General features: G+C 44.0%; 1 protein-coding gene across 1 annotated transcript; it reads left to right on the top strand.

Moving 5' to 3' along the window:
• The first annotated feature begins 66,697 nt into the window (after window positions 1–66,697).
• TNFRSF19 (TNF receptor superfamily member 19) lies at window positions 66,698–141,240 on the top strand. The gene is made up of 10 exons (XM_088458545.1): window positions 66,698–66,890; window positions 87,499–87,600; window positions 96,164–96,274; window positions 100,295–100,473; window positions 106,159–106,244; window positions 130,302–130,463; window positions 132,620–132,745; window positions 134,643–134,736; window positions 135,673–136,009; window positions 138,169–141,240. The coding sequence occupies exons 2-10, from the start codon at window positions 87,529–87,531 to the stop codon at window positions 138,175–138,177; spliced, it is 1,176 nt and encodes a 391-aa protein (XP_088314671.1). The 5' UTR covers window positions 66,698–66,890; window positions 87,499–87,528; the 3' UTR covers window positions 138,178–141,240.
• Window positions 141,241–144,179: the final 2,939 nt, after the last annotated feature.

Genomic DNA, 144,179 nt, shown 5'->3' with positions numbered 1-144,179 from the left:
CCTGCACAAACTGGCTCTACGGAGGCAAGATGTCATCCTCATCCTCCTCATCCACCGATTCCTCACCCTCTTCAGTGTGTACATCCTCATCCTCACAGAGTATTAATTCGTCCCTGCTGGAACCACAGGTCCCTCTGTACGTTCTGGAGGCTGGTCTCCCTGGAAGAGTTGATAATTCATTTTATGAACATCATCTTCTCCACATTTTGTGGAAGCAACCTCCTACGCCTTTCGCTGACAAGGTTCCCAGCTGCACTAAACACTCTTTCGGAGTACACACTGGAGGGGGGGCAACTCAGGTAAAATAGAGCCAGTTTGTACAGGGACCTCCAAATTGCTTCTTTTTCCTGCCAGTACAGGTACGGACTGTCTGACATGCCTACTTGGATGCTGTCACCGATGTAATCCTTTAACAGACAGACGCACGCTTGTCGCTGCTGCTTTGAGGATTCAAGTGCGGCTACAGCCCACACAATTCACAAAGACAGAAAAAAAAAAAGAATATTTTTATTGTTTGTGGAGCACACTTTGAGGGTTACACCACCCTTTAACAGACAGACGCACGCTTGTCGCTGCTGCTTTGAGGATGCAAGTGCGGCTACAGCCCACACAATTCACAAAGACAGAAAAAAGAAGAAGAATATTTTTATTGTTTGTGTAGCACACTTTGAGGGTGTCACCACCCTTTAACAGACAGACGCACGCTTGTCGCTGCTGCTTTAAGGATGCAGGTGCGGCTACAGCCCACACAATTCACAAAGACAGAAAAAAGAAGAATATTTTTATTGTTTGTGTAGCACACTTTGAGGGTGTCACCACCCTTTAACAGACAGACGCACGCTTGTCGCTGCTGCTTTGAGGATGCAAGTGCGGCTACATCGCACACAAGTCACAAACACATTAAAAAAATAGTTTTTTATTTTTTGGAGCACTTTGAGAGTTACACCACCCTTTAACAGACAGACGCACACTTGTCGCTGCTGCTTTGAGGATGCAAGTGCGGCTACAGCCCACACAATTCACAAAGACAGAAAAAAGAAGAATATTTTTATTGTTTGTGTAGCACACTTTGAGGGTGTCACCACCCTTTAACAGACAGACGCACGCTTGTCGCTGCTGCTTTGAGGATGCAAGTGCGGCTACATCGCACACAAGTCACAAACACATTAAAAAAATAGTTTTTTATTTTTTGGAGCACTTTGAGAGTTACACCACCCTTTAACAGACAGACACACGCTTGTCGCTGCTGCTTTAAGGATGCAGGTGCGGCTACAGCCCACACATTTCACAAAGACCGAAAAAAAAAGAACAATATTTTAATTGTTTGTGTAGAACACTTTGAGGTGTCACCACCCTTTAACAGACAGACGCACGCTTGTCGCTGCTGCTTTAAGGATGCAGGTGCGGCTACAGCCCACACAATTCACATAGACAGAAAAAAGAAGAACAATATTTTAATTGTTTGTGTAGAACACTTTGAGGTGTCACCACCCTTTAACAGACAGACGCACGCTTGTCGCTGCTGCTTTAAGGATGCAGGTGCGGCTACAGCCCACACAATTCTCAAACACAGAAAATAATTTTTTTTTTGGTTTGGACTGGAGTGTACTTTCGGGGGTTACAGCACCCTTAACGGTCAAGCCAGCTGGCCCTTTACTTATGACACAGGCACACGCTTGGCACTACTTTGTTGATGCACGTGCGGCTACTGCGCACACAATTCACAAACACAGAAAATAATTTTTTTTTTGGTTTGGACTGGAGTGTACTTTGGGGGTTACAGCACCCTTTAACGGTCAAGCCAGCCGGCCCTTTACTTATGACACAGGCGCACGCTTGGCACTACTTTGTTGATGCACGTGCGGCTACTGCGCACACAATTCACAAACACAGAAAATAATTTTTTTTTTGGTTTGGACTGGAGTGTACTTTGGGGGTTACAGCACCCTTAACGGTCAAGCCAGCCGGCCCTTTACTTATGACACAGGCGCACGCTTGGCACTACTTTGTTGATGCACGTGCGGCTACTGCGCACACAATTCACAAACACAGAAAATAATTTTTTTTTTGGTTTGGACTGGAGTGTACTTTGGGGGTTACAGCACCCTTTAATGGTAAAGCCAGCCGGCCCTTTACTTATGACACAGGCGCACGCTTGGCACTACTTTGTTGATGCACATGCGGCTACTGCGCACACAATTCACAAACACAGAAAATAATTTTTTTTTTGGTTTGGACTAGAGTGTACTTTCGGGGGTTACAGCACCCTTAATGGTCAAGCCAGCCGGCCCTTTACTTATGACACAGGCGCACGCTTGGCACTACTTTGTTGATGCACGTGCAGCTACTGCGCACACAATTCTCAAACACAGAAAATAATTTTTTTTTTGGTTTGGACTGGAGTGTACTTTCGGGGGTTACAGCACCCTTAACGGTCAAGCCAGCCGGCCCTTTACTTATGACACAGGCGCACGCTTGGCACTACTTTGTTGATGCACGTGCGGCTACTGCGCACACAATTCACAAACACAGAAAATAATTTTTTTTTTGGTTTGGACTGGAGTGTACTTTCGGGGGTTACAGCACCCTTAACGGTCAAGCCAGCCGGCCCTTTACTTATGACACAGGCGCACGCTTGGCACTACTTTGTTGATGCACGTGCGGCTACTGCGCACACAATTCACAAACACAGAAAATATATTATTTTTTTAGCACTTGGGGGGAGCACCCCTGATGGACAGAGCACCCCCTGGACAACACTACAGCACCCCTTTAGGACTGGGACACTGCACAGGACTTTGGAGTGGACACAGCCCCTATGGAGAACTGACTGCACAACACAGTCCAGCCAGCCCCTATGGACTTTGAAGTAGTGGACACAGCCCCTATTAACAACAGCAGCACAGCACAACACAGCCAGCCCCTATGGACTTTGAAGTAGTGGACAACAGCAGCACTACACTACACTACACAGCCCTAACTCCCACCCTCCCTCTTCACTGTCCACAGCCGAGTGAGAAAATGGCGCCGACGCGGGTACCTTATATAGGATCCAAAACCCGCGAGACTCGGAAGGCGGGATGATGACGTTTTGCCTCGATTTCAGATCCGAGTCAGGCGGGAAAAGTCGAGCCTGATTCGGATCGGACTCGGATCGGGGGGCTCGGGGGGGTTCGGATTTCAGAAATCCGAACCCGCTCACCCCTACTATACTATTACTGTTTTTACATATACCTTAAGGCACAAGGGTGTGATTGTTGTAGGTATGTAATAGTGTTAGTATATGTACTTATAAATTATATACGCACCAAAAGGAAAAAAAATCTCAACAGCACCACTTCCATTAGTATGACTGCCTGCAATATCTTACACTGCTGTTTCACGCTGCTGCCATTCTCCTGCCTGCCATCTGTTTAAGGACATTTCTACTGCTAGAATTGCTAAATAGGCTTCCCCATGCAAAGGACAAGTAATACTTCTTAAATTTGCATAGGAAACAAGGTCGGATTTAGGACTGTGGGGGATATAGGCTGAAGAGCTGAGTAATTTTTTTTATTGCTCAGTGATGGATTTTACCTAAAGCACCAGTGCTGCAGCCCCCCCAGTAAAATCCACAACCTCAGTGAGTTAGTGCAGCCAGGGGCACCGAGAGAGGGGGGCGCGGATACAAATTACCCGAGCCCGGCCTTCCAGAGGGGCTCGGCGGGGGCACCACCCCCCCCTCCCTCACAGCAGCCCAGCACACAGCTGCAGCGGGAGACTGCTCATGGCTGCTGAGCCAGTCTCCTATGCCTGTGGGGGGGAGTGATCACACTGATCGCGTCCCCCCTGGCTTTGCACTGGGCTGAGGGGGCTCAGAGCGCAGCACCGCTGAAAATATATATTTTTTTTTTGCCTGAAGGGGGTGTGGCCACGCCTCCCGCCATTAGGCCACGCCCCCTGTTACCCGGGCCCGCCGCTGCTCTTGGCGGGCCTGAGTGCAGCCTATGACTACACTGACTGCATACACTGTGACTGGCAGTGGCTACCCATTGGAAGCGCTACCTGTCAATCACACACAGGACAGGTAGCCTCAGGTCCAGGCCCCTTGGGGCTGCCAGTCCAGACTGCGATTAGCAGAGACTGGTTTCCAGTGGAAGCTGCTGCTGTGCCTTTTGGGCAGCCCTAAACGACTTCTAAGGGCTGCGGTGCAGTTCCTAGAAGCCGGTGTTTTGCCCATGTGCGACACCACCGCCGCTTGTGAGCATGCGCCCAGTTATGGTGCCAGCCAGGTCCATTGCATGGGCGCCGAGACCCAGCCACACGGACCAGCAGTGGCAGCCCCCCTCATGCAAGAGGGTAGGAGTCACAGCTGGTATTGACTATTGATCTTTTACTTTTGTATCTTTTGAATGTACAGTCCTTTGTAGGTATTACTCATTTGTGTGATATGTATATATACGAAACATCAAACAGTAAGCGACTTGGTTTTGCTGAGTGCAGCCATGAGAAAATATCAGTGTGACAATAGCAGGAGCCTTGCTGTGAATACCTGTATATTTTTAATCCTATTTTAATAATTATATTGGAGAAGAAATTTAAGAAACAATAAATTAGCTATGGCTAAATCCAATGCGCAACTTCAATGGGAATCGGATTTACAAATCACATTTACAACCCAGCAATGAGAATCAATTTACTTACGGTATCGCTTCTATAAGGGGTATATTTACTAAAGTGCGGGTTTATAAATGTGGAGATATCGCCCACAGCAACCAATCAGATTATAGCTATTATCTTCTAAAACAGGGGTAGCCAACCCTGGTCGTCGAGAGCTACCAACAGTGCATGTTTTCTGGGTCTCCTCACAGAATCACAAGTGAGATAATTAGCTCCACCTGTGGAGCTTTTCAAATGTGTCTGTGAGTAATAACTACACCTATGCACCTGCTAGGTGACCTGGAAAACATGACCTGTTGGTAGCTCTCGAGGACTGAGATTGGCTTCCCCTGTTCTAGAAGGTGCTTGATAAATGATAAGTAGTAGCTGATTGGTTGCTATGGGCAACATTGCCACTTCTAATAACCTGCACTTTATTAAATACACCCCTAAGTGTTATAATCACTTGGAGGATGTAATTCAAGTTACTACATAGGCTGCATTTTACACCCACTAAACTCCACAAGATAAGCCCCTCTCTATCAAAATATTGTTGGTGGAATTGTGCTGAGCCGGGAGATACTTTCAATGTCTTTTGGGATGCCCCAAAATACAGCAGCTTTGGCGAGAGGTCTTCTCCTTGGTTTATAAAGTTCTCAATGTACATTTCCCTGAGTCACCCTCCTTAGCCCTTAGACTTGCCTATATCTGATTGTTATCTTCTATACCATATTTTGATTGCCACTATGGCCGCCATTGCACACAATGCAAATGCTCATCTCCCCCGTCAGTTTTGCTAATACAGTTTTTGTAATGTGGAAGTGATAACAAAATAAAATGAAATCCTATGTCAAATCCAAAATGCTTTTCAAATGGAGACTGGAGGCATCCTGTATTCCACCTTGGCTTCCTCTCAATTGGTAAAGTGGTACAAGTGGCATGAATGTGTTACTGATGGGGAAGGTGCTATGGAGCTCCTTGGAATACCTGAAGCCCCATTTTGGCAGTGGCGTTTCTATGATGTGTCCAGGGGGGCCCACACCGTACACCCTGCATCCATTTCTATACTTCAATAATTACCTCTGCAGAGTCCTGCGTCGGCAGCTGCAGTGCTGCGGAAATCACTGGGAAAATGGTGCAGTGGCCATTTTCCTGTAGACCTGTGCATGCACTGTAGACTCTGGCACACCCCAGAGTCTGCTACTGCTCACTATTGTGCTGCTGCATAAAGAGGAGGGGACTGAGATGGAGACTGCCCACAGGCTCCCTCCTCTCTTAATAATACCCCGCCTTTTTGGGTATAGCTACTGTCAAACTCTACCTTTATTTATGGTCTTGTATGTCTTTAGTTTGTATTTTAATTGCCAATATTAATTTTTTTTTCCTGATGTGCTCTACAATTCCACCTCCCCCTACCCCTCCCCCCATTCTTTCTTTCTGTACAATAATCATTTACATGGAGATCAATTACATTCTACCTTTCCACCTAATTCTAATAATTTTCTTTCTTTATATCACTCACTCTTAGGGCTGTATTCAATTACAAGCGAAAAGCCGTTTTCCGCGAAAAAGTATCGTGGATCGGGGCTTTTTGCGTGGTTGGAACTTATCTCCGTATTCAATACTAGGCGGTTTTCACCTACGCGGAAAGTCAATACAATGTAATAGGCGAAAGAGATTTGCCTAAGAATAGCAGGTGAAAAGAAGTGCAAAGTGTTTATTTTGGGGTGCAAAGGTGGGGAAACCACTCAGAACCCTTGTGACAGCCCCCCAAAGGACAACTGTGTCAAAAAATCCTGGGAAAAAATACTTGAGAACACCCCAAAAAAGTATTTGCATTTTGGGGACAAAAAAGTAAAAAGTGGGAGGACAAGCATAAAAACTAGCAAAATAGACTTCTTGGGGTGCTGTAAGGAGGGGCCAAGTGTTTTTGGGATTGCAGGTGCATGTATGAGGGTGGTTTTTCTCGTTATTTAAAAGTTAACTTTACAGACATAAAAATATGCTATCACCCATTTTCAAGTACCCCAAATTTGACTGGACTACTTATTTTCACCAAAAAATACTGCTTAATGCTATTCTTCACCACTTATGCAAAGACGCTAATAAGAAGCTATTGAAACAACTTAAGTACCCCAAAAAGTTTTATTAGGGCCATTCGGACACATCTACATTGATCTCCAATGTTAGTGCATCTTTTTGGGGGGTTCAAGCTGATTTCCCCAAATCTGCAGCAGGCAGACCTTCCGCAAGGGCAAGATGGCCGCTCAATGTACGTCGACGTTACCGATATTTACGCAGGTAAGCGACGTCGTACGCATGTGCGAAGGCAGAAGTGGGCGTCCTTATGCTCTTGTGATCTTTGGAATTGTTAGCATATTTTCGCCGCTGCATTCCGTGCAGAATCGCAGCTGTGATCGCATTAACGTCCATCTTTGAATCAGGCCCTTTGCAAGGCGCTGTGGAACTCTTGTGGTGCTATATAAATAAATGATAATAATATAGCTAGTCTCATGGAACAATTAACATTTACAGTATAACATTTTATTTTGTCATTATTCAACCGAAAGTAAGCTATTGTGAGGAAGTACATCCATAATAATAAAAAAGCAACCTGAGTCAGTCAGGGGCTGCAAACCAGGGGCCCGGTTCAGACCCGTTCGCTAAGCCGTGGACGCACGCTATGGGTGATTGTCGCCCGCATGCACATGAAGCAAAATACGCATGCGCGAACCAGTCACTGCGTCTGGGAATCGTGCGCTAGTAGTAAACAGACTGGACACTATTTTGAGTGACAGATAGCGCCACCGTTTGTGGGTGGTAACAGGGGAAGGTGCTTGAAAACGGGGGAGTGGTGGTGCAAACGCAGGCGTATCTGGGCGTCAAAACGGAATCTTATGGGTGTGAATAATTAGCAAAGAAGCGTCATTGTACACGTCACTTGCTTGTGTTTCAGCCTGCAGTGATCGTAGTGCTTGCGGAAGGGTATAGTCAACCTCAAGCGTGCAAATGCTTCCGATGGTGCTCGATGTACCAATGTTTTCATGCACTTCCAGGAGATGACATGCACAAGTGGGCGTCTTATGAGTGGCTGGTGGGCATCTGCATACACATAGTGATCGCATGCCAAGACATAGTGGGTGTGCTGTTGCCTTGCCATGCGATCGCCTGCCTTGCTGGGCTTGCGCTAGATTTGCATACGCAGGGTGCATGCGAACGCATCTAGCGAGAGGGTCTGAATGAGCTCCCAAGTGCACGTCCTTGTGTGACCATCATTTTTACATATGGGCAGAGCCTTAAGCAGTTCCATACGGGGCATTCGGGAAGGACTTGACTTTTCGCACGGCTGCATGAGGTTGTGAGAACCAGGAAAGAATTACAGTGTGCTCAGTGTGTTTGTAGTGTAATGTTCTACTTAACTGCTGCTAAGGCTTTTTGTGTTATCCTAACCTCATTGCTTCTCATGCTAAAGAACAAATTGATCTTCTTCATGTCAATATTTATTCCTGGATTGCAAACAGCTTGTTAGATCAAGGTGTCTGGCGCACAATGGAATCTGCTATGATGATGTCATATTTTCAACTTTATCGGAATAATGCAATGTTATGTACTGTAAGATTACTTTGTAGTCATTGTGCTGTCCAGAGTGGAAAATTAAATGATTCCTTGTCACCTCATGGCTCAGACTGACATAACATTTTATACCAGTATTGAACTGTAAAAAGCACATATTATCATTTTACTCATCAGTCTATGAAGGCGCTAAAGACTTTGGGCCTGATTCAGCAAGGATCGCTATTCTGCTAATACGCAAGCAACGCAGTTGCTAATATCAGCGGTGATATGCAAATAATTGCGATTGCAGCTTAACATGACGACGCCCATTTCCCCTTACTCACATCAGTATACTTTAGCAACATAGCAAATTAATTGGTAACATTGGACCCATACGCACAGGTAAGGCAGGTCAGACCTCACTCAGGAATTGCTAACTTCAGCGCACGCTATGAGGCCTCGGGCTGCGTATGGTGTCACAGTGGATAATTTATGCACGCCCCTGCAATGGCGTTGAAACATACTGGCACGCCTGCGTCCGCCCGACCACTGAACTTCACCACCCACAAACGGCACTTCCATTCAATCACATTGCGATGGGTCTGTGTAGCCTCTGCGATCGCAGTCACGATCGCAATGGCCAGTTCACGCACGTGCACTGCAATGTATACGAATGCGCAGAACGCAACAATCGGCCGATTGCGTGCGTATTAGCAACTGCAATTCTTGCTGATTCAGGCTCTTTGTCAAAATTGTTAAAATAAGTTCTCAATGTTTGGCTGCCACAGAAATACCTCTTGACTGCAACAGTGTCCTCTGGTTACGTCACTATAAGCTCAAATCTTTTGGGTCCAGGTGTTAGGGGCTATGACCAAGTATGTGGGAGTGTGGCTACAACCTTGTGTGTATATTAGGGCCTTCATTTAGTAAAAGGGGCATGGTCACACCTACGTTGAAGGCATGGCTGCACTTCCCGGGCTTGCTTGGCCCTCAGACAGGTCTCTCTACTTTATAAACCCTTACCTCTCAAAAATCATGCCTGCTCCCAATTTTATCATCCAGTTTGATTGACAGTTACCACAGAGTTCCATTGTCCCAAACGCCAATACATCTTATATGTACATTCTATGGGGTGAATGTACTAAGCCTTTGAGAGAGATAAAGTGGATGGAGATGAAGTACCAACCAATCAGCTCCTAACTGTCACTTTACGGGCTTTGTTTAAAAATGCCAGTGTTACGATTCCCTAGGCTGCTCCCTGTAAACCTCCTAGAACACAGGCTAGCGAGGTCTTCTGCCACTAACAGCCACCCGCTGTTCCCTTAGAACTAAAAATGTTCACCGGTACTTAAGTGGTCATCTGGACTTAAACTCAGAGTAGTAGTGGTTTACACTAATTACCTATGGGGACCAAAGGATAGCATGAGATACTGGATACTAGTAAGATAGTCAGTGGTATGGGTAGAGCCGGTAGTACAACTTGGAGAGCTGGCGGTGCAGCTTGAGAACCGGTGATGCGGCTTTAGAGACGGTAGTACAAGTAGGATAACTGATGGTGCGGCTTGAGAGCCAGTGATGCAGCTTTGAGAGCCGATGGTGTGGCCGGAGGGCCGATAGTACAAGATGGAGAACTGATAGTGCAGCTTGAGAGCCGATGATGCAGGTTTGAGAGCCGATGGTGCGGCTTTGAGCTGGTAGTACAAGTAGGTGAACTGATGGTGCGGCTTGAGAGCCGGTGATGCAGCTTTGAGAGCTGATGGTGTGGTCGGAGGGCCAATAGTACAGGTTGGAGAACTGATGGTGTGGCTTGAGAGCCGGTGATGCGACTTTGAGAGCTGATGGTGCGGCTTTGAGCTGGTAGTACAAGTTGGAGAACTGATGGTGCGGCTTGAAAGCTGGTGATGCAGCCTTGAGAGCCGATGGTGTGGCCGGAGGGCCAATAGCACAAGTTGGAGAACTGATGGTGCGACTTGGGAGCCGGTGATGCAGCTTTGAGAGCCGATGGTGTGGTCGGAGGCCTGATAGTACAGGTTGGAGTACTGATGGTGCGGCTTGAGAGCCGATGATGCGGCTTTGAGAGCCGATGGTGTGGCTTTGAGCCAGTAGTACAAGTTGGAGAACTGATGGTGTGGCTTGAGAGCCGGTGATGCGGCTTTGAGAGCTGATGGTGTGGCCGGAGGGCCGATAGTACAAGTTGGAGAACTGATGGTGCGGCTTGAAAGCCAATGGTGCGGCTTTGAGCTGGTAGAACGAGTTGGAGAGCCGATGGAGTGACTAGGAAGCCTGTAGCAGCTTGTAATATGATGGAGTGGCTGGAGAGCCGATGGAGCGGCTAGGGAGCCTGTAGCAGCTTCTAAGCTGATGGAGTGGCTGGGGAGCCAGAGAAAAAGGGTTCACTACAATCTGGAACAACAGGAACGCTGATCATGCAGCAGGGCCGGGAGATTCACAAAGAATGCTATAGTCAGCGAGGTGGCAAATGTCCAGCGTGCACAAATAAGAGAAGAAACCAATCATGCCGTGTTGTGAAAAACACGTGACACCCTACGGCGTCCGTATCATCTAGCAACCGACAGAACTGGAACAATACTGCCGGAAGGAGGTACATTGCTGGAGAGGAACAAGTCGTGACCGCGACTTGTAACAGCCAGTTAGGAGCTGATTGGTTGGTATTTAGGGCCCGATTCAGACCCGCTCACTAGGCTGCGTTCGCACGTAGCCTCTAGATGTACGCAATCTGCGCATGCGTATAAGAAGCAGTGCACGTCCGGGATTTGCATACTTTGGCAGCTGACGGCTGCGTGCGAACGCATCTAGCGAGCGGGTCTGAATTGGGCCCTTAATCTCCATCCACATTATCTCTCTCCAAGGCTTAGTACATAGACCCCTCAGTGTTAAAATAAAAATTCACCAATAATTATAATATATTGGATTATTTTTTATAGTGTCAGGTGCGTGTGTCCCAACACACCAGTGCCTCCTCCAGCAACAAAAGTGTAGGTGCATGTAACATAATGACACAGCAAATGAATTACAATGGGTTGGAGTAAACTAAAGAAAATATGGTCAGCGGATGAAACAAGGGGCAACTTATTGCCTGCAATGCTACTACGCTGGACAATGTGATGATTGTAACGCTCACAGGGATGGGGCTTCAATAACCCCACTAACACGTTAAAAAAGCCTACCTATGCAATGTCCTTCAAACACTCAGTTTTGGCCCATGGTCTCCAAATGAATCTATCAAATATATATTCAGATAGCAAGGACCATCTATATTATACTGTGTCCTAACAACCCCACACCCTAGTCCCCTAGCGTTCCCTACTCCTGGTTCCCTGTTTCTCCATCTGCCAGGCTTTTTCTCTCCTGGTTGGTGCCAACCATTCCATGTCTACATGCAAATAAATGTCTGTTCTTCTAAATTTACTTTGGAAGGTTTCATACAACTGTAATGACCTCTGTAATTATACTGACCTCTGATGTTGTCAAAGTCTTCTGTGACCTGTCTAGCAATAGAAAGATATTTGTTTGGGGGGGAAAAGCTTACGTGAAGAGAGATAGGCCCTAATGTAAAAGCCTACGAGCTTCAGGCAGTGATGAGATTTCGATGATCTAACCTCTACCTATAAAGCCTCAATTGTTTTTAAAGGCAAAATCAACCTGGGTTTTGCTTTTAAAAAATTGCCACCTTAAATCTAAGTCTACATCACCAAAATCTTGCCTGTATGTATCGCAACTCACAGGCTCAGTGCCGGATTAACAAGTGAGCGTCCGGGGTGGTTGCCCAGGTGCCCCCACACATAGCTACATCACCAGGATGGGGTTTACTGTGGCACATGTGAACTGGGGTTTCTGTTTGGCATAATGTGAAGTAAAGGGCACTACAGTGCATTTAATATATTTGTGGTGCTGGGAGTATTTACACAGCTTTTTAACAACATCGCCAGGATATCATATTGACAGTTTTATTGGCAGGGGCCCCCACAAGTTTGTTACCTTAGTGCCCACACAAACCTTAATCTGGCAGTGCGTAGGCTATTTCATTGGGCCTTAGTTTCCTGTCTCGGACTGCTAGATGTATACTTTATAATGAAGGTGGAAAAATTCACTTGTAGAATCTGTAGGATAAATTTATGCTTCACACACTTTACTTCATTTTAGCCTACACAGCAACTAATCCTAATGTCCATTTATTTTACTTTCTGGTTATTTGTGTATTAAATCAGTTTGATGTTTGCATAGTTATTGAATGACACGGTGCAGTTCTCCTGTGATGTTAGTGGAGCGTAGATTACCACACGTGTAATATAAAAGCATTTATACTATGGAAATGGAAACTGGTAAACTAAGGACATCTGGAACAGCTCTCATGGTGTTTGTTTTGTAATGGATACTGCCTGTAATTAACATTATATTGCCTACCATTAACTTGCAGCTACATATGTTTACTGTATTTCTTAATTAAGGCATACTTTACAGGTCCTTTATGTCACCTGATTGTCAGCTACTGCTGTGACATAGAGGAGGAAAAGTTTGTACTTTAAAACTTCAGCCTCACTGAAAAAATAAGAAAACTAAAACAACAAATGTATATGGCCCGCTTACCTGTTATTTAATAACCAGTATTTTATTTACTTATTATTTATTTATTACCAGTTATTTATATAGCGCACACATATTCCGCAGCGCTTTACAGAGAATATTTGGTCATTCACATCAGTCCCTGCCCCAGTGGAGCTTACACTCTATATTCCCTATCACATGCTCACACACATACACACACTAGGGTTAATTTTTGTTGGGAGCTAATTAGCCTACCAGTATATTTTTGGAGTGTGGGAGGAAACCGGAGTACCTGGAGGAAACCCATGCAAACACAGGGAGAATATACAAACTCCACACAGTTAGGGTCATGGCGGGAATTGAACCCACAACCTCAGTGCTGCAAGGCAGTAATGCTAACCATTACACCGTCTGCGCTGCCATATTTTCTATTACTGTGTTGGTTCTCAGTTGTAAAGCACTGTGATGTATGCTGACACTGTATAAATAATATGCTTGATACCCACTGGTGTTGTTTATTGTATTAATAACAGCTAGTAAAAACATTTGCAAAATGCATGTGTAATGGGATGTAATTAGCAATGTTCTTGTTACATTTTTGCCTACTTTATAAATGGGAGAAAAGGAGGGGAGATGTAAAAGCCAAGTGTGCAGTAGGGGGCGTGGCATGATGATGCGATTAGCTTCAAATTTGTCATCTAGCCTAGCTCCCCCCGCTTTATTAGGGATGCAGGAGAGCAGCCTATTTGACAGGGGGGCCTAGGCGAGATCTTTGTAATTCAGCAGTCTCCAAGACATTCTGGAAAAGTAGGCAAGTATGATATTATATGCAGTGGCTATGTATTTTCATGTATTTTGCAATGCATTTAATCTGTGTTTTTAAAATGTGTCTATATAGATATAGTTATATATAGGACATATTGTGATGTTATGTTATAAGTCTGCCGCACACAGATCAATAGCATGTTAATCACACTCAGGAAACCAGAAGTGATCCTGTGTAATTTCATAAAAATGTACACTTATGGAACCCTGTCAGCAGGAAAATGCTGTTACCTAGAAAGGATGGGTAGACAAAACTCTTTTCAGCTAGGACTGCATACAAATGAAGTAAGCATGCCGGCCTGACTCCTAACACAAGAAGGGGGTAAACAAAGAGCCGTCTATAAAAATGTGTATTCAGACATAAGCAGAGGTCAAAGTCTCATCATATTTTACCTGGTTTTGACATAAAATTGATATTTCTATAATAGCTAGGCATTCCCAAATTCGTAGAAATATATCTGTAGTCTATACACATATTAGAAATCGCTAGAATTTATGGTTTGAGAGAAATGAGGTATCTAACCAAGAACAAAATACAGATATATCATATTTACATTAATTTGACAGTTTAAATCATAGAGATCAATGTGAATATACCATAGTTTATGTAGTAATTACACAGGTGACATTATGTACAGATATTTGTACTTAGGTTAAAAGGTACATGGGCTGAACTGACATGTTTCCTGGGTTAATTAATAAACTAGCCAGCCATCAGAAACTTGTTTATAACATCAAAATGGGATGTGAAAAGCTGATAAGAGGTGCATGTTGCTCTGGGTCAAACTTTGGGGACTTGGAGAGGAAGAAAAGTTGGTGCACTTATTTAAATTATAACTTTTATTGTATCATTTAAAATGGAAACAAAAGTGAAATATTGTGAGAATAACACATTTAGTAGTGAATGATGTGTAAAGTAAAGAAATTTGTGAAGAATAAAATTTGGCTATGTCACTCTATTGCTTTTTTTTGTTTCCTTAGTGTGTGTATTATTATTATTATTATTATTATTATTATTATTATTACCAGTTATTTATATAGCGTGCACATATTCTGCAGTGGTGTGTATAGGTGTGAGGTAGTATTCTTTATGTAACATTTCAAATTGTTGTATCTTAGGTAACTGTATGGGAATTGGTATGAAATACCGACGGCTGAATAGCCGCCGGTTCTCATACCGATGACGGAAGCCCGATAAAGACATATCCCAACAGGGGCACGTAAGTACCCTAACCCTCCTCTCTCCCTCTCCTCACCCTAACACTCCCTTAGTGGTGCCTAACCCTAACCTCCATGCCTAACCCTCCCCCCGGTGGTGCCTAACCTCAACCTTCCCATCCTGCACCCTAAACCTAACCCTCCGGGGGTTGCCTAACCCCGCTGATAAGAGCTAACGATCCCCGCTTACCTTCATTTAGGATGCCGGCCATCAGGATTTCATCGTCGGGCTAAAGATAAGCATTGGGATTTCAATGCCTATCTTTAGTCCCAGGTCGGCCTTCCACTGTCTGATTCCGATGGCCAGCATTCTGTGCGGCGGTAATGTAACTACATCCCACTGTATGCTACTAACCATATATTCCTTTTTATTTGCCAAATTCCATCATAACATATATATTGATAATATTAATGCACAGGAGTGTAATACCAATAGTCAGATTTTAGAATTCACTTCAAACCAACCAATTGCTTAATTACCAGATCTTATCTTGACTATGTTTTTATATGATAGGTTCTAATAAAAAACAAGCAAATATATTGGGTTCTAATAAAAACCAAGCAGATATGTGCAACAATTCTTCTTATGTAATCACATTCATTCAACCTTCCAGTAAAGCTTTTGGAAGTGGATAATGTCATATTTGCATCACAGTGTATTGGCCAAGTGGAATCAGTATGTAATGTCGGCTGTCATGATGCCTCTTGTCAGAATACCGATATCGGCATCCCAATGGTTAGTATCCTGACAGGGGTCAGGTAAGTATACTTACCCCCCTTCTCCCCCTATCCCTCCCTTCTTGTAGCCTAACCCACCCCACCCCGCACCCTAACCCTCCACGATAGTGCCTAAACCTAAGTCTCCTCCCTTCGTGCGTAAACCTAACGCTCCCCCCTTTGTGCCTAACCCTAACCCTCCCCCCTTTGTGCCTAACCCTAACCTACCCCAGTGGTGTCTAACCCTAACCTCCCTCCCAAATCCTGACACTAACACTGCTATGCTACCTAAACCTAACCCTCTCCCCCGCGGCTAACAGCTAAGACGCCTTGGACTTACTTCGGACTGGCATCTGTCTGTGTTCCAGCATCGGGATTAAGATAGGTGTCAGTATTTTGATGCCTATCTTAAGTCCCATGTTGGACTTCCAGTGTCGGGATTCAGATCGGCGGCATCCCGTTCACCGGTCTGCTAACTACATCCCGGTCAAGTTATAGTCTGTGAGTTTGCCAGATAATGCTGGTTATATATGAAACAATTGCAGGTTTACATAGAATACGTTGACCACATGGGCGTTTCTAGAGAGGAGTGGGCCCGTGTGCATTCTCCGACGCGCAGTGGTGGGCTGGGCCGGGGGGCAGGGTGTCATGTGCCCCCCGGGCCGCAGCGTCATGCGGGCCGTGGGCAGTCTGTGTCACCGTGACACAGACTGCACGCCGTGTGTATCGCTGACCGGACAGAGTTTGGTCAGCGCTATACAAGTGACAAACACACAGCCGCCGGCAGCTGTGTGTTTGTTTTGATCATCAGCCAATGAGAGTCTGTCAGACTCTCATTAGCTGCTGCTGCGCCCACTGCAGGAGCCGCTCCATCTTCCGGCTCCTGCAGTGGGCAATGGGAGAGGCGTCATAACGTCATATGACGTCTCTCCCATAATACAGAGCGGCTCGGCCCGGGAAGGACAGACGGAGGAGTGGATGGCGACGGTGGGACCAGGGATTCAGGTAAGAGTTTTTTTTTTTACTATGTGTGTCTACTGGGGGGGGGGGGCTGGCACTACAAGGGGGAGACCACTACTGGGGGCACCACAAGGGGGCAACCACTACTGGAGGCACTGCAAGGGGGGGACTACTACTAATGGGGGCAATACAAGGGGGGGACTACTACTACTGGGGGCACTACAAGGGGGGGGGACAACTGGGGGCACTACAAAGGGGGAACCACTACTGGGGGCACTACAAGAGGGAGGGACTACTACTGGGGGCACTACAAAGGGGGTACCACTACTGGGGGCACTACAAGAGGGAGGGACTACTACTGGGGGCACTACAAGAGGGAGACCACTACTGGGGGTACTACAAGGGGGATATCACTACTGGGGGCACTACAAGGGGGGACCACTACTGGGGATTATAACTGGGGGCACTTCAAGGGGGGTACTACAACTGGGGGGGGACTACTACTGGGGGCACTACAAAGGGGGGGACTACTACTACAAGGGGCGACTACTACTGGGGAACTACAAGGGGGGACTACTACTCCTATGGGGACTACAAGGGGAGGGGACAACTACTAGGGGCACTGCATAGGAGGAGGGGACTACTACTAGGGGCACTACATAGGGGGAGGGGACTACCACTGGGGGCATTGCATCGAGGGACCACTGCTGGGGGCTCTACAAAAAGGGCAATACTGGGGGTATTGCACAGGGGGGAGACTACAACTGGGGCCACTATTTAAGGGGCACTGCATAAGGGTTACCACTATTGGTGGCACTGCATGGGGTGTGGACTGCTACTGGGGGCACTATATAAGGAGCACTGCATAGGGGGTACCACTACTGGGGGCACTATATAAGGGGCTAACTACTTGGGGCACAAGGGGCACTGCACAGGGGGGACCACTACTGGGGGCACTGTATAATGGTCACTGCATAGGAGGGATCACTACTGGGGGCACTACTGGAGGCCTGCATAAGGGGGTCCTCTCCTGGGGCACAGGGGGGCACTGCATATGGGCACCATGACGGGGCTGTCCCTAATCTTTATTTTTACTTTACATTAATCCCATATGGACCCGCCTCCTCCCTGGAACACTTGAGGGGGGGGGGGCGCCGTAGCACGCACGTTCTTCGCGCTACTCCTCTGCCAGGGCCGCCTGCATGCATTTGCCCCCCAGGCTAAAAGTTGCCAGCCAGCCCCTGCCGACGCGGGCCCCCAACCTCTCCGCCCGGCGGCCGGCAGTGCACCGAGTTGTGCGCGGCCAGCGCCGGAGTTATAGACTCTGGGCACTAGAGTGTGCCCAGAGTCTATGGTGTCTGCAGAGGTCACCAGGAAAATGGCCACGGCGGCCCTTTTCCCTGTACTGCGCATGCGCAAACTACGAGAAAATGGTCACCGCAGCCATTTTCCAGTTGTTTTAAAGCGCATGACCCCTGCGCCGACGTAGGACTCTGGAGAGTTAACTAATATTATGGGTGCAGGGTGTGCGGTGCAGGGCCCCCCTGGACCCACGGGCCCGTGTTCCCCGCACACCTTGCACCCATTATAAATACATCCCTGGTTGACCAATATACTGTGATGCAAATGTGATATTATAAACTTCCAAAAGCTTTACTGGGAGGTGGAGTGAATGTGATTAAATAAGAGGAAACAAAATTCACTTGTTTCAAAGGCTTTTTAATACATTATTCTTATAATGAAGTCTTCACATGTGGGGGGATCAAATACAAAAATGTGGCTTGATGTGTGTTTATTACTTGGATAATGTTTGAAATCTGCCCAAAAAGGCACATTTCTAATTGCAGTTTGAAAAGAAAGTGCACTGTAGTATATTCCACCCCTGCAGTGTTTTGAAGGTTGTTTCTCATATAACTGTCCCAGTAGTTTTCAATATCTTATTATTTACCCTACTGGAAACAATAGATGGAATAATATAGCTCCGTGTGTCTGTGTATCTATCAAGTTTCAGTTGTTGGCTTGATTTATGCACAAATATTTGATTCCAGCATGATAATAATAGTTTATCTTAACAATTCACCATATTCAACCCTATGTTACAAATCCCTAAAAAAAAAAAAGGATTTTGTAAATGATTTCATTAAACGCTTCCATGTAAATGGCTGCTAATGTTATAACACCATTTTTTTTTTTAGAACATGCTGGCTGTCGCCCACGGATTCGCCCATGATGAAATTGATTCTGCCAACATTTTTTTTATTTGATGTGTTCTAGTTGCATTGGTTTGCATAGGGGCCCCGTTGCAAGAGTGGCCCATGTGACTAGCAGCGCTATACAGACTGGTGGCAGCAGCGTCTTCACCCACCACTCACACCAATGTCACTGTGTGCCCTGTGTACAGACTGCTATGTAGCCTATCCTATTCACCCACCACTCACACCAATGTCACTGTGTGCCCTGTGCACAGACTGCTATGTAGCCTATCCTATTCACCCACCACTCACACCAATGTCACTGTGTGCCCTGTGCACAGACTGCTATGTAACCTATCCTATTCACCCACCACTCACACCAATGTCACTGTGTGCCCTGTGCACAGACTGCTATGTAACCTATCCTATTCACCCACCACTCACACCAATGTCACTGTGTGCCCTGTGCACAGACTGCTATATAGCCTATCCTATTCACCCACCACTCACACCAATGTCACTGTGTGCCCTGTGCACAGACTGCTATGTAGCCTATCCTATTCACCCACCACTCACACCAATGTCACTGTGTGCCCTGTGCACAGACTGCTATGTAACCTATCCTATTCACCCACCACTCACACCAATGTCACTGTGTGCCCTGTGCACAGACTGCTATGTAACCTATCCTATTCACCCACCACTCACACCAATGTCACTGTGTGCCCTGTGCACAGACTGCTATGTAGCCTATCCTATTCAAGTGACCATGGGCCCATCGCACTTCTCCCCCAACCCCTTACCGGGCGCGTGCATGGTGTCACACCTATCTTCTGCATTGATACAATTTTTTTAGTTATTGCTCAGCTTTAACTTGACGTATCGAAATGAAACATTGTGTAGGTTATTTCAAGGACTTTCCACTACACAATGATGCAGTGTTCATGTAAATCGGATAAGTAGTTTTTGCTCCAACTTGGAACAAACAGACAGACACTACGTTCTAATTATATTAGTATAGATTTTATTTTAAATATATTATTTAACAGAATATTTGAGAGCCATTTCCACTTTCCAGACTTTAAAGTTAAGTTTTTGCATGTGTCATGTGTCACGCTGTAACATTATAAATTACTTAGGGGTCTATTTACTAAGCAGTGTTAGGAGATAGAGTGAAAAGTGATAAGGTGCCAGCCAATCAGCTCCCAACTGTCATCTCACAGGCTGTGTTTGAAAAATGACAGTTGGGAGCTGATTGGCTGGCACCTTATCACTTTTCACTCTGGGTCTGATTCAGAGCCGGACGCTCTGAACGAGCGCTCGCTCTGAATCAGGGCGTTTTTTTTTTTTTTTTGTGCGGCCTCCTGGCCGCTCGCATAGCTGTGAGTGACCACCCACAGCTATTGCGAGCGGCCAGGTTGATGGTCGGGCTTGCGACAAGACCCTTGTGGTAGGGTCACGTGGCCGTAAGCCCCAGAGAGCTTCTGGCTCTAATAGAGCCGGAAGCTCTCCCACTGACATCACTGGTGATGTCAGTGGAGCCGCCCCCAAACGGTAGGCGTTCCTTCGGGAACGCCTCCGTTTGGCCAGCCACCCCCCCTGCCAGCCTACCAAATGGGGCGAGCTGTCAATCACCATCGGCAACTCGCCCCATTTGGTGCAAGAATTGGAGCGACGGAGCACCCGTCGCTAGCCGGGTCTCGCGCATGTGCTCGACGGAGCCGGCTCCGTTGTGCGCATGCCCAGTGCGCAAACATCGACCCGGTTGTGAGCGCTCTGTGCTTGCGACCGGGTCTGAATTAGGCCCACTGTCTCCTAACACTGCTTAGTAAATAGACCCCTAAAGTCATTAAAGTCTGCCAACATAATTTAAGCAATTGACATTGCATTCATAGTTTTTTATTAAATATCCACATTTTTATAATTCTCAATTGCTATAGTACATAGGATAAAAACAATACTGATAATTGTACACTGGGCCTGATTCAGGTGTGGCCAGAGTTAGCATCTCCTGCTGCGTTTTTGGACCCAGAAGTGATGCTAACATATACAAAGCAGCAGGAGGCGGCTGTAGTACAAAAGGCACCCCCTGCATGCTTCAGTGATCTGCAGCTGCGTCCGAGGATGCAGTTATCGGATCCCTTGCATGACCATCGGCCATCTGGGTGACCCTCAGGTTACTGAATATGGCTGGTGGTTTCACGCTGCGACACGCCTCCGTTTTGTACAACCAGGATGGCCCTCAAACTGCCGCAGCCTCCCAATCAGGCTGCGGTTTAGGGGGCACTGCGAACGATCATGCAGGCCCTATTCACATGCACAGAAGGGGACTTGCGCATGCACAGACGCCCCACCGCCGAATTGATACGTAAACCATCAGGTTTACGTACAAATCCGAATCAGCCCCACAATCCAAATTGCTTACAAAAAAAATCAGTCTCTCCGGTACACAAAATAAAATGATAATTGTCACAGAACAATATTATAGATAACAATACAAAGAACACACACGAAAACACAAAAAAACCCACAAAGCATAATTTGTGACACAACACTGAATGTACACTACTCTACAAAATCATGCTCCCTCCCAAAAAAAACCTTATAATAATTTATACGGGATGAGGAATATCCTGGAATGTGCTGCACAGTAGTGGGAACCTAAGACACAACAAACCATTGTAATATGAGGGTCCTGGCTGGGTATGAAAGAAGTACTTGGTATGCATGAAATACTGTACTGAGTGTGGACAGTCACGCACCAGGGAGATTAGTACAGCTCCGTGCTGCCAATGCCTAACATGACGCATTCTCTCCTCTGCTATGTAGAGGGAGCTGCAGCCAGTCTGCAGTCTGCATGGAAAAGTCCTTGAGTCTAATCTGGGGTGAAACCATGGGGTGCGCAGCATGGTCTGAGCAAAGTACTATTCACCTGTTAGAAAGCAAAGAAGTGAGTGAACAGTAGGACTCCCTTCTCTCTAACCATCCCTAACATTACATCGATAGCACCCACCTTTAATAAGTAGACCTCCATTAATGCAACCCAGCCCATTACTACATTAGGAATCAGTATGTTATACCGCCGGACGTCAGCCCGGTGGATGGAATACCAACGCCAGAAGGCCGGCAGATCAAGATTCCGACAGGGGAGGTAAGTAGGCTACCCCTAACCTTCTTCTCCCCTAACCCTAACCCTCCCTTAGGGGTGCCTAACCCTAACCTCCCCCCTAGTGCCTAACCCTAACCCCCGCCAGGGGTGCCTAAACCCAACCCCCCTCCCCGCACCCTAAACCTAACCCTCCCAGGGGGGTGCCTAACCCTAACCCCCCTTCCCCTAGCCTAACCCTCCCGGGGGTTCGGTATTTAGACACCTATCATTAGTCCCATGCCAGGATTTCACTGTCGGGAAGCCTTCCTGACTACATACTGTACATTAATAGCAATTATAATAATATATAGGCATGTTTCTCCCAGCCGGTCTCAAAAGTAAATCAATGGCTCCCATGTTTAATAATTAGACCTGCTCCATTCATAGCAGCTCCAACATTAATTTAATAGCATTCACATTAAATAAGTAGGTCTGCCTGTTTCCCCTAACTAACAGCAACATTAGCTTAACAGCACTTACAGTTGTGAAATAGGGCTTCTCCCTCAGCTCAATGTCCCTCACTAAGGGCCTCATTCAGAGGTGGGCGCTAATGCAGCCGGAATGTGTCTTTTTCCGCAGCGAGTAGGGGGGTGTGAGGGTGCATTAGTGTGGGAAGTATAGGTGGGAGAGGGTGTATTAGTGTGTGGGTAGTACAGGTGGGAGAGGGTGTATTAGTGTGTGGGTAGTACAGGTGGGAGAGGGTGTATTAGTGTGTGGGTAGTACAGGTGGGAGAGGGTGTATTAGTGTGTGGGTAGTACAGGTGGGAGAGGGTGTATTAGTGTGTGGGTAGTACAGGTGGGAGAGGGTGTATTAGTGTGTGGGTAGTACAGGTGGGAGAGGGTGTATTAGTGTGTGGGTAGTACAGGTGGGAGAGGGTGTATTAGTGTGTGGGAAGTATAGGTGGGAGAGGGTGTATTAGTGTGTGGGTAGTACAGGTGGGAGAGGGTGTATTAGTGTGTGGGTAGTACAGGTGGGAGAGGGTGTATTAGTGTGTGGGTAGTACAGGTGGGAGAGGGTGTATTAGTGTGTGGGTAGTACAGGTGGGAGAGGGTGTATTAGTGTGTGGGAAGTATAGGTGGGAGAGGGTGTATTAGTGTGTGGGTAGTACAGGTGGGAGAGGGTGTATTAGTGTGTGGGTAGTACAGGTGGGAGAGGGTGTATTAGTGTGTGTATAGTACAGGTGGGAGAGGGTGTATTAGTGTGTGGGTAGTACAGGTGGGAGAGGGTGTATTAGTGTGTGGGTAGTACAGGTGGGAGAGGGTGTATTAGTGTGTGGGTAGTACAGGTGGGAGAGGGTGTATTAGTGTGTGGGTAGTACAGGTGGGAGAGGGTGTATTAGTGTGTGGGTAGTACAGGTGGGAGAGGGTGTATTAGTGTGTGGGTAGTACAGGTGGGAGAGGGTGTATTAGTGTGTGGGTAGTACAGGTGGGAGAGGGTGTATTAGTGTGTGGGAAGTATAGGTGGGAGAGGGTGTATTAGTGTGTGGGTAGTACAGGTGGGAGAGGGTGTATTAGTGTGTGGGTAGTACAGGTGGGAGAGGGTGTATTAGTGTATGGGTAGTACAGGTGGGAGTCAGTGGCATATCTATAATGGGTACAGGGTGTGCAGTGCACACCACACACTCTACACCCATGATCTTTAATATTTACTTCTCTGGGATCCCGCATCGGCAGTGGCAATGCTGAGCAAATCACTGGGGAAAATGGCACGGCGAGCATTTTCCGAGCGATATGCGCATACACAGTAGAGAAATCACAGGGAAATGGCCGCCATGTCCTTTCCTTGGAGTACTGAGCAGTAGACTTTGGCACAGCCGCAAAAAGAGAGAAAAAAGTGTTGTCTTGAAGATGGCGCACTAAATTGTACGATTTAATTTTGAAACTAAAATGTAACTATTATTGACTTTCCTTTGTAAAAAGAACCTAAGAAGGTTCATTGGGAATAGGTTTTTGACATAACCAGCGAAATATGTTAAAAACACATATAGAATATAACAATAAAGAGCGCTCATAGCGGAAAAACTTATGAAAATAAAATAATTGTCCTACTGTGTGTCCTCGTATGTTTTGTGTTATATTGTATATTATTTATTGACCCATTATTGGTCTAATAGTTTACACGTTTGTCCTGTGAAATAGAGAAGGGATTGTGCAGGGCTGCTAGAGGAATATTAATCTGTCATGAATTTCTTGCTGCAGAATTTATTAGTCGTTCACCAAAAAGTGACAATTATAATGTAGTTAATAAATGCAGGTGTTAGCAATATGTTATTATTGCATCTATATATACAGCCTATGAAGTTGTTCACTGCCTGTTTAAAGCTTCTTTGGGCCTGATTCAGAGCCGTTCGCTATTTGCGGTCGTTCGTTCAAAAACAAGGGGTGGCTATTCAAATGATCCGTTCGCAAATTGCAGTCTGTTCACACCTCTAAGTCTGAACGAGCGAGCAAAACATACGCTCGTTTATTTGTTAAAAACGCCCCCTGGCCGCTCGCACCATACGTCATGTCCGCTATTTATTAGATTAATCGAGTACATCGACCAGCGTATGAACTGCTCGCTATTCTTGTGGTTGGTTTTTTCAACCGCTATTTTGCGAGCAGTTCTGGCTATAAAATAACCCAGTGACGTGGTCAATGACGCTGCTGTATTAATTATGCACACCCATAAAACGCCCGTTTTGACCTTTAAGCACGCCTGCGTTCGGATCTCCACTCCCCGTTTTCAAGCACCTTCCCCTGTTACCACCCACATACGCCTCATTCTGTCACTCAAAATAGCAGGCATTCGCTATATTGCGAGCACATGAATTTCGGCCGCACTGACTGGTTCGCGCATGCGTATAACGATCCGTACGCATGCGCAGATGTGCGATCATCGCTCGGAACGAGCGTACTGCCGCTAGCGAGTGGCTCTGAATGAGGGCCCTTGTTTTTTGGATTATATGCTATAGAAACAAATGTTTCCAATGTTTCGTATTGTTGCAAAATACTGCTTTATCAACAACATATTGTGTTACTGTTTGGAATCTTAATTTTTTAACAGCCCGTATTACCCAAAATGTTGTCTTACCGTGTTTCCCCGATAATAAGACACTGTCATTTATTTTTTTTGGTCAAAAAAACTCCGTAGGGCTTATTTTCGGGGTAGGGCTTATTTTAATTACCATTGACAGCATCATGGCCTCAGTCCTGCTTTTATCCCCATCATGGCCTCAGTCCTGCTTTTATCCCCATCATGGCCTCAGTCCAGTTTTTATCCCCATCATGGCCTCAGTCCTGTTTTTATCCCCATCATGGCCTCAGTCCTGTTTTTATCCCCATCATTTCCTCAGTCCTGTTTTTATCCCCATCATGGCCTCAGTCCTGCTTTTATCCCCATCATGGCCTCAGTCCTGCTTTTATCCCCATCATGGCCTCAGTCCTGCTTTTATCCCCATCATGGCCTCAGTCCTACTTTTATCCCCATCGTGGCCTCAGTCCTGCTTTTATCCTCATCATGGCCTCAGTCCTGCTTTTATCCCCATCATGGCCTCAGTCCTGCTTTTATCCTCATCATGGCCTCAGTCCTGCTTTTATCCTCATCATGGCCTCAGTCCTGCTTTTATCCTCATCATGGCCTCAGTCCTGCTTTTATCCTCATCATGGCCTCAGTCCTGCTTTTATCCTCATCATGGCCTCAGTCCTGCTTTTATCCTCATCATGGCCTCAGTCCTGCTTTTATCCCCATCATGGCCTCAGTCCTGCTTTTATCCCCATCATGGCCTCAGTCCTGCTTTTATCCCCATCATGGCCTCAGTCCTGTTTTTATCCCCATCATGGCCTCAGTCCTGCTTTTATCCCCATCATGGCCTCATTCCTGCTTTTATCTCCATCATGGCCTCAGTCCTGCTTTACAATTCTTTACTCACCATTATTTTTATTCCTCTTTTCTTGTTAGGGCTTATTTTCGGGGTAGGGCTTATTTTGGACTGTTTTTCAAAAGTAAGGGTAGGGCTTATTTGCGGGGTAGGTCTTATTATCTGGGAAACACGGTAGGTATTGATGTGACCAACTTTCAATATCTCTGATTGTAGAGACTATTTATATTTATCACATAGGCAGTTCTGACGGGATGTAGTCACCAGTCTCAATACCGACATCGGAATCCCGGCAAGTAATTTAAGATAGGTGTCGAAATACCGATGCCTATCTTAATCTGCATGCCGGAGCGCCGAGGATGCCAGCCGGAACGATGGTAATTCCGGGGTGCCCTTAGCATTAGCCGCGGGGGGAGGGAGGTTAAGGATTATGGAGTCTAGCAGGTTTGCGGTTGGGTTTGGGGGGGTGGAGATTAGGCACCCTCAGGGAGAGATTAGGGTTAGGTTTAGGAAGCGGTAAGAGGGGGTTAGGGGGTTCTGGCATATTATTGTAGATTCCATTATGCTGTGTTGTAGTGGCTGTATTTAATCTGATTATTACCTTGACACCTTTTTATCTGCCACAATTTCCTTATTTGTTTATACTTCCTTTATTATAAATTATGTCTATTTAAATTAAAGACGTTATTAGGGATGTGGTTAAGGTTTACGAGGTGTCCTATGTTTATCAGAGATTTCCACAGTTTATCTCCATTCAGCCTTATCTTTGAACCACTTCATAGCTGGAGCTCATGTTTCTGTTAGAGAGGAGGGAGCCCGGACGTGGACTGCACATCGGCCCCCTCATTTCTTAATACACCCCTGGTAGAAATAAAGTAAATTCTAATCAATAGATGGATTACCAGAAAGTACTTAACAATGTAAAGGCCTTGAGGGTGTCTGACTGGACATGGGCAGTACTCCTATAAGTTGGTAGCGGCAAGGTAGAGCATGGTAGGTTGTTGCCTGAGACGAGGTAGATCAAAAAATGGCAAGAAATAGAGTATTCCTCAATGAGATATGGGATGAATGAATAGGGGGCACTGTTGCGGGATTTGTAGGTGATTGGAGCACCCCTTGGTAAAATCTGCCATCTCAGTGAGCCAGTTACAGTCTGTGACTGCACTGGCTACACTGTGACTGGCAGTGATTTCCCATTGGAAGCGCTACCTGCCAGTCACACACAGAACAGGCCATTCCAGGGGGGCGCTGCCAGTCTGGGCTGCGATTAGCAGAGAGCGTGCTTCCAGTGGGAAGTCACTCCTCTGCCTTTCGGGCAGCCCTAACCGACTCTGCCACCTCAGCTTGTGCACATGTGCCGGTCCCAGCACTTGCCAGATCCATTGTGCAGGCGCTAGGACCCGGCCAACCTGGATTGAGTGTCTCCTCCTCTCCTTCTGCAGTGACAGTCCCCCTCATCCAAGAGGGTAAGAGTCGCTACTGCAAGAAGTCAATTGCAAAGTCATGGCATTTCCTGGAAGAGTGCAATGTTTTTCTATACTCTCTTCTGGGAGAGCGGCCATGAAAAAGCATAGTATTGTTTATTACACATACTGTACATAGGGCACGATTCAGACCCGCTCGCTAGGCTGCGTTTGCAATCTGTGCATGCGTATGCCTCGCAGTGTGCGTGCGCAAACTAGTCCATGCAATCGGAAAGTGTTCACTCGCTGCACATAGACAGCTTGCTAGAGTGACAGGAGAAGCCGTTTGTGAGTGGTGATAGGGGATGGTCCATGTAAACGGGGGAGTGGTTGGGGTGAACGCAGGCGTGCCTGAGTGTCTCAATGCCCTATCAGAGGTGTGCATAAGTAAGACGCAGCGTCATTGTACACCTCACATGGTTGAAAATCACACTGAATAACTCGCACTGCTTGCGGTAGGGTATGGTCAGCCACAAGTGCTGCGAACACTTCCGATGGTACTCAATGTTACCGATTGTTGCATACACTTCCTGGACATGACGTGGGAATGTGGGAACTTAAGACTGGTTATGGGCATCTGCTGCATACACAGAGCGAACGCACGCTAAGACATAGTGGGCATGCTATTGCCTTGCCGTGCGTTCGCAGATTTGCATACTTTCGCTGCTTGCGAACGCATCTAGCGAGCGAGTTTGAATCGAGTCCATAGTGCAAAATGTCAAACATGATTTATCTCTAAATTGGCAGATTTTCTTTAGCAGTAATAATTAGCAAATTGTTTGAATATCAGATAGGGGATGTGACTTAAAACAATATATGCAATTTCCTTTTAATTATATACGTGGGTAACAAATATCAAGTTAGAAGTATTGCCAACAAATATACTATATTAAGTACAAGTACAAAATTAACATCTCATACCAGAAACTTGATTTTTTTTTTATAACAATGCTGCTTTGGTTACTATCACCTACGTTCTCTTCTTTCATACAAAAGTGTTTGCGTAGTGACACATAGGGGCCTATGTATCAAAGCTTGATGAGAGATAAAATTGTGAGATATAAATCACCAACCAATCAGCTTCTAACATATTTTATAGACTGTGTTTGAAAAATGACAGATAGGAGCTGATTGGTTAATACGTTTTCTCTCACAATTTTATCTCTCATCAAGCGTTGATACATAGGCCCCTTAGACTTACTGTAAAGGTTTCACCTTCACCGGTATTTAATGTATTTATTTGTGCAGCGACACAAAAGTCTCTGTAAAAACAACTGCAAGCGTCAGTTGAGATCATGTGATCACATTTTGCAATTTACAAGAAATAATAAGCATAACAATACGTAATTCTACCATATAAAAGATTGCAGCTGGCGGTTATCTATATGTACCCTTTGGCAGCAATTTGCAGGTTGTAATCTCTAACCGATTGCAGAAGAAAAAGTCACGTTCAGACACCAAGTTTGAAACCTATTTGAAGCAGATATGATCAGGTCGCCCTGGCTAATGAAACCATGCTGCCACGGCACGTAGCTTACCAGAAATAACAGTGAGTGGGTGAGGATCAGGATGCGCATCCTGTGTAGAAGGAGACACATCATTTCTTGCATACTGCAGGGTAGTGAAATGCAATATTCCAGATCATCTAGTAGAAAGATTGAGCTATTTTCCACTCCTGATCATTCTCATAACAAATCTAGGCTGTAATAACAGTAAAGGAAATAAAATCGCATATTTTCATAAGTTAGATTATATAAAAAGTTACTAGCTGCTATAAAACGTTTAATTGCTAAGTTTTGCAAATTGCCGTGGTATGTTATTGTGGAGCCTATTTATGAGGGTAAAGGGGTCAGATAACCATGTGGAATGGTAGTTGTCATATTTATTTAAGTGAAGAACCTATTCACCATTGCCGCAACGTAGGGGATATCACAGATAATTCCTGCTTACAGCACAGACACAATGTGCTACCCTAGTAGAGGGACATTGAAATTATACAATATACGAGTACAATTATACAATTTATCAAGCTCTGAAAACTGAATATATTTCTAGAAGTATATAATGGTGAGTAGCCCTGGTAGACAGGTGGGTGTTATTTGGAAGATATATTTAACTAGTATTTTTGATCATGTAATTCGATGAGGCCACTAGCTATCATGCCCCAAATTCCCATATCTGCTCCCCTGTCTTTCTCTCTTATCCCAGTCCCTCCTGTTCCCCCTGTATCTCTCTCTATGGGGTCTATTTACTAAGCAGTGTTAGGAGACAGAGTGAAAAGTGATAAAGTGCCAGCCAATCAGCTCCCAACTGTCATTTTTCAAACACAACCTGTGAAATGACAGTTGGGAACTGATTGGCTGGCACCTTATCACTTTCTTATCACTTTTCACTCTGTCTCCTAACACTGCTTAGTAAATAGAGCCCTTTATCATCTCCACCCCCTGTCCCCATCTGCCTCTCTCTTATCTCTTTTTTTTCTCATATCTGCCCTCCCATCTGTCCCTCTCTCATCTCTGTCCCCCTCCCGTTTCTTACTCTCTCTCACCTGTGTACCTACTCCCCGACATCTCTCTCATCTCTGTCCATCTGTCTCTGTATGATCTCTGTCTCTTTCTCTCTCTCATCTCTGTTCCCCTCAGCCATCTGTCTTTCACTCTAAGAATCTCTGGCCCCTATTTAACAATGAAGCATAACCTCTGTAGCGCTTACTAAAGGGGTTATGACACCCTTTCTGGATTTAACAAACAGTGGTTATCTAAGATTACCTCTGTTTGGCAAGTATCACTCTCGCCATCTTTTACAGGTGCGGTCCCCATTCCCGGCAATGGAGACTCGCCGGTGCCTTTCCGGCTTCACTGAAGCCTTCCAGGCACTGCCGGGTCCCCGTGTCATGCATGTGCGCAGATGGACCATTGTGTATGCGCATTACACCGAGCCCCATCAGCGTTAGGCTGCCAGCAGCCCAGCGGAGGACCCCGCAGAGGAGGAGGACTTTGCGGAACCTCGCCACAGGGATATTACTAAATACCAGTGGATTTTTCGTTAGTATTACAGTGATACTCAACGAAAAATTCTGCCTGTATTTGCCTTCATTGTTAAATAGGGTCCTCTGTCCCCTGTGTGTCTCTCATCTTTGTCCACCCCCCCAGCTGTCTACCTCTCTCATCCCTGTCCCTCTTCTCTATATGTCTATCTCTCTCTCATCTCTGTCCCCCTCTCCCATTTCCTCTCTTTCTCTCATATCTCTGTCCCCCATCTCCCAATCTGTTTGTTATCTCTGTCCCTCCTCCACAATCTGTATATCTCATCTCTGCCCCCCCCCATTTCTCTCTCTGTTCCCCCATCTCTCTCTTATCTCTGTCCCTCCTCCACAATCTGTGTATCTCATCTCTGCCCCCCCCCCCATTTCTCTCTCTGTTCCCCCATCTCTCTCTTATCTCTGTTTTCCCTCTGTCATCTTTTCTGTCTCATCTCTCCCCTCTCCCCATCTGTCTCTCTTTTTCATTGATGTTCTCTCCCCCCGACCTGTCCCTTTCATCTCTGTCCCTCCTCCCTCCCTGTCTTTCACTCTCATTGATTCCCTCTGTCACCCCACCTTTCTCTATCATCTCCCCCCCATCAATTTAATCTTTGTCCCCATATCAGTCTCTCTCTCATCTCTTCCCCTCGTTTCTCTCTCTCTCTCTCCCTCTCTCTCCTCTGCTTCCCGCTTTCCTTTCATCTATATCTCCCATCTCTGTCCCTCCTCCCTCCCTGTCTCTCTCTCGTCTCTTCCCCTCATTTCTCTCTCTCTCTCTCCCTCTCTCTCCTCTGCTTCCCGCTTTCCTTTCATCTATATCTCCCATCTCTGTCCCTCCTCCCTCCCTGTCTCTCTCTCGTCTCTTCCCCTCGTTTCTCTCTCTCTCTCTCTCCCTCTCTCTCCTCTGCTTCCCGCTTTCCTTTCATCTATATCTCCCATCTCTGTCCCTCCTCGCTCCCTGTCTCTCTCTCGTCTCTTCCCCTCGTTTCTCTCTCTCTCTCCCTCTCTCTCCTCTGCTTCCCGCTTTCCTTTCATCTATATCTCCCATCTCTGTCCCTCCTCCCTCCCTGTCTCTCTCTCGTCTCTTCCCCTCATTTCTCTCTCTCTCTCTCCCTCTCTCTCCTCTGCTTCCCGCTTTCCTTTCATCTATATCTCCCATCTCTGTCCCTCCTCCCTCCCTGTCTCTCTCTCGTCTCTTCCCCTCGTTTCTCTCTCTCTCCCTCTCTCTCCTCTGCTTCCCGCTTTCCTTTCATCTATATCTCCCATCTCTGTCCACCTTCTGTCTGTCTCTATCATCTCAGTCCCCACGCCCCGTGGATGTTTCAGCTAAGGGTGCAGACATACCTGTACAGTCATACAGTGCTTTGGGGAGAACAGAGGCTGTCTGGGTATCAGCCAGTGAGCACTGTGAGGGCTCCCTCCAAAGCTTACTACAGAAATGCTAGTTGGACACTTTAGCATATTATGGGGGAGATGGAAAGTGATAAACTGCCAATCAATCAGCTCCTAACTGTAATTTTTCAAACACAGCTTGTAACATGACAGTTAGGAGCTGAGTGGCTGGCAGTTTATCACTCTCCACTCTACCACTTTCCAGAGCTTAGTACATCTCTCCCCTATATAATAAATAAGTTAACTGATTATATATGTAAGTACCAATTTAACAAGGAATGGGTTGTTGTACAAAAAAGGATATAGGTGTGGTAAAGGCCCAGTCTTGAGACTGATTCTGAGTCTCACGCTGCGGCTACCGCTTTGCCGTCTTTTGCCGTGATTGTATCTGTGATTATATGCTTATACTAGTATCAGCCCTTCTCCTAGTGTACAAGCATGCCCACTTTCTGTGGACTGGCAGCCTAAGTCTTGACAGTTTTGGGTTGGTGAATGATTTGGCAGGGGGACCCCACTGTGTGTCTCCCTGCTATGGCATTACCATCCCGGCTGGTTTTGTCCGGTGCTAGTTATAGGAAAATTGGTGGAACCCCACGCCAGTTTTTCCCATGATTTTCCTGTACCTGTACACAAAATCTGGGAGTTGTATTCCAGTCTATGGAAGTATGGTTCAATGGTCTATTGACTTCTATTTGCATGTTTTGCTGTCTATTTCACAGACGGGGTTCGATTCCCATTAGGACCCTAACTGTGTGGAGTTTGTATATTCTCTCTGTGCCTGCCTGGGTTTCCTCTGGGTGCTCTGGTTTCCTCCCACACTCCAAAAATATACTGGTAGGTTAATTGGCTCTCCACAAAATTGACCATAGTGAGCATGTGGTAGGGAATATAGGGCCTGATTCAGAGCCGTTCGCTATTTGCGGTCGTTCGTTCAAAAACAAGGGGTGGCTATTCAAATGATCCGTTCGCAAATTGCAGTCTGTTCACACCTCTAAGTCTGAATGAGCGAGCAAAACATACGCTCGTTTATTTGATAAAAACGCCCCCTGGCCGCTCGCACCATACGTCATGTCCGCTATTTATTAGATTAATCGAGTACATCGTACAGCGTATGAACTGCTCGCTATTCTTGTGGTTGGTTTTTTCAACCGCTATTTTGCGAGCAGTTCTGAGTTAAAAAAAACCAAGTGACGTGGTCATTGATGCTGCTGTATTAATTATGCACTCCCTTAAAACGCCCGTTTTGACCTTTAAGCACGCCTGCGTTCGGATCTCCACTCCCCGTTTTCAAGCACCTTCCCCTGTTACCACCCACATACGCCTCATTCTGTCACTCAAAATAGCAGGCACTCGCTATATAGCGTACAAATGATTTTCGGACGCACTGACTGGTTCGCGCATGCGTACTAAAAACCGTACGCATGCGCAGATGTGCGAACATCGCTCGGAACGAGCGTACTGCCGATAGCGAGTGGCTCTGAATGAGGGCCATAGATTGTAAGCTCCACTGGGGCAGGGAGAGATGTGAATGGTAAGATATTCTCTGTAAAGCGCTGCGGAATATGTGTGCGCTATATAAATAGCTGATTATAATAATAATAATTTCAGTGTGGAATCGTGTTTTTGCACGTATGTCTGCGTTAGTAAATCTCGGAGTTTCAGAAACAGGGAAAACTCACACGGAAATGCAATCTTGACCAGACACGATTCTTAGTAAATATCTTTATCAAGACTGGTTTTTATGGAGCAGTGAAATAGTGACTATAATTTTTGTTTCTCTCTCCATATCTTTCATTGCATAACCTCAGTTTGTCAGTAAAAGGAGAAGAAAAAAAGACATAAGGAAATTGTAGGTAGATTGACACTTTAAATGTTTCTTAAAGAAATGTATTGCTTCTGAAGAACAGTGGAAGCTACAGTATGTGAAATACAGCCACAGGCTGCGTCTGTGAATATCTGTAACTAGTCCCGCAGCAGAGAATGATGTCATGGGATCTGTCTCTTCGTGAGATGAAAAGGATTAAGTGAAACCCGCTGGCACTAGGCAATGATCCAAAACATAATCTTCAATTCAGTTTGTGTAACTCGCAAAAGATCTGATCTGGCCGGTGCACTTTTGTCAAATCTCTTCTCATACAGAAAAGAAAAAAAAAGAAATTGTTTTAGTGTTTCCAGATATGTAAATCAATAACCAGAGAGGAACTCTACTTGTGTTATTGCCAATTTAGTATTAGCTAGAAAGAGCCGTTTTGTGTTCACATTACACTCTTTGATGTTTGGCAACTAATCATTACTCCGGTTACAGGCGTTTGGTGTTGGTGTGTTTCTGCTTTGATCTGTCTGGTTAATTTTATTTTCTGTATTTAGAACTTCATCCAGGCTCACGCTTTAAGAGGTTTCAACATTTGTCCAGTTATTGTGGAACAATAAAAAGTTTCCTACAGCTGCCCGGAGATAGGAGATAGGGGATAAGAGGAAAACTCAGTCTTTGTACATATGCCTTCAGCAGAGGGGAAAATGTTCTCTTAATTTTGCCATTTCTACTTATCAAAATGAATAAAGGTTTTCGCTACAGGAAAATAATGATGAAATTATACAGTATATTAAAATGCCTTGGTAATCTGTTTTTACAGACAGGTGTTCTAGAGGAATGAGGGGTCTATTTACTAAGCTTTGGATAGAGATAAAATGGACGGAGATAAAGTACCAGCCACCCAGCTCCTGTTATTTTTCAAACACAGCCTTTGACATGGCAGTTAGGAGCTGATTGGCTGGTACTTTATCTCTGTTCACTTTATCTCCATCCAAGGCTTAGTAAATGGACCCCTAAATGTTACACCTGGCTGTTATATCTATTGTCGGTCGTAACAACGCATTAGCCCAAAAACATAGATTGTCAGTTCTGTGGGCAACCTGTTCCAAACAACTTGTTTTGTTTGTTTTCTCTATTTATTTACAGCACTATTATTTATTTATTAACAGTTATAACTGTTATAAATTTATATAACGCACACCTATACCACTGCACTTTACAGAGAGTATTTGACCATTAAGGTCAGTCCCTGCCCCAAAAGAGCTTACAATCATATTCCCTTTCACATGTATACACACACACACACACACACACCATACTTGGTGCTAGGTCGGCAGAGTCGGGGTCGTGACCCGGCATATAGGGGCGTGGTTGGGGACAATACCTGTATAGGGGCAGAGGGGGGGGTGTGGCCACGCGATCGCCTACAATGTCGAGATTCCTGGCATTGTGAAGCAGGGGGCCTTGGTTGCGCCCGAATAATATATATAGCAATATATATATATTTGTGTTCAATTAACCTACCAGTATATTTTTGGATTGTGGGAGGAAGCCAGAGCACCTGGAACAAACCCACAAAAGCACGTTTAGGGCCGTGGTCTGAATTGAACACAAGACCTCAGTGCTGTGAGGGGCAGAGCTCCGCATACTTTAAACTGCTATAGATATTAGAAGTCATCTCAGATTTCAGGAACATATATATGTATGGATGTGACCACAGTGACGTCTGATATCCTTAGAGTTTACAGAGGGTGGACATTATGCAAATACACAGTGATAATAATAATAATAATAATAATAATAATAATAATAATAATAATAATAATAATAATAATAATTAAGTGATAATAATCCCTTCAAATTATTTACAGAATTATTATGCTACATTTAGAAACATAAGTTGGAGTTTTACTAGCTGCAGTTATATGGAACCACTTGATAATTACAGGCCTCTAGTGCTGTTCAAAGAAACTAATCATTTCATTAATTGCTTAGATGTTTTGGCCTGTTGTATTACGAGTAGTTATAACTACTTAATTGGATAGTTCTTTCTGTCCTCTGTGAAGCTGTGTCTGAAAAGCTAACTAACATTTGGGAGGAATTGTGTGGCTGGAAGGCTGGTTCGCACAGGTGTTATCATTATGTGATGGAACGCTGCTTACTGTACTTTCCGAGTGCCCCAGTCACCAGCTTTCAGTTGATTCTGCCGTTTGTGGGCTTAATTGAACCAATCACAATGAGGACATCTGCAGTGGTAAAGTAAATGTCAGTCTGGTCCTCCATGCAAAAATATGAGCCTGAGCCCCTTTGCGGGATATTTTTCCGACCCCTTACATATACAGGCGAATTTCATTTGGGTGTGCAGGTGATGGGCACATGTGTGTATATAGCAGACACTGTTTAAGGGCTATTTTTCATACTTACATTTGTTTTTCATGATCTGCTCTGGAATTCACTCCCTCACCCTGTCAGACACTCTGCCAACATCCACGACTTCAAATGAGCCCTGGAGACCCATCTCTTCACAAAAGCCTATCAGCTTTCCTCATAACTCATTCCCCTCTGACCACCCACCCACCCACCTACTCTCTATTTATATTTGCCTACCCTCCCGGAATGGCTGGGAGGCTCTTGAAAATTGTGGGGCGCTCCCGGCCACCCAGAAAGGTGGACACGTCTCCTGGGGGCTGGGAAAGTGGGCAGCACAGGCGCTCCACCACCCTCCCACAATGCTGGTAATCAGCGGGGGCAGAGCTATGATTATGTTATCACTCCATCACGCCTCAGACCCACCCAAACTCCACCAAGCCCCACCCCCTAGCAGTGCCGGCCTGACTACTTCTCCCTTTTAGTCCCACCCCCTCCTCTCCGCCCCCGGCAACTTATTGGTACTTGCTTTTACTAACCGTAGTGATTTGCATATCATACAAGTCGCCCCCCCCATACTCCAACCTGCCTTAAGTTGTATCAATGTGTTAATTAATATCCTGTATTTATGCACAACTGAGTTGTTTAAACTCTGCACGGCACTATGGCACAATATATATAAAATATAAGAATCAAATAATATTCTTAGTAGTTTGTAGTCCCTAAATATGGAATGGTTTGGACTAGTATGGTTGTTGCAATTTATACCTAAAATTTTTTGGAGATTTGCACTATGGTCTATAAATGTAATTTATATGCGGTTTAATCATGCTCTGTGACTATAGAAATCAATGATTTCTAGATCACAAGTGCCTTATAATAACCACCATATATAGAGACATATTTATTAATTATCAGGTCTGAGACCTGATAATTATCATATCTTATCCCTGCGGTGTGTAAGTAGTGAAGGGTTCCCGTCGCATTCCCTTCACTACTTCTTCAGGCGACGTGTACACTATCGAGCATGCGTGGTCTGCTGACCACACATGCACTAGTGGTGAGTGGCGGGGAGGGATCAACGGGCTAACGCCATCTACAGATACATCACATTCAGTAGCTTGGTAAATTTGTCTGAAAAGCTAAAATGTGAGACTGCAACAGATATCTCCTGTGATCCCTGGCTGCATACATTCAGGGAATACTTATTATTATTTACAGGTAGCCTCTGAAAACAGCCATAACCCGCAAATAATAATTGATAAAAAAGGCCCCATAAAGCATAGTTGAAACAAGCCAATTGGCATAGGTCATGTTTGCATAAATGAGCCTTCCTGTCTCATTGGTGGAATCACTTTCTGTCACTAGATGTACAACGAATAACACAATGGGTCCATTAGGAACAAAGCATGACTTAAGGGGGTTTCCACATATACTACACAAGTTTAGACAACAAGAATTAGAGTTTCAGTGATACAAATATTCCAGTATATAGGTTCACTCATCTTTATAAAAGTGTCATATGGCAGATTAGCTAAGTAAGCACTGAGGATAAATGTAGTTATTTCCATGGGTTACTTGAGGGCAGAAATGGTGCATGACACCAGTGGCTATTTATTTAAATGGAAATGCTTAAGATTATTATATAAACTGTTATGAAGATAACTGCATTTCAAGATGTCAATCCCCTTTCTGTGTTCCTGACCTTGCTGCTGCCACTGTTGAACTTGTTCCTGACCCCAGTTTGTTTGACTGTTTGCCTTTTTATCTGTTGAGTAATAAGCCTCATCAATGTGTGTAATGTATAGATCCACATTGACACTCTGGGACTTGATTAGATTGACCAATCAGGTGGGAATTCCTCTGCTGGCTATGGGCCTGATTCAGGAATGGGCGCTAATGTGATTGCGGCTGTGATTTTGTACGCAACCCAGCTGCGAAAATATGCTAATGTTTGCAAAGCTTAGCCCAACATAAGGACGCCCACCGCTGCCATGTCATCTACGTACAACATTGTTAACCTGCTTAAATATTGGTAACATCGATGTACATCGAGTGTCCATCTTGCCCTTGCGGCAGGTCTGACCACCGGCAGACTCGGCAGCTCTCCTGACACGCAGAGGGATTTCATGCTGCATTGGAGATCACACGGGCTACTTTATGCACGCCCATGTACCGGCGTTCAAACGATCAGACACGCCTGCATCTTTCTGACCACTCCCCTGTTACCACCCCCAAATGCTGACAACCTGTAACTCACTTTGCGATGGATTTCTCTGTGTGTCCATAATCGCAATGCGCAGTGCGGCTTATACGCAGGCGCAATGGTAAACAATCGCTAGATCTGCGTAACTATCGGCATTGCGTAAATCTCTGATTCCAGCCCTACGTTTAGTTGATGCCTTCTCACTACCTTTGGGGCTTCTTGTGTACTGCGTAAGGCAGGGGTGGGGAACTTTTTCTCTGCCGAGGGCCATTTTGATATATGTAACATTATTCACCGGCCTGGTGCAGGCCACACCCCATTCGTGTGATGTCAAACGGGACGAGGCCACAATCACCAGTGATTACAGCAATCCCCGGAGCATCCTGAAGATGCTTTGGGGAGCTGTAAGGACAGCAGTGTGACCGTGTTAAGTGTCCTAAGGATGCTCCTGGTGGCACTGCTGCATAGATCCTGGCTGCAGGATGCCATTCTAGGCCAGATGAGGCTAGCAGAAAATAGCTCAGAGGGCCAGACCAAATGATTCTGCGGGCCTTATATGGCCCCCGGGCCTGAGGTTGCCCATCCCTGGCGTAAGGGCTGGTAAACCGATTGTCACCCTCTTATTAAATGTGTCCATTCAGTATCAGTTCCTTTGTATTGACATTTACATTTGGGGCAAAAAGTGGCTGCACATATCAGTGTTAGCAATTGATCAGCGAGTCATTGTAAATGTCACATTTTACCAAAGTTAACTTCAGAATTTTACATTTTTCTTTTGCTATCATTCTTTTTTAAATGCACAATTATCTACTGTACATTCCAAAATTCACTGGTTCTAAGAACTCGTACCTTGCTCTTGGGTTAATTGCGATTTTTAAGTTTTTTTTCGCTGACCACCTTAGGGCATAGTTACTAGGCTGTCTACATGCCTCAGTTATCGTATTTGTTATACTATGTATAGAATGTAATGCACTATATGCATGTACGCCATCTCCTAACTATGATTCAAATTATAAATTATGACACATATTTTAAAGTTTATACAGAATTCTATGTTAGTAGAAAACCAGGTTTATATTGTATCTGTTAGCAACAGCAAGCAACAATATTACAAATAAAGCCATACAATAAGAAACTTGTACTAAAGATTATGGGACCTCTTTATTAAAGTATATTTGCAACATTTTTCCCAAAAACACCCATTTCCGGGGGGATACCCACCAATCTAGACTTATAATAAAGTTGTAATGGTTGTGTCTATACATACAAATTTTTGGGAGAAATGTACTCCTTGGGACTGTGTATGTACTATGGAGACAAAACAAAAGAATTCTGAATTTTTGTTTGTCTGTCTGTTCGTCCCGGCATCACGCAAAAACTATGGGATAAATTTGGATTGCTTTTGCAATATTGTATAACTTAGTCACCTAGAAAGAAATTGAGGTATGTTTAGCTTGGTCACCTAGAATGGAACTGAGGTATGTATTATGTCAATGTGACATCATGGAGAAGATCAATAAAGGAAAAACCAGACGCTTGACACTTTGCACATACAGTGTGCAGGCTCCTCAAGCCAAAAAATGACTAGATGTATAATATAAATAAATGTATATTTTTAAAAAAATAGACTTTTAGGGACTGTTTATGAACTATTATATTGAAAATATTTTATCGGAATTTGCACAGGCTCCTCAAGTCCAAATTGACTATATATATATATATATATATATATATATATATATATATATATTGCACAACCCGAACGCTAACAGTTATACATGTATGCATATATAAATACATATAATTACATGTCATTTTTTGAGGTAAAATAAAGATTGTCCTCAAATCACCCCAAAATCAACTTTTTATTTGGTTTAGGCACCCCTAATTTTTAATTGAAAATAATTGTTTTTTATCATTTTTTTTATATTTTTCAAAGTGCTCTCAAAGTCCCCAAAAATAACTTTTTTCCTACTCTTTTGTTAGCACTTTTCATTTAATTAATTTGAGATGAAATGAAAAAAGTTAGTTTTTTATCATTTTCTTGCATTTTTTTAAAAAAAAGCAACAAATCAGCCATTTAACACCATTTAAAAACATCCAGTACCTTCCTAATGCCCACAAACAGCCTTCTATGTGGTCCTGTTAACGAAATTATTATTTTGGGGGGTCCAGGAAGGTCTCCCCACTTTTTCATGTACTTCTCTCAAATCTCATTTGGCAGTCAATTCGCAAACCTCCGCTGCGAGTAGTGCGAATAGGCATTTTTAATTGGATTGGAGAGTTCTCGGGAGCGCGCATCGATGTGAAGTCTGCGAGTTTCAAGAAACAAACGCGCTACTCACAATTTGAACCTAATTAGATTGACCCCTTAGTTGGTCTTAACCAATTAAGCTTGCAGTCAGCGTACCTGTCCTCTCTTTGTTCTGATCGTGTGGACGGTATGTATTGTAGTGGGACCCTGTGTGTGAAGGGTCTCACTGCGGCAAAGCCTGGTCTATTGACAGTGATCACTGGCTCCCGTTGTCTCTGCCTGTCAGCTTCGGACAGATGTCTGTGTGCTCGCGGCGGAAATGTAAAAGCCACGGGTGTAACAGGTCCGTATATAATTGGTCTCCTTCCGACAGTGCTGGATGCAGGTTTACCAGGTAAGTATTAGCTGGGTCACGGGTGCAAACACCGAATCCACTGATGAGTTTTGCCCCTATACAACGGGGGCTTTTTCAAAAAGTCTGTACTCAAGAGTCCCAACTGACATTTCATTATTATTTAAAATTAGCGCAGAGTCTAGCTTATGAGTGATTAATGTTTATTTGTGGTAGCTGAATTCTCACATACAATTAGAGTCTGCAGCTGTTTTAATAGTACATTTTAATTATAGAAAAAATTATTAAGAATATATCAAATTAGCGCTGAAGTCTTTTTATGGATAAAATCAAGTGCTTGTAACATAATATAACATGTTCATGGCTATAGGGGTAGCATTTTTTTTTCTTATATTGTTTAAACTGGAAATAATCATACCAATTTGTATTTTAACACCATCAAATAATTAATTTTCTTTTCTGTGCCCATTTTTGGGTGTTTTTGTTTAAAATCAAATATATTAAAAATAAAAAATGTTTCCTTAGTCATGCAGGATTAATTGGAATCAGCATTGCTTCAGCCAAAAGAATAGCTGCACGTCCTTGTACCAAGTTAACAAAGGTTTATCCTGAAGAACTTACAATGACCCTGCCAATCACCAGATAGACCTTTAACCTGTTCTCCCAAAGTGGGGATATACTTCTACAGACCAGAATATCTAAAGGCACTTCACGCCCAACGCATCATTGGACAGCAATCTAGGATTTAAGCAGTTGAATGACCTTTTCATTGTGACATATATGTTTAAATGCCTGACAACCGTAGGTTATAGGTCAGTCATAATTGGCTTCCCCTCACGTAATTGCTTCAAATTCAGGAAAGGTATAGTTAGAAATCTATTAAGCATGTACTGTAAGTGGAGTCTTTCACACTGCTCATCTGTGTTAACCTGTCACCCAGTTTAATGATCCCTAATTTATTTAATAAGATGTCATATTTGATATTTTTTATTGTGCAGACACATAATGAGTTTCAACCGAACCCCTCTGAGTCACAACTCTCATCAAATAATTTAATTGCTGCTATTTAGCTAGCAATAATTATGGGGAAAAAAGTTTATGGCAAATTCAGTTAATTTGCCTTCTTCTCTGGTAATATCATATAAAATAAATAAAGTGGAATTCAGGCAATAATTTAATGCAAACTAAAAAAAAAAATGTATTGAAATACGTTATGAAGTTTCCATTTGATCCCATTCTCAAATGTCTTGCGACTATTTTTGCATGACGGCAACCTTTTAACTAGGAAATCAAATTGATGTATGGCAAGACTTGGGCTATTATTATTGTGTGGGGGCAATATATAGTGAATTCAGGTGTACAGCTCTTACTGATATATATCTCCTTCTGATGTATAGGTACTACTGATATATATCGCCTTCTGATGTATAGCTCTTATATACAGTACAGTCATAGCTCCTTCTCATATATAGCTCCATATGATGTATAGGCACTACTGACATATAACTCCTTCAGATATATAGCTTCTTACTTATATACAGTACATTCTCATATATAGCTTCATATGATGTAAAGGGTTGGGTATAAAATGCAGATGGCCGGGAAGCCGTCTGACAAACTCCTGACGCCGCAAGACCGAATGCTGAAAATCCCGACTGGGGTTGGTAAGTACCCTAGCCCTCCCTTAGTGCTGCCTAACCCTAACCTCCCCTCTCCCCCCCTAACCCTCCATTAGTGGTGCCTAACCCTAACCTCCCCCTGGTGGTGCCTAACCCTAACCTCCCCCGGGAGTGCCTAAACCTAACCCCCCCTCCCCGCACCCTAAACCCAACCCTCCCGGGTGTTGTCTAACCCTAAGTCTCCCCGGGGGTCCCTAAACCTAACCCTCACCCCCCCCTGCGGCTAAGCGCTAACACTGCCCGGCTTACCTTCGTTCGGGAAGCTCCCTGTCTAGATTTGAGCGTTGGGATTTAGACGTCCCGCGTCGGCATTTAGACCCTGGGATTTAGACAGACGGCCTCTTGGCCGTCGGCATTTTGACTGTAAAGTATCTAATTATATATAACTACTTCCGATGTATTGGCCATACTGATATATAGCTCCTTCAGATGTATATCTCATATGTGTAGCCAGTGGCGTAACCAGGGCAGGTCGGCCGGGTGCCCTGGGTACCAACGGATCGTCGGAGCGGGCAGGCTTGTGAAATTTCCCTGGCACCCTGGCAACCTACGATTGTAGCCACTCTGCGCCGACACCGTACTGCGCATGTGCAGTACAGGTCTGCGATCCCGCAAGCAGAGCGGCAGCAGACTGTCAGAGATTGACAGTCTGCTGCCATTTCTGGGCAGGAAGGGGGCGGCGATGACCTCCATTTCCCAAAATGGAGGCGTTTCGCCGACGTTGGGGGGGGGGGAAGAGGCCAGGTTCTCCGTCAGCTGATGGGGGTTTCCTGGCCTCTTTTGAGAAATCTGTATATGTGTCCTTTTCTTGATCTGCATGTTCGTAATTCCGTAAACACTCCTTTATTGCATTTACCTAAGTTAGAACATCCCTGTCCAGCCCTGTTCCGCTCACACAGGCCCAGACAGGCACTAGTGGGAGAACCACGTAACTCTGTATGGGCTGCGGGCATGTGCATGCACCTATTGTTCTGGCCATGCACAGTACAAAAAGGCGCAAGTTACCCCCCCCCCCCCCATGCCAACTGCCAGAGACCTCACTCTGCACCAGGCCATATATGTCTCAGAAATGGGTATAACTTATGGATTGAATTCATTAATCGAGAACAGTTCAGGCACAAAAATCACTAGAAAGGTCATAATGCCCCTAAATTATAAATATATTTGCTAGACTTTGATATCAAAAAGTAAGCTTCTTGTCAATATGAATGTGAGAAAAGTTTTTCCCAGCAAATCTGAGCTGATCTAAAAATCAAATAGCTTTTGCAGAATGGAAACAGCTGGACTCCCTTCTACAAAACAAGAAACGCCTCAAATAATTAACACCCTCCACAACAAATCCAGTGTGTTAACATCACCTGTTATAGCAATAACTATAATTACACCAAATTTTATTAACCATCTTACTAATTTACAATATTTACTAAAATCACTTTTCTGTCTGCCGAATGCATGTAATTACTCTCCCAATGCCTGGACATGTTAGATAAATGCAGGAAGTGTCATTAGTAAAACCTCTATAATTCTACGAGGCAGTGATGAGTGTGACAGTTCCCTTAGCTTGCTAATACAGCTTGTTGTAGAGTCAGCCAGTGGTGATGTGGTGTAAATGAGGGGATTGCATCACATGGGCAATATATGTATCGAAATAATTTGTACTATGATTTTTTTTTAGCACTATCTATATCTTGGTAATGATAACAGCACAAGTATTCTGGCAGTAAAAAGTGTATGGTAGGTGAGGCACTGCCTCCCCTGTCTACCTTTTCCACACATCCCTGATCAAAACTCACTGCATTTCCAGCAATATATACTGCATCAACTTTGTGTAATGCCCGCATGAACCCTCGGGTTCATATAGGTATGTGTAAATCAGGATCTGATACTAGCCAGTGCCTCCCCAGCCATTTACCTCTTGAACTGTGATTGTGTCAAGTTACATTACCATAGTCACTCACAGCGGCTATTTTCCCTTGACCGTCAGAGAGCGGTTGGGGGAGGTAATGGGGGAGTGGTGGCAAAAATGTAGGCGTGTCGCTGCCATTTTCGGGGCGTATCGGAGACTGCGACTACAAACGCAGAAAACATGGCTCCGCCGACTCAGTTCCTGTAGCCATTCTGTGCGACTATAGGGTTACTCAGAAGGCCGATTATCGAAGGATCTGTGACCAGTGCTGCGTCTTTGTACAGAGTCACTTGGATTTGCGAATATGTCGGTGGGCGTCTCAATACTAATCCAGGCAGCTATGACATTTGCATATTGTCGCACCATCCACAGCATACACAAACGCAGCAGCAGCGGCTGAATTAGCGTCCATCTCTAAATCAGGCCACAGTACTGCACAGTGCTAACAAGCGCTCTATCTGCCTAAATATCAATATTGCGTCCATATCTGAATCAGGCCCCATGTTAACAACAAAGACTAATGTATTAATAGCGAAGACTAATGTATTAACAATAAAGACTAATGTATTAACAACAAAGACTAATGTATTAACAATAAAGACTAATGTATTAACAACAACGACTAATGTATTAACAATAAAGACTAATGTATTAATAGCAAAGATTAATGTATTAACAACAACGACTAATGTATTAACAACAACGACTAAAGTATTAATAGCGAAGACTAATGTATTAACAATAAAGACTAATGTATTAATAGCGAAGACTAATGTATTAACAATAAAGACTAATGTATTAATAGCAAAGATTAATGTATTAATAGCAAAGACTAATGTAGTTACTTTCTTTCTTCTCCCCAAGTCCACATTAGCAGTGGGGTAGAACTGGGTCAAGGTTCGGATTCATTTTTGTAAACCGGTTTGTATATGTTGCCAGTTCGGAACTGGATTTAAAAAACGAACTCGGGTTTTGGATTCTAACATTTTAGCTGTTTTTATCGATTTTTACTAGAGATGTGCGGTTCGGTTCTCCAGAAATCCGAATCCACCCGAATTTCGTGAATCCTGGTAAATCCGAGTCGCGGTTCTAATCTCCTGAGGAGATCCGGGTAAATCCGTGTCGTGGTTCTGATCTTTTTGCTGTTCGGAATTCCGATTTTAAATCCAGAGTTTGGGTTTTGGATTGTATAAATTACATGATTTTAGCTGTTTTTAAAACTTTTTATCTATTTTTTAAACCAAAACCAAAACACTTGAGGTTGGTTTTGCAAAACCAAATGCAGATCAAAAACTTTGAAGGAGATAAAGATCCAAAACCAAAACAAGGCGCACATCCCTAATGTTTACCGATTTTTAATTTTTTTTTTTTATTTGAATCTAAAAGCCAAAACACTTGAGGGTGGATTTGCAAAACCAAAACACAAAGATGAATCCAGATCTAAAACCAAAACATGTGGGTACGCGCACATCTCTAGTGTGTATGCTTGCTCAGACATTGCCATCCATACTGCACATATGCAGGTAACAAAGGTTCTACAGCTGACATGTTTGATCCCGGCACCTAATTGGACGTTTGTGGAGTGTAAAGGAGACTTTGGCATCTGGGGAATGTGAGAAAGACTATAAAGGTAATCTCATGCACCTCTTCAGGCTACCCAGAGGATGCTGTAGCACAATGTGCATAGGTAAAGGCTTTAGCAGTAAGTTTAAATGGTCCCATCCTCACAGTCATCTGGTAGTCACTTTAAGAACTTCCCTACTGTAACCTCTTCCTATCTGACCTCTCTGACTCCCACCTCTCTCCATTCCAATTTGTCCTCAATGCTATCCTCAATGCCTATCTGTGTCACCCCTGTCTGTCTGCCCCTCCCCTTTAGAATGTAAGCTCTCATGGGCAGGGCCCTCTTCCCCATGTGCTTTTCTTCCCTTACATATAATATTATCTACTCCATACTCCGTACAACGGCACCTAACCCTTGACTTCTGCTACCCTGCTACCTATTTGAATGTTATGACCGCTGTTGCAGCAATGTTTCTATACCATGTACTAGCATTGTCTTGTTCTGTAAGTCACTATTCTCTTGTTCTGCTCAACTGTTTATGTACTTTGTTAGGCGCTGCAGAACCCTTGTGACGCCATATAATTAAAGGATAACAATAATAATAATTATAATGATAATAATAACAATAATAATAATATTCACACACTGCACAATGCCCAGAAAATGGGCGCACACAAGTGAGGGCAATGCATAATCACTTCAATCACATCCACATTGGCGAGTGAATAGGCAAAAATTGGATTAGGAGTTGGATCTAGTATATAGTAGGTGTGAGCCGTCACTTGTGATCATGACTAGTAGCTGACTAATAGCCATAGGCGTGCGTATGGGGTGTGTAGGGTATGCGCCCACACACCCCTTAGGCAGCCCCAACCCCTACCTAATGCATCTCCTCCCAGCATCTCAGCCGGCTCCTATGGAAAAATCAGTTTTCCATGGGAAAAGAGCAGTTTCACATCGACAATCTTGGATTCAAAATAGGGGCTGCCTCTACCCTGGGAGCCCGGTGGGATGCGTGTAGGAGAAAACAGCAGTAACTGGCACCTAGGTGACCAGTCTACAGTATGTCCTGAGTGGGTGTGAAGGGTGAGTACTGTTGTAGTTTACGTCCCTGGTCATTGGGTAGGGCGGTAGTCTATGTCACAGAAGTAGAGGGAATGTGGTCAAAATGAGCAGCCTATATGTCCGGGGGCACCTCTTGCCCTGAGCCTTCGCACACCTACGCTCGGAACAAACCAGGCCCACTGGTCAGGATGCGTACCATGCTGCATAACGGTGAATATACACATTTTTCCATGCACTATTCTTTTAAGCAATGTGCCCAATTTACTTCCAAAATTGTATCAGATCTTAAGTGTTTACATAAAAGCAATTACTTTCAGTCTGCAGCACATTCACTTCTAACCCCCACAAACCCTAATAATAGAAATACATAGTGCGACCTAGTTGTGTAACAAACTTGAGGACACATTTGCAGATTTAATTAATTAATTTTAAGATATGACTCGTTAACAGAAGCCAAATTCTAATCACATTGCTTGTTCCAAATCCTATAAATAGACCTGGCCTTTGACATGGCATGAACAGGCAGCAATGCAATGTAAGTTAATGCATTCAAGCTAATTAGGAGGACATCTCAAAACATTTCCCTTTTAAGAGAATAATGAAGCGTTTGCTTATCTGTGCATCTGAAAAGTGTATATTATTCTGCTGCAATAGTTTTCCAAGAATTAGCCAACACTGCTTGCAAATCTAAAGCTGGAGAGCTTCTAACCCAATAATAAAGCTTTAAATGAAATTGTGTATAGGCAGTTTTCTAGTATGCCATCTGTTATTTGTGCGTACATGCTGTACCCAAAGGCTAATTAGAAAATGAAGTCTCCACGGCTGTAGGAAATTGTGTTGTAAAAGCAGATGCAAGGTACTCTCTCTGCCTATAATTTATAGTGTCCAGATTGATGATCTTTTTAGGGCCGCAATTTCCAAAACCCAAAAACTTATTTAACAAACAGTAGCCAGATAAAATATTCACTTTCAAAAGACAACACACAAGTTGGATGTATGATCTATAATTTGTATTTCACACATATGTTCTGCTACGGTTTCCATTGCATTTAGCAGTTGATTTTTGTGCAGTGAATGTTCTAATGCTCTGATCTATTACATACTAGTAAAGGGACCAGACATATACTGGGCCACCTCAGTCTTCTCCCGGTTCTGCCGTGCTTTGTCGACCCCGGCCCCTATCTATCCGATGCTTCACTCCATTCCACCCCCTCTGTGCTGCTTTGTCTCGCCCCCTGGCCCACCTCGCACCCCTCATCCGTTCGGTGTGTCCCCCTTGTTCGGTACCACACCCCATCTCAGTGACCTGTACCGCATCGTTATACCGGCCCCATACTTACTCCAGGGTCCCCCACCTGGACTAGGTTTGTCCCAGTCCCAAGCATATGGGAGACAGGACAGACTTTACACAATTATATAGATTTATTCTGCTTTTGTAACAATATTGTTCTTTCTAGCTAATCAAACAACAATTTCTACAGTAAACAAAATACAAAATAAGGAACAATTAAAAAAAAATCTGTGAATGAGAATTATAAAATGGTATAATAAATAAGGGCAGGTATAAAAGAAAAACAAAACATAAAAGTAAAGGAAAACATTCCAAGAGCAGGCTTAAAAGCCTGATATACCAGGGACACATTTAAGTATGGGAAAAAGAAATGTCATATACTTAATATGTCATTTGTCAATGAAAACTTTTTGCATGTATCTTTGGAGTTATTTACCAGTGGATTATAGTAATTAGCTCTGTAAGTAAACCATAATCTGATAACATTTACCATACGTATAATAGGTTGTATTTTCCAATGAAACTATAAACCAAATTTTGCTCTTGACTACAGTATATGGATACGAATGGCAAAGGTTGCTTCCAAAATTTTGCTGCTGAACCTTCGGCAGTATGGACTACATGGGAGCTCATTTATTACAATCTATTCCAAAGTTTACATTTGGCAAACCAACAAGGGCTGTCCAGAGAGTCAACGAGGCACCAGTGTGCATCCAACCGAAAGGTAGGGTTAGGGTAGGTAGAGGGGGAGGGTTAGGACACCTACCGACAGGTGTTGGTATCCTTACCCTGTCGGGATGCCCAGTCAGGATTTTGATTGCCGGGATCCCGAGCGCTGACATCCTGTACCCATCCTAGGGATAAGTTGTATGTCTAAACAGTTGTATCAAGGAATAGTTTGGATAAGGGAAAGCACTTGGTTATAAATGAATGCAATGTTAAAACTACAATGGACATTTAGACGCTGATTAAGAGTTGTACGCAAACCCGATGGCCTGCATACCACGCCGATGTTTGAAGACCTGTGCATGCGCGGGATCTGTACTGCGCATGTGCGGATCTCCTTTTGCGAACTGGCTCGCAGGGCCCAGGCACCACCGCCTGATTCAGAAGCTGCAACAATTTGGGGTTTGAGCGGGGGACGGCGCTAGGCAGAATCCCAGTAAAACAGGCGCATGCCAGCCCTGCTTTCTGGGCGTGCTTAAACCAGTGGCTGCGTCCTTGTACGCAGCTCCACTGACTTCAACTGCGAGAAAATACCAGCCATCCTAAGTAACCTGATGTTTGCACAGATGACCGATGGTAACACAAAGTGATCCGATGCTGCAGTGAATCACAGAAGGCAGCAGGAGGCATCTATTCATACAAGACGCCTCCTGCGCCATTAGCATATTTTAGTATTTCTGCTGCGTCGAAAGATGCAGCAGCAATGCTAACAGCGTACAACTCTGAATCAGGCCCGTAGTTGGGTTTTTACTTTATTAAATGTTCTTGACTGACAGTGACACTGAGTGAGCATCCCTGGGGGGTCTGATGTCGATGATTGCTGCCTGACCTGACCGTCATTCGAATCACTGTCACCAGTATGCACCATAAAATGAATTATCGCGCATGCGCAGCAGCACTGGAGCAGCATCTAGGGACTGCATAGTCTGCAACCCCAATAAACAATGACAGGCTGGCGATTATCACACTGTGGACTTCCAGTTGGAAGCTCTTACTGTAATCACATTATGGACTGGCACTCCCAGGGCAGGAGTTTCCTCTCTCTGGTGCTGCTAGTTCTACGTAAGATTAGCAGTAAGAGCTTCCAATGGGAAGCTCAAGCCAGTGCACATCACCTCCGGCTCCTCCTCATTAGGGGCGGGCTGGCCTCTGCATTGACTGCAGGGTCTGGGTCAGTCTCCTGCTGTGCCCTGCTTTACCAGTGAGTAACGATCATAGGGGTCTACATACTAAGCCTTTGGGCTCTATTTACTACAATCCACATTTGGAATGCAGATTGTAGTGTGATATTACCGACTGAGGGCCTGATTCAGAGCCGCTCGTAAGCGGCCGCTCGTTCGCTCCGAGCGATGTTCGCACAACTGCGCATTCGTATGGGTTGTAATACGCATGCGCGAACCAGTCATTGCGGTCGGAAATTGTGTGCTCGCAAAATAGCGAATGCCTGCTAATTTGAGTGACAAGATGAGGCGTTTGTGGGTGGTAACAGGGGAAGGTGCTTGAAAACGGGGAGTGGAGATCCGAACGCAGGCGTGCCAAACGGTCAAAACGGGCGTTTTAAGGGTGTGCATAATTAACAAAGCAGCGTCATCGACCACGTCAATTGGTTGTCTTTTAGCCTGAACTGCTCGCATGATTGCGGTAGGAAAATCCAACCACAAGCACTGCGAGCAGTTCATACGCCTTTCGATGTACTCGATTAATCTAATAAAGAGCGTAGATGACGTAGGATGCGAGCGGCCAGGAGGCGTTTTAAAAAAAATAGCGATCGCATGTTGCGTTCGCTCGTTCAGACATAGAGGCATCAACAGACCGCAAAGAGCGAGCGCTCTATTTAAATATCTGGCCCCTTTTTCTGAACGAGCGTGCGCAAATAGCGTCCGGCTCTGAATCAGGCCCTGAATTCGCATTGTGAATTCAGCCAAAATCAAAGGGATTTACTAAAAATCCCTTGCAGGGACAGAGCTTGCAATAAAGCTCTGTCCCTGCGAATCCCCTCCACACACTTATCACGGTACAAGTGCCCGCACATGCGCCAACCGGCCGCCGCTAAGCCCCGCCCCCCCGCGATCGCGGACCCCCCTCCCTTAATGACAATTACCTCCGGTGATCGGGGCTCCGGTGATGTCCTCCGTGCCTCTGTTCTGCCGATCTCCCATCCTGCACTGGGACCCGGTCAGCTGACCGGGTCCCAGTGCAGGATGGGAGACCAGCTGACCAGATGGAGGACATCACGGGAGCCCCGATCACCGATCCCTGGACTCAGGTAAGTTTGTTTTTTTCACTATAATTTTTTTTTTTTTTTAGCAGTGATCAGCATTAGGTCTGTTTAGACCACACAGCTGATCACTGGGGCCGGCTCCAAGCTCTGCTCTGCCTGTTAGACCCTGGATAACGCTACCTCCAGGTGGTGTTATTATCACAGGGCTTCCCCCGGTATTTTTTCACAATTTATTTTTAGTAACTACCAGGCAGGTCGCATGTCCCATTACAATTATGGGAAATGCGATCTGATTACTAAAAATAAGTGATAATTAGGGCTTGGAGTAGAATTTTACGAATTTTACTCCAATTGCCCATTAGTAACTTTAGGTGATACTAAAATAATGTGAAAAGGGTGTGAAAACACCTTTTTTCACTTTATTTTAGTAAAAATAATGATAATAAATAGAGATAAAATACAAACCAATCAGCTCCTAAATGTCAATTTTACAGGCTGTGTATGTAAAATTACAGATTGGTTGGTATTTTCCATCCACTTTATCTCTCTCCAAGGCTTAGCACATAGATCCCATACTCATTAGGGGAAGGGGGGTGGGTTCAGATCTCAATGTGGGGTGATGAGTGGTGGCGGATTTTACTGGGGGGGCTGCAGCCCCTAGGTAAAATCTGCCACTGCTCAGGAGTACTAAAAAATAGGATGATTGATATAGGGTCCATTTTGAAATTGAAATATCAGAATAAAGACATTTTATTAATAATCGCCAAGTACCAAGAATGCTTTTTTTTTCACTTTCGTCTTGTCTACAAGAATAGCAACCAGCATTTGTAAAACATCCAGGCAGTAAGTTTTGGAAAGGAGTGCCCTTCTCCATCCTGTTTGTGCTTTGGGTCATATGTCGGGTATCTGTAGCCAGGAGGACTACATGTACCAGGGGGACTACATGAGCATTTCAATGTGCTAATTCCACTTTTAAACAATCCATTCTATGCAAGCATCATTTCTGCAGTAATTCCTATCACCAGCTCAGCTGTGCCTTAGGCTTTATATAATCTTGATTGATAACAGCAACAGTACACAGGGTTTTAGTTTATACAGACACATGTCCACAAGATTATTTTCTTTAAGCCCATCACACTCATGAATTATTTGTATTGCTCAACTAAACACTGCATGGATGTTTGTACTCAAGCTGTACAGTAATAAAAAGCAGATGCAAATAAAATCAAAATACCAGAAGAAGAAGAAACAGCAGCAGCACATTGGCAATAAGTATGATGTAAGCAGCGGTGCTGAAAATAGCCATATGGAATATAGAATAGGCATTTAGGGGACCTGATCTATTTACCAAGAAATTAATAAAGTAGATGTTACCAGATAATGGCTCGTATGACCGCCCGTACACTTGCTGCAGAGGCCGCTGGTGAATGACATCACAAATGAGCGGCCACATGTAAATGCCCGCCCAGTTGTAATGTCAGACACGACACATCAGGTCGATGACTGGTATGTGTGTATGCACTTACCAATCGTCAGATAGGATGGCGGATTGTCCGTCGTCCTAGTGTGTACCTAGCTTTACATCTGCTCTCCTGCACAGAAGGGCGGTAACTGGAACAAGTCTGGACAGTCCTGATTTTAAGGATACTTGGGGAGTATGCACAATTTTATCATCTTATTCACCTGTACTGGTGACTTCTACTTTAGAGCTAATCAGTTTTGAAGTACATTACAACAGAATGTACATTGTGAGCCTGATTCAGCATTGGACATTGGGCCCTATTCAAACCTGCTCGCTAGATGCGTTCACACGCACCGAAAGAATGCAAATCCCGTGATCTCAAAGCAAAGCATTAGCACGCCCACTATGTCTTGGCGTGCAATCGCGGTGTGTATGCAGCCTGCCTTAAGACGCCCACTTATGCACGTCATCTCCAAGAAGTGTATGCAACTATTGGTAACATTGAGTACCATCGGATGCGAACGCAGCACTTGTGGTTGACCATACTCTACCGCACCACCACTCTCCCGTTTCCATTGACCATCTCCTGTTACCACCCACAAATGGCTTGTCCTGTCACTCAGTCTAGCGAGCACTCTTTGCTTAATGGGGCGATCGTTTGGACTGGTTCGCGCACGCGCAGTGCGATGCGTACACATGCCCAGATTGCAAACATCAGCTGGCTGCGTGCAAATGCATCCTGGCGAGTGTGTATGAATCGGGCCCATAGCTCCAAATATCGATGGATCAAGCCATTTTTTAAAAAATTCTGCACTTATGTATGCAGCACCTATGTGTCTGCAGGGGTATATTTTGACATACCGCGGACGTTTCATGCTGTACAGGAAATGGGCGCTTCTTAGTGTCACCTGGCTAGTATGTAGTATGTATGCCGTGCCTCCTGCACCCAGCATAGCGTGGGCAAAGGTTAAAGTGGGCTGGAATGGGGAGGAACTGTGTTCCATCACTTCAATTTGGAGACGGAACCAGTTCCACCTCCTCCGACCCATCTAACCCCTGCGCCTCAGGGAGGCTCCATTTGCTGGGCACCCGCTGAGAGTTTGTTACCAGTGGGCGCCCGGATCCCTCCCTGCAGCGCCAGGGGCAGCCGGAGGCTGGAGCTCACTCATGAACTCCGGCTTCTGGGTCCCGCTGTGTGCAGTGCACTGTGGGAGAGGCGTCATGACGTCTCTCCCATAGTTCAGACTGAGGAGCAGCAGGGCGGACCAGGGAGACCAGACGGCAGTGGACGCGGGAGCAGGGCTTATGGTAAGTATTAGTTGTTGTTTTTTTTTGTGTAAGCTGCTTCACAATAGGTGACATTACTACAGGGGGCATTACTCAAGGGGCACTACTACTGGGGGCATTACTCAGGGGGCACTACTGGGGGCATTACTCAGGGGCACAACTACAGGGGGCTTTACTCAGGGGGCACTACTACTGGGGACATTACTCAGGGGGCACTACTACTGGGGGCATTACTCAGGGGACATTACTATTGGGGGCATTACTCAAGGGGCATTACTTGGGGCACTACAACTGTGGGCATTACTCAGGTGGCACTTCTACTGAGGGCATTACTAAAGAGGGGCATTACTATTGGGGTCACTATAACAGGGGGCATTACTATTAGGGGAAATACTATTGGGGGCAATATTACAGGGGGATTACTAATGAGGGCATTGCATAGGGGGCACTGCATAAGGGGCACTACTCCCAAGGGCACTGCATAAGGGGGTCTCTGCATAAGGGACACCACTACTGTGGGCTCTGCATAAGGGGCACTACCACTGTGGGCACTGCATATGGGGCACTACCACTGCTGCAGGCACTGCATAAAGGGCACCACTACTGAGGGTACTAGATAAGGGACACTACCAGCTGTCGGCACTACATAAAGGGTACTACCACTACTGAGGGCACTGCATAAGGGGAACTTCCACTGTGGGCACTGCATAAGTGGCACTATCACTACTGGGGGCACTGCATAAAGGGCACCACTACTGAGGGCACTGCATAAGGGGCACCACTACAGTGGGTATTATGTGTAAGGGGCACCATTACAGTGGGCATTATATCATGTAAAGGGTACTACTGCTGTGGGCATTGTATAAGGGGCACTACTACTGTGGGCATTGTATAAGAGGCACTACTACTGTGGGCATTGTGTATAAGGGGCACAAATGTGGGCATTGTGTAAAAGGGGCACTGCTGTGTGTCATACATGAATAAGGAACACTACTATGTGGTGTAATGTGAATCAAGAATGTGCTACTGTGTGGCGTAATTTGTATAGGAAATACTATTATGTGACCACGCCCCTTTCTTTGAGACCATTCCCCTTTTTTTGGATATAAGTGTAAATGCAGATGACAGTGATGACTGCTCGTTTGCAGGTGGAGCTGCTGAGCATTACATACACAAAGACGTGTGTGACTCATAATACTGCTGTAGTCAGGTCCGGATTAATGGGGGGGCGACAGGGGCGGACGTCCAGGGGCCACCACACACAGAGCGCCCCCACCACTAGCTCACGCTGACGGAGCAACTTCCCCTGCTGCAGCAGTGCTGCTATCGTAGCCGAAGTGGGGGTGGAGCCAATATGGTAAGCCCCACCCTCATATGACCCTCGAATCGCGGGATTAAGGTGCGAGGGGGCAGAGCCTAATGAAGGTAACAGCAGCTGCATAAAATGTAAGTGAATGTGTACTGTTTTATTGTTTATATATGTGTATGTATGCGTTTATGTGTATGTATGTGTGTGTTTATGTGTATATATGTGTATGTGTGTGTAATATATGTGTATGTATGTGTTTATGTGTATATATGTTGTGTATGAATGTGTTTATGTGTATATATGTTGTGTATATGTGTTTTTGTGGATATATGTGTATGTATGTGTTTGTATGTGTTTATGTGTATGTATGTGTGTGTTTATGTGTATATATGTTGTGTATATGTGTATATATGTTGTGTATATGTGTTTTTGTGTATATATGTGTATGAATGTGTGTGTTTATGTGTATATATGTTGTGTATATGTGTTTTGTGTATATATGTGTGCGTTTATGTGTATGTATGTGTTTATGTGTATATATGTGTATGTATGTGTTTATGTGTATATACAGTATGTGTATGTATGTGTTTATGTATTATGTATGCGTTTACATATATATATGTTGTGTATATGTTTTTGTGTACTGTATATATGTGTATGTATGTGTTTATGTGTATATATGTTGTGTATATATGTGTATGTATGTATATATATGTGTATGTTTGTGTTTATGTGTATATACAGTATGTGTATGTGGACCGGATGGTGGCTGAGCTGCCGCTGATCTATGTTCTGAAAGCAACATCACAGTCACCGCTGCTGCATAGAGCGCTGAGCGGCTCCCGAGTCCCCTCATCAGCATCACGTGACACATCATGTCCGTGGCGCTGATCACTGATATCGGGCTTCAGGAGCCGCTCTGCACTCTATGCGGCAGCGCTGACTGTGCTACTGCATTCACAACACAAAGCCAGAAGGTAAGTAATCAGGAGGGGTAGGGGTAGGCTCCGTGTGGAGGGGGAGGGGGGGTAGGCTCCGGGTGGCTTGGTGGAGGCCCCCACAACTTAGTTGCCCCAGGGTCCCCACAAGCCTTAATCCGGCCCTGGCCGTAGTACACTGATCAGCACACTGATTGTAATGTGTATGCAGCGTGTGTGGTAGAATCAGGCTCCCTATACCTACATTGTACATCCACATCCAGTATATATATATTATTGATGGATTTTTTTGCACAGCTCAGATATGATTAATGTTTTATAAGATATTTAAAAATATAATTATTTTCCTATACAGGGTATTTTTCTTTCTTCTCCATAACAGAGACTGGCATCCAAGCCAAATAATATACGATGCAGAACGCAGTAAACCGGACACTACTACGTGTGCTTTGAAATACATATTTTAGCTCTAATGTAAACAAAATCAGGTTTGAGTCACCACAAGGATTAAATAAATCCACTGGAAGTCCGGCTGGAGTCTTCATTCGCTTTTCATTAACTGTTAAGCCTCTTACAGCAGACTTTATCCACCCTGAGCTTGTTATAAACCATTCTGTTTAAGTCTATTATGTATCTTAATGTGCTCCTGATACATTAAGAGCTGATCAGCTTGTACAATTATTTCCCATAAGTTCACCCTCCCACCAAGCAGCTATATAAAATACACAGTGCAGTCCTTTCAATGTGCTATGTACAAATATGTTGAAGCTATAATTTCCTACTTAGGGCCTGATTCAGTTAGGTGCAAAGGGGGAGAGTTGCCGTTGCAATGGCATTGAAACTCCGGTGACGGCACCGCAATTCGCCCCCCTCGTGACACGATCTCACGCAGAACTCGGACATTTTTGCTGCAGTCCTATAGGTTTACAGCCGCACTTACTGTCGCCGCGAGTAGTTTGCACCTAGTTGTATCAATAAGGCACCATTAATATTTTAGAATGCATTTATGAGAACCACCATTCACTCAATTTTAAAAATGCTTTTCTGAACTATATTAACTGACGATCAAAATGCGCACCTGGGGTCTGATTCCAAGTTCCACACAGCTGCGATTGCTTTGGCGTCTGTTGCCGCAGTCACAACTGCCACTTTACGCTAATGCTAGTAAAGCCCTTCCCCCATTATAGAAGCCTGCGTCTAAATGTGCAAGTACTGAAACGCCGACATTGTGAAACTTTAGACGCAACTATTCTGCTTGGTGGTACACAATCGTACGCACCATTGAAACTTGCAACTGCCCCATGCTAAGTGACTGTGCTGTTTAATTTTTACAGGTACATTACCGGCTTTGATATTATTATTGTTTTTGTGCAAGACTATACTTTGTGTTACACAATACACCACGAAGGTTCAGCATTTTTTACCTCATCACAGAATATCAGACTGAAATATCAGCTATACGTACAGCTGATTACACTATATGTGATTTGGATATATCCCCTGGCCTACTAGTGAGGGGCCATTAACATCGAGGTCCACATACTTATAGGGAGAGTGTAAATATATCTCAGGTTTTCTATGTTATAACCTGGTCTCTACTCCTATATAGTACTGGCTCTCCAGTATATATTTTTGGGTTTTAATTAGAATTGTTTTTTCAGAGCTGCTATTGGGGACACACTATTGGAGCCTGATCAACTCCTTCTGTTGTACCCTTTCTGTGAATTTATGTTCTATAGAATTGTTTTTTATCTTTTTATGGTTATTCTCACGTAATTTCATTTACCAGTAAAATGTACTATTATATTTATTCATTTATGCTCAATTACATTGCTACTGTGTTTTTTTATAATTAAATTTTGAATACTTACTTGATTTGTGTTTTCCTTGTGTCCCTACAACAATATTGGAGCGCAGTAAACTTTTTTCCTTTATCTCCTTTAGCGAGGTTGGCAATTACCTCCATATTTGCTGCTGCACCGATATTTGGGTTTTTGTGTCTCTGACTGGTTGGCGCTTAGGTTCATTTGTGTGTGAGGTTTTAGTTTTACACCGTATTCAATTTCAAAGACTTATCACAGTTTTGAAAAGTCTTTGATAAAAAACGTTTTTCACCATTGAATAGGTGTCGAAAAAAAGTGCAGAATTGGGGTTTAGGGGTGCAGGCTTAAAAAAAATAGCCTGCACCCCTGGGAATGACATTTAAAAAAGAACTGTGTCAAAAAAAGTTTTAAAAAAAAATAGGGACACCCCAAAAAAATATTTTAAAAATTGGGGTGAAAAAAAATGGGAAAAAAATTATTAACAATAGGGAAATAGGTTCAGGGCTATTCTGCAAGTATGCGGCAGGTGTTTTCTAGAATAGATTTATAGCGGCAGGTGCACAAATGCAGAATTTTTAAAAACTTACTTTAGGAACATCAAAATATGCTAGTACCCATTTTCATGTACCCCAAATTTGATGGGACCACTTAAAAAAACGAAAAAAAAATCTAAGTGCTCTTCTGCATCACTTCTTCAATGTCGGGAAAAAACACCTGCTGCGGCTATTTAAATCCCCGACTTTCATTTAAAGGCTAAAACGGGGGTACCCAGAGTGATCCCCCATGTTTTTACAACTTTAGGGGGGTCTTACAATTTTTTTAAGGAAAAATTCGTAACTTTACGCAAATCCAACTTCGGAGGCTCCCGTTTTCGTTAATTTTATATTGAATACGGGGATAAGCGGGCGCGCGCCCGATACTTTAACGCAGGTAAAAACTCCGATATGAAACGTTAACTTCGACAGTGAAGTTAATGTTTCATATTGAATACCCCTCTATGTCTCTTGTAATGTGATTGTTAACTATTAAGTAAAATTTGCTACTGTGTATCTGTGTCATGGCGCATGTCCACTACATGATATGCTCCCTGTACAATATCGTTAAATGATTTTCTCTTGAAATTTCCATGTACAGCCTGTATGATTTGTAAACGATAAACTATATCATATCATATTGAGGGGTGTATACTGGGCTGATGTTTCTTGAGGGGTGACCGGGGCTTTCATGATGGAATAAATAGGTTGCGGATATTTTATTATTTTCATTTAAGCTCTGTGGCTAGTTTGGTTTGGTAAGTAGTAGTCTTTCATTTGTGCCTACTACGACTCTCAACGACCTTACTTGGGAGGTGGAAAAATATAAATTGACACGCCAATTAAAGCTCCATGAGTACTTTAAGGGTGCTAAGTGTAATTAACAGAGCTATGAGCAACCAGCTACTCAGATTCCATATCAACTTCAAAGATTACAAAAGAAGAGCTCTTTTGAGTCTGGTTCTAACAATGCGTCCATACGAACTTTTTCACGTATGCTGGACAGCAGTGTCGACTCCAAGATCAAGGATCAAGAAGCCAGTGTGGCAATCCAGGATGTCCAAAGCAGGGCGTGATGCTTTGCACGATATGACTGGGTATACCAACATTATCATTCGGCCCGCCGACAGCGCGATTGTGATACAGGACATGTCCATGTATAAATCAGAGATTGAAAGGCAGTTGTCAGATTGCTCTGTTTATAGATTACTTCCCGGTGACCCCACTGTTAAATTTTGTAACAACTAAACTACAGTTTTGACCAATGCGGGCTGTGACGGTGTTATTCCAGAGGGTTTAAAATCTGCACTCATCCCTGTGAATGCTGTTGTCTCTGTTATATACACGTTGCCAAAAAATTCACAAGTGTGTGACCCGTTCTCCTGGGTGGCCCATTATAGCAGTAAGGGCCTCTTTATTTCAGGCTGTAACCACATACTTAGATGCTCTACTGCAACCATGTATCACTGGCAGTCTGGGTTTTATATTGGATACCACGGCTTTTCTTGATATGTTAAATCAAGTTGGGGACATACCATCTGATTGCCTATTGTGTAGCATTGACATCTCTAATTTGTATACCATCATCCCTAACAGCGAGGGTTTAGCCGCAGTGAGAGCATTGATTGCTGGCAATGACCTCTACAAGGGGCCCCATGTTGATTTATTTTTGCAATTATTAGAATTGACCCTCACACAATTATTTCCTTTACGATGGCAAATTTTATCTGCAGGTCTCCGGATGCGCGATGGGGTCGAATGTGGCCCCATCTTATGGGAAAGCATTAATGCTAGTTGCAGAACAAGATATTTTTTCAGGAATTCGGAGATTAGGGGTCACATTATAACATATTGCCGTTATATCGATGATGTTTTTGTGATTTGGTCTGGCTCCAAACAACAATTTGTTGATTTTATTAAACAACACAATGATACGGCCAGTCCCATTAAGTTCACCTATCATGTTGATGCTCACAAGGTGAACTTTTTAGATGTAGAGGTGTCCTTACACAATGGGCTATTAACTACTTCTTTATTCCAGAAGGCCACTGACCGTAATATGCTCTTGCATGTAGCAGTTGTCATCCTAAGCCATGTAAGTATGGATTGCTCTATTCGCAATTCATACGAGTCAGACGCATTTGTAGTGACACTTGAGTTGCTAAGAAACATATTGATGCCATGGTGCATAAATATTTGGCACGATGGTATGGCTATGAGGAATTTTTAAAAGCAAAAAATCGTGCCTTGTCCATTTCTAGGGAACAGTTATTGCACAGGAAGAGACAGGACGACACCAAAAAGTGTATGCCCTGGGTCAATCATTACCATCCTCTCAGTACTAAAATCAGCAGTGCCACCAAAAAACTCTGTCCCATAGTACAATCAGATCCCTCAATGAGTTTGCACCATATGCACGTTATGCCCTGTTATACCAGGGGGCGTAATTTAAGAGACAAGCTGGTGCGTACTGACTTAACCGATATGTCCACTAAACAAAACACTACATTGAGTTTTTTGTCACTTAAACATGGGTGCTACAGGTGTTTGAATTGCTTAACATGCCACTACATGAATACAGGTACTTCCTTTAGGCATCCCATTAGTGGCAAGAAGATTACCATTAAACACAGGTTAACATGTCTAACTAAATTTGTGGTTTACCTCATAACCTGTCCTTGCAGACTCAGAGCCTCATTCACACCCACTCGCAAGCGCTATGCGCTCACAAGTGGATTGACGGTGGGTCACTGCGCACGCGCGTGTGCAAGCCCCGGAGCGAGTGAGAAATTCACTCGCTCTGGGGCTTGCTACAAACGTGTGGCTGTCGATGTTGATCGACAGCTCGCCCCATTTTGTAGGGGGGGAGGGAGGGTGATGTCAGTAGTGAGCTTCCTGCTCTATTAGAGCAGGAGGCTCACTGGGGCTTGCGGCAGACGAGACCCTACCACAAGGGTCTTGTCTCAAGCCCGATGGTCGCGATGGTCGCGACCATCGCGACCATCACCTGGCCGCTCACAAAAGCTGTGGCTAGTCACCCACAGCTTAGCAAGCGGCCAGGAGGCCAGTTTTCGAAAAAAAAGCGGCCGCCCTGATTCAGAGCGAGCACTTGCTTTTTGCGAGCAGCTCTGAATCAGGGCCTGAGTTATGTAGGTAAAACGGAGAGAACCACCAGGGAGAGGGTGGCATTACATCGTTCTGCCATCAAGGCAGCATCGGATAGCGGTCATAGTGACTAGCCTGTAGCTGGGCATTTTTTAAATACCGGGCATAGTCTCTCTACATTGCACTTCATCCTTATTGACCACATCGCTGAGTACATCCATCGAGGAGATCGGGCAGGCAAACTATTGTGCTGGGAAGCTCAATGGATATATAGGTTGGACACTTTGTCACCTAAAGGCCTTAATGAGACCATTGGTCTCCATTGTTTTGTTTAAGACGCACTATTTACATTTGGATGCATCAGACAGCTAGTGATGCATTTGACAGTCATTGACACACTATTGTGTCTTTCATTGTGTGCCAGTTTGGTCCTTTTCTGTGGCGTGTTACTTATACAGGATTAATAATACCATTTAGATTGTGTCTTAAAGGTTTTTTGCCCCTCCTATTCTAATTCTGCATCTCAGCGTACATTTCCTTTGTACTGATCCCAGCATATTTTTTTTTTTGGATGTTTTTGTATGCATTGTCATGTACCATGATGCTTTTTAATTTACACATTTATGCATTACGTTGTATATGCAGGTGTTTTACTGTGTTGTCTTGGCAACGGACCTCCGCATATGACAACACAGTTTTGCAACTTCCGGGAGTGCCGCTGTACAGCAATACACACGGTGATGGTGGAGGTTACATAAGGTCAGTGTTTTGTGTATGTATTTTATCATGATGACGAGACATTAAAGTCTTGAAACGCTGATTTCTCAGTAACCAGCTGTGTGTTGGTATTTTGTATCCGAGTGCTGCCTTCAGCTCTATATACAGTAGTGGCCAAAATTGTGGAAACCTTTTGGAAAATGTGTATTTTTAGGATTTAATTATGTATAACTGCATTATTTATAAAGAAAATCCTAAGAAGGTATATATCACTGGAAAGGTAATTTTATACACAATATAATACAGTTTATCGCAAAGAATTATCTTTATTACATAAAGATTTATAGCTAAATAAAGATAAGGAGCACATTTGTTGCTACCAGAATTGATAGTAAAACATCTTGTTTGATTGTTCGCTGTTTTTTATGCTTTTTTTTACTTTAAATTCTTGAAGTAAGCTGTGTAACTTATTTAGGTGACAAGCAAAGTAAAAAGAGTTGACTGGTTACCTAGAAAGAGATGCAAAATAATTACTTTACGTGAAGAAGGTAACCAAAGGAGGCATTTCGAAACTGTGGAACAAGTATCAACAGACTCAGGGCCTGATTCAGACCCGCTCGCGAGCACTGAGCGCTCGCAAGCGGGTCGATGTTGTGCAAGTGCGCATGCACACGACGGAGGCTGCTCCGTCGTGCGCATGCGCGAGACCCGGATAGCGACGTGCAATCCGTTGCTCCGGGTCTCACTACAAAGGGGGCGTGCTGTCGATAGTGAGTGACAGCACGCCCCCTTTGGTGGGCGTGCTGGGGGCATTGCTGCCCAGACGGAGGCGTTCCCATGTGAACGCCTACTGTCTGGGGCCGGCCCCACTGACATCACTAGTGATGTCAGTGGGAGTGCTTTTGGCTCTGATAGAGCCAAAAGCACTCCAGGGCTTGCAGCAGACAAGACCCTACCGCAAGGGTCTCGTCGCAAGCCCGATGGTCTTGACCATCGCGACCATCATCATGGACGCTCGCATAAGCTGTGGGTGGTTAAAAAAAAAGCCCTGATTCAGAGCGTCCGGCTCTGAATCAGGCCCTCAGTCAATTCAAAACCAAACTGGTAAAGGTAGGAAAAGATCCACAACACCATGCTGTGATAGAAGAATGAAAAAACTATGCTTGAGTGACAGAAGAAAATCATCTAAGGCAATTCAAAATGATTTCCGCGAATGTGGTGTAAACATTAGTGCCAGGACTGTTCCACGCAGACTTCCATATTTTGGATTAAACACCAGAATTTCAAGTAAAAAGCCACTTTTAACTCTAAAACAAAGACAGAAAAGATTATAATGAGCTACAAAGCATATTAATTGGTCAGAAGAACAATGGAACAATGGCCCTGATTCAAAACCGGACGCTCTGACCAGAGCGCTCGCTCTGAATCAGGGCCATCCTATTTAAATGTGGAGAGGCCTTTTGGACGCTCGCATAGCTGTGGGTTACCACCCACAGCTTATGCGAGCGTCCATGATGATGGTCGCGATGGTCAAGACCATCGCGACCATCGGGCTTGCGACGAGACCCTGCGGTAGGGTCTCGTGGCCGCAAGCCCTGGAGTGATTTTGGCTCTATCTATCCCATGGCAAAAAAGCCTCCGTCTGGCAGCCACGCCCCCGGCATGCCCACCAAAGGGGGAGTGCTGTCAGTCACCATTGACAGCACGCCCCCTTTGGTGCGAGACCCGGAGCGACAGCTTGGCTGTCGCTGTCCGGGTCTCGCGCATGCGCACGACCGAGCTCTCTCCGTCGTGCGCATGCGCATTGGGGTAACATCGACCCGCTCGCGAGCGGGTCTGAATGAGACCCAATGTCATCTGGAGTGACAAAACCAGAATATCCATATTTGGTAGTGATGGAATGAAATATGTCCACAGAAGACTTGGAGAAGATTTTCTACCTGAGTGCACAACATCTACTGTGAAGCACCCAGTTATTGTTATGCTGTGGGGATGTATGACAGCAAAAGGTGTGGGATGAATTTGCGTGATCAATGACACTTTAAATAGCAGTAAATACATCAGTGTCCCGGAGTGGGGGGAGGCAGTTGGAGTGAGCACACACCGCTGCTCTGCAAAGCAAAGCAGCAGGTGAATAGACGCTGTCACATAAGCACAGCATCTATTCACAGTGCAGAGAGAGCCTGGGGGCAGCCCAGCATCTCGGAGAATGCTGGGAACACCCCCACAGTGACTGAAAGAGGGGGTGTTGTGAAGGCTCCGCCCCCTTTTTCCTAGGCTCCACCCACCTTCCTGACATGGTGGCGCCCTAGGCATGCCAAGAGTCCCCACCCACTGGCCACAATGTTGGGAGGTATGCAATTGCAGCAAAAGGCTTCCAAACAAAGTACTAATGGATATTGTGCAATTCTAAGAAATTTACTTTCCCACAGTTTAGTACGTATAACTGTTTAGAAAATGTAAAATTTTGTAATAAAGTTCATTGTATTATGTTGCATTATGTTCTAGATTAAATTACCATTGTAATGATGTATGCTTTTTGTTATAATACTAAAATATATTAGTGCTATTTGCTGTTAAACTTCAAAAATGCAAATTTTTCAAAAAGTTTCCACAATTTTGACCACTAGAGTATATGTATATATCAGGGCCGTAACTAGGGTAGTGTGGCCTGTGCCACGGCACAGGGCACCGCAGGACAGGGGGCGCTGTTTGGGTATGTCAAATTCCCTGTTTATTATCATTCTCACTTGTAGCTTCCTCTTCTTTTATCCCCAACATCTCCTGGCCTCCCCTATCTCTACCCAGGCCCTTCCCCATGAAGCCATGGCCCTTTTTCAGGTGCATTATCCTATGTCCCTATTTAACAAAAAGGGGGTGGGCGCCAATACTCTCTCTGGCACAGGGCTCCAAAAAGTCTAGTTACGGCTCTGGTATATACCGGTATATATATATATATATATATATATATATATATATATATATATATACCGCACTTGTCAAAAGTCTGAGCACACCGCCTGGAATCGAAAAGAAGCTTGTTTATCGTACATTCTGCTACTTGTGTATGAATGGAGTATGATAAAATTAACAAAATATATTATTTCCGTAGTGACGGAACTTGGAAAATCGATAGGTATGTGTCAAAAAAATTTGTATATTTACTATACTATAATAATGGCCACAGTAGCCGTGCCACTTATACTCATAATAAATGCCCACGGTAGCGGTGCCACTTATACACATAATAATGCTACACACATGCAGTACACACACACCACCACATATACACATACACGCACAGTACACACTACACACACCATTCATAAAGTACAGTATACACACATTAATCGATGCTACTTATAAAGTAGCCATTATAGAACACTTTACGCTTTATGAGGCAGCAGCAGCTCCTGGGGGTGGAGCACTTCTACGTGGTACGCATGGGCTAAGAAGCATAAGGATTGGACTGAGGAACAGTGGAAGAGGGTGCTTTGGACCGACAAATCAAAATTTGTACTCTTTGGCTCGCATCACCGGCTTTTGTGTGTCGTCGTCCAGGTGAGCGCTTTCTCCCCGACTGTGTAGTGCCAACAGTTAAGCATGGAGGAGGCAATGTGATGGTTTGGGGATGTTTCGCGGGCAACCAAGTTGGTGACTTAGTCACAATCAACGGAATAATGGATCAAAATGTGTACCACAACATATTAGTGCGTTATGCGATTCTCTCCGGAACGCGACTTGTGAGTCAGAACTTCATTTTCCAACAAGATAACGATCCAAAACATACGTCCAAGTTGTGTACTAATTATTTGCAAAAGAAACAAGAAACTCAAGTCGTAACAAAAATGTAATGGCCATCTCAATCACCAGATGTTTCACCCATCGAGCTTTTGTGGGAAGAACTGCACAGGGAAGTCCGAAAACAGATGCCTACCAACACTGAGGGCCTCTGGGAGGCTCTTCAAAGCTCCTGGAGTCAAATGGATCACCAAAAGCTGGCTTAATTAGTAAATAGGATGCCAAGGATATGCAAAGCGCTTATCAAAGCTAAGGGTCATCACTTCAATGAAAGCAGACTACCTATAACTACCTAAAACTACCTAAATAAACTTGCCTAAAAGTCAAAACAAGTATTTTTTTTTGTTACCTTATCATTCAGTTGTTTATTTTGTAAACAAGGTTTTATTTTGTTACTGTGCAGTTAAATTGAAAATGCCTTAAAATATACTGGTGTGCTCAGACTTTTGACTTTTGACAAGATATATATATATATATATATATATATATATATATATATATATATATATATACATATACACATGGACAGAATATTTGAGAGAGAGAGAGAGAGAGAGAGAGAGACCGCTGAGAGTGCTATGAGCTCCCACTTACTAGTAGCAGGAGAAGCGCCCCCTAGCTGCCACAGCTGGCCGTGCTGCCATTGCCATATTCTATACAGAGAGGTTCCTGCACTTTATTGAGCAGAAACTATCGAGGGGGCGTGCCTGTCTCCTTGGAAACGTCCCCGAGCCCCTCAGCTCTCCCGCTGCTTCGGCAGCAGCAGCTCCTGTAGTCAGTGCTCCGGGCGGCCGCGCAGGAGCTGATGGGTGACGAGAGGACCGCGGCTCTGCCAGGTGTCAGCCCGTGATACACAACCACAGCACGCATCTGAGAGACCGGGGGAAGCCGTGCGGGCCAGGACGGCTGCAGCAGGTGGGCGGCTGAGAGCGGTCGTGGTGTTAGGTTGCTGTCTGGGGGGATGTGGGGGGTACTGTTAGTGGGTGCAGTGCAATCAAGTGCATTGAGATAACTAGGAATGTTTTGTGAATTTGGGTACCAGTGTTGCAGTCAGCAGCAATCTCCAGACTACATAGGGGATTTCGGATTAATGCATATACTGTATATACTGTATGCTCAGAAGTGAATGCTAGGTTATGGATAATCACTGTATTATGCTTAGTTTTTTAATACTCATGTAGACAATAATGTCATTATTTTGATGTCGGTAAATATAATGGTGGTTGGCCACCATTATAGCACCATATTGCATGCATACACTAAGCCCTGACATTTAGTATTGGATCCTCTAGCACTGTATTGCATGCATGCAATAAGCCCTGGCATTTAGTATAGGATCCTCTAGCACCTTATTGCATGCATGCAATAAGCCCTGGCATTTAGTATAGGATCCTCTAGCACCGTATTGCATGCATACACTAAGCCCTGGCATTTAGTATAGGATCCTCTAGCACCGTATTGCATGCATACACTAAGCCCTGGCATTTAGTATAGGATCCTCTAGCACCGTATTGCATGCATGCATGCAATAAGCCCTGGCATTTAGTATAGGATCCTCTAGCACCGTATTGCATGCATACACTAAGCCCTGGCATTTAGTATAGGACCCTCTAGCACCGTATTGCATGCATACACTAAGCCCTGGCATTTAGTATAGGATCCTCTAGCACCGTATTGCATGCATACACTAAGCCCTGACATTTAGTATTGGATCCTCTAGCACCATATTGCATGCATACACTAAGCCCTGGAATTTAGTATTGGATCCTCTAGCACCATATTGCATGCATACACTAAGCCCTGGAATTTAGTATTGGATCCTCTAGCATTGTATTGCATGCATGCACTAAGCCCTGGCATTTAATACTGGATCCTCTAGCATTGCATGCATGCACTAAGCCTTGGCATTTAGTAGTGGATCCTCTAGCACTGCATTGCATGCATGTACTAAGCCCTAGCATTTAGGAGTGGATCCTCTAGCATTGTATTGCGTTCATGCACTAAGCCCTGGCATTTAGTAGTGGATCCTCTAGCACCGTATTGCGTTCATGCACTAAGCCCTGGCATTTAGTAGTGGATCCTTTAGCACTGTATTGCATGCATTACGCCCTGGCATTTAGTATTGGATCATCTAGCACCAGTTTGCACACATGCACTAAGTGCTGGCATTAAGTATTGGATTCTCATCCTGGTGCCCTCTGTCCAAGCCTACTCTTGGCCTCTCCATAGCATTCTCCATCTCCAACCTTGGGTCAGCTCTGTGTCTTGTCTACTCTATATAGGTTTGTGTTAGGTATTCTCTGACATTTTAAACATGTTATTATGAGTCAGTGAGTGATCAGGATTGCTGTGGGCACTGAAATGATTTTTTGCTTATGTATAATTATAGCTCTGTGTTGCATTTTCTCAAACAGAAAGCAGTGCCATATTTATCTGGGGACGTTATCATGATGCAAATGTTTATTTTATTTTTTTTAATAATGTGTAAACTTTAGAAAAGTTGTTTTGCACCAATATTTCCTTTGGGTGTAACTAATCTGTAAAGATCAGTTTTTTTTAATTTTATATAGCCTACATGTTCTTCCCATGTACACGTGTATGTCTGTTATTCAAATACCTGTTTAGAAGTCCAGGATTACAGTAGTGTGACCCCCATGAGTGCCAGGTATAATAGTGGTGTGCCCATATACCATAGGTGTGTCTTTGGATCAAAGATTGCATTGTTCCCTCATGCTTTTAATATTTTCATATATATATTGTTAGTCGTGTAATATTGTATGTGCTGTGCTTTAATGTCATAAAGTGACCCATCATGACCTCTGTGCGATCAGGTGGTGTATGGTGCCCACTTGACTCTGCAGCTGGGAAGCCCCAGTTATGAGTTTGCAGAGGCAGATTGTACATTTGCCCAGATCCTAATGGTGCATACACACGATCAGATTTTTCCTTCAGATATGAACGATAACGATTTAAAAATCGTTCAGTCGTTCATATCTGAAGGAAAATCGTTCATATCTGACATGCCTGAACGATGGACGATCAACGATGCGCGTTCCCGATGGTCAGATAACGATTTCTGACATCTGATGTGTTTGCAGTCAGACTTGGACGATTCCATTCATTTTAATGCAGTCAAAAATCGTTCAAATCGTTCAAAACTTTGGTAAAATCGTTCAAATCGTTCAAATCGTTCAATCGTTCAGTCGTTCATCTGACAAATCTGACAACTCTGACAAATCTGACCGTGTGTATGCTCCATTAGGGCCTTGTGTGAGAGAGACACTGTACTGGTATATGCTCTTGGAATATAAGCAGGATAATTGCACTTGTTTCTAGTACTCAAAGATGTATTTGTAAACATCTATATTATTTTTTTTGTAAATATAGGTTTCTGACATATTGAGCACAAGCCTGGGTAATACCTGGGCAGAAGTCTATCACTGTTTATAGCTGATAATGCTATTATCATTAAAACTACATCCAGCTGCCTGTTTTTAGTGTTTTGTTTTTAGCATGTTTGCAGCAGATTAATATTGCAAGTACAATCCTAAAATGTCTCTCCATTCATTTCAGTTGGATTCTAAAAACTAACCCCCAACCACCTAAACAATATTCATAAACACCTATGATCACTTATCTTTAGATTCGGCAAAATACAGACGTGGTTATGTAGATATATATAACTACATCTCTGCTACATTTCCTTGTCTTAGTGGGATTACTGTATGTAAATCTCTTAATGAACAAGTCACTGAATTGTAAAGCGCAATGAATATGCTGTCACTATATAAATAATAAAAAGTAATTGACTCTTCTGGCAGAAAAGGATATTTTTCTTTCGTTATAAGTTGCTTTGGAGAACAGTTATGGTTTTTGGATCTATTTATATCCCTGTTGACAATTATCACACAGCGTTTGGCGTCTATTTTCAGTGTGATGAGCGAGAAGTGGGGTGCGATGCTGTTAGTGCTCAGCCCCACTAATGTCCTTTCTGTATGTCAGAGGTTACAAGTCACAATCTTTACGTGAGGTCGGGATGTTAGTATTTAACTACAGGGTGCAATAGTGTCTTTGTAAATTAGACCTGTACATGTGTGATCAAGGTGATAATAACTGCTCGTTAGCCTCTTTGTTGGTTGAGTGACTTTGAAGTAATTGTGCTCTAGGGTGTAAAGCAATTCTATTACTGGTATGAATTTTATTTCTTTCCATGTATAATCTTTAATTAATCATTATCTGTCTTGTATAGTTATTCGCATTACATATGGATGGTAGCAAAATTGCTGCAACATGTTGCACAAATTAGAGTGTTGCAGCAAGCTGTTTTGCACAGTACAAGTTCTGCGTATACTTTGTATTGAATTAGCGTTTTGTTGACTCTTCTCCATGAATGGAGCTGGGACCTCAACAGGCAAATTATGCTGCTGTTTGATTGGCCGCTAGCACTAAATCCACCAGTGAATCCGGCAAGAATGTGACGCCAAATAATAACTGAACCATTTGGAAAATGTTGTTCTCTGTTTACATCACTCTCTGTAACAATGTAAGGCTGGGTACACATTCAACGACCGACAATCTTATCAATGGTCGGGGCGATTACCCTTCGCCCCGGGTCATGCAAGATTGCCGGTATACACTAAGAAGATTCAATGAACGACGGAACAGTCACTCGTTCACCTGCAGCCAATCACATGATTTTGCATGCACACCGTGGGCGTGCGCTATTGCGCACACACATTAGACAATGTGCACGATACATAGGCCCTCATTCAGAGCCGCTCGTTAGCGGCAGTACGCTCGTTCCGAGCGATGTTTGCACATCTGCGCATGCGTATGGTTTTTAGTACGCATGCGCGAACCAGTCAGTGCGGCCAAAAATCGTTTGTACGCTATATAGCGAGTGCCTGCTATTTTGAGTGACAGAATGAGGCGTATGTGGGTGGTAACAGGGGAAGGTGCTTGAAAATGGGGAGTGGAGATCCGAACGCAGGCGTGCTTAAAGGTCAAAACGGGCGTATTATGGGTGTGCATAATTAATACAGCAGCGTCATTGACCACGTCACTGGGTTATTTTATAGCCAGAACTGCTCGCAAATTTGTGGTAGCAAACACCAACCACAAGAATAGTGAGCAGTTCATACGCTGCTCGATGTACTCGATTAATCTAATAAATAGCGGACATGACGTATGGTGCGAGCGGCCAGGGGGCGTTTTTAACAAATAAACGAGCGTATGTTTTGCTCGCTCGTTCAGACTTAGAGGTGTGAACAGACTGCAATTTGCGAACGGATCATTTGAATAGCCACCCCTTGTTTTTGAACGAACGACCGCAAATAGCGAACGGCTCTGAATGAGGGCCATAGTTCCGATCACCTCCAAACAATTTATCGTCTAATGTCTACACAGCCTGATATAATGAGCAGTTTTCTGTCAGGATGAGATGTACAAAATATAAAAACACTATCAACCGGCAAGCTTTAAAGCTGTAAAAAAATTTTTTAAGGCAATACTCGCTGATTATGTAGGGGCCCCCTTGCAGGAGTCAGTCCATGTAGAGCAGGCTTATAAAAAGCTAGGGAGGGACATCGGGAACCGATAGTTGGCAACCATCAATATTTCCGACTTGATCAAAATATTTGTTTTTCAGTCGATACTAGAATTGTGATGGTTGCCATCATTATTTGCTTGTTTATCTGAGTTGATTAAGTCAATTCAGCTGCGGAAACATAGAAGTGGTGTCTGTAGCACAGTACCCTTGTGCATGCGCGCATTTCTGGCTTACGACTATTCTCCATGCCATTGCAAGGCACGTTCTGATTGCGGCATCGCAGCTGCTATTCCATGGCCATTCCTATAATGATCTTGTTTGTCACGTCCCTTGGGTGGTATGCTAGCTCTTCCCTAAAAATAACCGGGACAAACGTGCCTACTATGAGGGCAGTTGGGAGGTAGGCAGCAGGCAGCAATTGCTCTTTATTATTATTATTATTATTATTATTTATTTATATGGCGCCACAAGTTTTCCGCAGCGCCTTACAAAGTACATAAACAAATAGATTGATATACAGTGACTTGCAGTACAGTACAATACAATACATTACAGGACATGGATAATGTACATTGCTACATTCACGACCATAACACCCAGATAAGCAACAATGCAAAGCAATCAAGTGTTCGGTGCCCTGGTAGAGAGTAAGAAGTAGATGAAGGTATAGTAAGGAGATGCACAAGAGGGTAGAGGGCCCTGCTCATAGGAGGTTACATTCTAAGGGGGAGGGACAGACAAACAGGGATGACACAGATGGGGTAGGCAGGGAGGAAGGAGTATGTAGCAGCAAGTTAAGATGAGAGCTGGAAGGCTTTGATGAAATAGTGGGTCTTGAGAGCCCGTTTGAAGGATTGTAGAGAGGTGGAGAGTCTGATGGGAAGAGGTAGAGAGTTCCAAAGGTGAGGAGCAGCGCGGGCAAAATCTTGGAGGCGGGAGTGGGAGGAAGTAATCAGCTGGCATGAGAGGCGGCGTGCATTTGTTGAACGAAGAGGGCGGACAGGAAAGTGAAGGGAGATGAGATCAGAGATGTAAATGGGAGAGGAATGGCTGAGGGCTTTGTAAGTGAGCGTGAGAACCTTAAATTGGGTTCTAAAGGGGAAGGGGAGCCAGTGGAGGGCTTGTAGGAGAGGGGAGGTAGATGCAGAGCGTTTTGAGAGGAAGATGAGCCGAGCAGCAGCATTAAGGATAGACTGGAGAGGAGAGAGATGGGATTTGGGGAGGCCAGATAGGAGAAGGTTACAGTAGTCCAATCTGGAGATGACCAATGAGTGTATGAGGGTTTTAGTGGCATCCTGGGTGAGAAAGGGTCTAATCTTGGAAATATTTTTAAGATGAAAGCGACAGGACTGTGAGAGATTCTGGATATGTGGTTTGAAGGAGAGGGTGGAGTCCAGGATAACTCCAAGACAGCGCACTTTGGGGCTAGAGGAGATAGTTGTGCCATCAATTGATAAAGAAATGGTGGGGTGGTTATGTAGGGGGGAGGGAAGATGATTAGCTCAGTCTTAGACATATATTAAGTTTAAGAAATCGCTGGGACATCCAGGAAGAAATGGCAGAGAGACAGTTGGAGACACGAGTGAGGAGAGAGGGAGAGAGGTCAGGGGAGGAAAGGTAGATCTGAGTATCATCAGCATAGAGATGATATTGGAGGTCAAAAGAGCTGATGAGTTCACCTAGTGAGGATGTATAGAGTGAGAAAAGGAGAGGTCCAAGAACAGAACCTTGGGGAACACCCACTGTAAGAGGCTGTGGGGGAGAAGAGGAGTCATGAGAGGAGACAGAGAAGGATCGGTCAGAGAGGTAGGTGGATAGCCAGGAGAGGGCAGTGTCACGCAGACCAAGGGAGTGAAGGATTTGCAGATGGAGAGGGTGGTCCACAGTGTCAAAAGCAGCAGAAAGGTCAAGGAGAGCGAGCAGAGAGTAGTGGCCTTTGGATTTAGCAGCAAGGAGGTCATTGCTGACCTTTGTGAGGGCAGTTTCAGTGGAGTGGAGAGAACGGAAGCCAGACTGAAAAGGATCAAGGAGGGAATGAGAGGAAAGAAAGGTGGTAAGGCGCTTGAAAACAGCACGCTCAAGGAGCTTGGAAGCAAAAGGGAGGAGAGAGATGGGACGGTAGTTGGAGAGAGTGTTGGAATCAAGGGTTGGTTTTTTAGTATGGGGGAGACAAGGGCATGTTTAAATGCAGACGGGACAGTGCCTGATGATAGGGAGAGATTAAGGAGGTGGGCAAGATGGGAGCAGGCAGATGGAGAGAGGTAGCGGAGGAGACGTGAAGGGATAGGGTCAAGGGGGGAGGTGGAAGGGGGGGAGGACTGGATGAGGGACATGACTTCCTCTCCAGATACAGGGGAGAAGAAAGTTAGAGTCGGTAAAATTGAAGGAGAGGGGTGATCTGGGAAGAGAGGAGGTGGATGGCAGGGGGACTGGTGGGATATGATGTCCTGACGTATGGAGTCAATTTTAGATGTAAAGTAGGTAGCAAAATCAAGGGCAGAGAGCAAGCAGGGGAGGCGAGGAGGGGGTGGGCGGAGGAGGGAGTTGAAGGTGGTGAAGAGACGTTGAGGATTTGAGGACTGAGTGGAGATGAGGTTCTTGAAGTATGACTGTTTAGAAAGGGAAAGGGCAGCACTGTATGATGAGAGCATAAATTTGAAATGGAGAAAATCAGCCTTAGAGCGTGATCTTCTACACTGTCGCTCGGCAGTTCGCGAACACTTTTGCAGGTATCTGGTGCATTTGGAATGCCAGGGTTGAGGTGTAAATCTGCGGGGGTGAATAGTGATCGCCGGAGCAACAGAGTCCAGAGCAGAAGTAAGGGAGGTATTGTATAGAGAAATGGCTTGTTCAGGGCAAGAGAGAGAGAGAGGATAGGGGAGAGAAGTGAGTCAAGCTGGGAAGAAAAAGAAACGGTGTCAATAGCATCAATGTTACGCTTAGTGATAGTGGCCAAAGGAGGTAGAGGAAGGGAAGAAGAGAGGGATAGGTTAAAAGAGAGAAGGTGATGGTCTGAGAGGGGGAATGGAGAATTGGAGTAATCAGAAATATCACGGTGTGTAAAGAGCAGGTCAAGCGAATGCCCACTCACATGGGAGGGTGAGGAGGTCCATTGGGAGAGACCAAATGAAGACATGAGGGTGAGGAGTTTGGAGGCAGAGGCTTCTGTGGGGATATCAATAGGAATATTGAAGTCACCTAGGATAATAGAGGGAATGTCAGAGGAGAGAAAGTGAGGAAGCCAGGAAGCAAAGTTGTCAATGAATTTGGAAGGACGGCCAGGGGGACGGTAAATAACAGCTACTCTAAGGTGAACTGCTCTTGACGTTTAGATAAAGAAACAAGCTTATAATTTCCCCCAGACACAGTAACGCAATACCAAGAGACGTCACTCAACTACTAAACACACAAAGTGTCTCTCATTACTCCTCACGCCTTTACTATGCGCTCAGTAGGGCTTCTTTCTGTCCTGCACAGGAAAATGTACAGGTCTCTCCCTGAGTTCTTCTATCAAATTTGACAGCCACCTCTTGAGAGTCTAGACGTCCCTCAAAAGAAAAGGCCAGTTCCAGCGTAACTTATAGTTAGCGGCCTATTAAACGCACACACCCCCCTCCCCCAACACACACCTTTTCACGGCTTGATCCCCTGAATGCTAATGCCGTAATGAGATGGTGTTTGCCTTTTGTAGCCTATGGGCTACAAGTTCTCGTTTTTGTTTTTTCCTGGTATCCTTCCCATGTTTAGACATGTGCTGCCATACCTGCACATAATACAGGAGCTCCTCACCTTAGGCTGCCGTTGACTGTGAGAAAACCACTGCTCACTTGTGGTGCATTGGGTGGGGCTCCTCTTGGAGTACATATTGCATGTTGACATTCGTTATGTCAGAGGCACTTTCCTGACAACAGTATCAAGAGGTGATGGAGTCAATAGGTCGACAGTCATTATGTCTGCGGGCGGCATAGGCGTGCACAGAAGCCGGGACAGGGGTGCTGCAGCTGGATCTCATCCCCCTCGCCCACCCCACCGATGGGTTATGGACTACACTGTCCCCCCTCCCTCCAGGACATAGATTACTCACCTGAGCGTCCAGGGGAGTAGTCTTTGTCCTGGAGTGAGGGGGGATGAGGTAGTCCATGACCCAGCAGAGGGGGAGGTCCAGTTGCGGCACCCCCGTGCCGGCTTCTGCGCACGCCTATGGTCGGTGGCACTTTTCAATTTTAACAATCTCGCTAGTTTAACTCTATATACATGCTACTTTAACAGCATGTTTAGAGTTATACTAGCGATACCGTTACAATGCAGGAAGAGTATTCAAACCTTCTTGGTATACTCATGTCGGGAAAGTTTTTCGATATGTGACTGTCGATCTATTGACTGCATTCCCCCTTGAAGACCTGGATTAATAAATAGTTAACTTAAAACATTGCAAATCTCCATGATGTGCGGCGATATGGAATGTTATTGTTCGAAGCTTTAGCATGTCTATTTCTGAATAGACCCCATGGACATTTGTTCTTCGCACAACCATGTTCACCCTTGGACAACCCCTCTGTCCTCCAGTTACCCCTTTAGAGAGGTTCCCCTCTCTCAGCCAGCCGCCATTTCCATTACGCAGCCGCAGATCTAACCGTTTTGACTGCAGGGAGCACCAATGATATAAAACTGTCCTGGATGTTTAAACACTCATTGTGGTAGTCATGGTGGATTCTTATTACATTAGTTGCAACCTCTATTAATCAAAGCCAGGGGCGTAACTAGAACCTTGCGGGCCCCATAGCAACATTTTTAAGGGCCCCCCCCATTCATGTTATGCTACAGTTGTACTCCTTATAAACATATGCCACACAGTTGTAGTGCCCTTATATATTATGCCCTTCACATATTATGCCACAAACAGTAATGCCCCTTATAACACATTATGCCCCACAGTAATGCCACACACAGTATTACCCCTTACCTAGGCTATTATGCCACCCCCACCCCCCTCCAGCAATTCTCCCTGTGTCCCTCTGGGAGCATCTCACCTCCCCCTTGTGTCCGCCCACCAGCGTGTATTCTTGTGTGCCCTGGTGAATTTGGTGTCGGCAGCCAGCAACTGTATGCAGCCGCAGACATGGGGAAACTGCGCCGATGTCATTTATAATCAGGTGCTGGTGGAGAGCCAATCGGAACTCGCGACCGACACCTGATTAAAAATGACATTGGCGCTAGAGCCAATGTCTCGTGAGCTGCTGTGGCTGCATGCAGGTGCTGGTGGCCCAGCACCAAAAAAGTAAAACAGAAACCTGGCAGGGTGCAAGGGGTTGCTTACCGGGCCCCATAGCAAGCACAACCCTTGCACCCTCTATAGTTATGCCACTTATCAAAGTGATGTTCAGTATATACAATACTGAGCAGTAGTTTAAATCTCTCCTCTCACTGCTGTCTGAGCCAGCATCCCCATAGCTGCAGCCTAATAATTGTGACGATTCTGGTGTGAACACCCACTGGATCCCGCTGCCGGTAATGTAAGCGTCGGCATCCTGACCGCCGGGATGCCGAACGCATACCAGGACAAATACATAGCGAAACGCAAAATAAAAATCTAGTGATTGTAGTAGTAGTATTTTTTACTTGTGTATATTTTTAAGTTAATCAGTATAATACTGTTATAAATTTAGGGTAACACAATAGACATATAGGGGGCGATTCAATTGTTAGCCCCCGCGGCTGCATGTGCCGGGCGCCCGACAGAGCAAATCAATTGTTGCTCTGTACGGGCGTGTACAGCCGCGGGAGCGTACATTTCAGCTGCATTTTCCCCGGGGCTGTGAGCTGAAATGTGCAATAAGTCGGCACTTTGGGCGCCCAAAGCAGGGCGGCTAAACCCTGTCTGTTTGGGCGCGATATGCATGGCCGACCAAACACAATTGAACATCACACCCTGATCCCCCGTCACTTTAGACGTGAGATAGGGGGCGATAAGACTATTGAATTGCCCCCATATGGCGCAATTGAATTGTTTTAGCGTGCCGGATCTCCCGTCTAAAGTGACGGAAGATAGTGGTGCCCTGTTCAAATTATGGCGATCTTTGCGTTGATCGCGCCCAAAGAGGTCGGATTTAGCAGAGTAAAACGGTTACACTCGACGAAAGTACTGGGCACGTTTGCGAAAAATGCCATTTGGGCACCCAAAAGTCACTTTTCGTGCATTTCAGCTCACCATCCCTGGGGGGGTGCGTGCTGAAATGCTGGCGCCAGCAACTGGTCGCGCCAGACAGGAGCAACAATTGAATAGCTCTGTTAGGCGCAAAGAGGGCCGAAAGAAATTGAATTGCGCCCATAGAATAACACTGTTCTACCCACTTCCATACTTAAAAGTTTGCAGACACCATTACATACAAACCGACACTTGCTTTCAGAAACCTGTAACTACAAACATGCTTGCACAAAGACCCTCTGTGCCGGACACACTGCCTTGCATTAGCATTAACTTTCTCAATAACCGTTTCATAGTGGTTAATAACCACAGGTCAGATTTGTTAGTATATAACACAATTTGGAAGTCATTTTTTACTGAAGGAATTAAATAAACTGTTAACTTCCCCTTCCTTTTAGAATTTATTAGACTGCCAGTTGAGTTTTCCCCATTGCTTTGCCTAGTATTATAGAGAAGAAGACAAAAAGTTAGATTCCGTACAAGAGTCCTGAAGTGATTAGAAGGTCAAGTGATGTTTTACATAATCCACATAATTGATCCTATATATAGGCAATACACATGAAAAACCAACTAATTTTATTGAATAAAAAAAACAACAACATTTTTTTCATCAATATTATGTATTGGTGGTGCTCCTAAAAGTCTAAGGGCCGGATAATTAGCAGCGGTTAATTACCGCGAGCTAATTGATCTGGCAGGGCTATTCAATTATAGCCCGCGATCTCCTGTTGCCACAGATTTCAGTTCGAGTCTGAAGAGGCTCGAACAGAAGTCTGCATTAAATGCCCTGATCATATGTTCCGCTAACGTATTAACTCATAACTCCGGGAACTTCTCCCAGATGGGTTAACGCACAAGAAAAAGGGTCTGTGATTGAATAGCTCCGAACGTTGTTAAATCCAGAGGCCACCACTCTTTTCCTGGTGCCGCATATACTTGAATCCGTTCCTATGGTATTATGTTTATCAAAAGGGTAATTATGATGACTTTTTTTGAGGGGGGGGGAGGTTGGACACTTACTATTTGCACTGTTGTTCAGACCTGAAACATGAAGGCGTTCAGTGTTATCTAACGTTCTACTGAAGTATTATCTCTGGATGCTGAAGCCCCTGCCATATCTTTAGGACTGTGTCCTGACGGGATCACCTACAGGTCAAAAAGATAAAAAAATACCCTTTTCACTCTGTCTCTTTCTCATATATGAATCCATAAATTTACATTGTGCACTTCTGTACAGCAACTTTCACAGCAGCTGTCACTCAAACTTTGCCTGCTCAGGTATAGAAGAACTGGCCTCCTAACATGGCAGCCTTCTGCAGAGGAGTGAAAAGGAGCATGTTATCCTTCTCTGTAATACATAGCTTTTCATAGCACCCTGCACCTGTCACAACCTGTGCAGTTCCTCTTTCCTGCCTGGGTGTCGCTCTCTCCTCTGGTGCTTCTAGCACACTCAGCTGACGCACCAAACTTCTGGGATACAGAGCAGAATGTGCTAGAAGCACCTGAGTAGAGAGAGAGAGTCATTCCAGGCAGGAAACACAAACTGCACGGCTTGTGACAGGTGGAGGGTGCTAGACTGAAGACTACTTTCACATATATTAATGTTAAATGTTGGCTTAACTTTGTACTTATCTGTACTTATTAATTTTTCTGTACCACTGTAAAGTAATCAGGTATCACATCATGTAACACCAGCTCGATAATGGTAGATTACTTGGTAGTTCAACTGTTTGTATAAAAAAGAATCTATTACAAACTTGTGATCATATTTTTGTCTTTGCTGAAATAAATGACAAGAGATTTCCTTTTCATTGTAAGATGAATGGATTTTAGGATTTATGGCGATAACTTCTTTAAAACAAACTGGTCACTTTATCCTTGTATGACTCCAGTGCCAAGAGTTTTATGTTAAGCTCTTGGATACGTGAAGTCATTGTTCTCCTATTCGCATATTGTATAAACAGAATGGTAATTCTTCTTGCTATTTGATATGGTTTAAGCAATATGTCCCTGAAAACACAGATACTTTTGATCTGCAAGCTTTAGTGCCCCACGCGTTAGGTTGGCGCTGCAAGGGTTACCTGAAACGCTACTGTTTTTGTGGGACTGGTCGAGAGGGAACAAAAGACAGATGTAGAATACTATATTGCAGTGCTTTCCATTAAATGCCGTATGCTACATCCAAGTGATCAGAGGGATTATATCAAAGTCAGATCTAAGGACTGCGCCTGCAGATATTTTGGCTTTATGATGCCACTAGCTGTGATAAGTAACTCATTTAGCTGAAGGTTGGATTAAGAATACGCCAAGTCAGACTTTTAAAGGAGCGTAACAAAAATCTTCTATAATCTAATGTACTCCAGAAATCCATCCTGATCTTGTGCAGTGTAACATTCTGCGGCTGGTACTGCAGATGACTTCATAACTTGTTTTCTGATTTATTCATGGAGTAAAATTAGCCATATGGCCACGTTTTAATACACTCGGCCTCCAGACTTTCCTGAACACTATGCTAAATCGCTAGGGCATTTGGACAATATTTAAAGGGACATTGTGGGGGGGAAAAAACAAAACACAGATGCATTGCCCTTTGTTGGAATGTGTTTTGCTATAGAATAGAAAGTATTTTGGTTGTTTAAAGCTGTATTACCACTACTCGCCTGCAGTTTTTCTTCCAGAAGCCATGGGTTTTTCTCGGGGCTCACAGTCCCGGCTGGAAAGATCCGCTCAAACACCCGACTCCAGGCCAACGTCGCTGTGTGACTGGCGCTATATAAATGAATGTTAATAAGTAGGTGGTAAGGAAGCTTCAAAGTTGTCACATTGATCATAAAAAGATGGTGTAATATTTGTATACGCTGAATAACATGCAGCAAAATATATTTCTTCCCTTTCCAAGGAATTGAAGACTATGGGGCGATTTTAATTGTTTTATCGCCCACTATCTTGTGTCTAAAGTGATGGTAGATAAAATAAAACTGCTTAACCCGTCCTAAAGTTCTGCTTTGGTAATGCCCAAAGTGCCGACTTACCGCACATTTCTGCTTGCCTGCCCGCGGGGCTGCAAGCAGAAATGTGTGCTCCCGCGACTGTACACATCCTTGAGGAGCAACAAATTGAATTGCTCTGTCGGGCGCCCGGCACCGACAGCCGTGGCCGAAAATATTTGAATCGCCCCCTTACTTCTGATATGTGTTGTCTATACCTGCATATATTACTCATGATATGAGACTCACCAGGTGTATTGTTTTTGCAGCACAGAAATGCATGCAGTGCATTGACCATGTGTCCATGTACAAAAGTAGCGTACACCATCCCCTACAACCCCCCTTCCCTCCAAGAAGAAAACCTAAACAATGAATGAACCCATTTGGCCGAGATTGTTGGAATTGGAAAAGTATGGGTAAAGCAGAAGCAGACTTATTTGGGGTACACACCTGGGTGACCCAGTGTCCGGCTGACTGTCCAACCAAGGGATGTAGTCATGTGGGCGACTGTCACAATCCCGACATCGGAATGCTGGCTAGGGATTTGTGATAGGCGTCGAAATACCAATGCCTATCATAATCCCAACGCCGACGACGCCATCCTGAACGAAGGTAAACTCGGGGCGCCCTTAGCCGCGGGGGGGAGGGTTAGGAAGTCTAGTGGAGTTAGGTTTGGGGGGGGGGTGTTAGGTTTAGGCACCCCTAGGGGGGAGGGTTATGGTTAGGCAACCGTAGGGAGAGGTTAGGGTAAGGCACCCCCCCCTTCCCGACTGAGGGTTAGGTTTAGGGAGTGGTGAGGGGGGTTTAGGGTTAGGCATCCTCGGGGGTAGGTTAGGGTTAGGCACTAGGAGGGGAGGTTACGATTAGGCACCACTAAGGGAGGGCTAGGGGGGGGGGACAGGGGAGGGTTAGAGTACTTACCTGCCCCAATCAGGATCTTGATCCTGTCGGGCATCCGCTGTCGTGATTTGTATGGTTACCAAAACAGCCGCTTGGTTGGGGGAATGGAATTGAAATCCCATTTCAATCCCATTCCCCCAACCAAGCAACTGTTTTGGTAACCATACACACTTACCAATTGGTCACTTGATGGGGGTGATTCAATTGTTTATTTAGACGTGCTAATTAATGGGTGCCCAAAGTAGAAATTCATTTGTTTTGGGTGCCCATTAATAATCGCGCTTGTTGCGCCCAATTACATCGGGTTTAGACGTGTAATAAGGCTAATCCCATCTAAAGTCATGGTTATGGCGTCCAAGCCACAGACTTATTGCACATTTCTGCTCGTCACCTCAGGAGGGTAGCGACTATCGTGCCTGAGCGGAACAAACAATTGAATTGCTTTGTTGGGCGCCCTATGAGTCAGAGCCCACCGTTGAAAACCATTGAACCGCCTCCCGATATGTCTGGCCTGACATCACAACTGGGCGGGTACTTATATTGTGCCCTTCCAATTGTGATGTCACCGTCGGCGGTTCCTGCAGCCGGCATAATGGGTTGGTCGATTTCCCAATCACACTGGCAGGTGCACACTATATATTGCATCCGACATGCTGCGCGGCCAACACAATATATATCTGTGGATGAAACCGTTCACAGCTATATTATGTGGACACACGAACCAGTATACTAAACGATAAATCGCACAGTGCGGATCCAGCATTAATCTTGCGAAAGTGAGTTGTCCGGTATTTCTCATTTTATCCCATATGCAGATAAAGGATGTGAGCTTCTCAATCTATTATCACAAGCAAGAAAACAGCTGTGACCTCTTACCTCTGGTTACAATAAATATCAGAATATTTGGGGGTATTCCATAACATGGGATAGATTAGCAGCACATATGTTGCATGTTAACACATCCAAGCTGCTGTTCAATGACTATAGCAAACCTACATCAGATGGATCGCCACCTGCTCAGTATTTAACTGACCTAGCTAGTTAAAATGGAACCTTATACATATGTCTTATTTTTCTACCCTGTTAATAACATAAGAAGCCTGATATTATTTTCTAAAAAGATACAGCCATAATTATAATCAGTATTCCCGTAGAACACATGTATCTACATGAGTTATTTAATTGCTCTCCTTCTTGGAAATAATCATGTAAATAGTTGATTAAATTCCAATATGGCTCAAATGATGATGAAAACATTGCAGTTACAGCTTTGGTTGCTAGTGATTCCATTCTCCCTGTGCTTTGAAGTGAATTTTTACTGCTGCAAGATGTTTAGGAAATTAGTATTCCAGAAAACTTTCCTCGTTTTATCTCTGTAAACGTGAGTAAATATATAATATTTATGAAGAAATTGTTCGTTAGCGAATAACTTCTACAACTCTCAAGGTAAAGCTGGCAAACCTTACATAGCATACTTTTTCGATACTAAATAACTATTCGACTACATAGGGACAATGAGACAGAGCGACAAAACTTAAATATGAAATTAATTGGTTTGTTTGTCTGTCCGGTTATGCATTCGGACACCCCTGGACCGATTGGGATGAAACCAAAGTGTCCATTTGGATCCTGGCCGGGGTTTAAGGTCCTGGTTATACCTCCCGTTGGTGTACGCTGGGCAGAACTTTGACCCGGGGAGCCTGTTCTGGGCCTTTCACTGGAAGGATTTGGATGAAAGCTTCACAGAGTGTTTACATTGGATCCCAGAAGACATACTAGGGGTTTGAGGTCCTGGTTGGACCTCCCGTTGGTGTATGCTGGGCAGAACTTTGACCAGGAGAGCCTGGTCTGGGCCTTCCACTGGATGGATTTGGATGAAAACTTCACAGAGAGGTGGCAATGGGTCTGGGATGCATAAATGGAGTGGTTGGCGTCCCGGTCGACCTCACGGCGGAGTGCGCCAGGAAGAACTTTGACCCAGGGGGCCTGTTCTGGGCTTTCTACTGGATGGATTTGGACAACATCAAATAATAAAACGTAATAACTTGAAGATTTAAATCCGGGTAACGCCAGCTAGTACTTCAACTAGTAACTCATAAATAATTCTGTGTAATTTTGTGACCTTAAAAAGCATCTGTTGTGCAAGCTGCCATTTTGTGGGTTGAACCAATATTTAGCCTATCCATTTGTTAGGATAATTCTCCCTTTTATGTATGCAATACGTACATTCTGTACCATATGCCGCAACATTGCAGCCCCTGATTACAGGCGAGTACACTTCCCCAAACGGAAGACTTATTTGATAACATGGAGCAGATGGAACAATAGTGTCAAACCTTGTAAAGAGTGGGGAAGTTACCCATTTACACTGGTTTTATGATACAAATTTGACATCGTACATCATTTCTGTAGTTTTTAAGTTTTTTATTTTATTTTAATAAAAATAAAAATGTAATTTGTCTTCCTCCATCAAATGGTCCAAGTATGTTTTCCTATTTGTCATATTTTGGGTTTTCAGTGACTTCATTTTATAGTAACCTATTGTTACTTTTGCGGGGAGGGGAAAGTCCTGAATGTGAATAGAAATACCTGTTCTCCGAGACTCCTGGCTCGGTGTCAATGGCCGTTGTTGCGATAGCCTGGGGACATAAGATGAAAGTGATCGTTCTGAACAGAATGTTGAAAGGCTGAACCCGTCCAGGACTCCCCAGCAGCACAGAATGCTTTCAGCTGCAGGTCTTGACACAGTGCCGAGCCGTCTGAACCCTGGGTCTTTTCAGTTCTGACCTTGCGATTATCTAAATATGTAGATGTGGGTCTCCTTCTCCTTTTATGTGTGAGAGAATTCTCCTGGAAGGAAATCGCTGCACTTAAATAACTATGTGCCTGTACGCCGTGGTCAAACTGTATTTGTGCTTTGTGTTGTGCTTGTTTTAAGGGGTGTAGGGCGAACACATTTCCCAGAGGCAGTTAGGGAATGATTGGATTCAGGGTTATACACCCCCCCCCTCCCCCTCATTTTTTCTCCCCCCCAATCTCTATTGTTTCTCCATCCAAAAGTAAATTAACTTCCTGCAGTCTCCAGCGGTTTATGCAGCATGAAAGTGGTAGATGTTATCGAAGGACGTTTAAATGCATCATAAACTTTTACTCGCCAAGCACAACACTGTGCTCCTAGCTTTTCATAGATAAGCTATTACTACACCTTTTGTAAAGGCTGGCTGCATGGGGCTCAGTAACATGTAGTGCATAATGGTGGTCTGCATTGATGCAGGACACTTCGCAGTCATCATAAAGTTAAAAATCTGGCCGTGGAGATTTCACCGTGCGGCAAATGCCACTGGTAATTGAATATGCCCCTATATGGTGTGTATGTATATGTGTATATATGTGTGTGTGTATATATATATATTATATATATATATATATATATATAATATATATTTTAGTATTTGTCAATGTGTTGTGTAACTTTTGTACTTTGACATAATTTTTATGCACATATTTGCACTGTAATATATGTCTGTTTTCATTTATGTGCAGTTCTCCAATACAATCCTTTGAAAGAAAGTGTTTTTTTTTTTGGGTTTTTTTGCATTTAGGCACCAACCACTTTAATTGTATTCAGACAGGCAAGAACAGTTGTCTGTACCTGCTGCGTTGCCATCAGTCATGCCTGTAGGATTTAAAAAAAAAAAAAAGGTGTAAAGACATCACGGGCTAAATGTAATAGACTGCGAAGCCGGCGCTGCTGTGGGAATACATGCGAGTACGCCCGTATTTTTATTCTCATGTATTCCTGCAGCGGAGCCGGCTCGCAGTCTATTCTATTTAGCCCCATATTTGTAATGCATGTAATATGGTCCACAGAAAAGTAATTTCACTAGGGAATATGTTAAATATAAAAAAAATAAGAGTGTGTGTGTGTACATACCGAAAGGTGAGGTGTGAAGGTCTCTCTTTGTCATATCTATATTAGGGATGTGCAGGCTCGGATAGGTTCGAATTTGCACGCCGAGTTCGGATTTTTCCCTCCAAAAATCGGGTCTCAGAAAGGGGCAAAACGTCATCTTTCATGGACGAACATCATCTTCCGTGGACTTTTGTTAAGGAATGATGATGTTTGTCCATGAAAGATGACGTTTTGCCTCTTTCCGAGACTCGATTTTTGGAGGGAAAAATCCGAACTCTGCGATCAAATTCAAACCTATACGAGCCTGCACATCCCTAATCTATTTTCACTGAAGTTCTCCTTAAATCTAGGTGAACTCTAGCAAATCATAAATGTACTTTTATCATGTCAACCTCAGAAGCTATAGATGCAGTTTTTAAGCATCACTACCGTCCTTTGTGATCTTAGCCCGTATAGTATCATGCTATGAAAGCTTGTCAGCGAGTTTCTTATTTATTATCTTTGACTTCTGTAACTCTTCTGAATCCATCTCCCTTAACCCCTCACCCTATTGCAGGTTGGTCAGCTATGTAAGACACTGCTGCCAGTTGGAATTTTTTTAATGTACAAAATATTGTTTCAAGCGTCACAGGGAGAGTTTTGTGCGACACAGTGCTTTCACCTGCGGCCCCAGCTCCTTCCTGCTTTGTTTGTTATAGCTTGTAATGCTTGTTTGAAATGTTTGCTGATGTGTTATTACAGATAGGTATCTCTTTCTTTGATTAAAGGTGTTGTTTTAACTGTTACTGACAGGGGTATGGAGTGGTCCATTTAAAGGTTAAAAGACTGTATCAGGTAAATCACACGATAGTGCATGCGACCGCGGGAGGGCGCAAATCGGGTTTACACACTGCAACGATATGCCTGGTTTGGCCAATCGGCCAAATCGAAACGATATCGTCCTGGTGTGTATGCCCTATAAGAGTGGAATTCAATAGTTTTATCACGAGCAAAACTCTTCTCTAAAGTGATTCAATTGTTTTTGGGCATCAATCATTATCGTGCCTGTCGCTCCCAAAATGCAGGTTATCCGCTGTGTAAAGCGGCTAATCGTGTCTAAAGAGACCGTTAAGGCGCCAAAAAGCCCTTCTTGGGAGGGATTTCTGCAGGCACCTCAGGAGATTTTGAGCAGAAATACGCAATAAGTAATGGGTGTCCGTGGCACTCACGACTAGAGGCACAAACAAGTGAATAGCTCCCATCACTTTAGACGGGAGCTACGGGTGCCCAAAATCAATTTCATTCACCCCCTAAGATGTTTCATTCCGTGAATAATTGTAATAATTCCATAATTGTGCAATCGGCGTAAGGCTGGGTACACACTGGATGATGTGTACCTGGAAGATATGTCGGTCCGCCGGACAGACCTATCATACCACGGGCACACATGAGAGCAATGTTATGACCAGTGGAACGATCACTCGTTCCGTCCTTCAGTAACATGAAATGGGCCCCTTGCGATATCGTCAGGTTTGAAGTGCAGCACATCAAACCTAACTATGTCGCATGCGACCTCGGGAGTGCGCATATTGTGCATACTCACTGCACGATATGCCGTTGCGAGTTGGCCAAATCATAACAACATCATCCCAGTGTGTACCCGACTTAAGACGGCGATCACGGAGGTGTGGCCAGGCTACAACAGGGCCAGAGAAGACTGAGGAATGAGCCATATAGTGGTGTCACAAGATTTGTAGGGGTTACTTTATGCATTCCTATTTCCCCTATTTTCATAATGCATTATTGTAAACCAAGATCTTTAATGTGGTACATCTGATTTCCCCAGGTGTTTATAAACTGTTTTTTATTCATATTATTTCTAATACTGCAGATAAATTATACTGGTTTTTTTTGTCTGTGATCATATTTAAATCGTTCTTATCAGTTGTTTGGTGAACAGTGTCATTATAGCTTTCTGTGGTTCCGTACAGGTGTCGAAGAATTGCGTGGTCGTTAGAAAGATGGACTATACAACACCGCAGGAGAAAGGACTATTTTTGTTTAAGATGCTGTGGCTTATACCGATATGTTTGGTAAGTTATATGAGGCATATAGTTTGTTACATTAGAATTTTCAAGGTCTCCAATTTCCTTCTGCGGTGTAAGCCTGAAATTTCCCTTCCAGTATATACTGTCACATATTACAGGACCCGGTTTATCAGCAGGCAGTGAATAATCACATAGCATCGTGTTCAAGCACGCCCTGCATAGCTGTGGTGTTTCCACATAACACATTCAGCAACTTCAAAGTCTCCTCATTTAAAGTCAATCCAGATATCATTAACTGCTAAAACTTTTGTGGTTTAAATTAATATACTCCCAAAGTATACAACTTGTACGTTATTCATGGCTTGCTGGCAGACATTTTCTATTTGTTATGTTGCCTATTTTGGTTTTATTATTTCAATTAGTATTTTTATATTGGCATTACAATGTTAATAAACCATCACATTTCTATTTGATCAAGTTTAGGCAGCGTAGTCGGCTGTTGTGCTCCATTTCTGCTGGGCAGTTCATACTGGTAATTTTGTTAAATGCTATTAAGGATTTTACATTTGTTTATATTTATTATTGTAGTGCGCATTCTAGCACCCTGCACCTGTCACAACCCGTGCGATTCCTCTTTCCTGCCTGGAGTGTCACACTCTGCTCTGGTGCTTCTAGCACACTTTGGTCTGCATATCAGCAGTTTGGCGCATCAGCTAAATGTGCTAGAATCACCAGAGCAGAAAGCAACACCCCAGGCAGGAGAAAGGAACTGCATGGGTAGTGACAGGTGCAGGGTGCTAGAATGATTACTATTACTGGGATTTGTGAAGTATTGCTAGTCTAATTATAAGATGTTTGTCACCTTTATTAAAAAAAACAACTAACTGATATAATGGTAATGGGGTTATTTGCACAGTTGTTGTATTACAACACTTAATATGCATGATTTTCATTTACCTCTGGGTAATCTTGAATCAATTTCTAATCCTGGAAGCAGCACACTGGGGATGGTATGTGTCCCAGTGTTACCACCTCACCAGGGGGCATGCTTTATACGTCTGGAATGCTAGATCTCCCTACCGACCTGCAGAAACACGATTTTACTGCCCCACGCAACACAGGTTCTGTCTCCGCAGCAGGGGAATACCTTTTACAAATTGGGATAAACGTCCCAATCAACACCTTGAAATTGGAACTGTCCAGATGAAATTGGGATGGTTGGTAGGTATTAAGTAGTTTCCTTGCAGAAAGGCATTTTTAAAAAAAAAAAGATGTTTAGGAAAATTGTGTCTCTCCATCTTTGCTTCACTCTGGAATAAGATAGTAGAGAAAGACAGTGAAACCTGAGTGCTTGATTTGCATTCTACATAATGTATATAATAAGCGAGAAAGTGTGTGTGTGTGTATGTATGTCCTTTTTGCGCGGCTGGAGTTTTATACCTAGCCTACATCACCAAATTTGGCATGGTGGTGTAGTTTACCAGGATTAGGTATTTGGCTATATTTGAAGTTCATCAGAGCCATGGAGGTCTATATGGTGCTTACAAAGTAGGATGTGGAGTCTCTGATATGAAATTTTTGTTTAAGCAAGTTCACTCAGGATGTCTTCCAGTGCCTAAAACTACACTGATCTGAAGGCACAGGCTGATATGTACCAGTGGGGGGCAGGCAGAGCTCCAGCAGAAGAACGGTGAGTCGGAGGATCAACTGTCACACTGCACCTGCACTGACAGTAATTAACTTCCTTTAAGCACATTTTCATATGCCATGCTCTCCAATGTTGGTCTGCAATGTAAAAAATGAAGGCTGTAATACTTTAACCCACGCAACACCGGGTATCCCAGCTATTATGAAATATCTATTTAGCTTGTTGGATTAATAATGATATAACCAATGAGCTATACGTTCTGTCAGCCCTCAATAGGGTAGTGTCTGGCTGTAAGATATGTCTTCAGTTCCTGATTCAGCAGGGATCGCAACTGCCATTACGCACGCAATCGGCTGATTGTTGCGTTCTGCGTATGCATCACAGTGCGCTTGCGCAAATACTCCACTGCGATCAGGACTGTGCCTTTCAACGCTGTTGCATGGGTGTGCATAAGTTGTCCACTACGATACCATGTGCAGCTTGTGCACTCACTGCGTGCGACGGGGTTAGCAATTCCTGAGTAAGATCAGAGCTTGAGCAAGTGTACGTGAGGCCGCAATGGTACTCGATGTTACCGATGGTTTTGCAGTCTTGGTAAGTATTACGGATGTGTGTAAGGTAAGGTTAGCGTCCATGTGATGTGCTGCGGCAGCATAGCGATCGCAGTGGATTAGCATATCGCAGTGAGACTGCGTGCGTAATCGCAGCCGCGATCGCAATCCGTACTGAATCAGGCCCTCAGTTGTTTGTGAGTGGAAGAAGAGGAAAGTCAGACCTAACGATGCATTTTACCACTATTCTCTACTATATGCAAATGTCTGTTTTTGGAATGAGCTGTTCTATAAGAATATGTGTATGAAAGAAGACCTTTCAGAAATATGTATATTTGTGTGCTGGGCTTCTAATGCAGTTGACAGAAATTCAATTTCTTCCTCTCCACATATACACACCTCTTTATTTGGCAATCTAAACAGTATTTTGACCATAACACGCTAACATCTGCAGCCCGTATGTTAATGGAAAATTATTGAAGTTTTTAGTATACTTAAGCAAGGCAAAACATTCAGACGTTAATAACGTACTTTCTTCCCAGCATGAGAAATTGTATCATGACAGCCAACAACCCTCAAATATATGTGCCCCTGTGCAATGTTTCCCATTGATCACCACCAGTTAAATGGCATGTTTACATTTGCCTACTGGTACTAGCAGCCCACGTGTTATCATTGCAGCAAGCAAATTCTCAGTGTAAGCAATTCTGTTTCAAATGACTTTGAAAGGATTAATCAGAACAAATCTAACTTGTAAAGTCCTATTAATATAAGGATTTAAGGGGGTCATTCAGACCCACTCGCGGGCGGCAGTAGGCTCGCAAGTGGGTCGATGTTCCCCACTGCGCATGCGCACGACGGAGGGAGCTCCGTCGTGCGCACGCGCGAGACCCGGCGAGCGACGGGCTTTCCATCGCTCGGGGTCTCGCACCAAAGGGGGCGTGCTGTCGATGTTGATTGACAGCACGCCCCCTTTGGTGGGCGTGCCGGGGGCGTGCCTGCCAGACGGAGGCGTTCCCATGGGAACGCCTACTGTCTGAAGCCGGCCCCACTGACATCACTAGTGATGTCAGTGGGAGTGATTTTGGCTCTGATAGAGCCAAAATCACTCCAGGGCTTGTGGCTGGGAAACCCGACCTCAGGGTTTCCCTCGCAAGTCCGATGGTCGCGATGGTCAAGACCATCGCGACCATCTTTTTGGACGCTCGTATATGCTGTGGGTGGTGACCCACAGCTATACGAGCGTCCAGGAGGACGCTCCATTTTAATGGAGAAGGGCCCTGATTCAGAGCGAGCGCTCTGGTCAGAGCGTCCGGCTCTGAATCAGGCCCTAAATATGTTAAATATATACACCTGGCTAAGTGGAGTTGTCAGGAGTCGGGGTTTGTTTGTGGGCACAGGAACTGGGACCATTGTGCTGTATGGATGAGACTGATATGAGTGATGACTGTGTAGTGGGTGCTTAACTGTAAACAGTAGTGAAGTACTTTACTAGAATGAGCGCCTGGAACCGGAAGATGAATGGAGTCATCAGTGTCGCAATTCCCTGATTCGCTGATGGACGACTAAAACTTCAGCTGATCAATCAACGGATTGGAGACATTCTGCTTGTTAAAAGTCCCAGACTCTATGATCCTGATCATGTTTGATTTCCCCTATCCCCAGACCCAAGTGTCCAGGGATCGGTGAATTGAGGGAATCGGTTGCATATGTATGGGCCCCATTAGAAAAGTGTGGCCTTCAGCTGGGGTTGTTATGGGACTGAGGAGTGTCTATGTTAGATTTTCTGTATCCTGAAATTTGGTGTGATGTGATCCTGTAATTGTCTCGCCTAAAGAACGGATTTGTTTTCAGGAGGTTGTGTAGGAACCCACCAACAGCAATTTCGCCTTAGCAATTTTATATAAGGCTTATAAAACATTTACCTTGCTGGCATCCAGTTCTTTCAAAATCATTACACTTACAGAAATGTGTCCTACTGGTTCTTTACCGAGCTAAAAGGAACAGTGGCCCTGATTCAGAGCCGGATGCTCTGACAGAGCGCTCGCTCTGAATCAGGGCCGTCCCTCTTACTGTTTGGAGCGGCTTCCTGGCCGCTTGCATAGCTGTGGGTGACCACCCACAGCTATAGCGAGCGGCCAAAATGATGGTCGCGATGGTCAAGACCATCGCGACCATCCGGCTTGCGACGAGACCCTTGCAGTAGGGTCTTGCTGCCGCAAGCCCTGGAGTGCTTTTGGCTCTAAGAGCCAAAAGCACTCCCACTGACATCACTAGTGATGTCAGTGGGGCCGGCCCCAGATGGTTGGCCTTCCCATGGTAACGCCTCCGTCTGGGCAGCCACGCCCCGGCACGCCAACCAAAGGGGGCGTGCTATCAATCGCCATCGACAGCATGCCCCCTTTGGTGCGAGACCCATAACGACGGCTTGGCCGTCGTTATTTGGGTCTCGCGCATGTGCACGACGGAGCCGCCTCTGTCGTGCGCATGCACACTTGGGCAACATCGACTCGCTTATGAGCGCTCAGCACTCGCGAGCGGGTCTGAATCAGGCCCACTATCCTGATCCACAAGATGGAGACCGTTACAAGGCTTCCATTGAGGGGCATGAAGTAACAGCTGGGGCAGCTCCTGGTTTGGTTAAGGAGGGCTTACGTTTGCATATGTATAAACAATAGCAATACTGAACTGGTAACCTAATAATGATCTATACTTACAGTTTAGAGATTTCCCACTAGCACCCTTGCACATTTTGTGTTTTCTCATAGGCGTTTTTAGTATGTTTAGCTCTTCTACGCTGCTACCACGGGCATATCTATAAAGGGTGCACCCATATTCTCTAATACTCCCCTCTGCAAAGTCCCACATCTGCTGTTGCAGCCCTGCATAAAACGCCTGGGAAATGGCCGCCGCTGCCATTTTTCCAGCGTTTTGCCTGCACAAGAACTTTGAATGTATCGAATGACCTTCATGTCTTAAAGTAATGATGGACTGTCATTTCTCTTTACTGAGTTGTGTGGTTGGTGCCATAATATGGATTACAACAGTAGTCATATAGTGGTGTCCATTGTGCACTAACCCTACCTCTGCACAACACAACTGATGGTCTCAAACACATCAAGAAAACAAGTAATTCCACAGATTGACTCTTGACAAGGCACACCTGTTATTTCAAAACCATTCCAACAGACTACAGTACCTCATGAAGCTGATTGAGAGAATGCCAAGAGTGTGCAAAGCTGTCATCCAGGCAAAAGGGGGCTACTTTGAGGAATCTAAAATATAAAACATATTTTGATTTGTTTTAACACTTTTTTTGTTCACAACATAATTCCATGTGTGTTCTTTCATAGTTTTGATGTCTTCAGTATTAATCTACTATGTTGAAAATAAATTAAATAAACAAAAACCATTGAATGAGAAGGTGTGTCCATACTTTTGACCGGTAGTTTGTGTGTGTGTATATATGTGTGTATATATATATATATATAGTATATATTATAATCTCACACACACACTCGCTATATAATTTTCCAGCCACTTTTGAGAATTGATGACCACATAATATGCAGCAGATACTTTCTAAAAGATTTGTGTAAGGCTACTTAATATATGTCTGCAGAGACTTGACAGGAAGCAGATTTAATAGCCAGGAATGAGCAGGAAAGATTAATATACATATATATATATATATATATATATATATATATATATATATATATATCTCCAGAGTATTTCCCAATATAGGAAAAAAACAGAGGGCACTCACCACAGTAGTAAACACATCCAGCAGCATGCCTGTCACACATAGTTAGTTATAGCTATAAGTATGTGTGACGGACATGCTGCTGTTGGCTATATGATACATAATATGCAGCAGTCTTGACAAAGGTCTTACGGGACTGAAACGTTGATGACTACACTATGATGCTGCTTGGATTGTCTCCACATGATTAAATGAAAAGCATTACTACTTTGGTGAGTGCTTTGTTTGTTTTTTCCTATATTGGGAAATACTCTATAAAATATATATATATATATATATATATATATATATATTATATATAATTTGCCTGGCAATCCTATGTATATAATATTCAACGTTCCAGGTGCCCTTCCTGCATATGAAGGTGCAGCATTCTAGAAAACAAAACATGGATGGTAAATAATGCTGTGTGTGTGTGTGCGTAATTTTTTTTTTTCCCCAAAGTAAGTGAAGCATAGACTGTCATTAAATGTATGCACTGATCTTATGTTTTGCATATGATTGGTTAATTTTAAATGTCATTCAATGGTATTTCTAATAAGCAAATTTTCATAGGACAGATGTAGCAAGACCTTTTATATTGGGAACCCATTAACCAGAAAAATATACAGCAAGTCATTGCAGCTGTCCAGTGATACACACAGTCTCGTGCTCTTTTGCACACTCTCTCACTCGCTGTCACTGGCGCTCTCTCTCATTCATCTATTTAATTAATTGCACGCAATACTTCTTCTTTGGGCTAAGGACCTGATTCAGAGCCGCTTGCTAGATGCGAACGCCCGCCCCCAGCATATGCAAATTCGGCTAAGTGACGCCATGGCATGTGCTCGGTCGGAAAGGCATAAGCACGCCCACTTTGTGTATGCCGATGGCCATTAGCGTATGTAGAGACGCCCAATAGCGCACGTCATCTCCAGGAAGTGTATTAAAACATTGGTACATCGAGGACCATCGGAAGAGCTCGCAGCGCTTGTGGTTGCCTTACCTTACCGCAAGCACTGCGAGGATTTCAGTGTAAAAAAAAAGGCTGGTGACATACTATGACACTGTCTGTTAGTTATGCAAGCCTTAGAAACGGCGTTGCAACACACAGGCACCTCCACTCCCCCGTTATTCATGTCCTGCCCCTGTTACCACCCACAAACGGTCTCTCCTGTCACTCATTGCACTGGGCTGTCATCCCTTAGCGAGCGTGCGGATTCCGATTGCTCTGAGTAGTTTGCGCACGCGCAGAACGGTTGCTTAACATTGGCCGTGTACGAGCGAGCGGCCGCTTGCGACCGGGTCTGAATGAGCTCCTAAGTCTCTTATACAGAATCTGCTCGCCATCCAAGGTTCTGAAACGGTGGGACAGGCACAAGGGTAGAGGCAGACCATATTGGCTGGATTCCAACTGAAACTTGGCCCTCGTACATAAGATCTCCCTGTCATAGTGAAAAGCCGCCCTGTGCTGGTCAACGCTCTTATTAGCCTGGTAGCATAGTCGGCGACATATCGGGTACACATTGGCCGATGTGCCCGGTCGGACGACATATCGTCTAGTGTGTACCAGGCCTAATCTGTTAGGTGAGGAGCGCTAAGCGCTGCATCATATCCATATAGTAGCAGAGTTACCGGACTCTAGGAGCTGCAGCGACTGAGCAGGAGGCCTGACCTCTAGACTGCACATGCACGCCCTGTTAGTGCGTCATTCCTCCTCAGCGTTCCAGGCGTCTGGTGCCCTCAGTGGTGCAACTATAGTGGGTGCAGTAGATGCGCTTGTTACGGGCCCACCGGCCCAGCAAGCAACCCACTGCGCCCTGCAGACTTTTTTTTAATTTAGAAATTTGTTTATAAATATAATATGCCCATTGATATTATATACAGTAACATGTATATACCTAAGTACAATATATGTATATACACATATGTATGCGTGGGTTTTATATAGCGTGTGTGTATATATATATATATATATATATATATATATATAATATTCTAATATATTTCTGTCTGCAGTGCTGGGTATGTTTTTATTTTGAAGTAGGTGACAATGATTTATTTGTTTTTGGGTTTTTTTACCTCTCTGTGCCAGTGGGGGAGGGGGCCCCTTGCAATATTTTGCTATGGGGCCCGCAAAGTTCTAGTTACACCCCTGCTCTGAGACTCCCAGCCATAAGAGCCATGTACAGCCCTACAGATTACTTCAAGTACCCTATACCACCACCGCTATAACTAAGGGGCATAGTGCCACTAACCACCTGGGCATACACCATCCTGCCGCCCAGCCAATACCCTTATGCTCCAGGCTGCTCCATCATATTGTACATGTTCATCCCTGTATATCCATGCCACATTGTTGATATACCTAGTTAGGTAACCCTGAATCCTGGTTGAGCTGTACCCCGTGTGGACTACCCACCACCAGCACCTCTGCTGCGCAACTCCCTTAACATCCTGCACACCCATGACCCAGTGTACTCCCAGTGTGCTGTCTGTGGTTATATACATATATTAACATCATACCCCAGTGTGCTTCCCTGGTCACTCTGCCAATGGGTCACGTGCCCAGACGCTCTCCGCACAGCTGCAGGTTCTTACATTCATTGAAGTTGTTTTCATATATTTGTGCATTTCATTATTTCATTTGCTATTTCTTGTTAGGTTGGCAAAGCGCTTTCGGAAGTAGGAGACTGCAAGGAGCAGGAGTATTTTGATAACACCGGAATTTGTAGACCCTGCAAGCAATGCAGCCCAGGCAAGGAACTGTCTAAGGTACAGTGGATGATACTGATATGCAAATTGCACCACCCACAAACACAGGACACCAGTATTTATTATATTGCCTGAACAGAAATGAACAGATAAATCTCTCTGCGTGGACTGCTGATTATATTGTCACTGGACTAATGTTCCCCCCCCTCCAGTGTTTTGGATACATTTAATTTCTTTACCAAAGTGAAGTCATATTGGGGGGAGATGTATCGAAGCTTCTTCAAGTGGAGGTTACCCATAGCAACCAATCACCTACCTATCACTTTAGAAAATGTACTTGATAAATACTAGCTGACTGGTTGTCCAACTTCACCACTTGTCTGTCTCTCTCTATTAGAAGCTTGATACATAATTCTGCTCTCTTCGCTTATGGAGAAGGCTGGAATTGGTTGTACACGGTATCATAAACACATGATCAGTATAAGCTCATGAAACCACAATGTTCCCATTGATAGCTGGAAAAAAAAAGACCTTGTTCAAAACCTCCCTTTATCACTATCTTTTACTGGTGTTCTTGTATTGCAGCGGTAGGTGTCGGGAGCTTACGGAACGATCTCGGGGGCAGGGTGTTATGTACTTATTTCTGGTTAAGGATTTAGCACTAACATAAAACACCTGGTACTGATTTAGAATCAGAAAATATGTATCTGGTTCTGATTTAGGATCAGCTGGAGAAGGCACATCTTTGGGACACTGCATTCATTACATGTGGGATGAAAAGAGATCATTGTTTAACAAGTTGCACGTGTTTGCTGATCTTCTTACTGAATGTAGTTGTGTTTTGCTTTCGCTGAACATTACACGTTACGCTTGTCGTGTCTATCCGTGCCCCATAACTGTGGTGTGGTAGTCTTGGGGAAGATAGTGGATGATTTAAGGTTCCCCCCCTCCTCCCTCCAAACATCTCTTTGAAGTGCAAATGCAAACTCTAGGCAACTGCAGAAGTGCCTTAGACAAAAGAAAACCCTTTATATGAGGTTATCTATGTTCAAAATGACTATGAAAGAATTTAGTATTTGCATATTCATATCCTCTTTTATTTTATTTTAAGTTGACTTAAATTCAAATAAGTAATTCCTCTGCGGACAGAATCTGTGTGTGGTGTTTATGATTTGATTACCCCGTCTAATGATTCTGTATGAACAGCCTATTTTATATTGTGAATAGAACCTATATTCTTCACAATGTAGTCCATTCACTAGAACCCAATAACGGGTGTGGAACATGGGGACCGTTCTCCTAAATGTTTGTGTACCCCACAAAATCTGCTCCATTTGTGTGTGAGGAGCCGTTCTCCAAGGTAGGCCTCAGCTCTTTGAGAACAATCCACTTGTATAAATGTACCAATGGGTTTTCATTTCTTTTCACCTTCAATATATGTAGCTGCACTATCTCTCTCTATCTCTCTATGGGGTCTATTTACTAAGCAGTGGTAGGAGAGCAGAGTGAAAAGTGATAAGGTACCAGCCAATCAGCTCCCACCTGCCATCTCACAGGCTGTGTTTGTAAAATGACAGTTGGGAGGTGATTGGCTGGCACCTTATCACTTTTCACTCTGTCTCCTAATACTGCTTAGTAAATAGACCCCTATCTCTCTATCTCTCATTTAAATTATGATGATTTATTTTTTAAGTCAAGGATTATCTGTGGAAATCTTGCAGCCTTCCATAGCCACACTGTCATTATGGCTAATGGAGCATACACACGGTCAGATTTGTCAGATGAACGACTGAACGATTTGAACAATTGAAAAATTTTTGACTGCATTAAAATGAATGGAATTGTCCAAGTCTGACTGCAATGACATCAGATGTCAGATATCGTTATCTGACAAACGGGAACGCGCATCGTTCATCGTTCAGGCATGTCAGATCTGTCAGATTTTCCTTCAGATATGAATGACCGAACGATTTTTAAATCGTTATCGTTCAGATCTGAAGGAAAAATCTGACTGTGTGTATGCACCATAAGGCGCATTGCTTAAAGGCCTTGTATTTGTATAACTCTTTTCCCCTAATACAGATAAAAGTATTTAACGTTCTTATTAGACATTTTGTTACGGCAGAGAAGTGGGAGGGAGCTGTAACGGCTTATTTGAACCCTTCATGGCAGCTTGCTGGGTAGGAACAAACTCGCGCTTTGCAACTGAGACGACATAGAAACGGACAATATTACTATTACTTTCCTGTGCACTAGATGAGTAAAGAGCATAAAATGTTGAGGATTGGGACCCGTCAGAGCCAGAAAACCCTCATTATACTTGAAGAATGTCATTCCTAAATTGGTGTTTTATTGTGTGTCGGTCTGTGTATTCCCTTCATTGTACTGTATGTATTTTGCTGTGAGGGGCCGGCACAGCATGGCTAGTCTTTGGCAAGGCACACAGATAGGTTTGGTTTCTATTCACTGTTAAGTGGGATGTCTGTGTGTGAACGTCTAACCAGCTCATAGCCGGCTTCATTAAAAAACAGATACCTCACTGAGCCCTGCCATAAGCTAGTAATAATGCAGCAGTGGGAGCCCTTGAAAACCTTTTATCATTCAAATCTGCTGTGGTTTCTCGAATAAAGTGGATGGCTAGCTCTTGCTTACAGGAGTAAGGGAGATTATTAGCCCTGAAAAACACGCTGCTAGCTGCTGGAAGCAGACAATAAACTCTGTGATCATTAGACAACTAGATCTACTAACGTGGTCACGAGAGAAACCAATTAACTAAATATTTTTTCCTTGCTCCATTTCTGCATGTATTACCCTATTGTTCTAAATTCCTTTTTCCAATACTGCTTGTCTAGCTGTTTTATCGATTCTGGGTGTTGTGTCCAAGGAAAAGGAATAATGCCATGACTCCATTGGAAAATCTAACATTGGATGACATATGAGCCACACAATCTCCAAGAGATGGGATATCAACCCTTGTGCCCCATGGAGTGTAGAATGCATAACAGGGCGTATCTCTGCGCCTCTTTTGGTACATTCGTAATAGTATACCGACTTGGCTGAACAGTCTAGTTAAGATACAGCCAGCAATATTGATCCAGAATCTATCGCTAGATGGTTTCTATGTGGTTCTGATGATGAAGGCAAAACCTTAAGTCACAGGACTACATGGTCTGTGCTTTCAGCTGATGGTCCGTTCCTCGGTGGCTGTGAAGGGTCTAATGGGGGAGAAAACTCTGGAGAGTAAATTCTTGTGATGTAATGGTGAAGGTGTAACCGCCTACTGTGTGGTGTGTGAAAGGACTTTCTATTGTACGCTGAATTCCAGCATTTAAAGTAATGTGGGCTGTGTTTCACGGTGAGCTGTGTCCCCCACACTGCACTAATTTAGTTTAGCATTACGATGTCATACAGTGAATTGCGCTGACTAGATAACCTTGGGAAGAATGTCATTAACGTACTCGTCTGCATCGCTCCGTTCTGTGGCTATATATCCGACCTCTGTTTCATGCTTTGCTGTTCTGTGAGCAAGCCGTTTAGTTATATCCTTTTTTTTGATAATACAAATATCTCATTTATAGGTACAAAGTTGTTAAAAATTAAAAATTATTCATTCAAAATGAATCCGTAGGCCACAAAGCAGACTTGTCGGTGTCAAATATATACTATAAAAAGTATATACTATAAAAGGTTTTTGGATACTGCCAATGTAAAGGTGCCCATCCACTAGAAGACAGGCAAAAGACTGCACGATTACGACATTGTAATCGTGCAGTCGTTTGTCAGCCTGTGATGAGCTTACACTGAACGAGCAGTCGTGTAGGCACAATCAATCATCTGCAAACATGCTGAACCTGACGTTATCGACAGGTTGACCTGCATGTTTGCACCATGATAGTTTAAATAAATTGGTCTTTTAGACATCTATCTGCAAAGGATTATCGAACGATTATTGAAGGATATCGTTATCGTTCAATTACTCATTTTAATCGTCTAGTGGATAGGCACCATTACTGTCTTTAGAAAAGAGAAAAACACTCTCTTAATAACCTCCCATTGACGTCTATGGGTTTTCCTTTATAGGAATGCGGTTTTGGATACGGGGAAGATGCACAGTGTTTGCCCTGCAGACCCAATAGGTTTAAAGAAGATTGGGGTTTCCAGAAATGCAAGGCTTGCCTAGACTGCGGCACGGTGAACCGCTACCAGAAAACAAACTGCACATCGACCGGAAATGCCGTGTGTGGAGAATGTTTGCCAGGGTATGTACACCAGTAACAATACTGACTCTCTACTATATATATTATAGTGTATGCTCTGTATATATTATAGTAATATATAGTATGTTTTTACTGTGCTATTTTGCATAGATTATGGAAATTACTATTCATCTCATTCTTTACATTGGTGTTTATGGGAAAATTTACTGCAGCCGAAGTTGAAGCACATACAGACCTTTCCGACATATGTATTAATTAAATGTTGTGACAGCCTCGCGACAATGAGCCATATTGTATAATCCTATTATCATAAACTCCGTTTTGTCTTTTTTTCAGCTGTAGAATATGCACTGAATGGTAGCATTGCAGTGAATTTACTAACTTTTATTTGGACAAGCGAAGCTCAATTAAATAGAGCTTAGATCAGCGCACTCGCTGCTCATTAATCCTTGCTTTTCAAAGGCCTAGTGCAATAGATTGTCTATATAAAGTGCACTCTCTGCCTGCTATGATAATACTAATGATGGCCGATCTTAGCCGTTGTGGGGAGTGAAATATTTTTCTAACGATTTAAAAGAGCACTCCCATTTAAAGCAAGAAACTTGTTCTGAATCCTTAATGCTGCCACCTTTTGTGTTGAAGCAAATGTGTTTTAAGCCTCGCTATTACTGCACGGCCCTCACTGCCACAGGGCATCGTTATTTTAAAGGTAGACATGCAGAAGTAATTATCATCCTTAGGTTCTCATTTCATCATCAGACTTCCCATGATATAGCTATGATGGGGTTAATCTAGAACTAAAAGAAAACACGGCGGTTACTACTCGGTACAACCCTATCTTCTTTGTCACCTATCGCTGATGTCGCCTACATGCTGGCACCCATTCTCTGGACTGAACTGGACGTAGTGTTAAAAAGAGGTTTATCACTGTATACTAATTATTGACTGATTTAACAGGGCAGCTGCTATAAGCACATATTGCTATTATTTAAAGAGAACTAACCAGATAGGAGTCCTGATATTATTTTGGGATATCAGGTGTTAGCGATCATATCCAAAAGGATCTGTCCAAATTTTGATAACATTTTTGGGATCTCCTTCCTTTTATTCTTTTCCAAGGTTTGCCTAAATAGATGTAAAATGGCATTTATAGATGAGGTTTTAAGTTGGTGGATGTAACTTTATAACAGCACTGAGAATCTCTGACACTGAAATCAAAATTAGATTTTTAGCACAGGCGGTTCTGAAACACACAGAATGGTACTGCATGTGCTTTAATGAAAATGAAAAGTAATATGTACACCTACATCTTTATTCAAAATGTTATTACTCGCGCAACATTTGCCAAACACATTATTCCTAGCTTAGTTCTGTGCGTTTCAGCCATGTAGTTCTGTTTGGCTGAGTGTTATGTTCCATCGCCATAGGATACAACACAAAGTAAGTAATTCTTCCCAGATTAACATCTGATTTGCATGAGAAGTTTTCATTTCCAATTAATGACTTTTTAATTTTATTACAAATAAATAAAAAAGAAATCTTCTTCAGTCTACTTAAAGAAAAAAAAAAGCTCAAAAAGGGAGAATATGTTTTCCTAATGAGGTAGAAATGCCAGTTCATGTAACAATTCCTATCATACCCTTTCTAAAGCTGTTAGTAAAGTACTGGGTACATAATTTTATGATCTTATAATAATTGTTGTCCCTGTTACTTTATCTGCACCTTTTAAGTACCAAAGGGAGATGTGTCAAAACCTTCTAACGAAGATTGGTTGATCGGGGCAACTTCTCCACCTATCAGCTTCTAGCTATTACTTTATATAAATGATAGCTGGAAGCTGATTGGGCTGCTATGGGACACTTCTATACTTGTCTTCTTTAAAATATTTGATACCTCTCCCCATGTTAATGTTTTATTTAATTGATCCCTTTGACCCCTATAAATGCTTTGAACAATTTATTGAATCTGTAAATGGATATTTTTAACAGGAAATCTGACAAAAAGCACACATGTTAAATGTCTTACACTCCTACGCTACATTTACAGTCTCCCATTTTTTTTATAAAGTGCTCTTATAATAAAATTATCAAAATATGACTGGAATGGTCACAGGTGCAGCCAATGCGGTTTATAGAATGCTCTTGTTTTTTTAATGAAATGGGAAAGGTCAGAATCTGTGGCGGTTTCTGCCATTTTCAGTCGGGGGGGGGCGGCGCAGCTCAGGTCAGCGCCGGCCCGCACTTCATAATTATCTATTGCGCATGTGCGAAAAATCTAGGAAGAGGAGGATAAATACGCATGAGCTCCCCCCCCAAGAAAAAAACCCTCTCCCTGGGACTGACAGTCTGGTTTGTGAATAGCAGAAGAAAGGCCTGCCAGTGTGAAGTCAGTGTACGGACTGGAGGCTTTTTGGGGTGGTGGATTTTCCTGTGGGAGGGGTCTGTAGCCCCTAGGTAAAAGGTGCCACTGCCCAGGATAGTCTGGTGTTTTGCATAATAATTAAGGCTCTGTGCAATTAGGTACATTTTCATGGCAATGCAACCTATGAATTAGGAGCTAGTGAGGCATAAGGCAAGAAGTGATGAGCTGCATGCACATACAACAATAAAAATAAAGCTAAAATGGGATTATTGACTTAAAACTTATCAAAAAATGTTTATTTGATTTTGGACGGAGTTCACTATAATAAAATAAAGCACTTTAGTTACCTGCTATGTGTCATTTTCATGATATAGTGGTTATATGATAACATTCTACAGTACGTCTACAGCTTATTTATTGGCAGTTATTTATAATATAGTGCACATATTGCGCTTTACAGATAATAAATGAGTCATTCACATCGGTCTCTGCCCCAGTGGAGCATACAATCAATATTCCCTAACTCATGTACTCGCACAAATACACTAGGGTTAATTGTATTTGTCAGAACCCAGTTAATCTACCAGAAAGTTTTTGGAATGTGGGAGGAAAACTGAACACTGGGTGGAAACGCACACATACACAGGAAGAACATACAAACTACATACCAATAGGTCAGTGGCGTCCCTCTCCGAGGTGTCACCTGGTGCGGGGAGGGATGCTATGTGCGCGGCGCTGAAAAGGGGTGTGGCCTCTCAGGATGGAGGCCTGGCCTCACGGCCAGAACCCCGGTGCTCCCGTTCTTGTTACTGCGGGAAGGGGGGTGCAGAAGGTGCCTTGTGGCAGTGCCGGCTCCCTTACAATGTCAGGAGCCATGTGCTGCACTCAGTGCTACAGTGCAGCACTCTGCTCCTGTCACTGAAGGGGAGTCTGCACCTTGGTGTCACCCTTCGTCGGGTGACACCCAGGTGCAGGCCGCACCCCCCTTGTGACACCACTGCAATAGCTCCTAGGTGGGAAACTGTCTCAAGACCCAAGTGCTGTGAGGCATTAATGCTTATCACTACGCTAACTGTACTTACCCAATTTGAACGTGTTTATATAAAGTTAAAAGGGGAGGGGCATTGACAACACCTCTGCCTGACCATACTGAAGGTAATGGGGCAGATTACTGCTGTACTATTGGTGGCTTTGTAGTAACAAGTGGTTAAGAATTATGAACTCCAAAATTAAATGACATTTATTTGGTGGAGTTCTATTGTCTATTAACTGTTCAGCCTTTCAGGACTGTTTGCGAAAATGATATCCAGCTTTGTTTCTAAACGATTGAGTCTGGTTCCCTTGCTTCGCACTGTATAAAGCAAAGGTTTCTGTGAAGTTACATTTTCTTTCATTTAACTTTTCAGTATGTCTGAACCTGCTCTTATTAAACGCTTCCACACTGTATCATTTTTCACCATTCAGCTCCTTTGTTGACTTTTCTGGTTATAATTTTGTTCATGTATTTGTTCCACTCTGCTTGTCTGGGTCTATAAACTCCTCTGTTGTCATTCCAAAGTTGCACTGACCATGGCTGGCTGCAGTAACTGGTAACAGCCATGTTGTCAGGAATGCAGCTATTGTTTTTACACGCTTCAGCGTAATCTCATTTCTCAGGAAAGATACCCGAGGATAACGGGATAATTAAGGGCATGTTTGAATTCTCAGGTTAGTTTAAATAAGAATAAAAACCTCTTCAGCTTCTGAGCAGGCCGCTGTGACTTGTTCCTAGTCAGGGACCCTCCCCTGGAGCTGTGTGTGGGACTTATGGCTAACATACGGTGTCATCCTCTGACAATAAAAAGGGAACTCCTGCTCATCCCATGACTTTGTTTCCTAGCGGGCTCATAGGATGTAGAGGCTAGACTGAGGCATGAGGCAGGTCATGTACTTACATCATACACCTACCTATTCTGTCTCCTATGGGGAACCGGGAGGGGGAGGTCCAAAGGGGCAGCTTAGATGGGGCTTCATCACTGCACTGCCCACTTCACAGGGGAAGACCTTGGTTTATTCTCCCAGGAGAATGCCTCAAATTTGAGGCAATCTTCTAGACCAGAGATTCCCAAACTCTGCCATTACAGTCCAGGTTTTAAGGAAATTGTTGCTTGAGTCCAGATGGTTAAATCAAATTGACTAGGGCACAGTTTCTCAAACTTGGTCCTCAGGGCCCCAAACAGTGCATGTTTTCTAGGTCTCCTAACAGAAACACAAGTGAAAAAATGTATCTCCACCTGTGGATCTTTTAAAATGTGTCAGTGAGTAATGAATACACCTGTGCACCTGTTGGGTGACCTGGAAAATGTGACATGTGTGGGGTCCTGAGGGCAGAGTTTGAGAACCACTGGACTAGGGTATTAAGTCACCTGTGCTCAAGCATGGATATCCCTAAAACATGGACTGTAATGGCAGAGTTTGGTAATCTCTGTCCTAGACATAGGGAGAGTAGGCAAGTAGTCTGTACCTTACACTTTGTGGCCTGAGCCTTTAGTGAATTCATGAGTGCGAAGTGAATTGATAGGCTGCATTTTCATAAATAGATTCAGTTTGTTTAACATAATCTGTCACCGTCATGTGTAAGGGAGTGGTTCACTGTAACTGGGCATAGTGGTATTTTACTCTTAAGAACGTTTCAAAGGTTATGATAAGTTTAGCAAGATGATTTGTCCTCATTGTTAACAGTATTCACTACAACAGCCAGACTACCATTCGGATCATATGATATTGTTGAATTAAATGGTAATTGAATAAATTGGAGGAAGGGGCAGGAGAGAGGGGCATAGAAGACTCTCCACCTCTCTACAAAACTTCAAACGGGCTCTCAGGACCCACTTCTTCACCAAAGCCATCCTGCTCTCATCCTAACCCACTGCCCCAAGCTCAATGTCTACCCTGTGTCACCCCTGTCTGTCTGCCCCTCCCCTTTAGGATGTAAGCTCTCATGAGCAGGGCCCTCTTCTCTCATGTGATTTTCTTTCCTACTATCTACTCCCTACAACAGCACCTAAACCTAGGTTTCTGCCTCCCTGCTGCTTATTTGGTTGTTTTTACGACCGCTGATGCAGCAATATTTATAATGTACTTGTCATGCATTGTCTTGTACTGTAAGCCACTGTTCTCTTGTTTTTGCCTATTTGTTTATGCACTTTTTTAGGTGCTGCAGAACCCTTGTGGCACCATATAAATAAAGGATGATAATACTGTATCCTACAGAAATGATCCAGGAAAAAATTGCAGTTTTGTGTAGTTCTTGTGTATTTATGATGCAATGTATATTACACAGCACAAATGAGATTTACTTATAACTATAACCCCCTTATGTTGCAGCTTCTATAGAAAAACTAAACTCGGTGGATTTCAGGACATGGAGTGCGTCCCATGTGGGGATCCCCCGCCCACCTACGAGCCTCACTGTGAGTATACCCTCATTCTGCGTTTAGAATTTCACGCTTTGTAATAATTTATTAATGGGAATCCTGTTCTCTTCTTTCAAACAAACCAGTTATAAGTTTGCAGATAATAAACTGGTGGCCCTAGTTTTGTGGAGCTGTCAAAAAAAAAAAGTGTTCATTTTTAAGAGTGACATTTTTACAATGCAAAAACAATTAAACTTTGGTATCTGTCCAGAGCTGGCATTAAAGCCGGGTACACACTATACGATGTATCACACGATATATCGCTCCGACGCGGATCGGAACAATATATTGTACACCTCGTATAGTGTGTACACTCCCGAATTATCACATCGTTCCATCTGCACGGATGCAATGAATGACGTGTGCAATTAAATGCAGCATATAACTGTCGCACACTGGATTCTGCAGTGTATACAGTGCGCACATTGTATTGTTACATCGCATCATTCTGGCGCTGGGTCGCACCATCGTATGGCATGTACCCAGCTGTACACAACATGTCTATTTGAGGGAGCTTCTTAAGCTTTTTTTCCCCCTCCAAAGTCCGGAGAATACTTGTTTAGAGCGCCAGAGCATGTAGACGCACAAACAATTTGCAGTCCTCTTCTTAAATGAGGAACACTTTGTGTAGGTGAGGAGTCCACATTAAGGAGGCTGTTGGTGGTAAATGTCTTCTGAATAGAGAGTGACCTATGACCTCTTCCATACAGAAAGACACCGACACCAACACTAACCTCGGCTGCTTTGTCCTTGCTGTCGGAAGCAGTAATTATAGACTCCTGTGTGTGCTGCTGGCCTTGTAATGGGTGATTGTGTTGATTTTTATGCCGTTTTATTGAAATTAATATGTTCTTTTCGACTTTGCCTCTTCAAACCTTGGACTTAGTTCTATTTAATCACCTGACCCATTAATGAAGAAAACAATGTCTATTGAGGACTTTGCAAATTTGTGTTTCGGTTGACCTGGATCTCTTTAAACCCCAATAGCGAAATCTATTCTTGTGCGTTGCAGTGTATTAAAACCTCTCGTCCCATTTCGTGTTGACTCTACAGAGACATTGTTGATCCAAGCAGGAGAGCGTTGATAAATTAGCTCTTCACCCCCCACCCCCCACCCCCCCTCTAGCCGGCTGCTTAGATGTTGGTTGTGAAATATTCTTCAAGAAACATTGTAAGTGACTTCTCTCCCGCAGATGTGTGTGTGTATTACTGGACAGTGCACTCAGATTATATTTCAACCTCAAACCTAGGCTGTCTATATGGGAGAGACAAATATTTGTAAGCTCCATTGAAGTGCTTTGGTGGCAAATGAAAGTGTTAATGCCTGTGGGGGCCCCATAAATTAACAAAGTCTTTTGTAACACTGAGATACTTTGGCAAGTGTTTTGTTTGCCTGTGAACACTTGTAAGGGGCATGAACTTCCTGTGCTAAAGGCTTATGGAGTGTAGGGAGTTTATTAAGACTTTGATCAGAAATTCTAACAACTAGTAGCAGTTGATTATTACCCAGCTGGCAATAAATCTCCTGTCTTCCCTTTTATCCACTGCCTGGTTTTAAGATATTTGAAAGAATAAATGGTTTAAACATTTACCCTTTTACTGGACAAGGTTGTAGTGAGAGCTCTGCGCAGAAACCGGACACCTTGTCTTATATAGTTGATATTTACAACGTTTTTGGATAAAGAGTTCAAGAAAAAAATTTAGGTTTTGTAAAAATAAAAAAATTAAAATTTTGTATAAATTCTATAATATCCACTTGACTTCTATAAGGGATTACCGAATATAATACATGGAACCAATTACAGCACTGTTGGATTAGGCAGGGCCGGATTAAGGCCCACATGGGCCTGGAGCTGAAAATGTTCAAGGGCCTATACTGAGAAGGGGAAGAGCTGTGGACGGTGCTGTGTGGCTGTGGTCAGTCACCTTGGTGTATACACCCCCTAAACTATGACCACAATGTCTCCCTAACTACATAGAAATAGAAAAATTGCATAATTCTACTTCAGGGTCCATAGGGTATCCACAGGATACCTTGGGGTATAGGTGTGACGTCAGTCGCAGGGCACCAAAGAGTTAAGCTTTCAGCCTCCCAGGATGCACTAGGTCCCCCTCCTATACCCCGCCCCCGGGCCAAGGCACCTCAGTTTAGTTTGGTGCCCGGCCGGAGTCGGGTGCACCTGTTGGAGTGGGGGCTAGAAGAGCCCCTGAAGCTTTTTCTTCATGCAGCTGTGGCTGCACATCTGGATGAACAGCATGGACAGTCAGTCCTGACGTCCATGCTGTCTTCCCTACACCCCGCCGGTACCAGAACGCCGGTACTGATCCGGGGATGCTGGTGGGCGTCTGGGGTCACAGCTAGCGGTGACCCCAGATGCTCCGGACCATGGCCGGATTCAAGGGGGACAGAGGTAAGCAGCGGGGTCCCGCGGTGGGTCCCCGCTGATCACATGGTCCTAAGTCCCCAGGCAGGGGGCTCCCTGGGGACTGGCTGCAGCGTGGAGCCAGGCGACCAACCTGCGCTTCCACTACCCCCTGGGACAGCGGACCGCAGCAGAGCGGTAGCGCTGCGGCGTCCCAGGGGTTAAATGCATGCCAGGGGAGCGCGCCTTCCCTGTCTCACAGCCGGCGCCTCCCCCGCTGCACACAGCCCTCTCTGCACTGTGCTGACTGGTCCTGTGTCAGCGCTCCTCCCCCAGGCCAGCTTCTCTCTGCTCCTCGGCGGCCATCTTCTCTGCAACGCATGGTGAACGCTGCTGGAAGTCTGGAAGGAAGCATCGTGGTCTGGGTCCCCCCGCATACCTCTCCTCCGCTGTGGCTCAGGTCTGTGTATGCAGCGCTGTGTCCTACCAGGCCCTGTGTCTGTGTAGTTGAGTGATCAGCGCTGTTAGTGCAGGAATTGTTATTTCTCTGCATTGTATGTGACTGTGCTAGCGCTGCCTGTAACTATTCTTCTCTAAACTGTCAGCTTTATTACTGTCCCTGTTCTTTCTGCTAAAGCCCTTGCGGTGCGGTGCTGCAGGGTGGTCTCTCGCCTATTTAATACTTAATTGGTGAGAGAGGTCACATACGTGGTGCCATCATGTCTGAAAGTGATTTTCCCCTCCGGCTACAGTGTACCACGTGCAAAGTACCGTTAGCGGAGGGGGAGGGTAGCGCGGAGGGCCTTTGCCGGCAGTGTTTGTCCATGGCGCGGCCTATTACGGTTACAGCACCGGTACAGGAGCCGCCCTGGGCTTGTTTCGCTCAGGCGTTAACAGCTTTAGTGGGCCAGTTAGCTCCGCAGCCCGCGTTTACTCCGATGGGTTTGTCCCAGCAGTCTGTGGTGTCGTCACCCATGCAGGGGTTCCCACGACAATTGGTGGTACCCCACAGTCTCCCTATTTCCCCGCTCCCGGGTTCTCAGGAGCCAGCGTGGGTTAACTCCCTGACGAGTTCTGTACAGCACTTGTCGGATGTGTTGCAAGGGGAGTCTGTGATGCGGCCTCATAAAAGGCCGGTGGCGTCTCTGTCCGCTCCTTATGAGGATGACGAAGGGACGTCTGATGATGGGGAGATTCTGGATCCTTACGATCAGGAACCTTTCCATACTAAGGACGCTGATGCTAAGTCCAAAGTATATATTCCTGGACTTATTCGGGCGGTCCGCACAGCCTTGGTGATTGAGGACGAAGTTCCCCCAGCGGCTAAATCTAAGTATGCCTTTTTCAAAGATGTGAAGGGCGATGCCACAGTCTTTCCTCTTTCGGGTCAGTTGGTGGACCATTTAGAGGAGGCGTGGAAACAACCTGGCAAAAGATACCAGCCGCAGAGACGCCTGGCGGTGGCTTATCCGTTCGCGGATAATTATTTTGCTAAGTGTGAATCCCCTCCACAGGTGGATTCTCACGTGACCCGTCTTGTCCGTAGTGCCACATTGCCGATGCCATCCATGTCCTCCCTTAAGGATGCTACGGACCGCAAGGTAGAAATCTGCCTGAAGTCCGCTTATTCCCTTGCAGGGGGGGCAGCACGGCCGGCTATGGCCATTTGCTGGGTTGCCAGAGCGATGGAGCGCTGGGCGGATTCATTAGAGGCTTCTTTTGAATCCGACTGTCCGGCCGAACAGGCGGAGTTGATTGGCAATCTCCGTGATTCGGCCACCTACATCAACGAGGCGGCTCTAGACATTAGTACTCTGGTGTCTAGAATTTCTTCAGCAGCGGTAGCTGCTCGTCGCACCTTGTGGCTGCGATCCTGGAAGGCGGACGCAGATCCAAGAAAGGTCTGGAAGCGTTGCCGTTTACCGGAGAAGTTCTCTTCGGTCCGGATCTGGATAAGATTGTGGCCACGCTGGCGGCAGCCAAATCTGCTTGTCTCCCGTCGGCCGCTGCTCCTTCTGGTTCTGGACCATCGTCCTTTCGGTCATCTAGGGCCCAGGGCAGGCCCAAACCACAGTCGTTTCCTCGACAGGCTGGCCCTAAGAAATCGGTCAAGCCCCGGAAACAGGCATGGAGTACCAGACGTCCGGCCCCCAAGCCAGATGACAAGCCTGCGGCCTGACGGTCCGGGTCTCCCCTTGGGGGATCCCAGGGTGGGAGGCCGCCTGCTGCAGTTCTCCCGGTGTTGGTCGTTCACTACGACAGACACTTGGGTTCTGGAGGTGGTCTCTCACGGGTACGCCCTCTCCTTCCGGCACAGACCCCCGGCTCGATTCTTCACCACGGGTCTACCATCAGACCGGAACAAGGCTACGGAGCTGCGGAAGGTATTGCACACTATGCTCCAGGCTGGAGTTATAGTGCCTGTTCCATTCTCCCAGAGGGGCCAGGGTTTCTATTCAAATCTATTTTTGGTACAGAAACCCAATGGGTCATATCGTCCGATTCTCAACCTCAAAGCACTCAACAAGTCTTTGCGGGTCCCGAAGTTTCGGATGGAGACCCTACGGTCCATCATTCTGGCGCTGGAACCTGGGGACTACATGGTGTCATTGGACATACAGGACGCTATGGCGGTCATGGCGGCTTCTCTGCGGCTGCAAGGAGTCCGCATGTTGCCGTACTTGGACGACCTGTTATTGGTGGCAGGATCTCCAGAGCTCCTGTTACACCACTTGGACCTGACCATTGCACTGCTGCAACGGCACGGCTGGCTAATCAACTGGCAGAAGTCCACTCTAATCCCGTCTCGGAGGATTCTGCATCTTGGAGCCTTATTGGACTCGGGACAGCAAAGGATCTTCGTGACGGAGGACAAGATCTCTGCTTTACAGTCAAGGGTGCGCAGTTGTCTGCACAGCCGCCGGGTGTCCTTACACTCGGCGATGAGGTTACTGGGCTCCATGGTGTCGGTGTTCGACATGGTGGAATACGCCCAGTTTCACTCCAGACCTCTGCAGCACCTGATCCTGTCCAAGTGGAACGGGCTGCCTCAGTCTCTGAATTCCAGACGATTGTGCTCACCCCGGAGGTTCGCCTGTCCCTTGCGTGGTGGTTAAAGACGACCCACCTCAACAAGGGACGTCCGTTCTGGGTTCCAAATTGGGTCCTGTTGACAACGGACGCCAGTCTTCGGGGCTGGGGAGCAGTTTCGGGTCCACACTTGTTCCAGGGCAGGTGGACACCGACAGAAGCGGAGCTTCCAATAAATATCTTGGAACTCCGTGCGGTCTTCAATGCTCTCCTGCAGGCACAGCGGTTTCTCCAGGGTCACCCGGTGCAGGTCCAGTCGGACAATGCTACCACCGTGGCCTACATAAACAGGCAAGGAGGAACTCGCAGTCGGGCGGCTCTCGTAGAGGTCTCTCGGATCCTGGTTTGGGCGGAGCGCAATCTTCCGGCCATATCAGTGGTCTTCATCCCGGGAGTGCTAAATTGGGAGGCGGACTTTCTAAGTCGCCAGGACGTTCATCCAGGGGAATGGTCCCTGCACCCGGACGTTTTTCAACTACTGGTGGACAGGTGGGGTCTTCCAGAAATCGACCTCATGGCGTCCCGGCACAACAACAAGTTGCCGGTGTACGGGTCTCGCACAAGAGACGAAGGGGCGTCTCTGGTGGATGCTCTGTCCGTCCGGTGGACGTTCAGGTTCGCATACCTGTTCCCTCCGGTCTCCCTTCTTCCACGGGTAATCCGGAAATTCAAACAGGAAGGAGGGACGCTCCTGTTGATAGCTCCCGCGTGACCCAGACGGCACTGGTTCTCAGACCTTCAGGGTCTGTCCGTGGACAGTCCTCTGCGGTTGCCGCTACGACCGGACCTTCTGTCTCAGGGTCCTTGTCTTCACCCGGACCTGACTCGGCTGTCTTTGGCGGCGTGGCTGTTGAGACGGCCATGCTGAGGTCCTGGGGGTTTTCCAGCTCTGTGGTGCGTACCATGTTACGAGCTCGGAAACCGTCTTCCGCGAGGATATATCATCGCGTGTGGCATACGTTCTTCCAGTGGTGTCGACCGAGAGGTTATGCACCGCGGGAGTTTCGTCTGTCTCGGATTCTCGCCTTCCTGCAAGCGGGACTAGATCATGGGCTTCGCCTTGCTTCTTTGAAGGTACAGGTTTCGGCCCTATCTGTCTGGTTTCACCGTAGGATTGCTACAATCCCGGATGTGCGCACCTTTATGCAAGGTGTTATCCGTATTCAGCCGCCCTTTGTTCCACCTGTGGCGCCTTGGGATTTGGCTGTGGTCCTGAGGGCTCTCCAAGGACCGCCGTTTGAACCACTGGGCTCAGTGGATATTAAATGGCTAACAGCTAAGACTGTTTTCCTTCTGGCCGTTGCTTCAGCCAGACGTGTTTCTGAGTTAGGGGCTCTTTCTTGTAGACCCCCTTTCTTGGTTTTTCATGGGAACAGGGCAGTGCTCCGCACTCGGCACGAGTTTCTTCCCAAAGTTGTTTCCCAGTTTCATGTTAACGAGGAAATAGTTGTTCCGGCCTTTAACTCAGTCTTTCCGTGGGTGAGGCCTCTTTGGATGTTGTGCGGGCCTTAAGGACTTATGTTGACCGCACTTCTTTGTTTAGGAAGTCGGACGCTTTGTTGTCCTCTATGGCTTCTGTAAAAAGGGTTGGCCTGCTTCAAAGCAAACTTTGGCAGCCTGGATCCGTATGGCTATTTCTGAAGCTTATCTTCATGAAGGCCTACCGGTCCCTCCTTCTCTGAAGGCTCATTCCACTAGGTCTGTGGGTCCTTCGTGGGCAGCTCGACGTGGTGCCTCGGCAGTTCAGATCTGCAAGGCTGCTACGTGGTCTTCTGTCCATACCTTCGTGAGGTATTACAGGTTTGACACCTTCGCCTCTCAGGATGCTTCCTTCGGGCGGCGGATTCTCCTTTCTGCACAGGAGCGTCCCCACCCTTAAAGGATACTGCTTTGGGACATCCCCAAGGTATCCTGTGGATACCCTATGGACCCTGAAGTAGAAAATATGAGATATGGTAAGAACTTACCCTTGTTATCTCTATTTCTACGAAGTCCATAGGGTTCCACAGGACTCCCGCCCTGTCGCACCTGTGCTGCAGATGGGCTTTGCTCTGGTCACCGGTTTTCCGTCTCCCTCTGGTGAGAATGTGATTCTTGTATGTGTCCAGATCTTTGTTCTCTCTCTTCCTTCTCCTCCTCCGGCCTATGGCTTGGTAACTAACTGAGGTGCCTTGGCCCGGGGGCGGGGTATAGGAGGGGGACCTAGTGCATCCTGGGAGGCTGAAAGCTTAACTCTTTGGTGCCCTGCGACTGACGTCACACCTATACCCCAAGGTATCCTGTGGAACCCTATGGACTTCGTAGAAATAGAGATAACAAGGGTAAGTTCTTACCATATCTCATATTTTTTGTTTTTTTTGGGGGGACGGGGGACTAGAAAAACTATTTAAATTCTTAAAATTTATGGGCAGTTAGGTAGCTGGTAATCATTCTGTCATGTTGATGGGCCTATTTTTATTTGGAGGCCTGGAGCTGTAGCTCCATCCGCCCCATTGTTAATCTGGCCCTGGGATTAGGTCTCCTATCCTGCACTACGCAATGTCTATACACTGTTCCATTGTAGATATTAAAAGCCAACCATACTTACTGTTAATGATAAAGGTGCCCACATGGACCGAAGGGGGAAGTACTGTAGTCAATATGTCTTCAGTATAATATTAACGGGACAATGCTGACACTGTTGTAATGTTGTTTTAAGCATTATTGTAACGGTCTGTTAACGTTAAACGTGATGCTTGACAGTCATGTTTAAAGTTGTTATTCCGACACCATTACAATGCTTAAAATAACATTACAACACTGACTGCATTGTCCCGTTGATATCATACTGTTGATATATTGACTGTCAACAGCATGTATATTGATGAACGTATGTATCCCCAGCCAGAGGGCCATAACCTTATAAGCTAACCATGCAAGGTTTGGCCACACATGTGCGGGGCTCGATTCTATAGGACACATATACTACAATTACAGCAGCGCGATAGTGGGCATTACCCAACTACACAACATGACTATTTTCGACAATCTATACTACTGTTTTTTTCCGGCCTATGAATATTTAATGTCATCTCTGGAGCGAAAACAACATGGCAGGTTCCACTAATATAAATTCTGTATTTTAGTGTAACAATCATTTTTATTTTTTTTTGTAGCGTATTCTAGTGCTCGTTACAGAAACAAGCAGGTGCGCCATTATATTTTTTTCCCAGGCCTTTGATATTTGAATAACTTGCATACAATGAATGTTTGCATACCAAGCACACTCCTCCTCTTATCTTTATTGGCTCTTAGATAAGGATCATTTACAATAAGGTTTCAAAAATATGCGATTGACCAAACACGTTCTATGTATAATTTGGGCACACAAAATTTAGCATGTGCACATTTCTTCTTAAAATGTTTGATTTTTGTTTTATATACGTCCTTTAAATTTTCACGAACCAAGCGATTGTTGTGTTGGAATGTTATCAGTATAGGTATAAAACATTTTAAAAAAATATATAAATTCCTACCTATTTCAGAATGGCCATGGAATCGTTTTTATCGAAGGAAGACAACTATTTTATTTAAAATTATTCAAATGTATATTTTTATTGATTTATTTTTCTTGGGTGAAACAAATAGGCTCCCATAACTCACAGGTGTTTTGTTCAGGTTTTATAGCCTGATAAAACAGTGCAAGTAAAGTATTGTGGTGTTAGTCTTGAAACTACCGCCGGCCGCTGTAGCAGCGCAGCCACAACGACACATCAGGTAGGGAGAGTGAGCAATATTGCTGCAGCTAAGGGACCAGCAGCCTCCCTGGTAATACAGCAGCTTGTGGTGGCTGGAGAGGGGGGCTCTACCCCCCCCCCCCCCCGGATTCACCCCTAAGTGTTAGGGCTACCATTAGGGAAAGACAGACATTAAAAAGACAGTGTCAACATTACAATCATGTTGGCAGGCTGAATGCCAACATAACGACCATGTCATTATGAATGCAGTCCTGATTTACAGAACCCGTACAAGCTCAGTGAAAGTCTAATTGCAGAATCTGATATAAACCTGGTCCCAGCCTCTTCCTTCCTGCTACAATGCCTTTAGGCGTTTTTATACTAAGCAGTTGTGGGCTGAGGATCCCGGTATACTAATCTTGTGAATATTCAGGGCTAGTGCCTGAAACTCAGCTTGTCTTCCTACAAGTATATATCACAAGTGTGTTTGCAAGTACAACACAGCTATAACACACAGCTATAACACACAGCGCATGTCATGTTGACCTCTCCACCAGTCTACATGACCGGCGCTTTTCTCTGCACTGGAAACAGTGTTACAGAGTATTAACAGGAATAGGCTGGGAGTGTTGTCTGCAGCCTAGGGGGGCCAGTGTTTCCAAATCCAGTAAACTGGGAAAAACATTCACTTTATAAATGTGTTGTTGTAACACCGATAACAGGCAGTGCCCTATATAGCGAAAATAACAAAAGTCCGAATAATGTATATATTTGTAATAGTTGTATATTTAAAGCCGTCACTGCTATGCTAAGCTTTGGAAACCACAGATGAGCTATTTTACGGCGGAATTTTGACAATTTTTATGTTACAATTATTCCTCATCCTGAACACATAGCCATTAGTTATTTAGTTAACATTCAAGTTCCTTAATCATTTGTGACAGCGAGAGCTGCTGAAAACGCCATCCAGATGGGGGAATTGATGTGTGTTAAGGTTTTCACATATCTGAGAATGATCAAAGTGCTCCGTTAGAAGAATGTTATACATTCAGACCTTCAATTTCAGACTCTGATGCCTCTCTTATCCCTATATCATATACAGAGACGTATTGCTTATGCCGCACAGACGGTCTCCATTACAGCTACATATCCCAGCCTGTCTTCTCACCCCAGCTCACAAGTAAACTTTTACCAAGCACTAAATGATATATGAGAATATTTATAAGAGCAGATCTTGTGGTTAGGAGTCTCAGTGGGTGCGATTTATACTCTGTCATTTTATCATCTTAACCAATATTCGTAAGGATGCAGCCTAGGAAACAGTGACTGCAATAAGATGAATTAATTGGCTCCATTCTCATAATGGCTGTCCCTGATGCGTGCTTTGTGTAGGGAGTAGTGAACTTCAAATGGAAAATATACTATGCAGGGCCGGATTAAGGGCAACTCATTTGTAGGGGGGCCCCTACTAATAAAGTTACATTATGCAGTGTCCTCCCTGATATGCCACGCAGTGTCCTCCCTGATATGCCACGCAGTGTCCTCCCTGATATGCCACGCAGTGTCCTCCCTGATATGCCACGCAGTGTCCCCATATGCTACGGTGTCCCCTGTTTTGCCCACTACTTCTTACTCACCTGTTAGGCTCCTGATGTCTTTGCAGAGGAGGCCTCACGTTCCTCCGAGGTCCGGACGAGGTTGCTGCTCCAGTAAGCAGACAGAGAGCAGCTCTCTGCTCCCTTTAGCGTTGCGGACGTGATGTTGCATTTAAGGGACTCGGGAACTGCTCAAGTCAGCTGATCTTGTTTGACCCAATCCAGCCCTGATACACGTTTTATAATTGTTTTTGTTAAATATCTTTCTCTAATTTTGTATTAACATGGAAGAGTGCTTGTGTTATTCAGAACAGACCAACAAAACACATTTTTTTATTTAAAAATACAAATAATAAACAAAAACAAGAAAAAAAAAAAACACACTTTTGCATAGTTATTATGTTTAGGTGTCAATAGGTTTCCGAGCGCCATAAAATAGGGGAATGGCACATCCAGGTATTTAATAAGTGAAAACTAACATTAAGGTTATGCCAACTTCAGAGACAACCTCACTGTACCCCGTGTGTGTTTGTGTGTATGTATGTATGTATATATATATATATATATATATATATATATATACACTGAAGTTACCACATGATTTTAAGTGACAGGGCAATGTAACAATAGCCTAAGGAATACATATGTTAGGTTCAAATCCCGGCAGCGCCAGCCCGACGTGGAAGGAAATCCCGATCGTGTGTGAAATTAAGTATTATCTAACCTAATCTACCCCCTAACCCCTCCTTTAGGGTGCCTAACCCCCCCCCCCTTTCCCTGCCATCTAACCCTAAGTCCCCCGGGGGGGGTGCCTAACCCTAAGTTCCCCCCCGGGGGGTGCCTAACCCTAAGTTCCCCCCCGGGGGTGCCTAACCTTCCCTCCCCCTAGCCTAAACCTAACCTCCGGGAGGGGTGTCTAACCCTAAGTTCCCCCCCCCCCTCGGAACCCTAAACCTAACCCTCCCCCCCCACCGGCGGCTGTATGTGCTCGGCGCCCGGCTTCCCTTCGATCGGGATGCCGGGCGCCGGTCTCCCAGCGTAGGATAATTAACCCTCGCCGGGATTCTGTAGTGGAGATGCCGGCGGTCAGCATAGCGACCGCCAGCATCATAAACGCATACCATAGCCTAATGCATGAGATGTCATGGATATATCTCCTGCAAACTATAATTTAAGCCGCATACACACTACTAGACGATTATGGACAGTAATGATCTAGTTCCACGATATATTGTTCAGTGCGTATGCAGTGAACGACCAATGATGCGCGCTTCCGCGTGTCATTAATGATGTCTTTTGTCGTCCTTACATGCAGGCCAATCTGACGGGAACGTCAAGAATTGCCTGTTAAGAGATGTGACAGGATATCTTCACTGAAAGATATCTTTAACGATATCTGTCAGTGTGTGCACCTAATATCGTTTGTCCTACACTACAGAAAGTTCAAGAGAAATCTTTCACCAATATCGCTCATACAGCACATCGTCTAGTATGTATGAGCCTTAACACCGCAAACCACAGTCCACAGAGCGTAGCTTTTCAGAGCTGGGCACTGTTGGCCGATGCCATCTTTAGATGTATACATAACCCCCTTTAGCATGAAAGCTTCTAATTTACATCTAAACACCAACAATACAGTATATGAAGTTATCGACATCAAGTTCAGCCTGTTCTAATCTTCAGTCACCTTCACATATCAGTATAAAACCAACTCCCACCTCCCCCCCCCCCTGTAACTAGCATAGCATTCCTCTCTTCTTCCTGAAACATGCTGTGCTGTTTCTATTAGGTTGCTTAATGTAAAGAAGAGAAAAAAACCACAATCCCCACAAATAAGCCGGTCTCCACATTCCTCCACACAAGTTGCTGTGCAGTGGAAATAAATGTCTTTGTTCTCGACTAATTGTCACTCGGCCACTTGAGCAATTGTGCACCGGACACATCAGAGGTGCATGACAGTGTCTCCTGTGCCTGCCTTCTACATGACTAGTTCCTCTTGTGTCAGGAATCGCATAACACTAGCTGCTGGAACGCTGAGTCTAATGCTGCCCACAGAGGTTATGGTCTTTACTAACATTTATTTAGCTTTACCATTGGGGAGAAAACCGTTCTAAAACCAGGCCAGGTTTTAGCATATAGACAAATCTGTGAGAGGGCCCATATCTTTTAGGTCAAATTATTTGCATGCTTTGATAGGTGATTGATAGGATTGCATATAAAATATAGTGAAATGACCCCACACACATTGAGATCTTCATTGTACACATATACTAACTGTACTGAAGCATCGTCCTATTAATTCTATGAATCAGATGGTAGCATGTGTGGGGGCTGTAAATCAGTTGCTATGTTCTGTGCTGAAAGAGCGTTTCATGGTGCCTCTGTGACCTGTTCAGCTGTGTGTATTTATCCAATTACAAAAGGCATAAATGTAATGTCAAGTCAAACAATGTGTGTGCCAAGCATTCATAGCTTGCTCATAGGAAGGGGAGCGAGAGCTAATCTTGTGCTGGTACATAATCGAGCTTCATTTCCCGTCTCTTTCAGATGACCGAGTGACTCTTTACAGGAATTTGAAAATAAACCATTCATTTGTCTTTACTGATTGTGTTAGTTCAGTCATCTATTTTAGGTTTTAAGTAGGCAAGCACAGCGTGGATTGGGCCAGGGATGCGATCACAGGCCTGTTACAAATTATCTTTTATGCTGATTTAATGTTGATCAGAGATACAAGGACATGGCAGGCCCTGCAGGGATCGAGCGGCTTGTCCAACCAATGGACCTAAGCCTGGGGCAGCACGGATGGCTTAGTGGTTAGCGTTAATGCTAGGAGTTCAATAGTAGTTAGCATTTACTGACCAAGGCACTATCTGTGTGGAGTTTGTATGGGCTGATTACCTGTGCCCAGACTTGTCTGTGGAGCCCAATGCTCGCCCCCTCACACCACACAGCCTTTGTTCTTAGGGAGAGATCTGTCAACCCTTATAAAGAGGACAGGTGGAGGTGTTACCCTTAGTCACCAATCAAATTCTAGCTTTTAATCATTCATTGCATTCTATAACATGATGGCTAGAATCTGATTGGTTGGAATAAGCTACACTTCACTTCTCCTCTTTGAAAGGTTTGGTAAATATTTCTCTTAATATTTTTCGTCAGGGGACATGACCCCGCCTCTTAAGGTGGGTACACATTAGGCGATAAGTTGCCCGATTCGGCAGAACGGTCCAGTATATCGTTTACATCGGTAGGTGTGTATGCACTATGTCGGACTACGCATGCTCCCACGGGGGTCGTTGATTGCATCGACAGATGGCACGTACATGCTGCTCAATCTGTCAATGTGATGAACAACCCCATGCATTTGGATGCGGCTGGTGAACGTCATCATGCGGTCGTTCACCAGATCATGTGGCGTGTACGGTATGTCGTTCATCGCATCGTGGGTCGGCTGGGTACACCGGTCGTCTAATGTGTACCCAGCTTTATAGTAACAGGTCCTGCCAGATGTCTCGGCTGTTGCCCTCCACATATCATGCACTGTGTTCCATATACCACGCTCAACAGAGAAGGTGGATTAGAGATTGTGGTCCCATCGTTCTTATTCCTCATCACCATCCTCCCTTCTCTACAATCCATGGATCTCTCCAATGAGAAAATAAGTTGAAAAATGTACATGTGTGTGTAATTGTTCTATGCCCCGTTCCTGCATTTAAACTTTATTCTATGAAGGGGATGGCATTTATAAATCAGATACATGACTATTTCTGTGTAGATATGTTGTTATTGTGCAATGACAGCTCGTTGTACAAACTCTGGAGAACATTTTGGAGACTGAACAGAGCAATTTGAGCCTGTGCCCTTCCGATTGTGATCTTTGTTCTAACTCCCAGCTGGCAGCCTCATCCGCTAATCCTTGTGGAAACTTACATTTCAAACACAAAAGCTATTTCATGCCTTATCCTACTGCACACATGCTGTGGAGGGGATATAGAGCAGGGCTGCTAGATGCGTACTCTTTCTTTTATTACATGCTATACAGCAGCACTTCATTTATTTTTTTAAATTGCAATATTTCATATTACGACCAATCACATAAGATGCTGACCTTTTTTCCTTTTGTTCCTTTGTATACAGTATGTAGATTTGTGTCATTTGTGGGTCAGATGTAAGAGGGGAACCGGCACAAATTCTCAGCTGTTGTTGCAGTAGTTGTGAGAAGCAAGCGGTGTCACTAGTAACATTGATCACTAAATTATTACTAGCTGAGCAGATGTCTAATGGCCGGGACATACCGGGTAGATTTATGAATAGGCAAAAGGCTTTATCTGGGATAGGACTTCACCCCATCCATCAATGGGCAAGAGTGGCTGCGTCTTGACGGCTATAGCTTCCCCATATAAATCTGTGCGACGACGGAAGAAAATGAATCAATCAAACTTCTTTATTTTAAAGGAAAAAAAAATTTTTTTTTTTTTTATGACCTTAAAAAACTTGTTAGCGGCTTCCATGGCGCATGTGTGATCCAGCTAATAGGTTCACGTGCGCAGATCCCCTGAGCTGTAACCCTCATCTCTATGGCCCAGAAATAATGATCCTTCTCTATGTTAATGATTTCATTGCAGCAATGAAATTGGTCTTATTTGCCACACTTTAATAATAGACCGTTTAATCGCTCCGCCATCACTGGCTGTATTGATGGCAGACCGAGGGACGCTTGCAAATCTAAATTTGGCAAGGAAATATTTTTGACAGCTACGGCTAAGATGGCAAAATGCACCCCCACCCGACCTCACCATTGACCTTTTCCGACATCATTCATGCATTATACCCAGCTGTACACCCGGTAATGAGCCATCCAGTCTTCGAGCCCTGTACTCATAATGGCTAAATGACAGATTACTGCTAAAGCCTGGCTATCTCCATACAGTCAGTCAGTCTGTGGGTTAGGCTGACAGTGTCAGTCACTGTGGCACTGCTGTGTCCTGAAGGTAAATGTTAAGTGAAGTGTCCTTTTGCATGTAAACTTTTGTAGAAAAATAGGTTGAATGTATTGTATGGATTAAAAAATGATGCTGAAGATTTCATGTATAAGTGAAGGCACTTTCTATATACATTTAAGTTACCAAATATTAATGGTAGTGCCATTCTAAGGGGACTCCATTTCTAAACTTGGGGTAGCATGTAGGCACAATGATTAGCTTGCTGCCTCACAGGACTGGCTTTGTGGTTTTGATACCCTGCAAAGCCCATATATGTGTGGAGTTTGTATGTTCTCCTTGCTTTTGAGTGGGTTTCCTCCAGGTACTCATACGCTCCAAAACAAACTTGTAGTTGAAACTGGCTTCTGACAAAAAAAATGTGTGTCCCCATGTAGTATAGAATATCGATTGTAAGCTCCATCGGGACAGGGACCGATGTGAATGGCCAAATATTCTCTGTAATGTGCTGCAGCATATGTGTGAGCTATATACATACATTTTTTTGATGTCAGAAGAATGTAATGTTACCCAAACATCCTCTAAATAACCTTACCAAAGTGCAAAGCTACAAGTCTGGTAATGTTGATGGACACTTGTTTGCATTATATACACCTTGAACAATGATTGGGATGAAGCTGTAATATTCATTATCCAGAATCCATATCTGGGTAAACTAAAGCCTTATCTAGAGTATATAAACCTGCTATACTATTGATCCACTTTTGACCTCATTATAAATCACTAATCTTGAATCAACAAGCGGTAATCTTTACCTATTGTGTATTACTTACTGATTAAACCAATATTCCTGCATCATGCGTCAGGTTATGTAATATTAGATGTATGATCATTTCTGCTTATTAAGCAGTAAATGGCACACAAGCTATACTTTTAACAAATTATTCATTACCTACATTTTCACATTTTGGAGTCCATTCAATAAGGAGAGAGTTTGCTAAAGTGCCCTTGTTTCATGAAACTTGCATACATCACATGAGGAGGTTGTGTGACTTTTCTACAATATGCAACCTGGGAGAAGTGCAAGAAAAAGCGGGAAAACCATCCTGGACACCAAAAAAGTGCCAACTGAGATCGCAGGACCATTTAGAAGGGTAGAGCTTATTTCCCCTTCATGCTAGGGACCTGGAAGTGACGTGAGGGCGGAAGTGCAGTTCCATGCCCATTAAGGCCACATAAAGAAGAATGGACTCAGTAAGGTTATATTCCCCCTCTATGCCCACTTGGATGGTAGGGAATGACGCTGGACACTGGCTGATGACGTCAGGGTCCTCTACGTGAAGGGGATATAGACATTACCCATTTTAGAAGGCTGTCAGTGGTCATAAGGAAGGTACTGGAGGTTCTTACAAAGTGTCAAATGGCAGCATTTTGCATTTTTTATTAATGGTGGAAAAATTATAGGAAGCAAGTGTTTTTTCAGCAAATCAGTCTTTCCAGCATTTTGGGGTACAGAAAAATATCCACAGAGTAATTCTTCAGAGTTTTTATACAAGTTTGTAAAAAGTTGGAATAGACCCTCTTTAGCTCCCATCTGCAAGAATAAAACCCATCTCCCATCAACACATCCACATTCCTGTCCCACATCATTTACACCTCCAAGATCAAGGTAACAAAGTCTGTATCATGCTAGAAAAGCAATGGTTGTAATATTGGGCATGGCATGTACAATGGCAATTACTATGCCTGTACGTTACTGTACAAACTGCAGTATAGTATTGGGGAACACTGACATTTGACACATTCCTGATTTACAGCAGCATTTTATGTTGTAAATGTTATAAATGGTTTTATGCCACCATCTGCTCCTGGCTAGCAGGGAATGCTGGAACTTGTACTCCCACAACAGCAGTAGGTAGCCACAGATTGCCCAAATCTTGCATATACAGTATAGTAGGACAGCAACGTATCTATCTGTAAAGTATTAAAAAGATAAATTGAATTGTTCAATTTTAAAAAACAAACTTTATTATACAATAAGAACTCTAGAAGCAACCAAACAAGTATGTTCCTAGAACTCACTCCTACAGTATGTTTCCCACCCACATTCTGTACACAGATTGATGGATTGCACTCTCTCTTGACACAATGTTGAGAGAAGAACACATCTTAATAAAGACACTTGTTGATCTTCTTACATGACAAAAGAAATGACAACCACTCAATCAGTTGATAACTTAAACATCTCACAACATTTAGCACATTACAGTCATAACTTCAATATTTCTTTCTTTGGTCTTTTTAGTGATTGCTATTTTTAGACAGACTATTTGTGGTATGTCTTATACTACAGTCTACTGTGCCGAAGGAAGGTTGCTTGTTGCTTAAAGGTTTACACCACTTACCAGCAAGTGGCTCCCATTAAATACATTAGGCCCAAAGATATACACATACTTGTGAATACAATGTGATACCTAGGAGCTTTAGGTTAGAAGAAGCAGCTATGCCTGACATATGCTGAGTACCATTGTTTGGCTTGGTTTCATTTGTTGACAGAGGCTGTAGCTTCTTCTCTTGACTTTTTGGCCAGTCCGTCCTACTCCCATTTTGTGTTACAGCCTCTCCATATGTAAGCTCTCGTGATTCAGACATTAGCTGGTGTAAAGCAAGTGAGAGACGTGCTGCGGGTGGTTTGGTAGTAATGTTGGAGAGGCACTGTTATGTATGGCTGTAATGTTAGCGGAGTTGCAGTGGATGATGGGAAGTGTAGTTCATTGCGAAAATCACACAGTTGTGGTGTTGCTGCAATTAAACAAAAACTGACACATTGGCACATATGGGCAATATAGAACCTTTGTTACAGAGATTATTTAAATGTTGAATTGCCCTCTAAGTGCACACTCTGCGAGCCATTCATCAGTGCGGTGATCCATCGGCGGATCGGGGGGAAAATTGCATGCTAAAAATCCCCAACTTGCCGTTCCTGACGATTTTTTTTGGTCTGGATCGGTGAATCAAGGATTTCCAACTTGGCGAATTCCCCCAATTTCTGACGCTGCCATCGAGGGAACTATGGCATTGCCGCAACGGCAGCTAGTTGTATGGGCCCCTGCTTTCAGGAATGGCAAGGATGGGTTTGACATCATTGTAGGTACGGTATGACCTAATTGTGTCCAATATAGAAGGTCGAAAAATATCCCAGCAGGGTAGCGGAAAACCATTCTAAACCAGTATATTTTTGGAGTGTGGGAGGAAACCGGAGTACCCGGAGGAAACCCACGCAAGCACAGGGAGAATATACAAACTCCACACAGTTAGGGCTGATGTGGGAATTGAACCCAATTGGCTCCTAACAAAACCTAACCCTAGTGTGTATGTGTGTGTGGTAGAGATTATAGGTTGTAGGCGCCGCTCGGGGCAGGGACTGATATGAATGGCCAAATATTCTCTGTAAAGCGCTGCGGAATATGTGTGCGCTATATAAATAACTGGTAATAAATAATAAATCCCTAATATTGTTTTTAGATAGTGCAGAGACTTGATTATAAAAATAAAACTAATGCAATTTAAAATGTACCCTATGCATTATACGTGCAGACATTAATACAAATCCATATTAGCACTTCAGGCTAAGCCTTTGCTGCTTTCTGATGCCCTCCTTCCCTCTCATGGTGTGAGCACTGACAGAGTCTCACCAAAAAACATGTATTTACTTACTTATACTAGATGTAATTGAGCAAGCCTGCCATATTATCTGTGGGATTACAGTATTATCCTGTAATATTAGACGTGTCACAGTTTACTTGGAATACTGTGTACGACAAGATGGTGCTAGGAATTTATTCTATTATTTCAATGCGAATACAAAGAGTTGGTTATATATAGAAACCACAGGACAGAATTTTACTTCTAAGAAAGCTAAAAAAAAAAAACGTTTGAAAATAATTCATGTGGAAAAACTGGCAGAAGCGTTTGGTAAATGAGTTTTTGTAAAGAAACCCCATCTTTCATGTTAGTCAGGCTCTGATTGTGGTCACGATCAAAACTAATTTCTGCCATTTCGTACCTTTAAATTCCGTCCTGCGGCTCTCCGTGTTCCGACGTGGGATTTCAGATTCATTTGTTCTGGTCATTCAGTTGTTGAAAAAGCACAGTACATTAAAAATAAAAATTCAGAGATCACAGCGCGGGGCTTTCCGGCGGCGAGGGAGGGCGTTTTTGTTGTCGGCTCTTTTGATAACTGTGGTTTGACCATAAGCAGTTTGGATTTTGGCCACACTTGAAAATATGTATTTCCCTGCACATGTTACTGTACGTGTCTCTCTCGGCAAAGCTGCTTATGATGTGTGCAGAAACTTTCTCTCGCTGGAAAGCTAATCTGATTGCAACGGCACAAGTCAAATTGTGGAGACCTACAGGGCTTGACAAACACTGGTCACCATGACGACTATGATTTTAGTATGGCGACTAATTTTACCATGCTGGGGCTTATGATGGTTGGAAGTGAGGACAGTTGAGCCTCAAGCAGTCACTGCTCCCTATTATACAGGATTTTGCTTCCCCATTTGCTGACAGAATAGTCACTACAACGGGATGCAATCAGAAAGCAGATGGTCGAAATGCCAACCATCGGCTCACCGACTGTGTAATCCCGACAGGGGACTAATGACAGGCGTCGAGATCTCGACGCCTGTCATTATCCCTACGCCGGGAGCCCGACGCCCGGCATACCGAACGAAGGTAAGCCGGGTGCGTACAGCCGCGGGGTGGAGGGGCCGTTTTGGTAAAGTTAAGGGCTCCTGGGGGGGGGGGAACTTAGGGTTAGGCTAGGGAAAGGGGGGGATAGGGTTAGGCACTTACAGGGTGGGTTAGGCACCCCTAAGGGAGGGTTAAGAGGGGTAAAGGGTTAGTATTACTTAAAAAATTCACCTGTCGGGATCTTCTCTTGCAGGTCTTCCGGCGTCGGGATTTGAACCGCGTCCGGCGGTATTTAATACTGATCCCACTACAACAACCTGTAGCCATACTTGCCAACTTTTCCTGATTGTCAGGGAGACTCCCAGAAATAGTAGCAATCTCCCTGACTCCCTGAAAACCCTAACAATCTCCCTGATTGCACCCTACCCCCATTATTGATCTGTTTATATTAAAAATTTAAAAATGTGTGTGTGTGTGTATATATATATATATATATATATATATCTTCCTATCACTTCACCACACCTTCATCTACATCACACTAATCTCCCTCCCTTTCCTACAAGTTCATCCCACCTCTCTTGCCTATTGATCACCTCCATGGACTCCTGCCTCATCTCGCCTGTGCTGCTCCCTACCTCTGGAACTCTCTCCTTCTCCCTATCAGACTCTCCACCACTCTACAAATCTTCAAACGGGCTCTCAAGACTAACTACTTCAAATCTATCCAGCTCTCATCCTAACCTGCTGCTTACATGCTTCCTCCTCACTGTCTACCCTATCTGTGTCACCCCTGTCTGTATCCCCCCCCCTATAGAATGTAAGCTCTCACGAGCAGGGCCCTCTTCCCTCCCTCACTCATACGATCATCTACTCAAAACTCTCCACAAGGGCACTTAACACTTGGTAAATGACGCCCTACTGCTTTTTTGAGTGTTATGATCGCTGCAGCAATGTTTATAAACCATGTTCTTATTCTGTATTGTCTTGTCGCTGTTTTACGAGTTTACTCATTTGTTAATGTACTTTGTGAGGCGCTGCAGAACCCTTGTGGCGCCATATAAATAAAGGATACTAATAATAATAATATACATACATACATACATACATACATACATACATACATACATTATATAATCACAGCCATTTCCCTGCATTGGTTATTAGGCACAATGATCCCTATGGCTACATGCATTTTCATATAAGGTTTCTCGTGGCCACCTATATGGAACCCAGTTTAATACGCAAGCCCTGAAAAGTATCAGTGTGTTTTCTTCAACAAGTAGATCTTACTAACAGCTTTGTGGCTCGTTTACAATTGGATGTAAGTAAATTTTATGGCACGCCTCTCAGGTGTAGCAGTACACGCCCACTTTACCGCCGTGCTCATAGGTGCTGCTTTCACAATCCCCGACATTAATTTTCAAAAATAGGCAAGTAGGCCTGTAGCTGATTAGCGGGTGCATGGTTACGTCACAGCGGCCTGCCTGCAAATGCTGAGAGAGCACCAATAGCAGCCGCCAGCGATGGATACACTGGAAAGGACTAAAGATTCAGTGCCGTATTGTAGTGCCCACGACATCCAGTCTTCACCAGTAAGGGGAGGCCCAGTGAATTGTCTGTCCTTATTGGGTATACAGACTTGGGAGTATGCTGAGTGCATGCTACTGCTCTGTATCATCAGCCGCACCAGACAAGCACAGACTGCCCACATCATTTTCACTGGAATTACAGGAAATTCAGTATATACATGGAAAATAGTTTACCATGATCATAGCTCTATCATCACGATCTACTGATACGGTGGCTCATGGAACAGCACCTGCATTCCAAGGCTCAAGACCGTAGCGCATCTATTTTAAGTGTTGTTTTTTGCCCCATATGGTATTACAAGAGAGATGGTAGGTTATATTCACAAAAATAACTGCCTTGCAAGGAATATGCACAGCAGGGATGTTTAACTATTTTGAGTGGGCTATTCTAAAAAGATGGGATGATTTTGGTGGGCCAGTCATTTTAGCGCCCCCCCCCCCCCCCGTCCTCCGCCTTCATGCAGCTTAATAATTTTGTGCTCCCCCCTCCCCCGACTTCCTTCTTACATTCATGCCCTTCTCTCCACATCCATCGCCTTCTCGTCTTCTGATTCTTGTTATGAACTTCCCCAGCTTTCAGGGACGAGACGTCATGATGATGTTCTTGTCTGCTGCACGTGCGCATAAAGCCCTGCATTAGCGTAACCTATTGAAAGGCAAAATAGAAGGTGAAAATAAGAATTAGTAACTATGGGGTCTATTCATCAACACTAAATATCGTTTTAAAGACCTTTTCCTTAATTACCGTTATTTTAGAATTCATGAAGAGACTTAACCAGGAGATATCAGTGATATCTCCTGTGTTAAGTCCCCCTGCTTTAATTTCCACACTCTACATACATTAGTATCGGGATATGGAAATTATGCTATTCATCAAATTCTGAAAATTATGTAGTTTTGGAAATTGTCGGAGCCACTATCCGCCACTGTGAGGTGGCGTACAGTAGGTAACACACCTGCTTTCAGCTGGGCAGGTCCCCCAATGTCTTCCTCCGGCGCTTCGATTCCTCCTCTGGCTCCAGTGGCTGCTCGGACAATGTGTTCTCCCAGCAGAACACAATAAAGTTTAGAAAAAAAAATTATTTTTTTTTGCTGGGAGAACACGTGTCGGAGCAGACACCGGAGCCGGAGGCGCTGCAGCGGCCAGGTAAGTGCGGGGAGGGGGGGAGGATGGGGGGACACACAAAATTACCGCAGCTGTAGGCAGTGCTGCGCATGCGCTGGTTTTACAGATGTAACCGCACATGCGCAGCACAGATTCCAGCTGCGGTAAGTTAGTGTAGAGAGGGAAAACTATCTATTTCCCGGAAAGCTGTCATTGCAAAAATGACAGCTTTTCGAAATGGATAGTTATGGAGAGGAGGAATGAAGAATTCCTCCGGTAATTAGGTAGAACTCCATGCGAGTGCTAAACCTAATTACCTCCATCAAATTTTAAGTTAGGATGAATAGGCCCCTCAGTGTTGGTGGAGGGAGCACTCTCTGTCTCATGGGCCAGTTTGCATCGTGTTGGGTGCCCGATTTGCCCAGCAGGTCACCATTTGAATAGGGCTGATGTACAGAATTAGAGTACATGGAATTTGTATGGAAATAGGACATTTTTAGAAATGCTTCTTTACTAAAACTAATAAAATGCAGTTATTCTATCTACAGGTATAATACTTATAGTTTTCATAGATCTCTATATACGGAACAGGCTTTATATGACCATAGAACTGACGACAGCCAGATGATCTCTCTTGTATTGTAGCACAATCCTCTCCTAAACACACAGTGGAAGTTGCTAATTTTGTGAGGTGAACCAATATTCTTCTACATGCAGCCTGTCCATACATTAGGGAGTAGGGAGATGATATGATAGGCTGAATAATGATAGGCCTCAATAATGCCACTGGTTCCTGCGGAATAGATGGGTGCTGAGATAACTAGTGGAAGGAAAGATTGTACCACGCTGTCAAGAGCTGGTTATAGACAGGACACAGGGGCAAGATAAAAGTGTAAATAACGGGACCATTTTGTTATTTTTTTTTTTCTCCTGTAACTTTATTTGTATTTCTTTCCAGGCAGCAAGGTGAATCTGGTGAAAATTGCTGCCACGGCATCGAGTCCCCGGGACACCGCTCTAGCTGCCGTTATATGCAGTGCCTTGTCCACCGTGCTCCTGGCCCTGCTCATCCTCTCGGTCATCTACTGCAAGAGGCAATTCATGGAAAAGAAACCAAATTGTAAGCATCCGATAATCTAGAGCTCATGTCTTTTGTTCTACAGCAGTGGTACATTATTCCTGTTACATTTGTGTACATTACATTATGTATTGTTCATTGTGCAGAAATGATGGAATAAGATCTTATTTCGCTCTTCTGAACACCTCCCTAAATGTTCAGCTACATGAAAATGAGGCAGCCATTTTGTTTTTATGACTGATCAAATCAAGATGATCACTGAAATAGAAAGTGCCACAACAACGGCTGAATCCACACTGGTCTGCAGCCAACCTGAATACATGGAACATATTCAATTCAGCGCAATATACTGCCGAACATCACACAATGTATGGGTGCGCATCTATTTGCCTATTATGGTTAACATCACGCGCTTTCCTGTACAAATTCGGTGGGATGCAAGGAAAGGCCTTGCGTTGTTGCTGTCAGTGATGTGCCATATCCGTAATCGCCCCCCATATGTCTAAAATTGTATTTAAAATGGATATTAAAACAAAAAAAAAAATCTGACCTCTACAGATTGACCCTGCTGTCTTGGTCAAAAAATCTAAATCACAATGTTCCACTCTTGACATGTATTAGTAACTGCCCGCTACAGATTTTTACATCTCACTGATGCCATCCACTGCACTGTGCTAGCGATGAGTCCCCTTTTCCTACATAATCAGTCAGCCAGACACCCACTAGGCAAGGAAGAGGTGCCGGATTCACAGCTGGTCCTAGCCTGGTGTAGTCCCACTGTGCATCCAAAACACTCTTCCTCCTTCCTCTGTGTTGCATCACTAAGGGGCACCTACACTGTGTACCAGGGAGTAATACCAGTAAGCCTTTGAGAGCAGAACCTTGGGAGCTGGAAACCAGGAAGTCTGGGCCTGATTCAGAGCCGTTCGCTATTTGTGGTCGTTCGTTCAAAAACAAGGGGTGGCTATTCAAATGATCCGTTCGCAAATTGCAGTCTGTTCCCACCTCTAAGTCTGAACGAGCGAGCAAAACATACGCTTGTTTATTTGATAAAAACGCCCCCTGGCCGCACGCACCATACGTCATGTCCGCTATTTATTAGATTAATCGAGTACATCGTACAGCGTATGAACTGCTCGCTATTCTTGTGGTTGGTGTTTTCAACCGCTATTTTGCGAGCAGTTCTGAGTTAAAAAAAAACAAGTGACGTGGTCAATGACGCTGCTGTATTAATTATGCACTCCCTTAAAACGCCCGTTTTGACCTTTAAGCACGCCTGCGTTCGGATCTCCACTCCCCGTTTTCAAGCACCTTCCCCTGTTACCACCCACATACGCCTCATTCTGTCACTCAAAATAGCAGGCCCTCGCTATATTGCGTACCAACAATTTTCGGCCGCACTGACTGGTTCGCGCATGCGTACTAAAAACCGTACGCATGCGCAGATGTGCGAACATCGCTCGGAACGAGCGTACTGCCGCTAGCGAGTGGCTCTGAATGAGGGCCTCTGTTCTTAAGGTGCGTATCCACTAGCAGATGGCGGAACGAGAGTACGATTACAACATTTTAATCGTACAGTCGTTCCTCATCCTGTAGGTGTCTATACTGAACGATATATCTTTCAGTGCAGGCACCCTCCCTCATCCCCAGACATGCCCAATCTGTGGTTATTGGCAGATTGACCAGCATGTTCAGACGATGATTTATGTCGGAAACGACTAGTGGGAGCGCGCATCGCTGGTCGTTTACAAAATTATAGTGCACGATTAGCGAGCGATTGAACGATTACGATGTCGTAATCGTTCAATCGTTCATTTCAATCGCCTAGTAGATATGCTGCATTACCCAGCAGTGACCAAAGCTGTTATCTGGAAGAACCAATTCCCGTATAGTAGCACACTGTCCGCTCCCTGTTTCTGCCGGGTAAAGGCATGGCTGTCCGTGCTAGCCCCAACCAGAAGTTATCCAGGCAGCTAGAACGTACACTTGGGGCATTGAGATTAAAACGTTAGGCCTGTGCCCCAATTGTGCAAGGTGGGTGCATTTTGATTGTTATTGAAGTCCAAAAATATAATGGTACCAACATAAGATAGATTTATCAAAGATGTGCAGTTGATATTTCATTTATGGTTTGGTCCATTCAGTGTGTTATTTGTATTTCTATATAGACAGCTCACACTCCTCTATCTCTCCTGAAGGGTCCAGCAGATCCCACGAAGTGCAGTACACAGGCTCAGAGCTGTTGTGTTTGGACCGACCTCCACTCACCGAGCACACACACAGGGCTTGCTGCCGATGCCAGCAGGAACCACCACAGGCTTGTGGTAAGTAATGGGTGCACATGGTTGTCTAATATACTGAGGCATCCAGTACAGAGCTGCAGACCGTTACAGGGGATGCACAAAGCAGTCGACTGTTACATCAATGCAGCTCACTGTCCTATGTAATACCTCAGCACAGGCTGATATTACAATTCAGTGTAGATTCTTGGATTATCCGGTTTTAATTGATCATAGGAACTTGCATCGACGAGACTGAGCCTTTTTTGTTTTACTGAATAATGTGGTTATTAAATAATTATTTACATGACGTTTTACTGTCAGGTGTCCAAACAATGGCCTTCCAGCTACATGACTAGATCTCCCATCAGACACTGACAAATTATTGTTAAACCGTAATCTGTAGTGTTTCCATATAATCTTATATACTGTACATAGAGTTTAAGTATTCCCCAAAATTGCTACTTACTAATGGCTTTATCGCCATTCCTGCAACGCAGATGTGGATGTTGATGTTGGACACTAACGGTAAGATTTGATGAACAATTTTTACAACAATTTGAACGATTTCTGACAGTATTAAAGTAAATGAAATCGTTAAAATCTGACTGCAAACACATCAGATTTCAGAGATCGTTATCTGACATGCGGGAACACTCATCGTTCGTCGATGCATGCCCCACATGTTACAGATATGAACGATTTTTTACAATCGTTAGCGTTCAGATCTGACACAAAATCTGACCGTGTGTATGCACCATAAGATGGAAAAGTCCAGTCAGTGGTGTGGGGGCTGTCATTCTGGGGGGCATCCCATTGTAGGTCTGTGTCCGCCGTTCTTATGTGACCTCTGCAGCCGGTATATAGTGAGAATAAGGAAGCCACATTTCTCAGCAGTGAGTCCCATGTAACAGACCGAAGACAAGACACCACGGATCATTCTGTGCCAGATGCAGATGACTACACACATGCTGGGTCTTCGTTCCATGTTTTTTTGGAGGCACGGTTCTCCTAAATAAAGCACTGCTGAATCCATGAGATCTGGTCCATACAAATATAATTCTCCTTCCTGCAGACATATGGAGTTACCAATCTGAAACATGTGGGAACTTATTTATTATTAACAGCTGCTTCATAAAAAAAAAAAAATAATGTTTTGCTGGGCTATGGGGAACTCATTAGAGGCATCTGCTTACCACTGGGTACTGGGCCTCCTATGCTGCAATGGTAGCTAATTATGCCCCTTGCTTAGAGACAGGATGTTTTGGGCATATAGCACCCATCTATCCTCCCAGAATGTGTATGTATTGGATTTGAGTTGTCAGAGAGACTGGGATATAAATCCTCATTGTCAACCCTGCCAGGGAATTCCATGCGTTTTAGACGTTTGCTCTGCATTTACTTGTTGCTCCATTGCAGTAACCGTGCTGCAATTTTTTTTCAGGCCTCCACATAAAAATAGGCCCATCATGAAAGCATGATGAGGACCAGACACCAGCTGGCCACACGGTCTGCCATATAACTTGCTTATTAAAATTGTATTTCCATTTTCCTCACAAATTGAGGCAATTTTTATACTTTTACATATTTAGGTAGACATTGGTGGGGGGATAGATGTACTAAGCCTTGGAGAGTGATAAAGTACCAGCCAATCAGCTCCTAACTGCCATTTTGCAGCCTCTGCTTGAGAAATTACAGGAGCTGATTGGTTGGTACTTTATCTCTCTCAACTTTATCACTCACCAAGGCTTAGTACATCTGCCCCTGAGGCCGATAGTATAGGGGTTGTACGTGGCCACACCCACACAACACTCCTTCGCTTCTCACGATAGGCCCTTCGCCCTTCCTCAGGCTCATGTGGCCCTGCGCCTGTTCATATCTGTCTTTGCATGTGTGGGAACTGACCTATGGCCACCTATAATAATATATTTTCGTTCTTTAGGCCCTGTTCACTTGATCCCATCTTTGTGTTGCGATGAAACCTACAGCACTGGTCACGGCTGTATATTCCGATCGCATAGCACGCTGTGCAACGTGTAAGTCGCTTTTATTCCAGTTAAGAAATAATGTTTTTTTTTCCCAATCTCACAGTGTAATCCTGCAGCTTTTCTCTGCCGAGGAGCTTTGCTATGTACAGAAACGTGTCTTCTGTACGTCTGCATTGTATGTTCCTGACCAGGACGATATTCAGAATGTATATTTGCTAGGATTTTTTCCCACAATCCTGTTGGTAACTGCAGTCCTACAAGTGCCCAAATACATGTTGCATCACTGATGCCTAAAGTGGCACTCGTGAATAAATGTTTATATAATTAACTATATTCTCATCTAAAACTGTTCCTGATGCAGTTTAAGACTTGCCCAGAGAGTTTCTTAATGCTTCATTAATATTTTTTTTTTTTTCACATCCTTCAACCCTTATGGTACATTGAAGAGTGTTGATAGAACATACATTAATAATGTGTGGAAAGTCTGCTGGCTGACTCTCTGTAATGCACTTATCCAGAAGTGCTACTCCTTGCACCCTATGTCATGTGATAGGTCCTGTGTGGCTGAAGCCGTATTCCTGACAATGTAGCCGATGAATTCACTAGTAGCTGGAGATCTCGCTGTGTAGTGAAGTGATTGGCTGGTCATCACTCAAAATGGCTGCCCGTGCTGTGTGTAGGTGGTGGGCACACTGCTAGAGAAGTATAAAGACATTACTCTAGATTGTAAGCTCCTAGGAGCAGGGTCCTCCTCCCCACTGCCTCAAAGCCTTCTTCTCTAGCACTTCTATGACAGCCTTCACCTTCCCAGCTGTACTGTGTATGGAGAATTGTGTTGCTAATTGTTACTTGTGCTCTGTTTATAAGTTGGTTACTGTATTGTAATGTAATGTTCTGTGTACCCTTTACTGTATGTACGGCGCTGCGGACCTCTTGTGGCGCCCTATAAATAAAATGTAATAATGCTCATGTTTGTTTTTTCAGGAATGCGGAGTCTGTGGCAGACATGATTCCTGCATATTTTGGATCTGCTTCCCACTCGGCCTGCAAAGAGCTTGCAGAAACTTGGCCCCTTATGCAAACACCTCCTGGCAGGGAGAGCGATCCTGTCTGCGAGCCACATCCGGAGCCTATAGGAGGAGAAGATGCAGACTCTTTGAATAGAGATACTGAAGAGCCAAGTATTTTACACACGCACATTAACAGTGGAGAGACGCAGCCTTCAGAACATCTTCATGTATCAGAGCTGGCGCCGGGTCAGATAGATGAAGGAAGTCAGCCTGAGGACGAGCAGATTTCATGCATTGACCATGATAAACAGGTGACTTCTCTTAGTCAATTTGGTGCAGAGAATAGATCCTGTCTATTTTTGTAACAATAACCTGCAGAATCATTGCTTCCATTATTTCATTTCCTCATGACAAACATGTAGAGATGAGCACTATTGCAGCGGAACAGCCCATTTCACAGAAGCCCAAAGTTCCAGCCATACAGTATTTGGGTTCTGCTTTTATGTCACCAGTCCATGGCTTGTTATTCCAGGCTGTAACGGGATATTTGCTTTAAATGGAAATTATACTCTAAGGGGTAAATTTACTAAAGGGCGATTTTTAAATTGATCTTAATCGATAGTGTCTTTCAGGGGCTAAATTGCACATTTAATAACCAATTATTTTTAAATGTTAGTACATTTGGCGATTTAGAAAGACCGATTTAGATAGATTCAAAATCGACCTTTAACCTTAAGAGTTGGGACAACAATGGCCAATTCATTCTGTTTGGTCTGGACAGGTCTGGTGAAACGTGTTAAATTTCCTGGTGGAATGCACAATCTATAGTCTATAGATAAAGCTGGGAAAATTACAATAAATGTATTCTGCTCTGTGGTGGTGTTAGATTAAAAGTAATAGGGGGAACTGCACAGAACACTAAGTCACATTCAGCCAGAATAATGCCCTCCACCAAATGAAATTCCGCTAAAGAGTTTTGAAAATTTGGTAATTTCCATCAACCTAAAGGTGCGTATCCACTAGCAGATAGTGGAACGACCGAACGATTACAACATTGTAATCGTACAGTCGTTCCTCCTCCCCTGCAGTGCCTACACTGAACGATATGTCGTTCAGTGTAGGCTCCCTCCCTCATCCCTGAACATGGCCAATCTGTCGTTATCGGCAGATTGACCAGCATGTTCAGGCGATGATTGATGTCGAAAACAACCAGCGGGAGCATTGATGGTCATTTTCGACATTTTCATGCACGATTAATGAGCGATTGAACAATATCGTTATCGTTCAATCGCTCATTTTATTCGGCAAGTTGATACGCGGCTTAAATCATTTTAGTTAGGCTCAATATTGGTTCATAAAATGATTGTCTCTATCAATTTACTAGCTCTGTTCATTTAGCCTACAAAATTACTGCCTATAATATCGAAACTATAATTTTAGCCTACTGTTTGTGTTTCGTAATATATATTTTATCACTAAAGCACCAATCCAATGAAATTACACATTTCTGTGCCAGCCTAGAAGGCTATTCTTTTTGGATTTTTTTCTTCAGTCTGTCAATGATTAGTAATTCTGAACAGTGTCATGGACTGCCATGTCAATCACAGTCACATGGTGCATGCTGCAGAGAGGCTTTGGCATGCCTGTATGAGCTCTGTCTGGTCTGGGCCATGTATAATCCTCCATCTCCTCCTACCTGCTCTGCCTTCACATGACCACCTGAGAGCTGTGAGTGTGTATATGGCAGCCATATTTTGTTATCTCCAGAAAAATTTTGAAAAAGATCCTATACATGCTTAAAAGGTCCAAAACTTCTTATTGTGCTAGATATATAGTAATAATAGTAATTAATATGAGGGTGGTGTTATCATATTTTGGTAAAATGGAAGCACTCACTCTGTGTTGGTTGACCTATCACAGCTAAGAAAGTTATGTTGGCTTTTTTCCACATGCAAATAACTTTAATAACGGAGGAACATACCGTAGTGTGCAAGTGCTTGGTCTTATCTTTAAGGGTGTCAGGTGCTTGTCCTTACCAGTGTTAATTCAATGTAAAATCAACACCACTTAAATAACTGGTATGATTATAGCCTAAAAGGCACACCTCTAACTGCATAGCCTCCCAACTGTCCCATTTTTGGGGACAGTTCCGATTTGCGGACACCAAAAGGGATGGAGATTACATGAAAGTGGGTGGAGCTTTACCGAAAAGTGGGAGCATTTCTGGGCTGATTGAGGCAGAGTTTGGCTGGATTTGATTTGATTGTGGCATATTTTGTACTGATTTTGCATATTTCAATGTTGGTAAATATGTAATACATGTAGTTTGGCTTAAAGCCATCTAGACGTATGTTAATTAAATGGATGCATAAACTAGATTAATGTAAATGGTTGCAAAGAAAATGTTTTTAAACAAGAGATGGAATTACTGTATACCGTTACTCAATGCCAATGTCTCTTTCATTTGCAGGAATGCTGAGTGATCGTCAGAGTAAATATCCCATTGGATACTGGGGCAGCAGTGGCAGTGTCTTTCAATATCACCTTTATGGAGATCTACGGCTAGGTCTGCTTTATGGATTATCTTCAGCATCTGGGAATTTGTATTCCGTTGAGACTCCTGAATGTGACTGTATAATAAATACAGCCTATTTATATGTAGAACATGAGGACGTGTGTATGGGGAATGATGATTTTTGGAAGAACATTGCTGAACTGGGAAAATTCTAGGAAACTTTTTGGACAAGAAGAAACCTTCACATAAAGTTGACCTGGGAGGTTCTGAGTCAAGTGAATTATGGAGCTGAATGCAGCCATCTACCAACCACTGTCGCACGTTTCAGCCTTTTGAACAGTTTATCTTTTCACAGTGTTCAGTCATTTTTAAAAATTTTGTTCTTACCCAAAATAAATGTCTAAATTCTGTGTGCATATGAAAACCCTTGCCATATATTGTAAATGGTGGTGCTAAAATACATTTATTTACCAAATCACATTGTAGGGCATTTATATAAACCAGTGCAGAAGGTAAGGCAGTGTTGTGCATAGCTTTAATCTGAGGTTTGCTGTCCTTTTCTAATCCACCCTAGCAAAATAAAAATTGGTATCTGATTAGTTGCTATTGGCAACAACACCTATTTTCATTGCACCAACCTTCCTACAAGTCCCCCATTATTTCCTGTGGATTTCAGCAATGAGTGTTAAAGAGGCATTTTTATTTATTCTGCAAATTGTCCTTGTGTAACCTTTTTTTTACATTATGGTTTCATTTACCTTGAAAATCCCTGACGAATTCCATATAATCTAGAAACAGTTGAATGTTAGGGTTTATGAGCTACAAGCTGTGTACCCAGGACTTCTGAGAAGTTTGGATTTGTGTCTCAGCCTACTGTACTGTAGATCTTTCTATCGCAAGTTTTGTAATTAATATGTATAATAGGCTTGCGTGTGTAAATGTATATATGTGACCGGTAATGAAAATGACATTTGGTTGATGTAATGCACTTTTGATGAAGCTGAGATTATTTTTTATATAATTTTCTCCTCTTATAGTACATCTTCCCGTAGCTAGTATAATTGAATCTCCTTCTGAACTGTGCGTATCTAGCTTTCTATATACCTATTTTGTTACATATAATTTACAATCTTTATAGCACTGTAAGCAAATGGTATGCAGTCACCATGACGACAGTGACTGTATAGATAGTCATACTGTTGACATTGTGGAGTCTAGTTTATAGCTGTCACCATTATAAATGCTTCTAAAGCTGCATACACACACAACGATTTTGTTACCAGCGATTTTATGAACGATTTTCTGTCAGATTTTTTAAAGTGTAATGAACACCTTTTTTGAACTACAAACGATTTTTGCATATTCCCTTAATGAAAATCGTTGAGTTGACAAGTCTGACTGAACTACAAACGTGAACGCGCATGAACGATAATCTTTCATCGGTTGACTCAGAAAGTGAACGATTTTTTCAAACGATTATCGTTAAACGATATCGTTTAAATCGTTGTGTGTATGCAGCTTTAGAAATAAGCTCATTTTGGTCTTAATAACGGTCTATTACAAATGATGTTTATATTACGCTGTTACCTGTGCACCTATAAATGTGCCTTCTTGCATAAAGTGCGCCTGAGGGTGCTAATGCTCATTTAATTTAAAGTATTTGTCAGCAAAAACTCCATAGTGGCTTTTTTATGATTAACAACCATTTTGCAGGGGATAAAAATTACCAGTAGCCCTTTACTAAACTGGGAACCTTTTACATGCAAAGTCTGCACCCTTTGAAGCAAACAAACTTAAAATGCTTGTTCCTGAATAAAAAATCTTGTTCCTTTTGCATCTGTGGACATAATAGGATTACTGCATTTAACCCATGTTTTCCTGATCTCAGTTACTCCCATCAGAAGGAGGCCCCATCTTACTCACTCATCTATGAGCTCTTCCTTGCAAATGGTGCAGATATCACACAAGGGGAACAAGGGTAGCTTGAGCAGTCTGTCTGCATTTATGCAGGTTATTAAAGACTGTTACGGTGACATGACCTGGCGGGTCTCTGATGGTAACAACAAATGACACTCTTATGTCAATGCTGTTTAACAAAAAAAACACACACAAAAAAAAAATGTAATACTTTACGCTAAAGTTGCCGTGTCGGGGGGTATTCAACACGTAGAATGTCGGCAAAAAAGTGTTATTTTGAAATGTATGTACAATCTTCTGATGTGTTTATGCAGCATAATGCTGTATGATAGTTTGTTTTTAAGCTTTGCTGTTTTTTTTTTTTATTTTGTAATATTGAATTTTGTACATAGGATTGTTATTTAATTTTCTAGGTTGTAAATTGAATCCTTTTAAAGTTTCCGAATTGATAACCACTCTATTGCCCCATTTTCTAAAGGCATTTCTGCATCTTTTGATCTTATACAGTCGAGTTATGGTGATCAGTTTTGCATTTTTAGTTTTCATATTATGAACACAACGTGACTTAACAATTCTGCAAATAGATCAATATTATCTGCTAAATATATACCTAAAGAAACCTCGTACATTATTTTGCCTGAGAGATTCTTTCATTGATCACTTTTTCATGTTGATCTGTTTTTTAGTATTAGCGGCTCTGTAAAATGTACTACTTTCCTTCATGGTGATGGCGGCCATTTTGCTTGTTAAACTAATAGTCATGAGCAGCCTATTCGTAGACTAAACACTGGTGACATCCCTGAGACAGGCTTACTAATGAATAGAGGAGCTTTTTTCTCATGAACGATGATGCAGTGTACAAAATGGCTGTCTCCACTGTGTGGAATAGACACGTATTTACAGTAAGGTGACTGTTTGGTATATGCCATTTTCCTGAGGAAAACCATATAATACTTCAATCCTTCCTGCAGACAAGCAGAATCCTATGCTTAATATGTTTGTGAATATTGTATAAACTGCTCTGAGTTTCTTTTATATACAATTGATGTAAATTCATGTAACTGCCGATTGCTTATATTTGTAAATTGTAACGTGTCTTTTTATATCTCACTAAATGTAAATAAATTCTTTGAAAAAAAATGAAAAAAGTTCAAGTCTTTTTATTGTCTATTTTTTTCCCCAGTCTCTGTAGCTATATGAATAAGAACTGTGATCCCCATCTAGAAACAGACTTGCCGATGCCTGACCCCTTAATCATTGGCCGGCCACTAGCTGTCTATTTACTGTGTGTCAGAGGGTGCTTTGCTCGTTGCTGTAAAATTGTGAACGACTGACCATGCAGCGGGATTTTACCACGCTGCAACCGGAAACAACCTACCGCTAAATCTCAGCCGCACTTATGTGCTGGGGTTATTGGGGCTCACTCCTGCCTCTGAGTATCAACTAGCTAATGCAGAGGTTCCCAAACGTGGTTCTCAAAGCTCCCCAACAGTTCAGGTTTTAGGGATATCCATGGTTGAGCACAGGTGACTTAATTAGTATCTCAGTCAATTTGATTCAACCACCTGTGCTCAACCATGGATATCCCTAAAACCTGAACTGTTGGGGAGCCTTGAGGGCTGCGTTTGGCAAACTCTGATCTATAGATTGTAAGCTTGCGAGCAGGGCCTTCCTACCTATATATCTGTGTTATTACCCAGTTTTGTTCTATTAATGTTTCCAATTGAAAAGCGCAACAGAATATGCTATATAAGAAACTGTTAAATAAATAAATGTAAGCAGATAATGTCATATATATGTTACCCGAAACCCACATAAAATGTTACTGCTAAGGCACAGACTTCTCCCAGGGCATCCCATGCTATATTTTATTTTAGGTGCTAATCTTTCTAGTGGATTTTATATAAGCTTCAAATTCTTATTTGTGTGGCTGTTTTGACTACGTCTGGCCACCTAGCACGCACCACACACTTTATATTGTTGTTGTTCAATACTAAAATATAAGTACATTTCCAGCAATACGTTTTCTGGAAGTTAGGGACTGTTGACAATTATCTGACCAAAACTAAGGGTTTGATGCATCAAGCACTAATAAGACTGGAGAAATTGCCCATAGCAACCAATCAGCTTCAAGGAAGCATTTATCAAGTGCATTCTATAAAATGGTAGGTAGCCGCTGATTGGTTGCTGTGAGTGACTGCTCCACTTCACTCTTTTTTTCACTGCTTGATAGATCAACGCCTATATAACTTAGTGCTCTGTTAAGTCTATAGCCATTAAAAAAACCTGTTTTATATAAATGTACTTATAACAAATAAGCGAGAAATACTATGTTTTACATGCTATTAAAAAATGGTAAATTCTCTCCTGTGTATGTATCATTGTATAAAGTTATCTATTGTCTACACTACTGTACTAGAACGTACAGGCATCCGGAAAGTGAATTCTGCATCATTTCCATAGCTAAAGAAAGCAGGGGATTATCTGAGGTATGTGCAGCGTATCAGAGCCACAGGCACATGAAATGAATCCTACTTAGGATTTCATTACTTTTCCTTACAAGGTAGAATTGAGCTCTGAGCCCGCATGGGGGCTATATAGGGAGAAATGAGCGCTAGAGGATTATACTGGTATCATCCTTCCTAGCCCCCTGCAATATTGCAGCATGCAAAAGGTATAGGATACATCCATCGTATATCATGTCATACGTTTTCTATAATAATATACATATGTGCAATGTAAATTGTTTTTGAGAAGAAGCAGGGGCGCAACTATAAATCTTGCTCCCCCATGCCAAAAAAGTTTCAGGCGCCCCCCCCCCCCCCCAAAGATCAAACACACCCAAAGACTACGTTTAAGGTGTGTGGTTACATGATACAGCAACGTGCCTTACACATTATGACACACTAAGTAATGCCACTTATAACACAGTGTGCCACACCGGAATGCCCCTTACAACACATGCCACACCGGAGTGCCCCTTACAACACATTATGCCACACAGCAATGCCACATATAACACATAATGATATACAGTAAAGCGCTTACAACAAATTTATGCCATGCTGTAATGCCCCTATTTCACATTATGCCACACTGTATTATGCCACACAGTAATGCCCCTTACACATTATGCCACACAGTAATGCCCCTAACAGCACATTGTGCACACAGTAATGCCAAATACACATTATGCCAAACAGTAATGCCCATTACATCCCACCCTGATAGATCTACTTCACCAACCCTCCTTTCTGCTCCTGCCAGTCCGTCACCTCAGCTCAAGACAGGTTGCACAGTTTTTATGTCCATGTAGAACCAGATTATTGGGAACATAGTTTATAACCTGTAAACTGTGTATCAAATTAGTGCCCCTTATACAGTGCCCCCTGTAGTTGTGCCCCAAAATGCAATGTCCCCTGTAGTAGTGCCCCTGCAATGTTAGTAGTGCCCCTTTTGCAATGCCCCCTGTAGTAGTGCCCCTTTTGCAATGCCCCCTGTAGTAGTGCCCCTTTTGCAATGTCCCCTATAGTGCCCATTGTGCAATGCCCCCTGTAGTAGTGCCCATTAAAGTAGTGCCCATTATGCAATGCCCCCTGTAGTAGTGCCCATTATGCAATGCCCCCTGTAGTAGTGCCCCCTGTAGCAGTGCCCATTATGCATTTCTGGGGTCACTGCATAGGGGGGGGGGGCAAAGCATATTCTAGCACCTGGGCCCACCACTCTCTAGTTCCGCCACTGAACACACAAATGCCATGGCTATAGGCATATAAAGGGAGTTACAACCCTCTGGCACTCAATACTCCTGGGTGGTATCTAGTGGAAAACTGCTGTGCTATAACTATTTGTGTTCTGTCTCCTTGGTGCAATGTTAAAAAAAAAAAAATGTTTAACTCTTTCCTATTCTAGACAAGTTATTTTTTGTTCTGCACTATTACTGATTAGCCCTCTGAGCATTTATAAAAAGATGGACGTGACTTGAGCATGCCATTTATGTCATCAAGTGGGCAGGGAAAATGCTTGCTATAGGCTAATTGCATTACCAAATC

Source organism: Taudactylus pleione, unplaced genomic scaffold, assembly GCF_031769625.1.
Source record: "Taudactylus pleione unplaced genomic scaffold, aTauple2 ptg000842l, whole genome shotgun sequence".
Taxonomy (NCBI): domain Eukaryota; kingdom Metazoa; phylum Chordata; class Amphibia; order Anura; family Myobatrachidae; genus Taudactylus; species Taudactylus pleione.
The sequence above is the reverse complement of the archived record's forward strand: the minus strand, read 5'-3'. Positions and strand labels throughout refer to the sequence as shown.

Bases quoted from the DNA above. Each gene is read 5' to 3' on its own strand.
- TNFRSF19 (XM_088458545.1), top strand. From the start codon at position 87,529: ATGGACTATACAACACCGCAGGAGAAAGGACTATTTTTGTTTAAGATG. The intron at 96,275-100,294 runs GTACAGTGGATG...TTTCCTTTATAG, and splicing joins CAGGCAAGGAACTGTCTAAG to GAATGCGGTTTTGGATACGG. The intron at 132,746-134,642 runs GTAAGTAATGGG...TTCGTTCTTTAG, and splicing joins GGAACCACCACAGGCTTGTG to GCCCTGTTCACTTGATCCCA.